Source organism: Arvicola amphibius, chromosome 5, assembly GCF_903992535.2.
Source record: "Arvicola amphibius chromosome 5, mArvAmp1.2, whole genome shotgun sequence".
In the NCBI taxonomy this organism is placed as follows: Eukaryota; Metazoa; Chordata; class Mammalia; order Rodentia; family Cricetidae; genus Arvicola; species Arvicola amphibius.
The window spans coordinates 24,276,909-24,414,635 of record NC_052051.1 but is presented as its reverse complement, the minus strand read 5'-3'; the positions used below and the strand labels follow the sequence as shown (position 1 = coordinate 24,414,635).

The following is a 137,727-nucleotide window of genomic DNA, read 5'->3' as shown; positions in this document are numbered from 1 at the left end:
CCACTCCTCCTGGCCTTCCCTTCGCTCTCTCCCCTTCGCTAGTGGGTTTCCAGGAATCGTCCCCTGCTCCCCCTTCCTTGAGTGACGAAGTAATCTGTGAAGAACGAAGGGGTATTGGAGGAGCACGCGCAGGTGGGCTGGGGATACATACTCAGCAAAGCAGGGTCTCCGGAATGTAAAATCCCAGCGTTTGGCTGTTTTTCTTATTATTTTAATCTATTGCTGGGGGGGGGGGGGGAATAACATTTTAATTATGCCGTGCTCGAGAGCATTTTTTATTTTTATGTATGTATGTATGTATGTATGTATGTGTATGTATGTAGGTATGTCAGGTTCAAGACAAGGTTTCTCTGTGTCGCCTTGGCTGTCCTGAAACTTGCTTTGTAAACCAGACTGGGAGCATTTTTGTTTAAAAAAAAAAAAAAAAAAAAAAAAAAAAAACTTGTATGGTGGCAGTTTCAGATGACATATGAAAACATCTCTCCTCATTTTCTACTGTGAAATGGAGCGTTATGGTGTCATTAGTAGTGTAGGCGGTAGAAATATCCATTTGCTTCCTTTTTGTTAAGCAAAAATTGTATTAACCTTATTTCAAAATACTAAAATTCAGTGGAGGTTTCTTTTCTGACTTCTGGTTCTTTTTCTGTAGTTTCTTTTTTCTTTTAATTTTATATAGCCCTTTGGAATTCTGTTGTTTTAGCTTCAACATTAATATATTTAAAGCCAGGCATGGGATGCATATGTGTAATTCTAGCGCTTGGAAGAAACAGCAGGAAGTTCAGAAGATCCAAATCACCTTTGTCTATTAGCAAGGCCTTTTTTCAAATAATAATAAAAGTTAATAATATTTAGCATCCTAAAGAGGAAAATGAGGTAACATACCTAGATAAAAATTAGTGATCCAACATCAAATTTTTAATTGTTAGAAATCAGATGACCTGTTTCTTACTTTTGTCCACTACTTTCTTTTCTTTATTTTCTGTTTTTCCTTTTTCCCTCCATGTACCTGTTTTGTTACATTACTAAGAAGAAAAAAAATATATTCTGTGTAGAATAAAAGAAAAATTGAGATCATTGATTAGAATACATTTAAACTGGGTGTGGCTCACAAGTTTCTAGACACGTTTTTAGCCTTAGTTTTAATCATATTCTAAATGAGATTTTCCTTTTTCCCTCCTTCCTTCTTTCCTTTTTTTGTTGTTGTTGTTTTTGTTTTTTCATGACAGGGTTTCTTTATGTAGTGGCTATTCATGAAACAAATTTGTAAATCAGGCTGGCCTCAAACTCACAGAGATCTGCCTCTGTTTCCTGAGTGCTGAGATAAAAGGTATGCACCACCATTACCTGGCTGAGTGAGAAAGTTTTGTTTTGTTTTGTTTTCAAGACAGGGTTTCTCTGTGGTTTGGGAGCTTGTCCTGGAATTCCCTCTGTAGACCAGGCTTGCCTTGAATTTATAGAAATCTGCCTGTCTCTGCCTCCTGAGTGCTGGGATTAAAGGTGTGTGCCACCACTGCCCGGTTTTTAATTTTTTTAAATAGTGATATTTCTTTTTATTACACTTCTTTGCTTAATTTATTTTTTGAATATGAATACTTAGCTTGCATGTATGAATATGTACCATATGTATTTTTGGTGCCTACGGATGTTACCATAAAGGTTAGAAGTCGGCACTGGATTTGAACCTAGATCCTCTGCAGGAACAGCCAGTGCTTTTAACCATCTCTCCATCTCTCTATCCTTTTAATGAGAAAATTAATAACATTGGATTAGGAAATAATTTGAGTATTGTTTTGTAGAATTAATAATACGTTTTTGCTCAAAGTAAAAGAATACCAAAAAAAAGCTTTCTCAACAAATTTAAGACATTTGTTTTTTTTCTCTCTAGTTTGTTGAATATAGTTAAGGAATATAGGCAACATGTTCTACACTCATGTGCTTATGAGTAAACGAGGGCCATTGGCCAAAATATGGCTTGCAGCTCACTGGGAGAAGAAACTCACAAAGGCGCATGTGTTTGAGTGTAATCTGGAGATAACCATTCAAAAAATTCTCTCCCCCAAGGTATGTAACTGATAAACATGATAATTCGTATTATCCATGGCTTCTGTAAAAGAATTAAAATACTTTCCAAGACAGTTTTGCTTTTCAGATGATCTCTTTTAATTCTCCCCGGATTATTGTCTGCGCAAAGGCACTCTAATATAGCATTTAAGTGAAGCATGGCTTTGCTGAATAAGCAAAAGTTAAAGTCAATCATTCTATATTGTGAGGTTAAAAGGTGGTTCACTTCAGTAAGAATATAGCATTTGCTTTTCAAAGAGAAATTATGATTTTTATTAACTTTCAAAGAACAATGTTTACAAACCTAATATTATTCTTCTAACATTTTTAAAAAATTATTCAAAGGTGAAAATTGCACTCCGAACTTCAGGGCACCTTCTTTTGGGAGTTGTTCGAATCTATAATAGGAAGGCAAAATATCTTTTGGCAGATTGCAGTGAAGCATTTCTTAAGATGAAGATGACATTTCGCCCAGGTACACATACAATGTTAATTTGTGTCACTGTTGACTTCTCTTGGCATCTTTGTGTTGGGTAGTCTCTTTATTAGCAGCATGCTGTTTATAATGAACATAAACTTCATTTTGACTGAATCTTAAGTTTCCATAAAGCTAATTTTCCAAAACTTACTATGTTTTATGTATTAATATAAAAATACACTTAAAATCATCATGATTGTGTAAGAAATCAATACACTTACTTTTAATGGGTCATTTAATTTGCCATACCTATTTTTGCCTTTATGAGAGTAAAATTATATATTGATAAAATATAAATACTGATAATTATAATTGTTTTTAGAATTCCTGAAACTCCTAAATTACTTCGCAATTATGAAGTATTATCAAATTCCTAGACATTCTGCAATACTATATATTTATATTATATGTACAATTCCTAACATTTTTAATTTACATAAATTCTGTTCTACTTTTAAGATATACATCATTTTCATTTTCTGTTCCCCACCCCCCCCTTTTTGTTTTGTTTTTTCAAAACAACAGGGCTTCTCTTTGTAGCTTTGGAGCCTGTCCTGGAACTCACTCTGCAGACCAGGCTGGTCTTGAACTCACAGAGATCCGCCTGCCTCTGCCTCCTGAGTGCTAGTATTAAAGGCGTGTGCCACCACCACCCAGCTCTAAAGAAACTACCTTTATTATATACATTTTTCTAACTTTTATAGTATCTACATTATGCCATCCCTCCATCAACGTTTGTAGATTCTGACTGAAAGCTCTTTTTTTATCTTTCTCATTTAAAATAGTTTTAGAGTCTTTGAGTAGATTTATATGTGTAGCGACTTTGTTTTACTTGCTCATTTATTATTTATGTACCCTACAAATATTTATTGATTCATGCTTTGTGATTAACATGATGTTAAGCTTTAGAAAATACAAGGAGAAGCAAGATAAATAGTTCCTTTTCAGTCTGATGAGGAACTCAGATAATGAAAATGTTTTAAAAACAATATAATAATTCCAGATTGTGGTAAAGGCATGTGACCACCTACTAGTGGTCATGTTACAAAGAAAACTAAACTAAGATCTACAACAGAAAATAACAGAGAAGTTCATTTTATAGGTTAATTATGGAAAACCTTTGTGAGGAGATAGAAGTTAAACTCACACTTGAAAAATGAGACATACCCGGTACATAAGTAGTGACCGAAGGAATGGTTGTATAGGCAAATGGAACTACAAGTATAATGTTTTGAGGTGAAAAAATGCTTGCCTTTTTCAGGGAACAAAGAGACTAGTATATCTGTGGAGTGTAGTGGTGGAGGAGAATTCTATAGGTGATGCATGATAAGAGTGTAGGGCTATGGAAGCTCCAGTCATAAATTTGAATTTTATTGTAGTGAGGAAGTTGTTTTACTCATGCTTAGGTCCCTAAGCATGAGAACTATCTGATATGATTGCTTCTGGAAACTGTTATTCTGTCTACTTCATAAAAAAATGTACTGCTGAGGGGCTATAGAGAAGCCCATGAGAGATGATAAAGATTTAATTGAAAGTTTAATGTTTCATAAAGGATCACTGCTTATTGTGTGTCTTTTTCATTATTTTTAGGACTGGTTGACCTCCCAAAAGAGAATTTTGAAGCAGCTTACAACACTATCACATTACCGGAAGAATTTCATGATTTTGACATCTATAATATGAAGTAAATCATTTTGTTTTCTTGTTTTCATATTCAGATTTAATGGTGGCAACTTCAATTAGATAACAATTGAACAAGTACAGTTGACAAAAGATTAAATTGTAGTGTAAAATTTGAAAATACAAAAACAAAAATGTCTAATATTTATTGAATGTTAGTATTGACAGTATATCATCTAATAAATATGTATTAAATAAATGTCTTACTTATGCCAGACATAGTTCTAGGCATTGAAGAGATAGCAATGAATAAAACAGTTTCTAGCCTAATGGATCTTATATTTTAGTTAGTATAGATTGATGATAAATAAAAATGCAATGAGAAGATAAATAAATATTAAAACAAGCAATAGGATTATCAGGAAAGGATTTTCTGATCAAGTAAGAACACAAACCTAAAGGAGCTAAGGAGACAAACCTACAGTAACATATAAGAATGTTCCAGTGGAAATACCCAGTGAAGTAAAAAAAAAATCTCTGTGGAAATGGCAAACTAAGGCAGATAAAATACAAGTGGAAAGGCTGTAAGACAGAGTGCAGTGGATATGCTCAGGAATAGCAAGAAAGCAAGCGAGAGGAAGTAGGATGAAAGGACTGGGTAGTAAAGAAATGAGGTCAGAGAAGGAACAGAAGATGCAGGTGACAGGATTTGTAGGCTACAGTAGAGCTTTTATATTGATGAGAGAAAAAACACAGTCAAGTTTTGAACAAAGAGTAGAGGAGTGACCGGATCTAACTTGGTCTTAGCATGTACCCTCCGGCTACTTCACAATTATGGGGAAAGAAAGGAAAAGAAAACCTGAGAGATTATTGTAGTAAGTCCATATGAAGTAGTATGTAATCAATTCTCAAACTGCACTTTATTAAGATGGTAGCAGTCAAGTCAATGGGTATCTATGAAAGGTAGGGTAAACGTGATATATTGATGAATTGGATATGGCCCTAAAGAAGTAAAGAATGACTATTTGATTTGGGGCATATCTCAGTTAGGATTTCTATTATTGTGAAGAGACGCCATGACCATGGCAACTTACAAAGGAAAGTATTGAATTGGGGCTGGCTTACAGTTTCAAAGCTTTAGTCCATTATGGCCATGGCGGGAAGCTTGAGCATCTGAGACATCAGATCCTGCCCCCAGTGGCACACTTCTTCAACAAGTCCACACCTACTCTAACAAGGCCACAACTCCTAATAGTGCCATTCCCTGTGGGCCTATGGGGGCCATTTTTATTTAAACCACCACAGGACATAAAATGGAGCTACCATTTCCTGAAGTCAGGATAACTAAAGCATGATAGGTTGAAGAAAGAGAAAAAAGGAAGTAAATTAGGTTTTGGACAACATATAATTTGGGTCTGAATTCATGTGTGTATTTCTCTAAGTACACATGTAGAAACATAATCCTCGTGATTGTATACAAGGTGGGAGCCTTTAAATGTGAGGTTTTGAAAGCAGAGAGCCCTCTTTAATGAGGTCTGTGACATTATAAAAGAGCCCGAAGAAGCTTTGTTGTACTTCCAGCATCTGAGGATACAGAGGTGAAGAATAGGCCCATATTAGACACTAAATCTGTGGTACCTTGATCTTGGCTTCCTAAACTCTAAATGGTGTTTAATGAATATCTATTTAAAAACTACCCAGTTCTTGTCAGCATTGACAAAGGAAGACCAAAGTCAAGATACAGTAATTCAGAGGCTTTGCTTCCTGGTCTTCCTGCGCCCTCACGTGGTATAAGGATCAAGATGGTAGTGTGGGGCCACACAAGCTCTGCTTGTGAAAACAGAACCCTTATGACCTGGTTACTTACTAAAGGCCTCATCTCCTAATAGCATCAAACTGGGAAGTAGATTTCAGTATTTAGACTTGGAGGGAACACAAGCATTCAAGCCATAGCAAGAATGCCCATCTGTTCAAATGCTCAAGTAAATTAGCAACTAAAAACCACCACTGGATTAATAACCTGAAAATTATTTGTGTAAATATGTGTCTAAAAATTCATGTGCATAAACATACTATTGATAGAGTAAAATCCTTTTATGATAAGCTGATTTTAACTTTTTCCCAATATTTTGTACAACATAGTGTTCTACTCATGTTTCTCTATAGTGATATTGATGTTTCAGAGCCCCTTGCTCAGAACCAAAGCAAACCAGAGGAAATCACACTTAGAGAAGAATATAGCAATGATCTGCTTTTCCAAGCTGAGAGTTTTGGTGAGAATATTTGAGAAATCAAAATTATAAGACAACATCAATTATATTTGCAATTTGTATGAAAATAGTCACAATAGAGATATCTGTAGAATGGATGTTTTTATGTATAAATATAGTCTCCAAATTTTTTTCTTCTCTTTTTTTCTGGTCTAGATGCTAATACCCTCTATTATGGCATATTTCTTTATAATTTTTTAAATCCAACCATATTTTGAATTTCTATATCAGGTGCTCTCATAGAATAGAACAGTACTAATTGAGAGCATGGGGACCATGGGAGAGGGTTGAAGGGGAGGGAAGATAAAGGGAGAGGGGCAGAGAAAAATGCCTAGCTCAATAAAATCAATAAAAAAATTTAAAAAAGAATAGAACAGTACTAAAATTTAAAGATGTAGATTCTGGGGCTGATATGGTGACACATGCCTATAATCCTAGCTAGGGCTTTATAGTAAGACCCTGTCTCCCTTTCTTTCCCCCTGACTCCCAAAAGGAAAGTAGTTTCTGCCCTCAAAGGAGAGATGTACAGATTAACAGCTGGTATAGTTTATATATATTGGGGGGTTATATTTTACTGCATAAAATTCTTTTAAATATATTTTGTCCAGTGTATGATTATCAGTTATAGTGTACAGCTTGATTATGAAACATGCAGTGATTTTTGAGATGTTAAAATATGTTTGGAAAAGGCATTTGTTTTTTGTTTGTTTTTTTTTTTTCAAGACAGGGTTTCTTTGTGTAGCCGTGGCTGTCTTAGAACTCACTTTGTAGACCAGGCTGGCCACAAACTCACAGAGATCCGCCTGCCTCTGCCTCCCTTACTGGGATTAAAGGCGTGTGTGCCACACCCAGCTACTGATTGATTTTTTAAGGACATCTGTATTGTCTCCCATATCTTCTGTCTGCTTTATTAGTTGAGCATTATACTACCTTCCTGAAAATCTTCCTCCTTTTTCTTCCCATATTTTACACATTTCTGCAAGAGTAATTGTCTTTACACTTTTTGTCCACCTATCATTCCTCTACCTAAGCACCTTGGGTTCCTGTGACTATCAAACCCCTGATATTCCTCTCCTCAGTGCCTTCTACCAACTCAATCATTCTTTATCAGTTTATCAGCCTCACTATAGGCATTTTCCCCTACTGAAGTGTATGCCTTACCATCTAATCAATTCAACTTAGTTGTTCACAGTTCTGTATCTTGCATAATTCAGAAAAGTGGAGAATCATATCAGTCTGTAGTTCTAGGTTTGAATCTGGACTTTTTCCTGTATATTTGCTATGTATACTCAACAGATGACTTAACTGAGTCTATAAAGTAGAAATCCTACTAGCAACATCAAAGGTTATTTTCTTTATTCTTGCCTTTTGTCCTCTCCACCAATATGTGGTTTTCTCTCTCAAACTTTAAGAAATGTTTATATTAATCTATCCTATTCTTGATTACAGTATAAATTTTAAGGTCATGATTATTTCACTCTGAAATCTCAGGGTGGGTGGGTGGGTGGGTGGGTGGGTGGGTGGGTAGATAGATAGATAGATAGATAGATAGATAGATAGATAGGTAGATAGATAGGCAGACAGAAAGACAAACAGACAAATGACAGTCTCACTACTTAAGCCAGTCTTGTGTGAAACTCAGATTGACTTCTTGTAGTGTTGGGACTAATTAAGCCTTGGCCTTCAGCTGCTCTTCCCTGTCTAGAGCCTTCTAATTGAAGTGACTAAAAGCTGTGCTTTGCCTAGAGGATCAGAGGATGGGATTTTCACCTGTTGGCCACTGACTGCAGGGTCTTTAAGCCTCCATGGTGCTATTAAAGAAGGGCTTTTGGTACCAGTGTTTGAAGGTCTGTGTGTTGGTCTGTCTCTGTGTGTGTTTCCTCAACCTCCAGTCCCTTGCCCGAGGCTTGCAAACTGGGTTCTAGTGCATAGAGCGCAGACACGGGGGGGGGGGGACGCGGTGCGTGGCATTGTAGCCTACTGAGTGCTGGAATTATCAGTGTGCAGAACAATAACCAATTTATTCTCAGACTTTTGAAATGCCCAACACTCAGAATGTAGTGTCTGTTCTAGAGTGTTATTCTCTGATTGAGCAAGGCTGCTTTTTCTTTTTGGAAAAAGCTGACCCTGAATGATATAAACATGTTCTTAGTTCTTTCTCAAAAAGTCATTAAGACCATTTAGCAAGTTTTTAATCCATTGTGACGTAGGTCTATAGACAAATCTACAATATAGGCGATAACTTCATGACTTTCTTTACTATATAATATTTGACATGGGTCATTGGGAGAGAAGGCCAACCTCTTATCTTCAGGGTTCAGAATCCTGAACATAATGACTTTAAAATCCAAAGCTGGACGTGCCAGAGCTGATTTTGGATCTTCTGTAACTATCAGTATAACCTAATGACTAAGTGTTCAGTTAATGTTAGCTGGCTATGCTTTTTTTAGTGTCCAACTCTTTTTTTTAGTCTCCAACTCTTGGTATATTCTATAAATATTTACTGAATGATTATTATAAGCCCATTCTTTAATATTTTAACATACCTTTTTGGGGGGTTCTCTCTGTTGCTCTGGCTTTCCTACAACCTGCTCTGTAGACCAGGCTGGCTTCGAACGCCCAAAGATCTGCCTGTCTCTGCCTCCTGAGTGCTAGGGTTAAAGGTCTGTGCCACCACCACCGGGCGTTTTTGTTTTTCCTGTTTCAGAGGCAGGGGTTTCTTTATGTAGCTCTAGGCAGATTTTCCAAATTTTTCTTAGGCATAAACTGTTCTATATAAAATGATAAGAAATAATACTTGGTCAAATGGAATGTGATCTACATAATGTATAGGGAATCAATCTACTCCCACAGCATTTTGACCTTCCAGGACATGACTAAATTAAATCATAACTATAAGCTCTACTGAGTCCTCTGGCATTTTTTTCCTGTTTTATTGGGAGAGTATTAAACTTGGAATCTAGTCTGTGTTGATTAACTGGGTGTCTTCAATTGGATAATTCAATAATTTTAAAACTTTTATTTTCTGCAAAGAATGAGGATGAATTATACTAGTAAGTTTCCTCTAACTCTAAAAGTTTATGTTTCTATGATTAGCTTGCCACTGACGATATACATTTATATAGGAAATGAACCTGAAATCCTCAGAAGACAGAGCTTATTTGACGTCAGCGTATTAATGAACTCCAGTGGTCTTGTAGTTGAACATAGTTCTGGAAGCCTCATTGAGGAAAAATCTTTGTTCTTTGACCATGGAGATGGATTTGGAGATGAAGGAGCGGCAGGAGAAATGATTGGTATGCTTTCTGGTCATAAAATATCAAATATTTATTTTAATCAAATCACTGTAATATATCTGTTTTGCTACATCAAATTGAATTTTCAGATATATATCTGTACTTATAGGTCAGATTATTTTCACATGTTTTCAAAGTCTATAATATTTTAATCTAGGCCTAGTTAATAGGTATCTGTTTAAACACATGTCTATAGAAGCTATTAACACCTATCTGTTTTTATTTGTGTCCTTAAACTTTGGAAAGAAGTAAGGTTAGTATACTCTTAAAAAAATGTACTAGATCATATGCTGGTAACATTGTCTGTCTTTAATACAAATTGTAAAATATTCTTCAAGGTCAGTATAGCATTTTATATTTAAATTAAAATATTAGTATAAAATAGACATTTTGGAGTGACACTGGGAAAACAAAAGTATGTATTTTAAAGATTATTAGTTATATGAAATACATTTACAGATTTTTTTCAGTTTTCATTAAAAGTCTAGTTATCAGCCAGGCATGGCAGCTCATATCTGTAATCTTAGAACTGGGAAAGCTGAGGTAGAAGAATCATGAGTTTAAGGCCAGCCTGGACTATATAAGGAAGTCTAGGCCATTCACTACCTAATGAACCCCTATCTCAAAAGAGAAATGGGAGAGGAGAGAAGAGGGATGTGGGAAAAAAAAAAGTGTGGTTTATCCCTTGTATAAACCAGGGCTTCTTAAACTTTTTCTATCCACAACCCACTTTTGCCCAAGAAATTATTTTTTTTAAAGATTTATTTATTTATTATGTATATAACATTCTGCCTCCATGTATGCCCAAATGCCAGAAGAGGGCGCCAGATCTCATTACAGATGGTTGTGAGCCACCATGTGGTTGCTGGAAATTCATCTCACGACCTCTGGAAGAGCAGTCAGTGCTCTTAACCACTGAGCCATCTCTCCAGCCCTGCCCAAGAAATTCTTATGTGGTCCTTGGTATACAGGTATGTAAAATATGCATACAAGGGGTTGGAGAGATAGTTCAGCAGTTAAGAGCACTGATCGCTCTTCCAGACAGACTGGGTTTGGTTCCAGCACCCACATTAAGGCTCACAACCACTCCAGGCCCAAGGAATCCAAGACCCTCTTCTGTCTTCTGTGGGTACTGCACACATGTGGCACACAGATATACATACAAGCAAACATCCAGTACACATAAAATTTAAAAATACGTTTTAAAAATTAAAAATAAAATGTACATACAAACCAAGTGTTTACTAATATGAATAAAATCAATTTATTCTAACATAATTGTTTGGAATACTATATAATTTTATCATTTATTAAGATAAATATTCATGAAATTGAGATAATATGCTTACTTTTACATTAAAAAACTAAATCTTTGCTAAGGTTTTGATACTCCAGGGTGTAGAGCATTTTCAATGTTTCTCAGAGTTGATCAATATTTCAATTTTAGAATTTGTAATGATGGGAACACTGATTTAAATAATTAGTCATACAATATTAAATTTCTCTATTTGCTATAATTAAGTCATGTTTCTTTTAGAACAGGAAATGTTGTACATATAGTAAAACAATGCAATTCATAACATACAGTAATCTTTCATCTGTGCCAAGGCATTTTCAGGCCATGTGTTTGGCATTGTATGGCACACGATAGCATAACACAATGCAAAGTGCATATTGTTTATTTAGAACCAAGGCTACAGTGAAGTGTGGCGGAGTGAAACATGGGTGAGCACTGCCAGAAATAATTTTGATTTTTAATTGGTTTTCCTTCTTGCCAAAATTTTCATAACACCCCAACCCCTTCTAATTGAGTTATGTGACCCCGTATGGAGTAAAAACAGTTTAAGAGGTAAGAGTATAATGTCTTATATAAACTAATGCTAGTAAATGTTTAGCTAATAAGAAGTATTTATTTATGTTTTTAAAGAAGTATTTATTTATGTTTTTAAAGACAATCTGTTGCAAGATGAGAATACCCTTTTAGAAGACATATATTCAAACAAGGAAACTACTCTGCCTCCTGAGCTTCCCAGTAGTATAATAGGTATGTTGAAGTCTTGCATAGAAAATATATAGATTCTGATGTTTGGAACTTCTAAGTTTCAGCAGCATTGTAATGAAGAATTTGTCCTTCAAATTCTCTTAATCTAATCCTAGATAATGTAGAACAGGAAGTTAGAGCCTGAAAAGGTAATTAACCAGGATTGGCTTTAGTAGAACATATTTATTCTTCTCAAGCAGTATACTTTCAAATCCTAAAAAATAACACGTTATATGGGAAGAAAAATTATCACACTGTATGACTTGACCATCAGTGTACAGTTTGAGAGAAGTTACAAATTTTCAACTGAGCTTATTTTTCTTTAACTGACATTCTTACCAAAATACCTCAGATGAGTTGATGCCTTGAAGATAGACTTTTCCTTAAGTATTAAAAATGTAATTAAAACATTGTTTTATTTATTTCTTTAAGTATTAAAAACAAAATATAAAAACATTGTTTTCACAGTGTTTGATGTTGCATTTGTTTTGTGGCACAGTAATCAAAATTAAAAACAAAAAGTTTTGGGCATTCAGAACTCAGTTACGGCTCGTTAGGGTCAGTTGGTGGCTCAGCAGCACATAGATACTTCAGTGTCGTAGCGAATTTTCATCAGTCACTTGTGGTTTTGTTTTCACTTCTGTGTGACTGTAGCCCCGCCCGAACTGTCTCATATGTAAATGAGGGGGATGCTATTTGACTCACTCAAAAGTTGAGGGTCCCACGCCATTTATTCCTGAACTTCTTTGCCTCTGTTACAGTTCGTTATTGTAAGAATTAATGTATCATCCCAGATAGCAGTATTTCCACAATTATTTTTCTACTTTATTTCTCATATTGTCTTCTAATGTGTAGCATAGTCATATGCTTCTGTTTTTGCTTTTATTAGTAGAACCAGGTAATTCAGATGACCAGTGCCTACCTGAAGATGAAAAAGTAGATGAAACAACATCATCAAATGAAGAAGAAGGGTTTACTCTTGACCCAATTGATGGTTTAGTAAGAGGTCTCATGTTTTTATTTTTATCTTTGGTACCCTGGTATCTTAATTGCTTTGAGATATGCAAACAGTTCATAGAATGTTACAGAAGACTGCCAGCATGATAATAGCACTGGGCATTAAATAGGAAAGAGTATGAAAGCTATCAGAGATAATTCTTTCAACACATCTAGTCCTGTTCAAATCATATGTTCAGTTTGGAAAACTGGAAATTTAAAAACCGAGTTCAATTCAAAACATTTTCAGCTTTACTAAAGACAAGCTTGACATCTGCCTTCTGCATGGTGTGGAATAGCTGCCTACTTAGAATTCGTATATGAATTTCAGTGCAGAGAGGTGAAATACGCTGGAGGAAAACACATTAATGTTTTGAAACATTATCGTGTTCCACATTTTAAAAAGAAAAGAAAAGCTCCAGATTCTTTAACTGCCCACTCCATGTTTGCCATTTTTCTGCAGTTGCCCATTTAACAAGTGAACAGGGTCCCTCTTAAGCACCTTCAAACAATACTTTGAAAAATGTATCAGCTTTTGACTGCTCAGATACTCTTAACTTTGCAAAAACTTTACAAAGCTTTTTTTTTCAGAGAACGGAAGGATTTTCTTCCCAGTGCAACTCTGCAGGTTATTTGTGATATCCTTTCCTTAGATATGTAGTAGCCTAGAATATCATTTTACAAAACTTTCTAAGTCCATTTATGCCTGTTTCCCTCTAGACATTGCTGAGAGAAGGAAAAACAGAAAGAGGAGGTTGCTCATAGATCCAGTCAAGGAGATAAGTAGCAAGACTATGCATAAGCAGCTTACTTCCTTTGTTGACACTCTCATGGTTCTGGACCTTGCACCCCCCACACAAAGATTGATGATGTGGAAGAAGAGGGGAGGAGTGGATACACTTCTGTCAACCGCTACCCAGGATCTGATTCATGATGAACTGAAAAAGGTAATTGTTTTCATCCTTTTGCATGGATATGATGTTTGTTTCTAAATAAATATGTTTATATTTACAACATAATTGGACATGTGGGGGAAATAAACCATTATTTTAAAACTTAATTTGTTTAATAATTGTGTAAGTGGTTTTCCCTCCCAAGACAGGATCTCTCTATGTAACTCACTACATAGATCAGCCTGGCCTTGAATTTACAGAGATACACCTGCCTTTTTCTTCAAGGTGTGCACCACTCTGCCCAGCTTGAAAAATTGTGTATGAATGGCTTTTACTTATTAGCATATGTGCTTGTGCTTTATTGAATTGCTTTATTAATATAAAATCAAGAATATAAATGTGTTTTTACAGTTGTTTGCAAAATGCTTCCTGGCCTCTGACTTAAAACTTGCAAAACTTATACAGAAGGAGTCAGTAAGGAAAGAAGTGGGAACCAAAAACATTTTAGGTAAGATTTCCTAATTCTGTTAATGTCAAGGGGAATGTTGTGTAAACAAAAATTGAACTTTACATTTCAGAATGAAAACTAGGCTCAAATCTGTATTGTCAAATATAACCACTATCTATAGAATAGTATTTTAAACTTAAAATACTTCCTTAGTATAGCATTTTTCTGCTTTTCACATTAATTTCTGTTTGAAGATGTCATTGAAAAGATAAAATATGGGCCAGTCCTTGTGTCACAGGCCTGTAATAACCACCACTCAGGCAGGATTGCAAATTCAAGGCCTGCCTGGATTACAGAGCAAGTTCAGAGCCAGCTAGGTCAAGTTAGTTAGATGCTGTCTCAAGCTAAAACACACTAAAAGGACCAGGTGATGTAGTTCAGTGGGAGAGTACTTGCCTAGAATGTGTAAGGCCCTAGGTTTAGTACCCAGTATCCTCTCTACACACATACAAAAGATGTTATTTATGTGTGTGTATATATTTATATATTCTCTTTCTCTAACCTCCTCCACCCTGAAGGCAGTATTCACCAACTCTTAGAAAAATCTTTGCGTCTAGCAGAATAATGTTTCATTTTAAAACAACCTAAAACTCAGTGATAAGAATGTACTTAAATATTACAACTGTCCTAAGGCCAATATCACCTCAGCCTAGAATGAAGTTGACAGAATGTTAATAATAGCTAATTATTGCTGTGACAGTTATAAAGTAATGTAACCAACTTCTGTGGTGAATAAACTTCCTTTCCCAGTGACCATTTCTCATTAAAATTTACAAAATAGTGCACCATAGTGAACTTAAACTATTCCTGTTGTCCTGTGAGTGTGTGAAAGTGAGTGAGTGTGAAAGTGAGTGAGTGTGTGAAAGTGAGTGAGTGTGAAAGTGAGTGAGTGTGTGAAAGTGAGTGAGTGTGAAAGTGAGTGAGTGTGTGAAAGTGAGTGAGTGTGAGGAGGATGAACGGAGGATGGTGGGAGTGGAAATGATAAAGAAGCAGAGGAAGGGAAAGGGAAGATATAAATTATGTGAGACTCAGGAGAGTTGGGAAAGTTGGACACTCCCCACTTAAATTATTAGATTCCAAGTTACTGGCCAGAAATTTTCTTTTTGAATAGCCATATGCCAATTCAAGTTTGAAATGCACTTTGGTAACATTTTCTTTACTTAAGAGCCCTCAGTGATAGAAGAGCCAAATTCCCACAGAGAGTTAGATCACCTCCAGGTTTGGAATGATGTGACTGATGGATCTATGGGTAGCTTTCAGCAGGATATCACTATGAATATTAACTCTGAGGTAAGTTAACCAGAAATATTTTTATGCAACTCTAGTGAAGTAATATTGAGAGGCTAATACATATTCTTACAGATGTAGTTCATATTTCATCTCATGTTGTTCAACAGTTTCTCTAAGTGTCATTACTATAAGATAAAACATAATTTAATCTGCAAGACAATATTCCTCTGAAGTTTAGGATGTGAATCACAAGATAAATACTGAAACTATTTTATATGACATAATAAATGAGTGATTATGCTTGACTCTGGTTTATATGGTGTATATCGCATGAATCATGGGGTCTCCTACAACTCTAACACTTGTGTATTGTTTCTCATCATAAGTTCACCCATATTTTTCTTCTAAGAACATTCTAAATTTTCTTAACTATCTTTACCTTCATTTGAAAGACTTTCTAAAAGTATAATGACCAAAACAAAATAATTTGTCACTCTGAAGGAACAGGAAAACAGTTTTGTTTGAAAACATAGGAAAATTTATAATATTTGGGCATGGAGGTGCTCACCTTTTAATCCTAGCACTCAGGAGGCAGAGGCCAGATAGATGTCTGACTTTGAGGCTAACCTAGTCTACAGAGTTCCAGGACAGCTAGGGCAGAGAAACTTATTTTGAAAAAAATGAGATAAAAATACCTTCTCATTTGTTACTTAAATATTAGGGTCTTATTGATAAAAAATAAAAGCAATGCTTCTCAGGTATGTTCCATCATCATTGTTAATTTTTTTTCTGATGAAGAAAGATTTTTCTTAGGAGTGAGGAAGACTCCTTGTAAAGCAGGAAAGGGGGAGCTTGGGAAGCAGAAGCCTTCCTCATTGTATTTTGAAAACCATTCAGAAAATTCACTTAATCCACATCAGAACTGTATAACTGGGAGGGAAAGACAGTTTCAGAATACATTAAAACAGAGCATGTTTGACTAAATGCTTGATAATATACTGCACACTGACACTGTGAGTTACCATGCCAGCTGGCCTTTGCGGGCGTGGACATTTCCTAGAAATGTTTGGATTAATTGCGTTCTCAGAGGAAATCTCAACACAACCTAATATGGACTCTGTTAGTGTTCACTCTTATGCAGATTTATAATAAAAAGAGAGAAAGGTGATCAAGGAAAAATATAAAATGTACCATTTAAGGAGGAAAAGAAGTACCAGGAAGTGTAAACAGATTAAAAGAAATGGCCTGATACTAAGTGGAATAAAGGAAGTGGTGACCTCAGAGCAAGACCCCACTCATCTAAGCTTCTAATTTGTGAAAAGGAATTAAAGAAAGTGAAAAGAAGTTAAAGAAAAGCACATGGCCAGGCAGAGTGGTGCCCACCTCTTAATTCTAGCACTCGAGAAAGCAAATGCAGGCAGTTCTCTGAATTTGAGGGCCAGCCTGGTCTACAGGAAAGTACCAGGCATATGTCAGGAGTGTCCAGGCAATGAGGCCTAGAGAAGCCAATGTGTGAAGCTGCCGAAGTTGAAGCTTGGATTACCCTTGGCGATCCCAAAATGTTGGAGATACCAGAGCTGTAGGATACCTGCCAAGAAAAAGCTTGCTAGCAGGGAGTGGAGCCAACCCAAAAGGAAGAAGTGTGTTGCAGTCAACTAAGCTGAGAGAGTTGGAGATCTGAAAAGTATTCTGATATCAGACATGGAGATGCAGAGTTTGGAGTTTTCCCTGCTATTTTCAGTCTTGTTTTAGTCTTTCCTCGCTGTGCTCCCTTTTGGAATTGTAAGGTACATCCTGTGCCGTTATATGTTGAAAATACATGCTATGCTTTTTCATTTTGATTTTGCATGGACTTACTGTTCAGAGATTGCAATGGGTCTCAGGAAGAGACTTTGAACTTTAGACTTTTAAACAAGTTTGAGACTGTTATATAGACTATGGGGACTTTCAAATTGGACTAAATCATTTTGCATTATATTGAGGGCTACAGCCTATAAGGACTCGGGGAGTGGAATTGGGTGGTTTGAATAAAAATGACCCCCAAAAGTCGATAGGGAGTGGCACTATTACGAGGCCTTATTGGAGGAAGTGTGTCACACTCTGTTTCTGCTGCCTGCAGATCAAGTTGTAGAACTCTTAGCTGCTTCTCTAGCACCATGTCTGCCTGCATGCCACCATGCTTCCTGTCATGATGGTAATAGACTGTAAGCCAGCCCCAATTAAATGTTTTACTATTTATAAAGGTTGCCGTGGTCATGGTGTCTCTTCACAATAGAAACCCTAACTAAGACAATAGGTTAAATTAGTTTGCGAAATTATCGTTTATATTAATAAGTCATTTAATAAAATTGAGAGTTGTTCATATTATAACCACTAGCAGAATTACCTGTAACTTCTGAATTTTCTTTAGCAGGGTATCTTTGACATGACTTCTCCAGCTGCTGAGGGATTATCTTTAATGAATGCTTCCTTGGCCCAAGAAAATTGTCCAGTTGAATTGGTAAATACATTATAGTCTTTGGGCAATTTTCTTCATATTTAATTATTTTTAGATTTAACTTAATTTTGGAAATTTTATACATATACAGAATGTACATGGTAATCGTATTTACTCTCCATTATTCTAGCATATCTCCCACCAACTCTAGAAATTCTTACTTATACTCAGTGTAGGAAGTAGGAGGAATGACTAATAGGGAAGAAAGGAATATTCTTAAAAGTTGTCTTCCTAAACGTTTTTTTAATTTATTTAATTAAAATTTATTTATTTGGCTTGCAGAATTTCCATGTTTATTTATGTTTATAATTTAAATTTATGATCTCAAGAAATACATTTAGCTGGGCTCAGTGGCCCATACCAGACAGCAGAATCATGAGTTTGAAGCAAGCTTATACTGCATAACCCCAGCTACTATGACTCACACAACAGCTGAGATATTTGTGAATCATTTGGTGAACTATGAGGAATTCTCATAACTTTTTCTTATATATAAATTATTTTGAGACTCTAAATAAAGGAAAGTGTACAATTTTTATTCTTATCAAAAATAAGAGCATGTTTTAAAATGCTGAGAATCACTGTTTTAAATCATTCTTATCTTTGGAAATTATACTATATTAGGATATAACCTAGGGCATAAGTTTTATTTTTTAAAAAATAGTGTGAGCATCTCTTCATCGGTATCATTGGTGCAAAACTTTTATCTGTATGAAAGTTTTAAAATCAGAAAATGAAATACTTAAAATCAGAAAACTGTCTGCTTAAAAAGCCACATTTTGATAGTAAATGCAGAAATTTTATTCGCTGGCTTTCTTTCTTTCTCTCTTTCTTCCTTACTTTCATTTGTCAAGGTGGGTTTCTTTATGTAGTCCTGACTGTACTGGGACTAGCTCTGTAGACCAGGCTGGCCTTGAACTCAGAGATCTGCCTCCTGAGTACTAGGATTAAAGGTGTGTGCCACCACAGCCTAGTTTCCTTTTTTAAAAAAAAAATAAGATATACATATGCATACATACACATAAAATAAAAATCTTTTTATGATTTTAAAATTCTTATATGTTCGAGTGTTTTATCTGTATGAAAGTACGCCATATATGTTCTGGTACCTAGGAAGCCAGCAGAAGGTGCTTGGTCTCTTGAAACTGTAGTTACAGGTGGTTGTAAGGCACCATGTTGGTACTGGGAACCGAACCCAGGTTTTCTGCAAGAACAGCCAGTGCCGTTTCTCCAGCTCCCAAATTACTTCTTTGAACCTTATCCCGGAGTATTGAGGGCATTTTTTAACTTAAAGGTATTTTATCAAAAGTTGTTCAGTAAACACTATCAAATCACCTATTAGGTCCTGGTGTTAAATTTTTATATTTATTATTTTTATTTATGTGCATATATGTGTGCCTACATGAATTTATGTGCATACAGGTGATTGAAGAGGCCATAAGAGGCCATTGAATCCTCGGGAACTGGAGTTATAATACTTGTCAGTTACCTGATGTGGTGCTAAGAACTAACCCAGGTCCTCTTCAGGGGCAGTAAGCACTTTTAACTACTGTGTGATCGCTATAGCCTCTGAATTTGCTTCAGTGCTTTGTTTGCTGTTGCACACTATGGTCAGAGCTAGTGTAGAAAAACTGATAAATAGGTCAGAACTGCTACTTCTCACCCATAGTCCTTCGCAGCCTGTTCTGTTTTCCTTGTTGTTATTGTTACTGTTGTCTTTATCAGATAGATCAATACCTTTCCTGAGCCGAGACCCCCTTCTCACGGCTCATGAGTTGTTAGTTTGTGAGAGATTCGACTAAATATCAGGCCATCTATGGAAGTGATTCAGCTTTAAAATAAAAAAAAAAAAGTAAACCAATCAGATGACAGACAGTGAGTTAGCCTTATGTAGACAAAGTACCTCAAAATCTGAAAGGTCTCTTAAACCATTTTTAAGGGTGTTTATGTCATCAGCTAGTTCATATAAAGGCCTTGCAACAACAGATTTTCTGTAATTTTCTGAGTACTCCTGTCACTGGAGTTCAGATTGGCCAGACTGAAAATCCTAACCAAAAGCGGGTGACTTTGCTAACTTTACTTTCCAAAGTATACAAGGGCACAAGCTCTGAGCTGCATCACCAGTTAAAACTGCAGTCTCTTAGATGGCTCAGAGGTTAAGAGCACTGACTACCCTTCCGGAGGTCCTGAGTTCAATTCCCAGCAACCACATGGTGGCTCACAACCATCTGTAATGAGATCTGGTGCCCTCTTCTGGCATGCGAGCATACATGGAGGCTGAACACTGTGTACATAATAAATAAATCTTTAAAAAAAACCCTGCAGTCTCCTGCTTTGGATCTCTTTATCAGAAGGCATGCCTGGAGGCAAGGTACAACCCTGTACAGTTTTTGTTGTGTGACAAAACTTTTGCTGGGGATATACACTACACGTGTCTACTCACCTCAGATAGGAAACCCACAATAGACCAATGCACATATACAAAGTCCAGCTTGGTGAGTCAGTGAGTTTTATTGGAGTTATTTATAGGAGTATACATGCCGGATTACTTAGCTTTCCTGTAGGATAGAATGTTTTAATCTTGAGGACTCTATTACACAATAATTGTCTCGTGTTTGTGTCATTCTCTTCTTTATCAAACCAGACTTTTTTGGGCAGGACTGTTTTACAGTTATGTTTCTATAGTAGCTAATGCAGTGCTTGGTGAATAGTAAACAGTCAATAAATTTGCTTAAATGAAATATTTATTAATCATTCAAACAGGAGTCATCAGTCAGCAAACAAAATACTGAGGCAGAGAAATGGAATCAACGATTATTTCAGACATTAAATGAATTACGGGTAAGATGGTATTTTTATTTTACTTACTATGTGTGTGTTTATGCACATGTAGCGTATGTGCACATGTATATGCATGTTCTTGTATGGAGATGCATGTATATGCTGGTGTTTGTATATTGTAGGCCACAAATGGCTTCCTCAGTCTCTCTCCACTTTGTTTCATGAGACAAGGCCTCTCACTGACCCCAGAATTTACTGATTCAAGCCAATCTAGCTAATGAGCTTGCCCTGGAGATCCCTTGCTTCTGAGCAGATGTGAACTCCAGTTCTTATATAAATGCAGAGCAAGCACTTTATCCACTGAACTATTCCCTAGACCTTGATTTTGATACTAAAAAAAAATAATATATTGATTTGAGCATCCAGATATTTAAATGAAAACAAAGATTTTTTATATTTTGTTGTTGACTGATGTAGGGTGGGTTACAGTTGACAACAAAGTCCACTGATGGGAAACGGTTGTTGAGTGATATACCTAGGGGCTAAATATAGAAGAGAAAAGTTTCATGAGATGACTGTCAGTTTCTGTTTCAAGATTATGTAAATAATAAGTTTTCACTGAGGCCTTCATAGTGTGAGTATAATATTTTCATGTAAATTTTATGGCTGTGTTATTTGGTTAATTATTTCTTTAAAAAAAAAAAAGGTTTGGGGCTGGAGAGATGGCTCAGAGGTTAAGAGCATTGCCTGCTCTTCCAAAGGTCCTGAGTTCAATTCCCAGCAACCACATGGTGGCTCACAACCATCTGTAATGGGGTCTGGTGCCCTCTTCTGGCCTGCAGATACACACACACACAGAATATTACATATACAATAAATAAATAAATAAATAAAAATTCTTTCTTTCTAAAAAAAAGGTTTGTACATATCTATCTAGGATTCTGTGTTGTTGTTGAAACCATGCACTATCTTATTTTAAGATCTTTTGTTGTGATTTTTTTTCTCTCTGGAAACATTTAGAACTTTTCTTTGTCTCCAATGCTCTAAAATTTCATGATGATGCACTCTGAGGGGTTTTTGTTTGTTTGTTTGTTTGTTTCAAGTTTATCGTATTGATTTATATTGGGTAGTTTTAATCAGAGATAGCTCAGTGGTTAAGAGCACTGCTCTTGTAGAGAACCCAGATTTGATTTCCACTATCCACATGGTGGCCTAAAACTATCCTGACTCCAGTTTCAGTAGGGGGTCTGACACCCTCTTCTACCTCCATAGGCGCACATGGGTTGCAACAACATACATTCAGGCAAAAATACCCAAACACAAAATATTTATTAATTAGACTTCTTTATTGTTGTTTGTTGTGCCAATAAAGTATTTTACCCATTAATTATAAGCATTTTAGACTGCCAAAAACTAGTATTGACACTCCTAAAAGTGCTGTACAATCATCCAAAGATAAGATAGGTATAAGACAACTGGCATATAAGGTAGGTAATAAAACACTGGCAAGTATTTGGTCCAATATTTTTGGGTAAATAAAAAGCTATTCTTTTGTAAGAATCTAATTCCAAATCCTAGTATTCATTGAAGGTGCTATGTTACTCCACAATTTAATACTATATTGTATCTCACTTACTTTTAGTAGGTGTGCAGGCACCGTGTGATAACTCCAAAACTCAACCAGGAGGATGTTTACATAGCTACATTACCATGCCACTGAAAACCGACAGGCAACAGCTTCAACATTTACTGTGAAGGTTATTTTACAGGCTTCTCTAATGCCTTTAAGGCAAGACATACATGGACTGATTATTTTTATATGTGAAAACCTCACAAAGACCTTTTTGTAAGGTTTTTCCTGTTTGTAAGATAAAACTAATTGCACTTTCCATAAGAAATATTATGTTAATATCACTTTTTAAAAACTAACATTTAGTATAACACATAAATTTGTATAAAACTTAGGTAGTTTGGTGCATTTTCTCAGTAAAACAGGTTTGGTCTCAGTGAGCTATGTTTTTACACACTTATTAGAGTCATTCTGTTACTCTTTTAAAGATATCATAGCTTATTCAAAATTGCAGTAGTTGGTTCATTGTGCATCTGCAGACTGCTTTTACTTCTAATAATTTGTCCCTTTTCTTTTCTCTTTTCTAATTATTTTCCCAGGAATCCAACAAGATGGGAGTGCAATCTTTTAGTCTGCTAAAGCTATGCAGAAAATTGTGACCGGAAACAGACAGCTGCCAAATTTTATACCTTTCTTATCCTAAAAAAACATCGAGTTATTGAACTGAGCCAGAGTGTTCCCTATGCAGATATTATAGCTACAGTGGGACCAATGTTCCATAAGATGTGGAGAGATCAAGAGCATGCAGGTGTGTGCCGTCACTGGCAACTGCTGCATGGACGGTTCAGTGTGCTAGAGAAGCTGTCTGGCCACTCACAGACAGGCTGGCCTCCCGTGTTTCTATCTAGAGACAGAGCAATCACAGCCAGAATTGGAAACCTATGTGGGGACAGTTAAGAAGAAGTTCATTTTTAACTTAACTGATTTGAATGTATGGCATTTATCATTGCCCTCATCTGAGTGTGGCATTTAGATTGTGTTTTATGGTACAATTATAAAATATAGTGGTACCTCCAGGAAACATTCAAGAGATTGTTTTGTAAAGACTTTTACATTGGATTATTAAAGTTTGTGGAGTTAATGAATAGTTAATATTTTCTTACTTGTAGACATTAGTTTGTTTGATCTACTTTGTAACATCTAATTCCCTGGATTTTAATCTAATATCTTAGTTAAAGAATTATAAAACTTGTTTTAAATTACCTGAGTTACTTAAAATCTAGTTATGGGCCATTTAACTTTTTCATGTAATACTTAATAACTTTTATGGTCACCATTAATGTCCTAGTAAAACCAAATCTGCTTATGTTAAAAAACAAAACAAAAAACTGGCAGACACTTGTTAATGTTTTATCTTCACATTCAGTCTTAGTAAAGACAACTGCAAAAGATGCTCTTTTAATTTGTGTGTACGGAGCATTTTAGACAGCAAAATCATTTGTTTTCTTAGTTGATGTTTGAGTCAAATTTTTCATATGCTCTATGAAATTCAAAATACTCTGTAAAAAGTGGCCTATGGCACTGTAAATAATGGTACTGGGTTACATTGTAAAACAGTTCAATTCTAAAGAGATTCTTTGAGTATATTTAAGATACAAATAACAGTTGTCTTAAATATTTTTACTTTCAAATGCAGAAATTAATTGGCTTGATTTTTGGTGTACAGGCCTATAGTTTATATATTTATTTAAGTGTGTGTGGTATATATCTCCATCACCACAGTCTAGACATAGTCAGATCACCTTTTTAAAAATTCTTTTCAGCCGGGCGGTGGTGGCGCACGCCTTTAATCCCAGCACTCGGGAGGCAGAGGCAGGCGGATCTCTCAGTTCGAGGCCAGCCTGGTCTACAAGAGCTAGCTCCAGGACAGGCTCTAGAAACTACAGGGAGACCCTGTCTCGAAAAACCAAAAAAAAAAATAAATAAATAAAAATTCTTTTCAGGGAACTGGAGAGATGGCTCAGCAGTTAAGAACACTGACTGCTCTTCCAGAGGATCCAGGTTCAATTCACAGCATCCACATGGCATCTCATAACTGTCTGTAACTCCACTTCCAGGGGATCTGACACCTTCACATCAATTCATATAAAATAAATAAGTTTATTAAAAATCCTTTCCAGGTTATCTCCTTGTGGTAGTCCCTCTATTCTAATAGCTGGTCACCATTCTCCATGACTACACTTTTGTCTCTTTGAAAATGTTACATAAATGGAATTATGTGGCATGTTCTGAGAGTGGTTTCTTTCACTCAGTGTAGTACTCTTGATATTCATCCAAGTGCTTTTGTGTATCCGTATTTTGTTCCTTTTAAAAGTCAAGTAGTATTCTGTTGCCTAGATATATCAGCTCATTTATGCTCTTACCCATTAAAAGACAGTTATTTCTAATTTTGATAATTTTAGAGCTATAAGCATATATAGTTTTATACAACTAAAAGTGTTTATTTCTCTGAGTAGCATTTCTAAGTCATGTAAATGTATATTTAAATTATAATAAATTATTTTCCAGAAGTTATACCATTTTTCATTTATAATAAAATATGAGAGCTTCAGTTTGTTACTTTTTTTTTGTTTTGGGAGACAGGGTCTCACTATGTAGCTATAGCTGATCTGAAACTCTATTGTAGACTAGGCTGACCTTGAATTCACAGAGATCTGCCTTTGCCTCTTAATTTCTGTGTAAAGGAGTTGCCACCACCCTTGTAGGTTTGATAATATTTTTGTTGAATATTTTTGTATCTATGTTCCTTTTTTACAACCAAAATTTTTATATGAAATATAAAGATACAATCTAATTCCTAAGATTAAATTAAATATATATATATAGTTTTACTTATAAGTATGCTAAATCGAAAGCTACACAATAATGAGAAACATCAGTGGGACAAATGTGGGCACAGACGAAAACAATTTTTAATCCCCTGTGTCACTGAGCATCAAAACCCATCAATCAGGTGCTAGAGGGATGGCACAGGGGCTAAGAACACTGACTGAACTTCCAGAGGACCCAAGTTTAATTCCCAGCACCCTCATGGAGGCTCACAACTATCTATAACTACCCTTTTCTAGGGGATATCCTACACCCTCTTCTAGTCTCCTCAAGCACACGGTACATATACATATGCACAGGCAAATACTTGTACACATAAAATTAATTTTTTTTTGGTTTTTCGAGACAGGGTTTCTCTGAAGCTTTTTTTAGAGCCTGTCCTGGAACTAGCTCTTGTAGACCAGGCTGGCCTCGAACTCACAGAGATCCGCCTGCCTCTGCCTCCCGAGTGCTGGGATTAAAGGCGTGCGCCACCACCGCCCGGCTATAAAATTAATTTTTTAAGAAACAAACTCTTCATCTCCAAGCAGTCATTGAAGGGGAAGGAACTGTGTATGGTGGTAGGAGGGACTGAAGTTCTGAGTGGAACTTTTAAAAGGACTTGAGTTTCTGAGTTTGGTTAATGTGGAATTAACTTGACTTCCCAGCTTAAATAAATCTGGGGAGTTGGAACTTAGTAGCAATATAATTTCCACTTGGAAGCTGTGACAGAGAAATGCCTAAACCTTACCTTCCTCAGTTTGAGTGAAAACAAAATCAAAGATCTCAGTACAGCAGTAGTTTTGCAAAATCTTAAAAGAATTGAAGTTTTGACTTGTTTAACTGTAAGGTCACAAACCTGGAGGATCACAGAGAAAGTACTTTTAAATTGCTGAAGTAAATCACATGCTTAGGTGTTTGGGGCAGGAGGTAATATGAAACAACAGACTTGAAGTAGGATGAAGAGGAAGATGAAGGAGATTCAGAAGTGGGAGAGGGAGAAGTAGGCCTCACACTTCATGAAAAAAGAAATTCAGGATGATGACAATTGTGTTAACGAGGGGGAAAAGGGGAACGAGGAAGGTGGTCATCAGGGAGAGAAAAGGCACCTAGATGCTGAGAATGTTGGAGAGGAAGACGACGACTAGATCATTCTAAGATGAGGTTGCCTGATGCTCCCAGGAATGCAGTACAGTGGTCACAATTTTGTTTCTTCATGTACGATAACTGTCCCTACAGAAGATAATGTATCATTTATTATGAGAAAAGTATGGTTTTGCCTTATTCTGATTAAGATTTACTAGTTGATTAATCATTATGTAGAAAAGAATTTTCATTGACTTTCTCATTACAAAATTCTCTAGTATTGTATTTAGAATTTTAATTTTTTTATTCATATTTAGCGATCAGATGTTTTGAGTTCATAATTAAAATGTGATTGCTTCTATACAGGCATAGGGTTCATTTCATCCATGTGTTAAACTTGTTTTAACAAATTACAGTTATCTAGAATATGAAATGACAACAGTATCCTGAATGATAAAGCTGATTGATTTTTAGAGGTGATCTGGAAATCTTTATTTTGAAGGCAGTTTTTGGGAGGTGGAGCTTTCTTGTCACAAGTTGTAAAGTAGAAGCAGAATAAGAAAAATTCTGTTCAGTAGCATAGTTTATGGATGTATGAAAATTCTATTCAGTGATACTGTTCAGGGCTTTTATGATGACTGAAAAAAATATTTTTAAGGAATCTTGCTTATATAAGTCCAAAGACTTGCAGGCAAGCCCTTCCTCAGGCTGTGGATGATGCCAAACTAAAACATTGGGTTTCAGCTGTGCATTCTCCTCTCTTGGCAGTTTCTCCACCATTGCTTCTATTCTTGCTTCACCTTCTCCAAAAGAAAGCCAGCAAAGTTGTTAACATACAGGATCCTTTGTCTTATATCTCAATCACCATTTTTGATCTGTCTGAGTTTTAAGAAAAGTGCAAGAAACGGTGTTGAGATACAGTGATGATTATTGATGAATCATAGGAAACAGGCTCTGCTTGCTCTATGTCTTCCTCTGACCAAGACTTGTGCGGCAAGCACTTGACCAACTGAGTTCCCTGCAAGCCTCCCCTAACCCATCCTCACTAAAATTTTGGTTTTTTTTTTTTCAAACTTTTTTTTGGGTTTCATTTATTTGCTCTTGTTTTTCTTTTTTTTTTATTTCGCTGAATTCTGATCCTACATAATTTTTTGTTTGCTTTGGACTTATTTTTCTCTTTCTGGTTTTCTTAAGGTAGAAAATTGATTCGTGATTGCCTTTCTCTTCTGATACACACACACACTTTCTTCCAATCACTGTTTAGCTCTGTCATACATTTTGACATTATGTATTTCTACTTGTGTTCAGATAAAAATGTTCTCCAATTGCACTCAGTTCTTATTCTTTGACCATGTTGTTTAGTTTCCAAAAGTGATTTGTAATTTTCTTGATATTTTCATCAATGAATTTCCAATCTAATTTCCTTTTTGTCCAGAGAATATACTTTGAGTGATTTTGATTTTTTTCAACTTTGTTAAGATTTGATTGATGATACAATATAAGGTATGTCTTGGCGAGTGGTCCAGGGGCATCCTAAAAGGATGTACTCTTGTTAGGCGAGTGTTAATCTTGCCAGTCGGACCTAGTTGTTGTCCATGTTGCTCTTTTCCATCCTTCAATGTGAATATACGGTGTGATGCGATTCATTATGGCATCTTCATATGTCTGGGTCGTTGTACTTTGTTTTCTGCTTATTCTCTGTCTCCTATTTCTCTCTTGCTATTACTATCCCTGCCATGCTGCTATTATGCAAGATGATTTTCTGGGAAGCCTACATCCTTAGGCTGTGGCACAAATGCATAGACTACAAGTTTTGAACAGTATATTTTCAACCATTGGAATCCTGTTCCTGGAACTCGGTAGAAACTAATCCTTCCGCAGATCACATCCTGCAACCAGAGTTTATGTGGAGCCTTTGTCTCTCCTAGTCTTGTGACAATGGTTGGTGAGCTGCTGTTCAGCGGTGTTGACTCTATTTTACAAAGGACAGTTTGGGGTGGGGTTGCTTTTGTTGCTGTAAGAGGAGCATTTAAAGTCACTTCAAATAACAGCAATATTACATCAGGGGGAAAAATCCCAAATTATCCAGAGCAACAAGAAGCATAAATTAGGACCGCAAAAGATGGTTCAGTCAGTAATGTGCTTGCCGTGAAGACATGAGGACCTGAATTCAGATCCTCAACATCCAAACAAAAGTCATGCACATATGATACCTGTCATGCCAGTCCTGGGGACATAGAGATAGGTAGATCACTGGGCTGTTGACTAGGCAGCATAGCTGAGTTGATGAATTTCAGGTTCTGTTAGAGACCCTAGCTCAAAAAAATAGAGAGTGACAGAGGAAGGCACCTAATTTTAAGTTCTGGTCTCCACACATGTACACATGGGTGAACACACCAGCACATGTATGTGTGTGCACATGGGGGAGGGTGTGTCATTCTTTTATATTGGTTAATATTCCACTGTATGGACATGATTTATCAATTCATCCCTTCATAGACATTTTTTGTTTTATTGATTTTGTTTTTTTGAGATAGGGCCTCTCTTTGTAGCCCTGACTGTCCTGGGACATGCTATATAGAACAGGCTAGCCTCCAACTCACAAAGACCCAATTACCTCTGTCCCTAGAGCACAGTGAATGAAAGCATGTGCCACACTCCTAGCTCTTTCCCCCTTTCCATCCTTCCTTCCTTCCTCCCTCCCTTCCTTCCTCCTTCCCTCCCTTCCTTTCCTTTTCTTTTTCAACGCATATGGGGTTTTTTTGTCTGTATTAGTCTGGGTACCACATGCATTTCTGGTGCCAGCAAAGGCCATAAGAGATTTACAGTCAATTGTGAGTAGCCTAGTGGGTGCTGGGGATAGTTGTTTTTGTTGTTGTTATTCCCTAACTTGTATGTGTTTGTTTCTAAAAATGACATTAACTCCATAAAGTCAATGTATCTTTTTCTCTGCCTTTTCAAGATCATCTTCTTGGTTTGGTTTATTAGTAACAGAAAGGTACTGTTTATATCATGACCATTATTAGGGATTCATCATAAAACTGCAGCTGAGAGCTGTATTTGCTCTGTTCTGCCCTGGGACCAGCTTCTCACAATTGCACCTGCATCTGGAGCTAAGGGGAAGAAGAGCACTAAGGGTCAAAAGCCAGCAGCTGCTCACTTCCTGCAGGGCCATGCCTACTCTGTTGGAGTGACTTCTCCTCCCATGAGTTTTAGCCACCTGCAGTTTCCTGCTGTTCCAAAGGCCAGGGCAGGATTGTCTAAGAACTGAGTTTTGAGAAAATGGAGAAAAATCTGAAAAGAGAAAACAACTTCCCCCACTCATACTGAGCATCAGATGTCTCCTTCCCAGAATCTCCAGGCAGAGCCAGCTGAAGGGGCTGCAGGCAGAGCCAGCTGAAGGGGCTGCTGTCTTGTTCTGGTTTCCAGCTTCAGGGTTTGTTGTCTAGAGACCGGGGTGGAAGATATACAAGGAAACAAAAATGCTAAATTCCTGCCACTCCAGTGACTTACCACCCTGTGGCTGCCTTCTCCAGTTAGCCCTGCTGGTGACTCCCTTAAGAATGCTCACATAGCTCCCATGTGTGCGTATTTTGTTCCAATTTCATTGCTGCATTCAGTGGGAGCAGGGTGCTTACCCAGAACTGGAATGAAAATTGCTTTTGAAATGGAAAGAAATTTAAATATTTCCTAATTAGTACAAAACAAAATTACTGATTTCTTTGAAATAATTTTATCGTGTTTTATGTTTCTAATCCTCATTTGTTGAAGTTTACATTATAACTAAACACTGATTCTCTTCTCAATTACCTGCTTTCAGAGGCTCAGGAGAATTATTTACTGGCTGACACCATTCCAGATGGGAGTAGTGTGGGTGGAAGAGCTCTCTTGCTTTGGGGACATTGCTAGTGGAGACTTCTGGGAAATGTAGTCTTCTAAGTATGAACGTGGGGGTAACAACAGGAAAGGAAACATGGAAATAGATGACATCTCGGAATTTTTCTTCCCACAAGCATGCAATGATTACATGGTGTTCTTTTGTTTTGCTTTAAGTATGAAAAAGTCACTTGTTTGATTTAGGTGGTCATTAAGATAGATAAAACATGTCCTCAATTAGCTCTAGAGAGTAGCACTAGAATTTTTCAGACGTTTCCCATGACCTTTTCAACTTCAATGTATTGTTCTTTCTACAATCACTCTTTTGTGTTTTTCCAAAATGAATATATAATGATGGCAATATGACGGGAGAATTCAATTTTTAACTGGATATTTAATAGAGATAAAAATGTAACAAATGCCCCCAAATAGGAATTTATTGCTAAAGAAAGAAAAAAATTCTGGTAGATTTACTGTAAATGTGAACTACAGAAAAAGATTTTACTTCATAAGGAATAGGGAAATTAAAATAATGATTTCTTCATAAGTATTATGACTCTTTACAAAGATACTTTGGAACAGCCTTCATGTGAATCAGTGAAGTTCCTAATTCTGTTGGAAATCTCAGCTCAGACAAAGAGTAGAAGGCTCCAAGCTCAGCTTCGCACTCCCTGTCAGCCAGTATCCACTGCCCGCTACCACGTGTTAGAGCCTGGTCTGGGCTCTGGGGATATAGCAAGAAGAAAAAAGTTCTTTCTCCCATGGTGTGTACATTCTAGTGGGGGCGGCAATCTAAACAAGTAGTGAATGGACCATCTTTTCAATTACAGATTGAAAATTACAGATAATTAGATACAGCGAAACTCGGACATAAAATAAGTACATGGGGTGGGGGGGGATGCCGGGGAGATGGCTCAGCCACTAAAGTGCTGGCCAGCAAACATGAGGACCTGAGCATCCATGGAAAAGCCCGACATGACAGTGCATGTTCACTGGGTGACCAGCTCCATAAAATGGAGAGTGGTTAAAAAACCCCTCTGATTTACACACATACACACACACACACACAACCATGTACACACATGCACAAGAACACACACACAACCGTGCACACATATGCACAAGCACACACACACACCGTGTACACACATGCACAACACACACTACTGTGCACGTGCACACACAGTAAGATAAAAGTGAATGAGGGAAGAGGAAGTCAGAGTGCTTTGCAGGTTAATCCAGGAAGGTATATTACTTTTCTCAACACTGTGACCAAATATCTGGCAGAAGGCAGCTTAATGAAGGAAGGGTTTATTTTGGCTGTAGCCTGAGAGGAGTATAGTCCATCGTGACAAGAAGACATGGCAGAAAATGGATGTCCCCAGTCAGGAAGCAAAGAGATGAATGCTCACACCAAACGAACTTTCTCTTTTTCCCTTTTTCCTTCAGTCTGGACCCCAGCCCACATCTAAAGTGGTGCCATCGTTAAGTCCCTCTGGAAACACCCTCACAAACACACTTCCTAGGTGACTCTAAAGCCAGTCAGGTTGACAGTGAGGATTAACCATGGCGGAAGGCCTCTGAGACAGCGCTGTCTGCACAGACTTTGAGGAAGCAAAGGAGCGAACTGGAAGTCTGGGCTGTTCCAAGCCCATGAAACAGCCAATAAAGGCTGGGTGTGGAGGCCCACCAAGGAACAGTTTGCCTACAGTAAAATGAGGGATGGGCAGAGACGTTTGAGAGGACACCAGAGAGTTGGGGGTAGAGTAAGAGCAGGTGGCAAGGTGATCGAGAAAATTCCCAGCAGGCTGTGAGCAGAAGCACAGCTGATCAGACAGGGCTGGTTCCCACTCCACCAGCAGAGCAGGTGAGAAATCAGGCCAACGAGTTAACACAGTCAGAAATGGGTGGGCAAGAAGAAATGGACCGTTGAAATCCAGTTTCCCGGATTTTGTAGCCCCTGGGTCCCTGTGATGCCTGGTAGAAGGCAGGGGAGAAACCCACAACAAGGATCTTGGGTTGCGATCTCTTAGCTTATCACTTATATTTCCCATCCTTCCAGCTTATTATTTCAACACTGCCAAGGATAACGTTTCTTAAGTGCTTTCGGGTATTTAAGATTCTTATTACCACTAGTCAAGAGCTGTTCACATTAAATAAAACTCTGGCACTCACAAGTTGGTTTACAGGAGTCCAAAATGTTCCGAAAGGTGTCTAGATTATATTGCTACTTCAGGTGAGATGTCTGTGTGTCAAGGAGGGCTTACTGGCGTGAGAACACTGAGGCCCAGAAGGTGAAGGGCATTCCCAGGTTCACTCGCAAGTCAGCGGATTGAAACCCTTTTTACCCCTCCCCGTGCTCTAGCTCCGCGCAACAGCTAGTTGTGATAATAAAGGACCCTATGCCTGCGTGCGACTGTCCTGGCTCCAGGGCTCCAGAACGAGACCAACTATCTCTTTAAGAAGGAAAGTGAAGACGGGCGGCTTACGCAGCTGCCGGCGAGCTGCCGACTGGCTCATCCCCTCCATCCACCTCTCCTCCCCGCCCTCCACCTCTCACTCCCGGCAGCCCCAGCCCTAGCAAGCACTCGGCTAGCCACCTCCAGCTGGGGCTCCGGAGAGCAATCCGGCTGCCCTCCTGGGGCAGCCCAAACCATGGGAGCCTTCGCAGGTGATGACAAGGACCCCGGGGACCTCCGGGCCCACCGCCCAGCCGCGCCCGCCGCACCCAGGAGTGCAAGTGCGGGGGTGCGGGGCGCCGGCCCAGCACAGGAGCTGCCCTAGCCCGTGGCGGGCAGCGAGTCCTCCCAGCTTGCAGGCTGCGACCATCCGCGCTCACCCGCCCCTGTCTCTCTCTTCCCTACCGCCGCAGGTTGCTGATCACCGCCAGGCGGCTGCTGCAGCGACTGCAGAGGCGCTGCGCCAAGCGGCGCGGGAGTCGTGAGAGCCGGCGGGACTGCGGAGGGCGAGTGGACCCAGGTGAGAGGCCTCGGCGGAGCGGGAGGGGACCTGTGCGGCTCCGTGGCCACCGGGGGCGGCTTGAGACCGCTTGCTGCGGCGCGATCCGGTAGGGGCATCAGCCGAGGAGGGGATTAATCGTGACTCATTCCTACCCTCCCTCCATTCCCCTGCATCCTCCTGAGCACTCCTCTCCCTCACGTGAAATTTACTAATTAGAGGATGCTGATTTCAGTAGGGAAGACGCCCAAGGTCTTCCTTGACGTGTGGTACATGGGTTTTAGGGAACAATTCCTTCGCCCTTCCTATTTGTTTTCCTCTTTTGGCATTCCGCAAACATGTGAGCTTCTCTTTGGAACCGCACACCCACCCCAAGGTCAAGTGTCTACGACTGCTTCCTTCCTTTCTTACCCGCTGAGAAGATTCAGAGCTCTGCAGTAGAGCAGGCAAAAATCTCCCATGATCCCTAGGGTGGGAAATTTGCCTCAGTCTCCCTGGAGCTTCTGCGGTATATGCTGTTTTCTCTTTCCACTCCCTAGCGGGGAGCCAGACGCCTTGCAACACCTGCCAGCCTAAAAGTCCACATTCCGTGCCTCAACTCTGCAGGGGTGGGAAGGCTGGTCACGTGTTGCCCGCTTCCTTGCCCTTCTCGGGGATGTAGGGCCTCGCTGGGTTGCCGGAGTTTAGCAGATAATGCTGGTCTCTGCAAATCCAGGGGTGTAAGGGAGAGCCAGAGCCTGAGGTTCTGGGCCCTAACTTGCTGGTTGGCCCTAAGTAGCCATCTTACTATTTTGGGGGATGTGGGTGTCTGTCTGTTTGTCTGTTCAGTGTAGCTGAGCTAGGTGATCCGTACAGTTCAGTATACCACTTGAGCGTGGCTTCTGCAACTCTGGAGACTCATCCATTAAAACAATTTAAGTTTAGGTTCTCGAAATATTTGGGGTCCTCTTGGTTAATCTCTTTCAACTCTGGACTTCTCAAGTGAAATGTTGACCTTGTGGGCCTTACAGCCTGGAGGCGTCAGTCAGTTCTGTGGGGGAAATCCCTGCAGCGCTGACAAGTTACTTACCCTCCCCTAAACTTCCTCATTTGTAAACCTGGGGAGAAGGATGCTTGCCTTAGAGGGTTGTCCTAAGATAAGAGTCACGTGGACGCTCTTGAGACAGTGCCGGCTTGACTGACACACACAGTAGGTTCTCAAGAATCCAGAATTTGGAGGTAAATTAGGAGAGAGTAGTTCTTTGCCCTACAGTCTCCTCCACATCCCAGTAGACGGTGTCACTGCAGGGGGTGGTGGGAGGAGGGAGGGGCTGGTAATGGGCAGCAACCAGGAGATGCAAACATTGCCAACCTGAGAGCTGCAACAGCAAATAATGGGTCACCTGCAGGCGTATATAACCCAGCCATGGGCTTGGAGGACCCTGGCATCCATGGGTGTCATCCCTCAAGGAACAGGAGCACCTGGCATCCTTGGGTGTCATCCCTCCGGGAACAGGAGCACCTGGGTCTTGAGTGCTGGCAGGGAGTAGGAACCAGACTTGCAGATCTCACACCAATCCTTGCCTTCCCCGGAATCTCTTCTGAGACTGAAGCAAGGGCTAAGTCGTGGTTGCCCACATCTCCTAGTCTCTAGCTTCTTGCTGTCATTTTCAGCCTCCCGTCCATCCTGTCTAGGTTTAGTTTATTCCAGATGCCTTCTGCCTTTTGACAGCAGCATAAAGGAGGTTCCCAACAGGGTGGGGCGGAGCTTTGGCTGCAGCAGCAGTTAGGTCGAAAGAAAGTGTGATGCGCCCCCACCCACCTGCTTCTGCCCTAAATCTCTGCTAGACCATGAGCTTCTCCTGGCAGAGGCCCGGACTTTGCTTCTCTGTCTCCAGCCTCTGACCCATGACAAGGCATAAAGTAGGTGCTTAATAAGTGTTAAGTTAAATACATTTAAGAGGATGATGCTTTCAAGCCAACTGTATTGGGGGAAGGGGGGGATGTAATGAGTTGACTTTCAAAGGCTGCGCATTGCCCAGGTGTTGGTTGTCATATATTGAGATTACTAATATTCATTATTGCCGTTGGCTGTGGCTACCAGACATTTTACCTGCATTTCTAGACTCCTCACTAGGGACAAAGGGACCAGGTGGGCCTGGGAACCTGAGGTTGGCAGTCAGGGTCCAGATGGCACTGGTTAGTGGGACATTGCTGGTGTGGGGAGGGAGGACTGCACAGAACTAATCAAGCTCAGAAAGACAGCAGTTGAAGGTCAGAAGACCCAAGAACCAGATACCAGTCCACTGCCACCTCAGTGTGTGACCTTGGGCTTAACTCTTCAGTGTGTGTTCATCTGCATCTGTACACTGAGGAGACACTAGGTGATCCCTGAGCGCCTCCAGTTCTGAAGTTTTGTTAAGAGGACTTTTTCCTTTTTCTTTTTTTTTGGGGGGGGGTTCCAGACAGGGTATATCTGTAGCTTTGGAGCCTGTCCTGGAACTACCTCTTGTAGACCAGGCTGGCCTCGAACTCACAGAGATCTGCCTGCCTCTGCCTCCCCAGTGCTGGGATTAAAGGCATGCACCACCACTGCCTGGCTGAGAAGACTTTTAAAAGTAAAAATGGTGATTATTTATTATTCCTAATATCGTGTATGGAATGCCAGAGCATTGTAGGTGGTCCTTGTATCAATTGTATCTGTTAGGAAGGAAGAAGGCTGAGAATTTGAGAGATTAGGGGTGAGCCAGAAGGGTGTGGTGGTCTATCTGGATCAGAAGCACCGCCCGTTTCACAGGTCCTGCTGTCTCCCACGTGTACCTTGCGTGTGTGTGTGTGTGTGTGTGTGTGTGTGTGTGTGTGTGCACGTGTGCACATGCATGCGTGTGTGTGTGTGTGTGTGTGTGTGTGTGTTGCACATAGGCATGGAGTTAGAGCCAGGAAAGCCGTGAAGGACCATGAGAGCAGAGCAGGCCTCTCTCACCAGAATGACTGCTGCAGAGGACACGCTGGGCTGAACTGGAGAGTGTGAGTCAGGGCTGCAGAGCTCTTGCCAGGCTGCTTAGCGGACGGCTGGAGGGTTCCTGGTTCTCAAGGAGAATGCCGCGGTTTGAATGACAGTCCTGACAAATGTGCTTCCTGAGTGCTTCCCGTGTGCAACTCTAGCAGGTTTCAGTTATTTACTCCTCAGACCTTCCTAATAGGGAGACTCCAACGTTATTTTATCCGTTTTGCAGTGAGGAAGTCCTCACTGCAGGCTCAGAGTGTTGTCCAGACCAGCTAACCTACTACAGAACCTGGAGAGTATAGAGCTGGGGATACGCTGGCTTGGGAGTCAAGGAGGTGACTTAGCTTGAACCCTGCCTTGACTGGGTCATCTTGGGTAAGCCAGCTTCCCTCTGAGAGTCCATGTCCCCACTGCTCAAACAGACTGAATGCACTGGCTTGCCCTAAAAGTCTAGCCGTGACCCTGTTCCAGCATAGGGTGGAGGGATTCCCGGTCCCTTTGAACAGGGCTCAGTGTTATCATTCCTTAGCTAGGCTCTGGGCCAGCTGCATGGCTATGGGAAAGAGCCGGAGCCAGTCCTGGGTTTCGAGAAGCCCAGTATGCAGGCGTGAAATGATGTCTAGGGGGCATACCTGACACATATTACTACTGGGCGGGCAGAGAAGGAGGAGGAGTCGGTCCTTCCAGAAGACCCGGAGAGCTGATGCCACTGGTATGTTTTCCTGTGCTGGATGTGGGAATAATAATAAGCTTCTTCCCAGCTCCAGTGTTAGAAGCCTGTGAGTTCTTTTCCCCAGCATCTTAGAAGGTGGCTACAGAGTCTGGGGGTCACCTATGATCGATCACTCTGTGACACTGTTCAGTTGAACTATACAATGATCTCAGATGGACCCGACCTTTCCTGTTCTTAGAGGCCTCTAGAAGCAGGATCTGCTAAGTGTGTTTTTGGTTTTTTGTTTTTTTGTTTTTTTTTTTTTTTTGAGACCGGGTCCCAAACTGACCTTGAACTCATGACCCTCTGCCTCCAGAGTCCTGGGATTATAGGTGTGTGCTGCCGTACTTGGCAGAAGTGTGACTTTTCTATATTGTCACAAAATCTGTCTGACTACGTGGAAGTTTCAGAAGCTGTCCCTCCAGGCGCAAACTTTTCCTCCACATCTCACCCACGAAGAAGAACCATTCACCCTGAGATGTGGAGCCACTGCTCAAGGTTTCTCAAAAGGGCAGGGGCCAGAGCCATTCCATAGGAACTGCATTTCTGAGTCATATGGGCTCATTCTGTGTCTAGACCACCCAGGCCCTAGGGGTGGGCATCTGGTGCTCGATGCTGGGAATGCTGAGCCAAAAGCCCTTGCATAGGCAGCCTGTGTTCCAGGCTGCTCTACATCTCTTAATGGATGGATATTTATGAAGTGTTTGTCACATGCCCAGCACGGCCCTCTGAAATGAGGTGCTGAGCCAACCCTAAAGGAGTGTCTGGGAGGGAGTGGAAAGAGTCAGCATGAGAAGTCTGATACTGAGCCATCCCTGCACCCTGCTGACCACTCACTGCAGGGCCTGAGGACGGGCCTCTCACACCTGCAGAGTATGAGGCAGAGGTAGCCATGGATGAGGGTCCTTCAAGCTCCCATGGGCTAAGGACGTCACAGCTGTTTCTTCTGTGTCCATTTTGTGGGGGCTGGGGTTGGATAGGGAGCAGGTACCTGTAACTTGAGGAAGATCCAGATAACGTAGCGAGAGGTAGGAACAAACGCTCCGTGATTTGCTAGAGGGATAATGTTTGGGAATGGCTCCGTTCAAAGCCTCCTCTTGAAAGATAGAATGCTGCAGATATGGATCGATGGATTCCTGTGTGTTCAGGTTTGAATTGGGAGCAGCAGGAACCTGCTGTCATATGGGGACAGGCTGGCTGTGTAGCAAGGATGTGAGTTCACAGAGGTCCGCACCCTTGGGAGTCTGGCGTAGCTTGGCCTGCTTTATATTTTGGCAGATCAGGGCCTTGCAGATGACGCTCAAAGTCCTGTTCACTATGACATCGTAAGAGAAGAGCCCTGAATACCTCCAGGCTTCGATACCAGAAAGAAAGATACCACACAAACTGAGTGCGTTGGCTTTCTAAACCACTCACTATAGGCTGGGGCATAGCTCAGAGATAGATCCCTTGCCCACCATGCATGAATCCCTGGAGTTCTTCCTCAGCACCACAGATGACGGCAGTGATGATGATGGTGATGATGATGATGATGATATATTTGATAATAATTTTAGTTTTCTATGGGTGTGTTGCCTGCCTGTGTGCACCATGTGAATACCCAATGTCCACAGAAGCTGGAAGAGGGCAATTGATCCTTTGAAACTGGAGTTACAGATGGTTGTGAGCCACCATGTGGGTTCAGGGAATCAAACCTGGGTCCTTTGTAAAAGCAACCAATGCTCTTAACCGCTGAGTCATCTCTCTGGCCCCCACAATAATACATTTATGAGCTCTAACTCACTGCCCATATTTGACTTAGTTTGCCCCAGACTTTTGTTTGTTTGTTTTCCTACTCCTTGTGTTGTTGGCTGGAGTCAGGCTGCTTGGATTTTAATCTTAATTCCCCCACCCTTGTCTGTTTCCCTCTTCTGTGAAATGGCAATAATGTTCTCTGTTTGCTGAGGTCATTAGGAGGTTTATTCACAGAAATAGAAGCCAGAAGCAAGGGACCTCCCTTGCAGTTCCCTGTGAAGGCAAAGCGGACAGGCTGGGCTGTAGCAGCTCCACGTGCTCTCTGGAAAGAGGCAGTTGCTACCCTGCTCTGCCACTCTGGACTGCAAGAATGCCAGCCCAGTCTTCTCAGATCTGCTGCTCTGTGCGACAGAAGCCTGGATAACTGTTATGATGACGCTCGGCTTTAAAAATGGAACCCTGGCGCAATATTCCCAACGCACATATTGAACTAAGTTTGTGTGAGGTCATTGGTAACCTCTGGTATAGATTTTCAGTGTGAGGCCCTCAGTGCTTAGAAGTTGCTGGCTGGCCTATGGAGCATGAAACAGCCTGGCAGGTGCAAGGGTAGGCCCATTCTGCGAGGCTGGGAGTTTGCCTTGTTTTGGCAGCTTGTACTTATTGGTTCTGCCTGCCTGCTTCCCGCCCCCCTCCAATTTCCAAAGCCCTAGTTATGCCCCTCACGTTCAGCAGAAGCCCTGGCACGACTGCCTGGGGACTGAGGCCTACAGCACCTCTGTACCCACTTGAAACTGGCCCTAGCCAAGCTTTCCACCGTGGAGGCTCCAAAACCTTGGTTGGCAGATGTAGTAGCAGGTTGCATTGGGTGGCCTGTGATGCCTGATACAGCTGCTTTTCAAGGGGCTCTAGCAGGCCCAAGCATGGTAAACATGGCTGGCAGGCCGTGCCCTTCCCCCATTCCTTCTCCCTTGCTAAAACCCTTTAGATTACATCCTAAATCTAGCTACCAAAGTCTATTCCCTTATTTGGTCATTTTCTCCTGAAGCTGACTGCCAAGGTCCACCTATCAAAGTATTGAAGTTCAGCAATCAAAAACCCCCTTTTGGCCACACAATTAACATGCCCAATCAAAATTAACCAACTCATTCTAATACAGGGTTTTCCGTTCTACCTTTATAAACTGTCACTTATCCATGTCTGTCTCCTCTCTATCCAGACAAGGGATAGATATCCCTCTGGGGTAAATATCCCTTCCCCTTGTCCCTTGTTCCCTCCCCCTTCTCCCTCATCCTCTGTCCCCTGTCTTGTCTTTTATTCCCTGCCCTCTGTTCCTCTGGGGCAAATAAATCTCCTTTGTGCTGAGAACTTGGTCTTCAGGTGGCTTGTGCTGAGTTTGGGGTCCTTTCAACATTAAGATATGAGAACGGGCCCCCGATGAGTTTCTGTCTTTGGAAGCTGAGGTCCTGCTGTCCTCTGCGTCAGTGGAATATGACCTGACCAGCAAGTAGGTAGTCTGCCTGCTGCTCTGTCACACGGCCACTCGGAGAAAGTGGGCTCTGGTTGCAGAGGAAGCCTAGAGTGCTCTAGAAGAGGGGCCTCTGAGGAACTTAGAATCAGCAGGAAGAACCCCACAAGCGTGGATTCAGACGAAAGCCACTGATGGCAGTTTGCACTTGTGGCCCCAGTTAATCAAATATTCATCAAGCAACTTAATCTGATAAGGCTCTGTTCTGAATGTGCCAGGGGAGGCAAAGGCACAAGTACTCATTTACATCCATTCTACCGAATGTCTGTCTCTGGTCCAAGGTGTGCTCCCTGCCCTGGGGGAGCTTTCTAGCCTGGCTAAAGATGAATGGCCGGATGGTATGTAGGGGCCTGGTACACAGAAAGACTACTAACAGCCATCACTGGGCTCTGCCTTTTGAGTATTGGGTACTGGCCACAAGGAGGCAAGTGTTTTTTGTTTTTTGTTTTTTTTTTTTTTTTTTTTTTTTTTTTTTTTTTTTTTTTTTTTTGGTTTTTTCGAGACAGGGTTTCTCTGTAGCTTTGGAGCCTGTCCTGGAACTAGCTCTTGTAGACCAGGCTGGTCTCGAACTCACAGAGATCCGCCTGCCTCTGCCTCCCGAGTGCTGGGATTAAAGGCGTGCGCCACCACCGCCCGGCTAAGGAGGCAAGTTTTAAAGCACATGGAATCTGCATGGCATTCCCTACCATGTCTGCCACTCAGTGAAGTAGCCATGTTATAGTTGCTCTGGAAGATTTGGCCGACCCAGAAAAAAGACAGAGTATGAGTTGGCTGGAAGAAAAGGAAGCAGCCAAGCTTTCCAAGGGCCCAGGAGCATGGGTCAGAGGTGCTTTTCTGTTTAGCAGACCATATCCAGACCCAGGTTTCAGGGCCCATCTCCCCCAAAATCACCAAATGAGGCCCCTTGTAGATTATCCATACTTTATAGTGGAAAGCACAGAGGCTCTGAGCGGGGAAGCAACTTGTTACCTGTTATGCAACAGAACCCACACAGTTTGGGCAAAGAGGCTGTGTTCTCCCCTTTAAACTACCCCTGGATAATGATTCGTTTGATGACCACATGGTCATCAAGTGCTACTACCTCATGGGTAAACAAGTTGTCATAGTTTAGAAAACTGGGACTCCTAGAGAGAAGAGCTGGCCCAAGGTTTTATACACATAGTGACAGGGTCAGGACTCGGACCTCCTGGCTTCCTACACTGTAGAAACAGACTAGCACTCTGCAGAGGCAGAGAGGATTCTCTGCAGGTATTCAAAACCCAGCCACAGGAGGCAGCCTGCACAGCACTGGAGGCAAGCCCTCGCCTAGCACTTTCTAAGAGCCATCTAGGGAGGCAAATCCTCGCATAGACTAGAGCATGTTCATCTAGCAATAGCCATATGGTGCATTTGGGGCTGGGGAGAAGACTCAGCAGTTAGGAGCATTGCTGCTATTTGAGAGTTCAGTTCCCAGCACCCACATCTGGAGGCTCACAACTGCCTGTAACTGTCTCCAGGGGTTCCAACACATGTGACCTCTTCGCACACAGCTCCACATTACTAAAAATAAAAGAGATCTACAGGAAAAAATGTAATGTATCTTCAGAGCTAGCTTCTGGCATCAGGGCTGCCCGCAGAGGCCAGGATGTCCTGGGGCGCTCCAAAGATGGCGTGGCAGTGAGTGGCAGCTGAGCATGACTCGGCCCATGGTGCAGAGGGCCTGGAATTCCAGGACAGGGCATGGTGACATAAGCAGTCAGCACCACTCACACTCCCAAAAGCTGGTCTGTCCAGGAAGGCTTTCTGCAGGAGGACCTGGAATTCTGGCAGAGTAAGAGTTGAGGGAAAGAAGAGGAGAAGGACAGTAAAGCCGATGATCCCCAGCTTGGTGCCAAGGGCACATCCCTGCTCCCTCTGCAAGTGGAGGCGCAGGAAATGCTAGGTCTGTCCCAAAGGGCACATCCCTGCTCCCTCTGCAAGTGGAGGCGCAGGAAATGCTAGGTCTGTCCCAAAGCCTCACAGGAAACCAGCTTGGTGCCATTCCTCATTCCCACACATCCCTCTCTTCCTTGTGCTGTACTCTCTCTCTCTCTCTCTCTCTCTCTCTCTCTCTCTCTCTCTCTCTCTCTCTCTCTCTCTCTCTCTCACATACACACACACGCACGCACGCACACACACACACACACACCACCACCACCACCTTCCCTTTTGGAAGTGACAGACTTTAGACACTGAGCTAAGTGTGAGAGAGGCCAGTTGAACATCACCTCTTCAGTGAGACACAGACATGTGACAGAGGTCACCTTCTTCATCTTTGGGGTCCTGAGCCTGTGGAGAGGAGCCTCAGATCCATCCTCTGAGGTGGCTCTGGGTCCTCTGAGCTTCTCACTGTTCATTCAGGGCAAGCGCTGGCTTCAGAGTTGGATTTAGCATCCTTCCAGGTCTGCTGACTGTTAGCCTGGAACTTGAAACACACCGTGTGACCCCCCACCCTTAGCCAGGTTCTCATCTACCAAAGAAGGACAATTGTTCATTCCAGAGAACAGATGGGACACTCTCCAGAGAGCCTATGTGAAAAACGCCCAGTGTGCAGCAGGTAGCCCCCCAGAGCTGCCTCTGGTCATCTCCCTTCCCTGTACCTTAGCCCCTTCCCCTCCTCCTCCTCCTCAAAGCCCCTAAGTGACAAAGAACACTACTATCCATACAGGCCCAGGCATGTGGCACCTTACAGCCCTGTCCTGAGAGCCCACCAGGGACAACATTGTTCTCCAAAGGGATGCTAAGTTACAAGGAATTTAACCAGCTGGTCCTGGGTCCCACACTACCACGTGGAAGCTGCATCTCCAAACACCTCAGTCCAACCCAGTTCTCCCCTCTTTTACTTTTGCTTGTTCTCTCCCTCACTCTGTTCTCGGAGGAGATGTCTGTACATCCATTCCTCATTCCTCAGCTCTCCCCCAGGATCTTCAAAGTAGGAGCATGCCCAGAGCTAAGGATAGACTCATGATGGTGTGTGACTCCAGAAAGTCCCCAAATGATCCTGGACATTGAATGCTTTCCTGGATCAGGCCGTCTCACCTGTACCTCTCCATCCCACTGCACTATTATTTAGGTCACCTGTTCTTCCCTATGTAACTTTCTTCCTGTTATTAATGATGTGGGCTTGTGTTCAAGGCCCATCCCAAATGGCTCTTTTAGGATCCTCCTTCAGACCCATAGCTCCTCCTTAGAACCCAGCCCTTTGCCATTATGCCAGGTTCTGCATGGTCAGAGGTGGGATGGCCATTTGCTACCATCCAAGAAAAGGTGTTCCTTTGTGGAGCTCCAATACTGAGGGGACATTGGCCTCTGGGTTCCTTAGGACCGAGAGGTGGAGGGTATTATAAGGGTCCCAAAGATCAGCGGTCACATTGAGAGGAGGGCTCAGGTTGAGGCTGTGTAGGGCCTATCACTCTGCACTCTGAATGGACAGCCATGGAAATCACCGATAGTCTTCTGGTCAACCTCTTTATCCTCTACTGTGAAAATGCACTTAATTTGTCTGGCCTTGTTACCTCATTGATAACTGGTCAATGTAATTAAATTTAGCCTCTGAGGAGCAAAATCGGAGTGAAATTAAAGTAGATTGGAAACTCCATTTGTGCTACTCCAGGGTTCAGCCCATAGTAGATGCACGATAAATTCCAGGGGAAAGTTTGTCAGTCTTGTTTTCTCGTGCCTTTTCACTTGGCTAGCAAGCTTGCTCCTCATCACAGGGGTTTAAACAGGCCAGGTGCCTGCAACACACGATGGTCACTTAGAGAAAAGGTCGCTCTGAGAAGCAGTCCTTCAGAGACAGTCTCTCTGGATGGTGGGCTTGGGGACCCTCAGGTCCTTTCCTGCTCTGAACTTCTGTGATTCTGTGAAGACTTGATTCCCATTGGTTGATTATTGGAGGTCATTGGGGTTCAGCCTGAATGTCTGTTTAGCCACGAAAAAGGCAGAGTTCTTGGTTTTCTTCCAAGAGGTATAAACTCCCTACCAAGAAGAGCTTCGATGGAGCCTGGGAAGAAAACTCAGATGAGGCGGTTAGGGCGCATGTCTGTTTCTGTTAGATTTGGGAAGGGGTGCACCATGGCTGTTCAGATGGATTTCCTGAGGTAAGAGTAACCCTAGGAAATACTATACCTGCATGGCACACAGGAAGTACTCAGAGGAACTGCTGAGTAAATGACAAGCAGCCTTGGCAGCTCTATCGGGAGAAATATTTGGCCGGCAGGGTTTTCAGGTTACCCCGAGGCCACGTGCAGCTTCATCCTCAGTGAGTGTACACGTGGCGTTGTATTGTGTTGCTTCCTAAGTCTCCTCCTGCCCGCCACTGTTCCTTCCTTCCATCTCTCCCACCCTCTCTCCCTCCTAGCTTGAGTCAAGTATGGCCAGTAGCAGCCAGCTGCATGTATTTACAGGCACACAGGTCATTTTAGCGAGCTCACCTCATAATTAAGACCAATGACCACCTGCCTCACCCCAGACGTTTCCTCTTGCCCCTGGTAACGTGTCCGCTCTCTGGTCTCATCCCCTCATGCTTGTTGCAAAAACCGCCTACCTGCTTCCCGTCCACTAGTGTTTTCAGAGTTTCCATAAATGTAATCCTAAGTATACATTCCGGAGGACCTGGCCTTGTTCATCAGATCATTATTTTGAGTCCTGTTTGTACATATGAATGGATGATCCTTTGCGGCACCGGGAACATGGCAGAGTGCCTCCTGAGAAATCGTGAGAATCTGAGGTGAGATCCCTAGAAACCATGTATGAGCCAGGGGGAGTTGTGGCACCTCTGTAGCTCCGCATTGGCAAGCAGAGACAGGTGGAGCCTGGGGACTCACCAGCCAGCAAGCTTTGGCAAAATAGCCGGCTCCAGGCTCTATTAGAGACCCCGTCTCAAAAAGTAAGATAGGCAGGTGCTGGGGGAAGACATCCAGCATTGACCTTGGTGTCTATGTGTACAGCCACAGGTGAGTACAGTCACCCACACACATGTACATACAGGCATGCATTACATACACATGTGTACACAGGTATACATCACACACACATGAGTGGACACAGGCACACACACTGAAACAGAAAAAAAAATAGTTTGTTTCTTTTTATTGCTTAGTAGTTCCGTTGTATGAGTAAAGATTAACCATGATTGGATTGGTTTTCCATTAATATCTTGTTGGTTGTGCTTGTTTGCTTGCTTTCTTTCTTTCTTCCTTTCTTGCTCTCTTTCTTTCTTTCCTGCTACAGATGGGGTTGCTGTAAACATTTTTACACAGATCTTTTGATGAACACACACTGTTTTCTTGGTTAATTTCTATAATAAGATGGACATATCATCTGCTAGAATGTATTTAACTAAGACTCTCCCAGTTCACAGTCCCTTATCAGTTCACAAGAATTCTGGTTCCTCCGTGTCCTGTCATATACCTGGGGTGGTTGTCCTTAATCTTTACCTGTTGTAGCTGATGTGTGTGGAAGCCTCTCCGTGCCCTTCACTTGCCTTTCCTCGTGACCGGTGGCAGGAACGTTCCTGTGCTCATTTACAGTCCATGTATCTTTTTGGTGAGTGTCTATTCAGATATTTGCCCAGAAAGGGGGGGCAACAAACTGAGTTGTTGCGGTTTTTTTCACTCATGTTGGATTCATGTTCATTGTCAAATGCTTACAATTTTGCAATGTTGTGTCTTAGACTGTGGTTTGCAGGCTAAGGGCCTATGAGAGTTCTCGTATTCGCTGTATATGTATGGAGGTGTGGGGAGGCTGGGCTTCTGAGGACTCCATCTTCTGGGTCCACTTCTCCCCATTGCCATCTCACAGGGTGTGCAACCTTTGGACACTGTGGCACAAGGTTGTCCCTTTTCTTCGGTTCTGTGAAGAACCACACAATCCATTTACCAAAAAGACTATTTCTCCCAAACCTCAACAGTACATATGCCATTTTGTGTTAGGGCCATCTTCACATCTATCCTGGGCCTGATGCAGCTCAGGGATGCAAGTTGGACCCACCTGATGGTGCAGATCAGCACCTGGACATATCTGCAGAGCGGCAGGTCCTTGGAGCCTCGCTGTGCAAACAGGGACCCCCTTGGAAGCTTAGTCAGAGCCCATTTGTGACTGACTTTCAAGAAAGAAGGCCAGAGCTGTCCCTGGAGACTGTAGGAGAGTCTGGTGACTTTTTTGCCTCCTTTCTCTCTGAGATGGGGACAGCAGAGCCTTGCTGTGGACAAGAGGTAGGGACTGAGTTCTCCAGCTATCCCTCCCCACCCAGGGATGAGGGCTGCGTGTCTGCACCATTGTTATCCTAAGGCTGCTGGGCGGGAAGCAGATCAGGGTCCTGTGCTCATTCAGAAGGGTCTGCAGAGCTTGGCTTGGGCCTGGGTGGTTCCGAACAGTGTATGACAGCTTTCTCTGCTGTGGTCTGGCTCTCTTGACAGTAGCAGCGGTACCCTCCTTCTGCAGATGCTCTTCCACAGCTCCGTGGCATTGTCTAGGCTCAGAAGCCGACCACAGGTGGGGCTGTACTCTAAGGAGCTGCAGTGGGAGCTGTGAATTTGACCTACTGTGGAGCTATCCACAGGCTTCCCTGCCCGGATGACCTTAGCAGACGAACAGGCTTGAGAGGCTCCCGAGAGCCTTTTAGAGAGCACCGCATGGGCAAAGCTATGACTCCATGTGAACTCAGGGTGGTTGGAAAGTAGGCATGGAGGTGAGGCTGGGATGGCACAGCAGCTCTGAGAGGCAAGGAGTGTAACCTTCACTTTGTAGATGGAGATACCAGTGCATCAAGAGGCCAGAGATGTGTGGCCATAGGCAGAGGTAGATGCCCAGGTTCTACCCCTAGGAGAACAGAGGGAATTCCAAAAGTCCCCTTCATGGTGCCCAGGGTAGCTCTTTGGGGAATCTCAGGATGCCGGGGTCTTCTGACTCCTGCAGGAACAGTCACTTGTGTGCCAAGCCCCTCTCCAGCCTGTGCCTTGATACTTTGGGCTATTGGCATAGGAAGCCAAGACACATCAGACACAGATGCTCAATAAGTCCTGGGACACCAGGAAGTGCTGTGGCTGGGGTGAGGAGACCACGGTGGCAGGTTTGCCATTAGTTTGGGAACTAGGTCAATTTTTAACTTGGCTATAATTTTCCCTCTTGCCACACGGATGTGAAAACACTGGCTACAAGGGAAAACAGAGAGCAAAATTATATTGAATGACTCTTGTGTTTGAGCTTGAATTTGCCCTTTAAGGCTTTGGTCAAGTCCAGTGGCTTTGCCACATGGAAAATCTATCCATTGTGCAGATGTTATGGGTGGGAGGAGTAAGCTGGCAACCTATCCTTCAAGAAAGCAGTTTGGCGGAACATTCAGACTTTGTTGATCCTGGAATCCGCCCAGGGATCCACCCTGAGGAAATAACACTAAATGTAGACCAATAGCTATGGACAAAGATAGCCATTATTGCACTGGCTTTGGTAATGAGAACGTGCTAGTGTTCAGGAGAAGGGGAAAGGTAACCCTCAAGGACCGGTGATGGAAGATTATGCGGCCATAAAACACTGTGCATGTGTGCTTGTGTGTGTACACGTGTCTTTGTTCATGTGGGTGCAGGTGTGTGACGCATGTTCACGTGTGTGAGTATAGGAGCAGCCGTGGCCCAGCACTTGCCTTGGGGATCAGTCCTCACCCTCGCTGCAGCTGCGCTTGCCAGGATTCTCCTGCCTCCGCTCCCTTCTCGTCCAGAGCACTGGGCATTGCAGATACACATTTGCAGGGGCTCTGGAGATTCCAGCAGCTCTGCACACTGGCACAACAAGTACTTTCCCCGCTGAATCATTTCCCCAGCTCCCACAAAACACATTTCATAAAGACTGCACCATATGGACAATTCTTAAACCATGTTAAAATTTTAAAAGATGCGAAGTTGTATATATACTATGGTTAGAACCATGCAGAAGCAATAACAACACACCCCTCTCACAAAAATACTCCATGCTAGCCTGGTGGTGGTGACACATGCCTTTTATCCCAGCACTCAGGAGGCAGAGGCAGGAGGATCTCTGAGTTCAAGGCCAGCCTGGACTTGTCTACATAGTGAGTTCCAGGACAGCCAGAATTACACCAGAGAAACCCTGTCTCAAAATAAAAGGAAAAAAATTATTCTGTGCTTAGTGGGGGGTGAGGATGGTAAGGGGGTTGAGGGTTTTTTTTAAACTATATTTAGCTTGAAAGTGATCCAATCATGGTGGCTTACCTCTATAGTCCCAGCACTTAGGAGGTGAAGGCAGAAGGATCAAGAGTCCAAGGCTTGCCTCAATTTTAATGAGTTTTGAAGCTGGTCTTAGTTACACAACACCTGGCCCTCAAAAAGACAAAAGTTGACCCAGTCCAAGTGAAGGAAGGCTGTGCAGCGTGGGACCCTCCTGGTATGTGCTACCCCGGTCTGTAACCCCTTGGTCTGTAACCCTGTCCTCTAAGCAATGCCGCCTCTCCTTGCGGGCATCACTAAACGGGTCATTGGAGCTGACCCTCACTTGGCAGGGAGGGGCAGCTGAGGCTCATACCTAGTGCTCTGCTGAAAGTTAGGTTCCTGGCTCGGTCCTGTCCTAGACAGTTCACTTTCTCTTCCTGCCATACCAGAGTCCCTGTGACAAGGCTCCCGTGTGCCTTTAGGAAAGGCGGGGGAGGGGGATGTGCTAGAGCCCAGTGCCAAAGGAACCAGCAAAGGGCGAACGAACCACAAGTGTAAGCTCCAAATCCTAGCTTTACCACTGATGGCCTTGGGAGCTAGGACAAGTGTCACCCTGCACCCCAAGCTCAGCTCCTTTGCCTATAGAATAGCTCTAGAAAAGAGCAGAAATCCTTACCGTGTCGGGCAGCTAACAAAGCAACCAGACCAATTAGAAGAATTCTTGTCAGAGTCCTGCAAGGGCCATCTCATAGGCATGGCCTCCGTTGCTTCTCTGAAATATGCACACAGAGCTGTAGGGTCTTTGATTTGTTCAAAATAAGCCAGAAATAATGGATTTTCAACTAAGTGGGAAATCTCTTAATTTATCAATGTTCATTATGTACAGACGCAAGCAGAGGGAAGTGGCCGGTAGCGTGACACTGCTTGCAGCGTAGGCTGTGCCTGCTGTGAGTGCCAATATCTGAGCACCTTCTGATTGGCCCTCGAGCCATAGACTCTCAGCAGACAGTCACCGCGAGAGCCGGTGCCTGGAGAGCTGGGAGGAGACATGGAAGCTTCGGTTCTGTGTGGCCTTCGTGCTTGCTCAGGGCAAATGCGTAGTCTTCAAAGGCTATCTGGCCACCTGCTGGAAGTCCTACCCCAGCTGTGACGTGCTCCGTGTGCTAAGGGCTTCTGTGCGGGCACTGCCCTTCATTGTCATGACAGTGGTTCACCTCAGGTACATGTACGGAAACTGGCACTGAGAGGGACTGGCCTGAGGACCCGCAGCTACCCTGGACTGAGATTGAATCCCATAGAGTCTGATGTACCATCCGAACTCTTGCACTACAAGGAACCTGTTTGTGCTAAGGGCATCGTTTTGTACCAATCCTGGAACATAGGAACTTCAGCTAGCCCCATCTAATAGCTGTGTTTTATAAACTGATTGTTGGGCCCATGCTATTGTATTTTACGAAGATATAGCAAACTCTAAACTGCCCAGTACTGAGCCACTGTGCCTAAAGGAATCACAGGGTTGGGTTTCTACAGGCCTCTGTCACATTTTCAGCCACACATAACCTTACCTTGTGTGCGTTTCTGTTTATATTATATTTAATATATGTTGGTTCACATCCAGGTGCACTATGGCTCATGCCTCAGGGAAGTGTTTCTGACCAGTGTGTTTCTCAGTGAGAGAGCCTTCCTGTGCAGAGAAACACCAGATAGTGTTTTAACATGAGGCGTGGGGCAATCATTTTAACCATGAAATCATAAGAAAAAGTGTTGAAAATCTGGCTATGTGTAGACCTTGACTAGGTCCTATGCTTACAGTAGAAGAGGTCAGTCAAGAAGCTACCTTGCTGGTGTGGAGAGACGGCTCAGGAGTTAAGAGCACTGGCTGCTATTCCAGACCACCGGCTTCAATTCCCAGCACCCACAGCTCACTACCATCCCCTGAAGTTCCAGGAAATCCAATGCCCTCTTCTGGCCTCCCCGCGCATGGTGAGCAGACATCCACGCAGGCAAAACACTCACATACGATAAATCTTTTTACAAAACATTAAGAAGATGCCTTGTGGTCCACTGAGAACATGGGCATCTAGGAACTTTCTGTTACCCATGCCTGTCTGTGAAATGACCACAGAAGAGATGAGAGTATTAATTCTGAGGCTACAAATATCAGCAAATGGATGACTTTACAAATATAAAATCCACGGATAATGAAGAGCAAGCATAGTCATTAGGTGTTGCTCTTTCTCTGAGAGCTGCTGTCGGGCTTTGGGATCCACAAGAGCAGAGAAGGAAATTGCAGGGGCAGCCGGAGTAAGTTCTGAGTTCCAGACAATCCCTGTACCACAGAGGGTGGGAGGTGAACGGAGAGAATGCTTGCAGGGCGCGCACTCCCCGTGAATAAACACCAGCTCTGTCATAAAGATGCTGCTCTCATTCTTGTCCTCAAGATCCAGCTGTTAGTTCTGTGCTCAGGTCTCTGCCAAGGAGTAGAATCAGCCAAGGAGGAAAGATGACCCACTACCCAATGCGCTGTGCAAGAAAGGGATTGTGATTGGATGAGCAAAGCACCCCACCCCAGTCTCCATTGCTAAGAAGCTCATATCACCCCAACCAAGTGCAGACTCACCTATCGCTCAGCAAGTCTGCATGGGAGACTGGGCAGGTCATAGGTACAAGTCTAAGAACACAGTCAAGGACAAAGTGGGCATATGTCTTTACTTCCCTGGTACTTACAAAGGTAATAGACAAGTATATAAATATGTTAGTGGTTGCTAAGGATGATAGAGGACATTGAAGTATGAGAGGAGAGAGAGGGATGCTGGGAGGTGGGAGCCTGGTATCATATTAAATGAGGTTCACGCAAAGATACCCTTGGAACAAAGACTGAAGGGTGCGTGGTTGATCGGCATTATGATTCACCAGACAAGCTTTAATATATATATAAGTCAGTTTTAATAAAGGAAAGGAAGGGAACTTACAAATCCAAGGTTCAGCGAGGAGGGCAGGAAACAAAGAGCAGGCAGGCCGCAGGCCCGCAAGATTTTATAAGTCCAATATTAGCCTAAGGTGGGACACGCCTAAGAGGGACACGCCTAAGAGGGACACGCCTTTAGACCAAGGGGGGACACGCCTCTTTAAACCAAGGGGGACACGCCTTACAAACAAGGTTTTGGGCTAGGCTTCCCCTTCATCTCCCCCTTTTGTCTAAATAAGACAGAACCAAACCAATACAACTATATTCAATAGGAACAAATAATAAATATAAAATTACAAACAATATTAAGAAGAAACATATAACAAAAGTTTTACTAAGCATTCTATTTCAAGGAGTCTAAATAATGTAGAGGGTAACTACAATTATCTAATCTTCAACCCCATCAAAGATCTGAGAAGGGAAGTAATATTACTTAAGCAACCAGGAAGTACAAACAAGAAACTTCCAAAATGTGCAACAAATGACAGAGACAACTAACTACCTGGGCAGTCACCCAAAGTTTCGTTTTGCAATGTTGAGGCAACCAACTTTGGCTAAGGCCTAACACAACTGACATAACATTTTTCAAAGGCAAGGAACTTTTTGTAGAACTGTCCAACCCTGTCTTGGCAAGATAAGACAATCCTGTTTTTATCCATTTACGGATACTCTGAAACTCTGTCAGTGGTCGAGGTATGGGCTTTTTCTTTGCCTAAAAGCCACTTCTGCCAAGAAGAAGACAAGCTCCCAGTGGAGTGTCTTTGGTGCTCAACATTCTCTCGGGAGTAGAGTGGTGTTGCCAGGAGTGATTGTGTCTCATAAGTACCAAACTCTAGGTTATATTAAAGGCCATGTTCTACAGCTCTTCAAAGAGGTCGAAGATTATACTATCTATACTAAATATAATTTCTATGTATCTAAAAAACCTGAAAAACAACTGTGCAATAAATGAGGACAATATCCCCAAACGTAAACAATGTCATTATACAAATAATATCAGAGGTAGAAATGTACATTGCAATATGATAAATATCTCAATATAACAATTGTTTTAAACAGAGGTAGAAGCATACTCTCATACAATAGAGGTAGAAGCATACTCACATACAATGTTCAATATACAAGAATCAACACCAATGCAATTTTCTAATAACAATAATTCACAAATACTAATCATCCCATCAAACCAGGTAATCCCCCTCCCCCCTTTTTTTTTCATAAACACCCCTGAGTCCCATATAATACCTCCCCCATCCCCTCAAACCCTATACCATCTACTAAATGATGTCCCTAAACCAGAGGGCAAACTCTGTTGGGAGAGGGGGCGTCGTCCTCTAAGATTGCTTCTAGCTGACATGGGGGCGACGTTCTTCTCAGGGGGTTCCATGAAAGCAAATGATGGTAAAATTCCCAGAATAACATTTGGTCGAGGAAATTGTAACTAGCCTCTGAGTGTTTTGAGGAGGTCCGGCCAGAGTGTTGTCAAAATTGTACACCATTTGAAACTGTCTTGTGTAGTTGGTACCAAAAAAAAAAAAAAAACCAAAAAAAGGTCTAATTTTAGCGCTATTAAAAACATGACGTCATAGTAACCAGGTGAAATTGATGTTGTGGGGCCCCATCTTCATCCTGGAAACTTCAAAGATTACTGAAGGAAAATTTGTTGTTTGTTACAGGAAAGGTAAACATTATCTACAAAGACATATACAGACATATATATTCGATGAAAGGTATAATAAAGACAGACAGATATGAGGAAAGGCAAAGAAAGTTTATCAAGTATCATCATCATCATCATCATCATCATCATCATCATTATCATTATTATTATTATTATTATTATTATTACTATTATTATTCTGTCCCATTTCATGGCTCGTGACCTGAGACAGAAACTCTGAGATATCCCTTATAAACAGGCTTGGAATTGAAGAAGGACGAGCCATAGTCCAACTCCAAAACCAGCTCTATATACATATAAATAAAGGCACAGTATATATGTAAAAAAAATGTTTTATACTTACTAAACATATTCGGGTTCTGTGTTGATCCATATTAGGTTGTAACTAGTGTCCATGCATCAGTATTTAAATATCCAGGGTCCCTTAAGTTCTTTGAAGATGAGTGGTTTCCTGTGGAGATAAGAAAAGAACCCTGCCCCCAACCTATATGCTTTTCTTACCATCAGTATGATCATCATCCTTGTGAATGAATTATTTTTCTTTTCCAAGGGGCTTCTTCTCTTCAAACCGAACCTTTATTAATTTTGACGGTATCCACAATTTTTCCTCTCCTGTGGAGACAAGAGCAAAACCCCTTCCCCAACGCAGCACATCTCCTGGCTTCCACTGCGAGGTCAGCACATCCTTGAAATAAACTGGTTGATTTAATTCAGCAGACTTTTCCATTATCCAATGTCTTTCTGCAGCCGTTGTCCCCTTCTCATTAGCGTTGAGAAAATTCAAGGTTAATAAAGCACTATGTAACCTATTTCTAGGGGTATTTTCCACCCCTTTCTGTTTGTTTAACATATCCTTTATAGTTCTATTTGATCTTTCTATGACTGCTTGACCTGTAGGATTGTATGGTATACCTGTAACATGCTTAATATTGTAATAAGCAAAAAACTGTTTCATTTTCCTAGAGACATAAGCTGGACCATTATCTGTCTTTATTTGTGTAGGTATACCCATGATGGCCATAACTTCTAATAAATGAGTGATTACTGAATCAGCTTTTTCTGAGCTTAAAGCAGTTGCCCATTGAAAACCTGAATAAGTGTCAATGGTGTGGTGTACATATTTTAATTTGCCAAATTCTGCAAAGTGAAACACATCCATCTGCCAGATTTCATTCCTTTGAGTGCCCTTTGGATTAGCCCCTGCAGGCAGTGGTGTTTGGTTATAAAAAGAGCAAGTAGGGCATTTCTTACAATTTCCTTAGCTTGTTGCCATGTAATAGAAAATTCTTTCTTCAAGCCTTTGCTATTGACATGATGTTTTTTATGAAATTCAGAGGCCTGCAGCACACTACCAATCAGCAATTGATCAATTTCTGCATTACCTTTTGCTAGAGGACCTGGCAGACCCGTATGAGATCGGATGTGTGTTATATACATAGGGTAAAGCCTGTTCCTGATCATGTCTTGTACCTGGATAAACAATGAGGTTAGTTCTGTATCATCAGGTATAAATTCAGCAGTTTCAATATGTAAGATTACTCTTTCTGCATATTGTGAATCAGTAACTATATTAAGCGGTTCTTTAAAATCCCTTACCACCATAAGAATGGCATATAATTCTGCCTTCTGGACAGAATCATAAGGGCTTTGTTCCACCTTACTCAAATCTTCTGATTTGTAACCTGCTTTCCCTGATTTATTAGCATCAGTATAAAATGTACGTGCTCCAGTTATCGGAGCATCACGGATGATTCGAGGGAGAATCCAAGAAGTTCTCTTTATAAAGTTAAGCCTCTTGCTTTTCGGATAGTTGTTATTGATTTCTCCCAAAAAATTAGCGCAAGCTCTTTGCCATGGATCGTTATCTTCCCACAACTTTTTTAGTTCATCAGCAGTGAAAGGCACTATAATTTCTGCTGGGTCTATGCCTGCTAGTTGACGAAGTCTCAATTTGCCTTTTATAATTAATTCAGAGACTTTTTCCACATAAGTTTTTATTTTCTTACTTGGTTTATGTGGTAAAAGATCCATTCTAAGATAATATCATCTCTCTGCATTAAAATTCCTGTAGGAGAAATTTTGGAAGGCAATATGACGAGAATACAACTGAGCTCTGGATTCACCCTGTCCACATGTGTCTCTTGTAATTTCTCTTCAATCATTCTCAGCTCCTTTTCTGCTTCAGCTGTTAATTCTCTGGGACTGTTTAAGTCTTTTTCACCATCCAAGGTTTTATTTAAATGAATTATCATATCAGGTGTTATGCCAACAGCTGGTCGTAAGCTGGAAATGTCTCCTAACAACCTTTGAAAGTCATTGAGAGTCCGTAACCGATCTCTCCTAATTTGTGCTTTTTGTGTCTTAATTTTTTGTAAACCTATTTTATAACCTAGATAATTAACAGAATCTCCTCTCTGAATTTTTTCAGGAGCAATCTGCAATCCCCATTTAGGTAAAAGTATTTTTACTTCTTCAAACAGTCTTTCTAAAGTAGCCATGTTTGAATCAGATAACAGAATATCATCCATGTAATGATAAATTATAGAGTTGGGAAATTGCTTGCGTATTATTTGCAATGGTTGATTTACAAAATATTGGCACAGGGTGGGAGAGTTCAACATGCCCTGTGGGAGGACGGTCCACTGGTATCTCCTTGTAGGTTGAGAGTTATTATAAGTAGGCACTGTGAAGGCAAACTTTTCTCTGTCTTTTTCTTGTAAAGGTATAGTGAAGAAACAATCCTTTAAATCAATTACTATGAGAGGCCATCCTTTTGGTAATAAAGATGGCAGAGGAATTCCAGATTGCAGAGAGCCCATAGGTTGAATAACCTTATTGATAGCCCTGAGATCTGTCACCATTCTCCACTTACCAGATTTTTTCTTAACAACAAATACAGGAGAATTCCAAGGGCTGGTAGATTCTTCTATATGTCGAGCATCTAATTGCTCTTGTACCAGCTGTTCTAAAGCCTGCAACTTTTCCTCAGCTAATGGCCATTGCTTTGTCCATATTGGTTTCTCAGTCAACCATTTTAGAGGCAGTGCTGTTCGTAACTCTGAAGGGCCATCAATTGCTTTGCATTCTTGTACAGCCCGAACAGCCGGTTTCCGCCTTCTGTAATATCTTTTAATATTTCCCTCGGTGATAGAGGCTCTAGAAGCAGCAGGAATGTTAATTTGGGTATTCCATTGCTGCAACAGGTCACGGCCCCATAAATTCACTGCAATATTGGCTACATATGGCCTTAATTTTCCTATTTGTCCTTCTGGCCCTATGCATTCAACCCATCTCGTGCTCTGCCTTACTTGAGATAGGGTTCCAATTCCCAGGAACTGAACATTTACATCCTGAAGAGGCCAATACGGATGCCAAGATTCTGGAGTAATGATACTTACATCCGCACCTGTGTCCAGTAGGCCAGTAATAAAAATGCCATTTACACATACTCTTAACTTTGGTCTTTGTTCATTTATAAAAGTCTGCCAAAATACACGTAACTCATCTTTCAGGCCATTTTTGCTTTTAACAGCAGGCATGGGGCTTTCTAATTTTCTTGACGAGGCATGTTCTCGGCAGTAACTGGAAATGACTGGACCACATTCGCCATGGGGGCCTGCGAGAGGCCCCCCATTGAGTTTCCCAGTGGCAACAGGTTGCCTTGTCTATCTCTTGTTGACCTGCACTCATTTGTCCAGTGTCTGCCTTTTCCACATCTCCTACATATACCTGAAGGCTGAGTCCTCCTACGTCTGTTATTTCTAGAAGAGGCATTATTATTATTATTGTTATTATTATTATTATTATTGTTGTTGTTATTATTATTATTATTATTTCTGAAAATCCGTTGTCTGCAATTCCTTTTAATATGTCCCATCTTGCTACAATTAAAACATTTGGTAACTTGATGCCTCCTTTTTGCATTAGAAATTGCTTCTTCGACCCATGCTTCAGTGCCATAGTCAAATGATTCAACATTCATTGTATGTAAGACCCATTCGTCCAAGGGCGCTGATCTCATCTTTAAAGGCCCCAGGATCCTTTTACACTCCACATTGGCATTCTCATAAGCCAAAGATTCAATTATTATACGTCTTGCTTCTGGGTCAGATATCCCTATCTGTACAGCTTTAGTTAGCCTTTGTAAAAAATCACTAAAGGGTTCTCTCTGACCCTGTTTAACTCTGATATATGATTCCAGTCTCTGTCCTGGGTCTTGAACCCTGTCCCAAGCCTTTAAAGCTGCTGTAGTACATATGGATAGGGTGTGTTCATCATAATTCGCTTGTTCCAGAGGATCGGAGAAAAGTCCTTCACCTAGAATTTGATCTAGGGAGATCTCAATTCCCTTTGCTCTTTCCTGCTGTTCTAAAAGTTTAGCCTCTTGTCTGAACATGCATTTCCAATTTAATTGTGACCCACTCTCTAGAACAGCTGATACTAATTGTACCCAATCATGGGGCGTTGCCTTATTGCTTATAGACCAAGTTTTGAGCATCTCTCTAACAAAGGACGAATGTAGCCCAAAGTTCATAATAGCTTGTTTAATTTCTTTGAGATCATTCATACGGACGGGTTCCCATGTATATTCCTTGATGACTTTAGGGTTTTTGGAACCAGTCACCTTTTCTGACGTTACTATTGGAAAGGCAGGTAGAACTTTATGGAAATTATCCCGGAGAGTTTTACTCATTGACGGAGTTAAATTTCGCCTTTGTACCGTTTGCTCCTGTTCTATAATTTCCTCAATCTTTTCTAATCTGCTTACTATTGCCTTCTGTAAGGCCTGGATCTCCTGTCCAGAATTATGCTCCAAGGCCTTCATGGAGGATTCCAAAACATGAAGTTTGTCCAGTAGAGTTAGTATCTCATCCTTGGATAGAATTTTCATGGCATGAATTGTGCCTTCTTGTATTGACAATCTGTCAGCCAATCTGTCATATCCTTTAGACAAAATCCGATTTTCACATTCAGCAGTTTTAATTCTCTCTGATAATGTTTCAGACAGGGACTGAAGTTTACGATCCAAATCAGCTGTTCTCTCCTCCACAGCAATGAGTCTCTCCTTAATATCAGACTGTAGTTTTTCTAAATTTTGCTCATTTGACCGAGTCATATCAGACAAAGCCCTATTCCCTTCCTTGAGACCTTCAAACTCTTTCTTGGTGTCAGTCTGAATTGTTTTTGCAAATACCTCGACCGACTTAAAGTTGTCACTCAAAACAGTTGTGCCCTTTCTTAAGCATTCAACCTCTGTCCTAAGAATCCTGGTTTCATTCTGTAAGGACTTTATCATTTTTCTATTTTCAAACCATGTAAGGGAGAAACCAAATACGAGAAAAATTGCAAGCCCTATAAACATCCAAGTTATGGGAATATCATATGTATCCTGTAATATTTCTACCATAGTATAATTAAATAGATTGCAGAAGCTTTCAACGGTGATATGGTCAGACATTTTTTTTTTTTTTTTTTTTAATCAAAAGAAATTTTACCTGAAATGACCGTTCCCTGCCAGTAGGTCGCTAGGGCAATAACCGCTCGGCCAAACCGAGTCTGCAGTACCAGCGGAGCTCGAATGTTGGGACTCCCGGCAGTAACCGCTAGTCTCCGGCAGGTCAGGGCCCAGGCCGAACTCAGCCGGGACTGGTGCTGCCTGAGGGGTTAGCGAGCTCGGACTGAGTCACCCGCACACACACACGTCCTTTGCTCCGTACAAGCGGGGCTGGGACAGGCTAGTCTGGGAAACTGCTCTGAAGCAATCAAGAGCCCAAGGCCGAATCCCTGCCACGCAGTGTGGGAACTGGAGCTGAAGGCTCCCAAATGCCCTAGTTGGACGCCAAATGAAGGTGCGTGGTTGATCGGCAGTTATGATTCACCAGACAAGCTTTAATATATATATAAGTCAGTTTTAATAAAGGAAAGGAAAGGGAACTTACAAATCCAAGGTTCCAGCGAGGAGGGCAGGAAAACAAAGAGCAGGCAGGCCGCAGGCCCGCAAGATTTTATAAGTCAATATTAGCCTAAGGGGGACACGCCTAAGAGGGACACGCCTAAGAGGGACACGCCTTTAGACCAAGGGGGACACGCCTTTAAACCAAGGGGGACACGCCTTACAAAACAAGGTTTTGGGCTAGGCTTCCCCTTCAAAAGACCTGAGTGAATGAGAAAATGCTGAACAGAGGTGCGGGAGAGGAGCATTCCAGGCAGGAGAATTGACACGTGCAAAGGCCCTGAGGTGGGAATGTCTGAGAAGGTGAGTGGATGAGGGGAACAGTAGCAGAGGCCAAAGACAGTAAATGATGGAAAGAAAAGGACGTAAAGGACTTTAGATCAGCCAGAGTGAGGGCTTGGCTTCTGACCCAAGACGGGAGGGATTGACTGGAGGGGTGCCACAGTTCAGTCCCTGTTCTGAAGGGACCCTTCTCACTACAAGATTGCGGGAACTAAGGGGATTGCTGTGTCAGACAGTGGTGGCTGAGTCTGTGGTTGGGCACTGGCCGCTCTGACAGGTGTCAGATTCTGGATATGCTGAGCAGGGAAGGAAGGCTGGTGTGCTCTTCCGAAGCACGATAGAGCATCGTGTGATGGCTGGAGCAGTGGGGTTGCTGTGAGTAGTAAAATAGAGGGAAAGCCTCAGGGAAACAGACTTCTGAGGAAAGCTAGAAAGGTAATTCTTGCCGTGTTGTCTTACACCCAATGGCATTGGTGAATGGTGAAGACTGAACTACTGTTGTTAGCTCGACAGTTATTGGGGTTTTTTCTAGAACCAAGGCTGGGGGGGGGGGGGGGAATGTTTGGAGGGAGCTAGGGAGCTAGACTGGGAGATCACTCAGCCATTAAAGTGCTCCCTGTGGAAGCATGAGTTTGAGCCCTGTGTAAAAAGCTGAGCTTGGTGACACACATTTATCATCCTAGTTCTGGGGAGTTAGAACAGCGGCCATTGGCTGGCCTAGCCTAACCTGTGAGCTCCAAGTCCCGGTGAGAGAAACATGTCTCAGAAAACAAGCTAAATGGCTCCTAAGGATTGCCACCTAAGGTTGACCTCTAGCTTTCCTGTGCATACGTGTGCACATCAGCACACATGCATGTACACACACACATACACACACACACACATACACACACGTACAATGCTTCCGGAACCTCTCAAGGACACATTGTTCTAACTTTGTGCATTAATGTTTTGAATTGAGAGATCTGGGGAAATGGCTCAGTCAGTAAAATAAGTGTTATGCAAGCTGAGCATGTGGCCCCAGCACCAGTGGAAGAAAGAAGCGAGTGTAGTGGTGTGGTCTGCAGTCCCAGTGCTGGGTAGACAGAGACAGCTGCGTCCCTGGAACTCCTTGGCCAGCCTGCATAGCCTCATTGTGTGTTCTAAGGCCAGTGAGAGATCCTGCCTCAAAAAACAAGGTAGAGGATGACTGAAGAAGAAGCCCTTGTCTCCACACATACATGTGTGCAAACGTGCACAAACCCACATGACATGTGTGACCATCACACATACGTGTGCACACACAGGCAGAATTAGGATTGGGTTAAAGATAAAATACATGAGCTACACTAAAGTGGGGTTGGAGAGATGGCTCCAGTTAAGAATACTGGCTGCTTTCCCAGAGGATCTGGGTTTGGTTCCCAGCACCCACATGGCAGTTCACAAGTTATCTGTAACTCCAATTCTAGGTGATCCAATGCCCTCTTCTGGCCTTCTTGGGCACTGCATGCACTTGGTACCCTGCCATATAAAACAAGAAAGGTGTTTTTAAGAAGAGGGTGGCTGGGGAGATGGGAAACATGAGAAAAACATGAGGGCCTGGGTTCAGATCCCTAGCACCCAGGACCAAATCCAGCCATGGTAACACACTTTGTAACCCCAGCACTGGGGAACAGGGGTAGGTGGATCACCAAGGCTGAGTGGCCAGGCAGACTAAATAATTGGTGAGCTCCAGATTTTAGTGAGAGATCCTGTCTCCAAAAGCAAGGTGGAGCGTGCTAGAGACCTGTGATATCAACCTCCGGTCTCTGTGTACACACAGCTATAAACATACTCACATGTGTTACACACACACCACAGTCAAATGGTGCCAATGTAATGGCTCAACAAATAAAGACATTCGTTCTGTGAGCCTGACAACCTGAGTTCTATCCATGAATTCCATGGTAGAAAGAGAGAACCCACTTCTGTGTGTTTGTGCATGTGCCCACCCCACACACACACTAATAATAATGATAATAATAATACATTTGAAATAATTACGAAGAGAATAGACTCAGGCAGATGAGTGACTCCCTGCTGCTTCTGGCAAGCATCCTCTGTGTCAGGGCTCTGGCAGCATGGAACGGGCGTGATTGTTGATGTTCACCATGGCTGTTCCATGTGCAGCTGTAATCAGCCCCATTTACAGAAAAGGCTCCTGAGACTTAGACATACAATGGCATTAGGAGCCCAAACCCAGGTGCGTTTGATCCCAGAACCACGCTGTTTCTGTTACGTTAGTTGGTTTCTCCATGAGTAAAAACTTCCCGAGACAAAGACTTTTAAGTGGGGACTGGGTGTCTGCAGACTCCCCCACTTAAAGCATTTTTAAATTCTTGTTTTGACTAAATCAAGAGGCAGGACAGCTTCTCTGGAGAGGGGTTGGTTAATCCCTGGCCCTCATCCAGCAAGCGCGAACAAGACTGGGTCTTGCTGAAAGCCGGGAATCTTCCTGAAGGTGAAAGGTTTCGGCATGATGTGGGAAATGCCACCAGCAATCAGCTGGACGGGGACCGGCTGCAGAGCAGGCAGGGCAGCTGGCAGCTGCAGAAGAGCAAGAGCAGAGGGGGGAGGATGCTGCAGTGAGGGGCATGGCTTGCGGGCAACACACGGCATGCTTGGGTGAGCCGTGCTGCATCTCTGAGCTCAGCCCGCAGGCCTCGGGGACACAGACACGACTTAGCTCCCAGCAGAAGCGGTGTGGCATGAGAGCTGGTGGCATCAGGACGAGCTACGTCATGCCTTCTGATACTGTTGCTCATGCTGTGGATGTCACAAGTCTTTAGTTTTCTGCTAGGACCATTGGACCAGAGCAGTGGTTCTCAACCTGTGAGTTGCAACCCTTTAGGGGTTGAACAAACCTTTTACAGATGGTACCTACAGATATCCTGCATATCAGATATTTACATTACTATTCCACGACAGTAGCAAAATCACAGTTACGAAGTAGCAATGAAAATAATTTTATTGTGGGGGGGGGGGTCACCACAAGATGAAGAACTGTATTAAAGGGCCACAGCGTTAGAAATGTTGAGACCCACTGGACTAGAGTGTCTTGAAATTCTGGCAATGCCAGGGAGATTGGTTGTTGGAGTATGTCGGGCCTGGTTTGGTCTCTCTAGGTGGTAGAGGCTCTCTGATCACTGATTGGTGGAGGGTTGTCTCCATGGAAAGGGCTGTGTTCCCAGGCAGACATGCTGACATCTCCACGTCCCTTCAGTCTGTGTTATACAGGCCCTGTGAGCAAAACACAGCGTTTGAAGGTTGGCTCGGGTGTGTGTACCGCCTTTCCTTTCTCTCCAGTCTCCCTGCAGACTCCCCAGGAGTAGATTCCTTCCGCTGCTATGCAGAAATTCTTCCTTTAATACTCAAATACTTAAATGTCTTTATTTTTCCCAAAGCATGAGCCTGCTCCCTGGTCCTCATTGACCGTAAGAAGACTGATCATGAGTTTAAATCGGTGGGCAGGAATCTTGGGATGAGACCAGTCTGTTTGGATTCGTGGTGCTGCATAGCGGCCTCTTCTTCCCTGGGTCTTGGTTTTACCCTCTAGTCCTGTGTGACCTGTCTTAACATTGGTGCAGCACGTGACTTCCCCCTCAGCTCTTTCTTCCTTTGGAAAAATCTCCCCTTTGTTCTTATTGAACTCAGACTTGTTTTCAAGTGGGGATGGTGGGGGGATGGGCAGATGGGAAGATTCGTGGGAATCCAGCTGCCAGCCCAGACTCTGACTCCCATTTGCTGGGCAACTGCAAGAAATTACCTGCCCTTCCTGGATTTTAACTTCTCTGTGGATAAAATGGTGACAGATTCTCCCTGAGGTATTTTCTGTTCTAAGCTTCTAAGACCACATTAGCCCCTGCTGGTCCTTGGGATAGATGGTGGCATAAGTAGCGGTGAGACCCAGGATCTTAAGAACCAAGACCCAAAGAATAGAGGGAAGCCGCCGAGATGGAGGCCCACCGTCATCCTCTTCCTGTGCTGCTTGAGAGGAGGAGGGGCAGGGAAGAAGCTGTAGAGATTGACAGCTCTATCAGTGAAAGCATACGTTGTGGCCAGGGCTGCTTGGGGGCCTCCATCTGCCAGGAGTCATTTGCCAAACTGGCTACCAAGCTGAAGTTGGCACCGTGACCTCTCTGTTCCCACATCTCCCTGATGCCTGCAGAGGGTCTATCCCAGTTCCCCTATTGCTCCCTGCCCCTGGAAGAGGGTGCCTGTGACTTCAACCTTGGCTCATGCCTTCTCAGACTCTTGAGGTATACAGATTATCCGTAAAGAACAGATCCCTTTAAGAGGCAATGAAGGGATGAAGCTTTCTGATTTCCCACAAATTGTCTATCTCTTCCTTTATCATTTTGGTTGGGTCCCAAAGACACTGGTACAGACAAGAGGTTACCACGAATACTTGAAGTAACTGTACTTGAGAGAAGAGAGACCCCAGATGGCCACCGGTGATCGTGCGATGTGACTCTGAGCTATTGGGGGTTCAGGGCACTGCTTGCACAGCACCTAGGCTGTAGAAAGAAGGGACAACTTGGAGAAGAAAAGCAGCTGTCTCTGGATGGGGCTTCTGCTCTGTTAACAAGAGCGGGAGTGGTTCTACTTGAGCTAGAGAGAAGGCTCAGGAAGGATTCCTTGGGAGCAGTCTAGGTCCCTGCTTGCCTCTGGTCTCCGGTGAGGGTGGTGGATTGGCTTTCTGTCTTGCCCTGCTGCCACTGATGAGCAATCTGGACCATTTCCTCCCTTCTGGACCAGACCTAACCTTTAGCAACTATTCATTAAAAATATTGATTGTGTGGATTTGTTTTTACTGGGTTTTTTCTTTTAATTGAAATGCAGTTCACAGACTATAACATTTACCCTTTGAAAATGTACCATCCCCAGATTTGTGGTACAAAATTATGTAACAACCCCATTATCTAATCCCAAAGCATCTGCAGAATCCCTCTTAAGAAGCCCCATTCCTGTCAACAGCTGCCTTTCTGTTTCTTCTTCCCTTCATCTTGACAACCATTAAGTGGCCCCTGTCTCTGTGGATTTGCCCAAGGTGGTATTTTTGTGTAAACAGAGTCATCCATCACTTGGTGTTTGCATCTGACTTCTTTGGCTTAACTCGGTGTCTTCAGGGCTCGTCCATGTTGTGGCACATGTTACTACCTCATTTCTGCTATAGTTGAAGTCCTGGTGTGACATGGGATTGCCTTCTGTATATGTGTTGCTTTTATTGGTTGATGAATAAAGCTGTTTCGGCCAATGGACAGGCAGAATATGGCTAGGCGGGAAATCTGAACAAAGAGACAGAAGGAAGACAGAGTGGGGATATGCCATGTAGCCACACTAGTAAGCCACAGCCTTGTGGCAAAACACAGATTAATAGAAATGGGTTAATTTAATACTTAGAGCTAGCCAGTAAGAAGCCTAAAACATTGCCAAACAACTGTAACTGATAATAAGCGTCAGAGTGGTTATTTCATAAGTGGCTGCAGGAGCTAGTGAGCAGGACCTGGTGGGTGGAGAGAAACCAATCCAGGGGGGACCAGCGGGACAGAGAGTACTGATAGTTACACTGGCGTGTGGATGTCCTGTGCAGCACCCATTCTCATCTACTGACAAACACTAGGTGTTTCCTAGGCTATTAGAAACTGATGAACACTAGGTGCTCCCCACCCTTGGCTATTGGAAACTGACGAACACTAGGTGCTCCCCACCCTTTTGCTATTGGAAACTGACAAACACTAGGTGCTCCCCACCCTTGGCTATTGGAAGTCATGCAGTATCAATCTCATGCACAGTGTTTCAATGCCTGTAGCATTCCTTGGGAAGTCTACCCAGTAGTGGCGCTGCAGGTACAAAGGCAACCCTCTTCAGCTTTGTGGAGGACTTCCAAACTATTTTCCGTGGCAGCGTCGCCATTGTACGTCCCCACCAGCTATGCAGGCGAGTTTCTCCACACTCCAACACTTGTTCCCTGTCTTCTGATAGCCATCCTCACAGGTATGAAGTTGTAGCTCATGTTTTTAACCTGCAGTTACACCTCTTGTTTGTGGGGAGGGTTGGGCAGTGCTTGGGGTTTCACCCAGGGCCTCTGTCATACTCTGGAAGCCCTTCACTACTAAGATACATCCTCAGCCCCCAAATCCTTCTTTAAAAAATGGGCTTCTTGTGGTGCTGCCTCAGCCCTCAAGCCTTTTCTAGTTGCCTTGGGAACCCCTGCAGCATTTGGCCCATTGTGAAACGGCCCTGCCACTGTACTGGGGTTGCCACAGTGAGAACACAGAATTCAATGGCTCTGTTGAGCGATTTGAGTTCAGGGAGTGGCTTGTGCCAGAAACAGGAAGTGAGCTGGAGAAGTCCCCCCTGCACAAGGGCAGGAAGGCTGGACTTGAGTCTGCTGCTGGGGGAGGCTAAGGCCGTCCTGAAGCCTGCAGAGCTTTGCCCATCGCCTCGGTGGAGTTTCCCTGGTGTTCTAAGGTTGGAGGGTGGCTCCTTGGCAAACGTCCAGGCCCATTTCCATTCCCGTCTCTGCATTAGCATTCAAGAAGCGCAAGTTTCTGTGCTTGCCTAGGAAGAACGTTCCAGGTTCTGCTGCTGCCTTGGCAGAGCCGGGCTCCCTCCCAAACTCAGGTCGCTACACTCTGCTCTGCACAGCTGTTGGGGGTTGAGTCATCGGCTCAGCCTGTTCTGTTCTCTGGGATTTCAGGGTTGCTTTTTTTTTTCTTTTGTTGATGGTTAATGCTTTGAAAAAGACCTTCAAAGGTATATTCTGGGACATTCCCTTAGGATACTAGGTTGACCCAAGCACCAGGCTGCTCCCCTATTGAATAAGGTACCAGTTTCTCCCGAGAGATACAGCTTCCTAATCTTAAAGCCAAGAAAACTGCTACCCAGGAGTCCAGTCATTGAAGAAGCAAGCATCATTTGCAAGTCCCTTGTTTCGTAAACAGCCCTAGAATCAGAATGTGGGACCCAGGGTTGCTCAGAGACCATCTAGTCTAGCTCTATGACCTAGCACAGGTTTTAAAGCATTGTATAATGACCATTATGTGTTAATTGTGTTTGTGTCTATGAAATATACCAGGAAGCTTCAGCTAAGGGGTTAAGACAAGAAGGTTTTGGGCCTGGTCCCTGTAGGAAGACTACAGAGCACATCCTGAATGCACAGAGAACTGGGGAAGGATGCTGTAGGCTGGCAGATACTCAAGCAAAGAGATGGTGGTGCTCTGACAAGCAGAGCTCTCGTACATACAAGTGCAGACGCAAATGCACGTGTGCACACAGGCACTGCATGCAGAGGTGGGGAAGAAGAAAAAGAGGAGGAGGAGACCATTATAAGTGGAAAGGACTTGATCACCAGGATTAAATGTTTTCTCCTTATTTTCACATATCCGCGAGTTTCTGATGGCTTCCAAACAGAGTCCAGGTCCTCTCTCTGTTATTTCTGATGCTGCCCAGACCCATGCCCTCCTAAATTCACCCCTGGAAGATTTTTAGCACTCTGTGATCTGGTCTCCTCCCCGGTTCTGTCCTTTCCCAACACACGCTAGAGGGCTCCCCACCCAGGGTTTTCTCACATGCACATCCCATGTGTCCCCCTCTCCTTTGTGGGACAGCCCCACGCCTCCCTGTGGCCCACTGGACAAGACCCTGGCTCGTCCGGCTGTGTGTGGCCTGGCTCCACTGCCCCTCACAGCCTCGCTCCCACTGTTCCCCACCAGGCACCCCAGCTTCAGAGCAATGATGTTGTTAATTACTGCCTTTGGCCATGCTGCCCCTGCCTTCCCATGCATGGCGGACTCCTACTTATCCTTCCAGGCACAACACAAGTTTCTGGCTAGAAGAAGCATTTTTCCGGAGGCCACCAGAATCATGGATTTTTTTTTTCTGAAGGTCATATCACATGTTAGTTGTTTAGTTCCAGAACACTGTCTCCTCCTGTGTGTGTCGTGTCTCTTGTGTGACATGCACCCATCCGTGCCACACGCATGCACTGCTGCATGTTACTTTCACAGTAGCCAGAGAGGAGGTGCAGCGTCATGGTAAACGAAAGGCCGAAGCTCAGCAGTAACCAGGCTGGCTGAGGCATGCAGCCCGAGTACAAGAACCAGCATTCAATCCCATATCTGTTTGAGCCTATTTCTGCAGTTTTTCAGTTTCTCCCTCCCCATTTTAGGCCCTTGGGCAGCACTGGGACTGGGAATGACCAATCAAAGAGATGTGTGTGCGGTTCCTATGGAGCCTGCACAATGGGGAAACAGGAACGCTGATGAGAAAGGGGCGGGTTTCCTTGGGGTTGAAGGAATGAGAGATTGTTGACCCTGCTCCCATGACTTGGGAGCTTTCCTTTCAGCTTCCATTCCAAGTGGCTGCCTCTGGCTGCCTGGGGACAGGCCTGTGGGACTCCAGGCTGAATAGGCGGCATGGTGATAAATGCCATGGCAACATGCCTCCTCTCTAGGCCTATGGTGAGAGGGAGGAGCCAAGAAGACACAGGACACACACTGGAGCCTCTGAGCAGGATCCTGAGGAGGTGGTGCCCTATGGGCCCTGGGTGGCTTCTGCCTTCCCAAGAGGGCCCCTGCCTGTGAGGTCCCATCCCAATAGGGGAAATGCCACTTCCACTTCTGTCCTGAATTAATGGCTGGTTCTGGTCTCCCAAGAGACTGTCAACTGTGTCCGGGTACAAATGCCACCCTATTCCCACCCGCGGCCAGGGAGAAAGGAAAAGAGAACGCGAGAGGGGGGAGAAGCAGGGGGGGGGGAGGGGGTTGCCAAACAAGGTGGTAGCAGAGACAGCTGGGACAAAGCTCGTATTGTAGCAGGGCCACACGCGGTTCCCATCCACCCTTTCTCACCTGCCTCCTGAGATCTGGGCCTGGAGCTCCACCTGGACTCCGTCAGCTCTTAATCACACTCACCCAAGCTGGCTGTGGTAGAGAAGCCACCTGGGAGGTGAGGCCTGCTGAAGGTGCTGCCTCCTCCTTGCGGTCAGCCTAAAGCCAGGAAGCAGTGGTGGGAACATGGCCAGTCAGGCCGGGATGACATGGACTAGCGAATGAAAGAAAATTGCCAGCAGGTCACCTGACCTTAGAGGAATTCACCCTGTGGCAGGAAGTCCTCCAAGCTTTGTCCGTGCATGAGCAAAGGCCACCGCTCTCTGCCTCCCCTATTCCAGCTGCTCCCAGAAGATCCTCCTGTGCCCAGGAGGCAGGGACCCCTGTATACCTCTCTGAACAGATATGCAACCCACTGATGCCCCACCCTACACCTGATCATGGCCTCTACTAATGCTGTTTCCAGAGGCTCTGCTTGGGTGACTGAGACTGATGGATGGGAAGTGGTGCCAAGCTAGGTGGGCAGCTCAGGTGACGGGCATGGTGTCAGCGGCTCCTACACCCGACACCTCTGGGCAAACAATGCCGGCTGTGTCCAGGCCCTCTAGGGGAACGGGCAGTGTTCTGTGTCACAGCCAGGAAGCTGGCCATCTGAGTAGTGCCTTTGTCCACTCGGGAGTTGGCCACACTACTGTGCAGGAGAAGCAAGTTCCTGGGGACCCCGATGTGGGAAGGAGGTAGTCCCTGGGTCAGGAACTCTGGGGTTAAAGATCTCAGTATCTGATGCTGGTCTGGTTCAAATGCTGGTCCTGCCGCACAACTGGGGTGTGACTTGGGCAAGTCCTGTTGCTCATGGTGACCCTGATTCCTTATCTGTAAGAGGGGACTAATCTCAGCACTTCCTCATAGGGTTGTTGGGAGAAGTCAATGGCGTAATGTACGTAACACATGTAGCACGGGCCACTGTGCAGTGGGGCTTGGCTTGGCGGCTGCTTCTCCCCAGCATGGGCAGAAGTCCAGGGCATGACGCTCTTGGCTAAGCTTTCCCAGGCTATTGTCTATAGTCCCTTCTCTGAACGTGGAGTCCGGGGCTACGACCTCTGGGGCTGCCTCAAAACCAGTCACTGACTGTAGAAAGCCTAGGTTTCTCTACTTTGGCCCAAGGGAGCACTGGGCTGATGCCTAGTGTAGCCCTGGTCCCAACAGCTACACCTTCTGCATGGGGCCTCTCCCTCCCTGGTGACCCTGAAGACATCCCTGCAGAGCTGTCCTTGACACTAAAATCCCAACTCAGGAGAACATCCTAAAGACCCAGCACAGGACCCAGCAGGCCTGGGTCCACCCACCCTGCTTCTCAAGTCTCCTGGGCATTGTGAACTCCTGAGCATGCGGCTTGCTAGACACACCCACCGAGGAACACTCAGCAGCTAGGGAGGACCTTGGCCTCTTGCGCATCAAACCTACGCTCAGTGTCCTGGGATGTGCTAAAATAAATGTGCATGTTTATGTGACCGAGGCTAGCCTGCATGCACACAGCATGGGAGTCAGAGGGCCTGGCTGCTGTCCTGCCTGGGGGGCAGGCGCCTGAGCATGGCCATGTGTGTGACACATCTTGGAATGACCTATTTTGTCTGTATCCATTTCTCTCTCTACCCGTGTGCTGGTATGTCCATCTGTCTTGTCTCCTTTGTAGCCAGGAAGCCCCGAACCACGTGCCAACTGGGAAGGTGATGGTCAGCGAGACCAGCCCGGCCTAATCTGGGGCTCCCAGTCCTGCACCAGGAGAGTCCTCTGACCTGCAGCCCCTGCCACGGAGGGAGGACTGGATGTGGGAGGCGGGGTCTGAGGGGCAGGGACCTGGGGAGAAGCAGGCTTTGCTAGCAGAGTAGAAGATCCTTTTGCTGCACAGGTGGACAGGAGGCCCTTTTGTCCTGCCGTCCGCGTGACTGTGGTGGGGTCGTCACCCCTCTGGGTGCCTTCACTGACCTGGAAGATCTAGGGTTGGACTGATGACTTCTAGCCACCCCTGAGGCTCTGAGAACTAACTGAGACTTTAAACCGGGGGTAGCAGTCTCTGCCAAGCCCCCACTGAATTCACTGGCGAAGGCAGCCACCTACAGCTTAGCCTACAGGTCCTCGCTTGATTCTGGGGTGTCGTGCCGAAGGGCAAGAGGAGAAGCCATGCCAGGCAGTGGCCCCAGTGAGAGGATGACATGGCCCGGCCCTGCCCTCCCTACGCCCCCCACAACCCGCCCTCTCTCCTCAGCCCCGGGAACACCGTCCATCCCACCGCTAACCAGGACCCGCAGTCTCATGGCCATGTCCCTGCCAGGAAGTAGACGCGCCTCTGCCGGATCTCGCAGGTGAGAGTCTCTCCCTTGTTTAGAGCCCTGAGCTTTCCGAGGCAGGAGGGCTTGAGCTTTGTCTTCATCTGTAGCAGACTTGCAGTGTTCCTTTAAGCAAATTGTGCCCTCGGTTTCCCCATCCTTAAATAGGCTGGCTGATCCATGCCACCTCCAGGAACTATTTAAGGACCTAAATGACATGGTGGCTAGAGCAGTTATATGAAGGTTCCCATTAGCATCGGCCCTGCCATTACTCGTTCTCTTTTAACTGTCACCCTGTGGGTCCCTCTCCCAGTCCCCTCTTGTCTGCCCCATTCTAATCCCCTCTGTTTCAGTTCATGCCTGGATGTCCTTCCCTGGGCTAAGAGACCCTGGGGCCCGCCCTTTGTCCACAGCCCTGTCTAGCCTCCATGCTTGACCCTGGGGAACTAGGAGGGTTAGCCACCTTCCGGTTTCTACTTTGATTACCACTGTCTGTTCTGTCACCCTTGTCTCTGTGTGTGTGTGTCCCATCCCACTGCCTTTCTTCCCTGTGATGATCCCGAAGCGGGGGCACTTTAGGCCGTAGTGGCCTGGCAGTGTTCGCCCAGTGCCCACAGCTGCCCGCCAGCCAGAATGAGCAGCTGCCTCTTCTCCCCGCCTCCAGGCGCACTTCTCCACCTGTGAGTGTGCGGGACGCCTACGGCACCTCTTCCCTCAGCAGCAGCAGCAACTCTGGCTCCTGCAAGGGCAGTGACAGCAGCCCCACACCGAGGTAACCAGCTCCTCCTTCCAGCCAGGCCCGGCTGCCTGGGAACCTGGTGCCCAGGAGATGGGGGGACAACAGCACCATGATCTGCCCATCCCAACCCCAGCATTCTTACCGACTACATCCTAGAACTTGTCACGTCTCCCCTCTGAGCTTTGGTTCCTGTCTGTAAAAGGGACATGAGCCCATGTGATAAGCCGTCAGAGACAGAGACAGGCGACTCCTGGAACTCACAGGTCTCACCCATTCCTGGTCACCATCCATGTGAACACCATTTGTCCTAATTATCCTAAGATGGCCCCTGTGCCACCACCCATCAGGTAGGTCAGCGAGGAAGAAGATAGCCCCCCTTGTGTCGACAGCTCCCAGAAGGGACATTTTCCCTGTGAAATTTTGCTTGGACTTCATTGGTTAGAACTGGGTCACATGGCTTCCTAGCAACCTATCCAGTTAATTCAGAGAGGATTGGTGTTTTCCTCTAAATGGTTCCATCCCAAACACAGAGGAAAAGGCAAGATAGACTCGGGGCATTTGTCCTCGGCCCTGCGAGTGGCAGAGGTGGTGACATGCTACAGGCGTGGCACATGCTAAGTTCTGGTCTAGGTACAGTAGAGAGAGACCTGGGATAGAGAGTCACACTGGGGGGCAGGTAAAGAGTTGCTGTCTGTCCTTGAAGACCAGGATGTTATTTAGAATCAAGGTGCTGGAAAACATGTGGGCACGGAAGGGTTGTGGGGAGCTGCAGGCTTCCTGTCTCCAAGACTCAACTTTTTCTCTTCCATAAAATGGAGCTGATAGTGCAGGGTGTCAGTGAGCTGATCTGCGCACTCTCTGTATGATCCCTGGGCCATAGTGAGGCTTGAAGGTTGTGGACATGCGAGAATGGGGTGAATCCTGACTGCAGACCCACAGCCAGGCTCCTCCCTGCAAGCCACACCCTGCACCTCTCAGCAGAGAGATGTCTTCTGTGTTCAGTGATGTGCAGAGCCGTTAAAGCCACAGATCTCAGGTTTTTCCACCAAGGTGTGGGCGGTGGGTAACAGTCATGTGCAGGACCTGTGCATGTGTTAGAAGCCAGCATCTGGCTCCTATCCGATTTCTATCTTGAAAAGCATGGAATTGGAAGGGCCCAGACTTTTCCATTAGTGACAGTTTTGCAACAGATCTCCCATCTGAAGCACCTGGGGCTGTCCCAAACCACAGGTTGCACACCTGTGGAGAGAGAAATCCTGTTGCCCCAAAGGAGGCCTGCCACCCCTGAAGACGGGGGGCAGAACAGTATTTCCTAAGGGCCTCACTGAAGCCAGGCTGTCTCTGCTAAAATGAGCATGATCACGTTTCTCTTTTTTAATACATCACACACACAGGGGCTGGGCAGCTACTAGTGACTGTCAGCATGTATTAAATGTTATCTGGGGAAAAAATGCCCATGAAAGCAAATGAGAACGTTCAAAGCACCACTTCCCTCTGACCCTCATTCCTACTAGTTAGCACCTGCTTTTCCACCCTTGCCTCGTGCCAGGCTGAGAACTCTTTCCTCACCGCAGGTGTGTGTCCTCCTGCCAAATCCCTTGCAGGGCAGGACGATTACAGATCTGAATGAAGGGTGCTGGACGGCTTCTTCTCTTTGGAGGAGATCTTAGAGCAGGGTGTGAAAGTCCAGGCACCCACCATGCCACCCTTGCCAGGCAGAAGAGCAGGTCTGTGACCTGGCTTCCCTTCCTGTTGCCACCTTCTAACACTTCACAGTGTACCTTAAATGTCACACAGCTTCCGTGAAACTTTAAATCTGCCTTGAACCTGGCTACTTCCACAATGGGCCTCCACGAGACCTATCTTTTCCAGCCCTAGGAAGTGTCTATGCTGAGGCTAAGTGTCCCCAGCCCCTGGAGCAGCAGGGTGATGTAGCTGCAGGCCCCAGTCTCTGTTGTGTGGGAACACTCCCAGGATTTGAAACCAAGATCCAAGCAAGGTTCTTAAGAACAGATCCTGCAGCCAGGAAGCTGTGGGTGGGACCATCTGAACCAAAGTCTGTTGTGGAATCAGGGAGTTCTCCTTCCTAGGAAAGCCTTGGCCAGCCCTCCGTCCTGCCTCCAGTGGCCCTCTGGGTGGAGGCTCCTCCTCACTGGTATGGTATGACACACTGGATCAGTTGCAGGAGGTGTCCAGTCAGCTGCTACTCAAGGCCCTGGTGCTAATTGTCCACACCTAGCACGTGTCCACGTATGTGCTCACATATGTCCCAAAGCATGGATGCAAACACATGGCTGGTGTCCAGGACCAGGCATTTACCTATGAAGGCAGCATGAAAATGGTATGTGGGCAACCACGGGGATATGCAGGTACACATGGCTGGAGACACCATGAATTTCCTGAGAGCAAGGAGTGGCCAGGCCTCCCCGTGTGTACATGTGATGTAAACCTGTGTGTTCCCGAAGGTGGGTAAAGAGAGCGCATCGTGGTTATCTGCAGAGACAGCCATGACGTCACCCCTGTGTCTATGCCCGCATCCCTGTCCCTAGGCTAGCCCCCTCCCAGGAAGATGTCACCTCTGCAGGTGAGTCCTTTATTCTCCAGGCAGGCTCACTTGGAACCTGCCCTTGCTCCCCATTCTCACATCCTCCATTGAGGACAGGCGGCCCGGGCTCAGGAAGCGCACGGCATGGAATGTGTAGAGGCTGCTTGAGCTACCATCTCTGAGTGACTGTATGCTCGTAGGACAAAGGCTCCCGTGCACCCAGTGCTGCAGTGAGGGTCTACACAGGGTGTCAGGAGGCACTGAGCACACACGTGCCTCATGAGAGGTCCCTCTTCCCTGGGCAGATGTGTCTTAAGTCCCCCTATCCAACTCTTCTCTCAGAAGAGCTTCACTAAAACTCACCTCACAGAAGGCTGGCTCTCAGTGTGCCACGCCCACAAAGCCTGCTCAGAAGGGCTGGTGGCACAGGCTGAGTTGAAGATAGTAAGGCTGCTCCCTGGTCTGGCTCTGTGTTCCATCTGCCCTCTCCATCCCCCACTTCTGATGGATGTACCCTTGCAGGCGCTCCATGAAGTATACACTATGCAGCGACAACCATGGCATCAAGCCCCCCACCCCAGAGCAGTACCTGACTCCATTGCAGCAGAAGGAAGTTTGCATCCGGCACCTAAGAGCCCGGCTCAAGGACACACAGGACCGGCTTCAGGACCGGTGAGTGGCAGCCAGGGGAAGCCTTGGGAACACCAACCAGCTCCAGTCTCAGCAGAGCCAGGGTCTTGGGGTAGTCCCTGAGAAGAAGGAAGAATGAGCCTTGCTGCCATCGACCTGAATTTTCCTCTTGGCAAAGCCTCGTTTGGGCCCATTTATAGAGGTGCCAGCCCCTGACACTCCTTGACTACTTTAAGAAGGTGCTTGGGGCCAGTGGCAAGTGTCTCTCCCTGTAAGGACTGTCACTTCCTGCTGCGGTCTTCTTCTGACTATAGACCTGCACCTCCTCTGGATGGCAGCTTTTCCCCTGGATCCTGTCTTCTTCTCAGGGATCTGAACCAGAGACTCTCCCTGGCTTCCTTATCCCTGGGGGTGAGAAATAGACCTTTAACCCTCCCCTGCCTCTCCACAATGAGAAGCAGGGGTCTTGGCCCACAGACCATACCCAGAAGCCTTCCTCCATGTCTGCTTCCTTTCTATAGATGGCACAAGATCAGGAGATGCTATGGCTGAGATCCTGCTCAGCCTGGGGGTCTCCCAGTAGCTCAGGTTCAGCTGTGCTCACTCTCAGGTCCTTGGGTACGCTTGGTGCTACCCCTCCTGGTGGCTTCATTTTTAAGAGTCACACTTCAAAGGGTTGAGCACTACAGCAAATTGTGTCACCCCAGTCAATAGGCGGAGGAAAGATTGTAAGTTTGAGGACAACCTAGCATACATAGTTAGGCCCCGTCACCACAAACATCCTATATTAGGGTGGGATCCCCACCTCTGATGGCCTTCACCAGCCACCTCTGCCCTGTGTTTGTCCTGAGCTGGACCAAGCTGTGCTGGGTACTAGAGCTCAGGGCAGGCATCCCCACTGCGCCTGTTCTTTGCTTCTGCAGCAGCTTTTACACCTGCCTGGAGTTATTCTTCGGGCCATAGAATTGGCCTGTCTAATCGCTGGAGGGTGTGTAGACAGTTTCCCCTCCCTCCTGTGAGCCCCTCCCCTACTTCCCCTCCTACTTCCTACTCCTAATCCTCTGTTTCTCTTCAGAAAAGGGCAGGCCTCCCATGGATATCAGCCAGCCATGGGATATCAAGCTGCCGTGAGACTAGGTACCTTCTCTTCTGTTAAGGCTGGATGAGGCCCCCAGTAGGAGGAGTGGGCCCCAAAAGCAGGCAACAGAGTCAGAGACAACCCCTGCTCCCACTATTAGGGGTCCTACAAAAAGACCAAGTTACACACCTGTAACAGCAGTGGGCCTCTGAATAGAGGGCCAAGGTCAGTCCCATGCAGGCCCCCTGGTTGTCAGTTCAGTCCCTGTGAGCCCCTATGAGCCCATGTTAGTAGGTTCTGCGAGTTTTCTTGTGGTGCCCTTGACCCCACCGGCTCCTCCAATCCTTCCTCCCCCTCTTCTTCAGGATTTCCCAAGTTCTGCCTAATGTTTGGCTGTGGGTCTCTGAGTCTGTTTCATCAGTTGCGAGCAAAGCCTCTCTGCTGGCGGTTGGGCTAGGCACTGATCTATGAGTACAACAGAGTACCCTTAGGCATCATGTCATTGACTTTTCCCCAGTCATATTTAGTTCTATCCTAGGTCTCTGGGTCCTGGCCCTCAGGGGTAAGCTCCCTGCTATAGTTGAAGCACGATTAATAAAAACTCAGAGACAGAAATTGGGGTTCAACCTGAAGACCAGAAAAGCAAAGCAGCCAGCCACCTCTACCTCAGTCCGAAATGGCAGTCGGCCTCCAGGAATCTCAGAATAAGACTGCCTTTCTGAGCTGTCTCCTCCAGTTTTATATTCCTCTCTAGGGATTAAAGGCATACATCACTGGGAATAGAGGCACACACCTCCCAGTTTCTATGGCAAACTAGTGTGGCTAGTGGGATTAAAGGTGTGTGTCACCACTGTCTGGTCTATAAGGGTGACCAGCGGGGCTGTTTTACTCTCTGATCTTCAGACAAGTTTTATTTATTAAAATACAAATGAAATATCACTACACAAAGTATGGGTCTCAACCTGGGCCCATCATTGATTGGCCACTCCCACAATTTCTGTGCTCGGATACCTCTTTTTACCACCCTGTTCCCATTAGCAGTCATTCCCCATCCTCTCCAGTCATCCTGGCACAAACCAGTCTTCCTATCCTTATTGATCTCTGGGCTTGATACAGTTCCACATGCATGACCAGCCTCTTCCAGTCGAGTCAGGCTTGGTTGTGATTTCAGAGGTCGGAGTGGTCTATGGGCTCCACCATCCTTGAACTAAGGTTCCCTTTACGGGTTCCTGCCCTCTTCCCAGTGATGCCCAGGGTATGATTGTCCTTTTGTCCTGATGTCCATGAGGAGCCAGAAGCCCCTCTCCTAGCTTCTTCTCTGGATCAGCCAGTAGTGGCATGTAGGCCATCTACCTGTGTTTGGCAGAATGTCCCCAACTACTCTGTTGCCCTTGAAAGGTCCCACAGCAGGCCTGTCCTTGGCAAAAGGCCTTTCTCCGCACACCCTCCAGGTATTATTTAATAGCCAGACATACTTTCTGTGCTAGCCTCCTTTCTACTTCTCAGCCCCCACGTGCTTTGACAACCGCCTCCGTGTTTGTGGACACTGTGTGTCCCCCACCCCACACACACACTGAGGTGCCATTTCTTCCATCTTACATCCTCGTTGGCCCCTTCTTTTAAGGTGCGGTTCAAATGTTATTCCTGTAGCTTCAGTCCAGCCCAGAACTGGGAAGCCATTGTCCCTGAGGTCTAGCTAGCTCCAGGAAGAGAAGCACAGGGGCAGCTAAGCTGAGCATGCCCGGTTCCTTCTTGCAGACTCACCTCCCAGGGCAGGCACGAGTGGGAAGCGGAGATACTCCACCCTGAGGAAGAGAAGGGAGATCAAGGACCCCTGTTATCTGCCTGCTCTTGCCATTCAGATAGCTCCAGTTCACTGCCCTCCCCTAGCCCACTGCTGAATTATATTATGTGGAGTGGTCAGACCCTCTTAGAGGATATTGCTTGACCTCTGGAGCCTATTCCCGAGTGGGACTGCCAATCTTAACTTTGGAAAATCTGTGGTTCCCTATGTGGTACAGTCACTCTGCTAGGCTCACAAACCCCCCAGTGGTAGCCTTGGCATTAGAAGTTTGTTCATTAAGCCAGGCTTCCGAGTGAGATGTGGAGCTAATGGCGACAAGGGTCCTGGTAAGGAATGAGTGGTAAGTCGCCCCCCCCCCCCGTGAGTATCCTGCTTTCCCACTGCTTGCAGTCAGTGTCCACTGAGTGTTACCCTGGTTTCCCCTTAGCCACTGTGGCAGGGTTCACTAACCACCTCCCTCTTCAACACCCCCGGATCTAGCTATAACTCGGGACTTGAAAGGCCTTAGCCTCTCTGGGTGGGAGTCTTGCTGCTGTTCCGCTCGCTGGCGCGGCTCTTCTCCTGGTATCTGCATTTCTCATCCATCTCTTCGGCCTCCCCTCTTGACAGTAAAGAATAAGAAGCAGCCGGGCGGTGGTGGCGCACGCCTTTAATCCCAGCACTCGGGAAGCAGAGGCAGGCGGATCTCTGAGTTCGAGGCCAGCCTGATCTACAAGAGCTAGTTCCAGGACAGGCTCTAGAAACTACAGGGAAACCCCATCTCGAAAAACAAACAAACAAACAAAAAATAAGACGCTTCTACCATGCATGCAGGAGAGCCACCCAGTCCTTCCCCTCCTCCAACTCATTTCACTTCTGGGCGTTCTGCAAGAGGAAACTGTAAAATCATGGGCTCCCCCACCAACATCAAAGGTGGTCATTTCTCTCACGTCACCACCCTCACCCTGGGAATCTGGGAACAAACATCTGTTCTCTTAAAACACTCACAAGCTGCTTCACTAAGAAAGCATATCCCTCTCTTGTGTTTGCCGCTTTGCATTAAGGATTTATTACATTTTTATAGCAGTGGGCTCATAATTAAGGATCTGTGTAGTCTCTTCTGGAGGCGATGATGTGAAGGCTTGGCTTAGTGCTGAGATAGGGATGTGTCTCCTCCTGCCATTTCTTCTCCCTCTCAAGGGAGTCTCTCCTGTCTTGGCCCCTGGCTCCACCCACCCTTCCTCCTCCCAGTAGGATGAAAGGAAGAAGAGGCATTAAATCTTCCCACTTTTGTCTCTAGCTTTGAGCCACCCCACTCGAGGGCCATCTGTGTTTGGTGACATCCCCCTGTCTCTCTACAGCAGCAATGACAGGTCAGGAGGCCAGGCTATAGAGCTAGCATGTTTTCTTTGCTCACAGGGACACGGAGATCGATGATCTGAAGACTCAGCTGTCTCGCATGCAGGAGGACTGGATTGAGGAGGAGTGCCACCGTGTGGAAGCCCAGCTGGCTCTGAAAGAGGCCCGCAAGGAGATCAGGCAGCTCAAGCAGGTCATCGACACCGTCAAGAACAACCTGATTGACAAGGACAAGGGGCTACAGAAGTACTTTGTGGACATCAATATCCAGAACAAGAAGCTGGAGACGCTGCTGCACAGCATGGAAGTAGCCCAGAATGGAATAGCCAAGGAGGAAGGAACCGGGGAATCGGCTGGTGGGTCCCCAGCACGCTCCCTCACCCGCAGCTCCACCTACACCAAGCTGAGTGACCCAGCTGTCTGTGGTGACCGCCAGCCAGGGGATCCCTCCAGCACCTCTGCTGAGGATGGAGCTGACAGTGGATTTGTGGCTGCTGACGACACACTGAGTCGGACGGACGCCCTGGAGGCCAGCAGCCTGCTGTCATCAGGAGTGGACTGTGGCCTGGAGGAAGCCTCGCTGCAGAGCTCCTTCAACCTGGGCCCTCGCTTCCCTGCCAGCAACACCTATGAGAAGCTCCTGTGCGGCATGGAGGCCGGGGTGCAAGCCAGCTGCATGCAGGAGCGGGCCATCCAGACAGACTTCGTGCAGTACCAGCCTGACCTGGACACCATCCTGGAGAAAGTAGGCCAGACTCAGGTGTGTGGGACAGTCCCCAAGGACAGGCACTCAGAGCTGGATCCTCACCCCTCAGGGCCCAGAGACCCCAACTCAGCAGTGGTGGTAACAGTGGGTGACGAGCCTGAGGCCCCAGAGCCCATCACCTGTGGGCCAACTACACACCGGCCTGCAGCCAACTCCAACCCGGGACTACCAGTGAGTGTGGTGTGTCCCGTGGAAGAGGAGGAGGAGGTAGCTGCCACTGAAAAGGAACCCAAGAGTTACTGGAGCCGCCACTACATTGTGGATCTGCTGGCTGTGGTAGTGCCGGCTGTGCCAACAGTGGCCTGGCTCTGCCGCTCCCAGCGGCGCCAGGGCCAGCCCATTTACAACATCAGCTCTTTGCTGCGGGGCTGCTGCACAGTGGCCTTGCACTCCATCCGTAGGATCAGCTGCCGCTCACTCAGCCAGCCAAGCCCTGGCTCAGCAGGCGGCTCCCAGCTCTGAGGTGGCTGCCAGCCCTCCACTTTTGGCAGCCTGACCACTGATTGTAGGATGCCATTTGCTGCCCCTCATATCCCCATGGGCATCCTCTTAATTTACTTTCAGGTCTGGAATAGCGCCCCCACCCCAGATGTTCATAGTGTCAGGGCCTCAGGAAGGCAATCCCAAAGCCTGAGAGAAGAGGTACAGGTGGCCAGTTGAAGAGAGAGACCCTGGTAAGAGCTCCCCTCTGGCCCCTCTGGCCCCCCCAGACTTCAGACAAGGCAGGCCCTGCTCAGATAGTCTTTGGCTGTGTTGATCTGGGGACCTGCCTCTCCCTTGCACCATCCGTTCCAGCACCCAGCCCACTCCGTGTCTTCTCTCCCAGGCCACCCCTTGCCCTCTCCTCTGGCTCCTGGACCAGTATTAGCTCCTCAAATGGAGGCAGCCAGGACTCAAAATGCAGAGAACCACTCCAAGCAGGGTCTGGCTGCCCAGGTCCCACTGAAGCTCCAGCCTCTCCTCCCTTGTCCTGGGATGCAAAAGTACGATCCAGCTGGAAGGACCAGCTCAGGCAGGAGAGGTGGAGGGCAGGGTAGGTTCTGTGTCTGTCTGTCTGTCCTCCAGGCCTTTCTCCCACAGTCCGTTTTCCTCTTGATTCCTGGGTGTGTTCGATCTTCATGAGCTGTCCAATGCCCCTTGCTACCCCTGACACACTAATTAGGGATTGGGAGAGAGCACTTACCCAAGCCCCAGCTTCCATTGGGTGAATCTGTCAGCACAGAGAAGACAAGGCGAGCGGCTCTAGGGGCCCTTTACCTTCCGAGATGAGTCATCTCATCTGTAGCCTAAAGGTACCTCAGCGATTTGGGAAAGTCAGGGGCCCCTTGCCCCAGGCCCCTTTGGCCTGACCCTACCTATGTTTGCACTTGGTTCCCTTAGGGTCTTGGTTTCCTGCCCACCCCAGAACCCCCAAGCTGCTTGCTTTCTGGGATGAGGGTTTCTGAATCTCTGACCCAGCTATCTCCAGAGGAAGGCGGCCATCTGGAGGAATCTGCAGATGGGGTTCTGAAGTCACAACATCTGCCTATCCATGCCAAAGTTGGGTCCCCTGGGCATGTTTCCTAATCAGGGGCGTGGCCAGGCAGTGGGAGCCTGCCCGGGCTGCTCCTGGTCCGGGCCCAGTCAGCCTGGGAAGATGCTCTGATCCTCACTTCCCTCTTCTTCCCAGAGAGGTCAGACCTGACTGGCCCACACCGGGGAGTTGGTAGAAGCCTGCATCTCACTCTCTGATCTAGAAGCCTCTGGTTCTCTGCTAAGGTCGCTTGCCCTCACCGTTGTCCCAGTGGCCACTACTTGACTCATGAGTTCTGCCCCTCCACTCTATGCCCTCCCCCAAGGGCGCCTGCATGCACTGGGAGTGGGCAGCCAGCCTAGCCATCAGGGCAAGAGCCCTCTGCCACGCGCTTTGTGCCTCCAAAACTCCCCCACCTTGGCTGAGGCCTCAGACCAGCCGTCCTTGGTGGAGCACCCCTACCCCAGCTGAACCAAACCCAAATGCCTGAGGCCTCGCTGGGGCTGCCCCATAGGACACTGGGGTGGTGCCATGGAGAGACGGGATAAAACTGATCCAAAGCCAAGCCAGGACTGGCTACGGACCCAGCCTCCTGCGCCGTGCGCTCATGGAGCTCCATATGTCTCCTTAGCAACAGTCGAAGCTCTGCTGAGAAAATAAATGTATGAACTATATTTGACAACATAAATCCATATATTTTTCACCACTGGCATTTAGTCCAACTTCACAGCCCCTCTCTGTTCCATGTCTTGCTGTCTGGGCCTTCTTGTCGTGTCTCGTGTTTTCGGTGAACTTGGGCAGGGGTAGAACTGCGGTCCACTCTGCTCCTGCTGCTGGAGAAGCCATTGCAAAGTGCCTGGGTCTGTAGAGGCAGTAAGTGAAACTGACGGTCCTCCTGCTCCTACTCCTGCTCCGACCCTAGCCCCGCCTCGCAGGGGTCCTCTTCGGGGAGTTCTGCCTATCAGAAGGGCTCTGCTCCTTGCCAGTGGAGTGAGCAGATTATTACCCCATCCTTGGATGAGACTGGATAGCTGCAGGCTGGGGTACAGGCCCTGCTCCTAAGTGTATATAAGCCCAGAGTCGCGTATCTGTAAAAAGGGGCTGTGATACCAGGAGGTAGGCTTGGAAGTAGACACTTCAGCAGCCTGCTGGTTCCAGACGTGGAGAAGGGGGCTGAGAGCAAGTTGGGACTGGGCCAGGCTCCCTCGTAGATGCTCATTCCCAAAGCTCCCCTCTTTCCTTCCAGTTGGCCACCTCCATAGGCTGCGATTTGCCCTCTCGCCCTTGGCTCCTGGAGCAGAAATGTTTAGGGTGCTCCTTTCCCCTGCCTCCAGTCAGAGCTGACAAGGTCTCGAGGAAGTGTCCCCAGGAACTACTTCTGTAACTACTGAGCCTTCGGAGCGGAGGGCCTTGAAATAGTGGCTCCTTCGTTCTGGAGCCCTCTGTCAGCGCTCAGTGAGGACTTCTGAACAGAGGCAGCCTTGAGCAGAGTTCACGACCAATGTCTTCAAGCAGGTAGCATCCATAGCTGTTCACTGAGACCCCTCCCCACCTGCACAGACAGCAGACAGCAGATCCCAGGCTCTAGCCAAAGGCTATTGAGGGTCCTCCACCAGGGAACTCACAGTCCCCTCTGAACTAGATGACAACACAAGCAGGCCACCGTGCACTCTCACATTAGGCTATTCCCTTGATAGAAACTTCAGGGGACACAGGAGGGGGGCCGTGGGCTAGGGTCTCCTTTGTCTTTTGTTCAGACAGAGATGTACCTGTAGCAGACAGCTCTGAATTAAAGCATGAAGATACACACAGCCCCTCAGCCTGGTGTCAGCTCTGAATTAAAGCATGAAGACACACACAGCCCCTCAGCCTGGTGTCTTTGTACTGTGTCATTTCTCTAAGTGGGCTGGGGTGGGTGAGAAGCTCACCATGGCACCCAACACACATGGAACCAGCTGTTGGCTGGCTCGGCCCCCCAGGCCCTGATGTGTAGGACCCAGGCCTCTCTGTCCATCTGGGGTTAGGTACAGGATCTAGAATTCCCACCCTGATCCCGGGTCACATCCTGCCCAGCACTGGGACAATACTCCAATTCTGCCCAGCAGTCCTGAAATGGCTTCTTTGGCCCATTCTGTAGCTACAAAACCAGCCCTGACCATTCAAGCAGGGTCCCAAAGTCAACCTGTCCCTGCCATCCCACAGTCGCCTGACCCTTGCAAGCATGCCACGACACACAGACTGCTGCTCTCAGGGACACAGATAAGGCCATGGCCTGGTCACTGTCCAAAAGGAAAAGCAGCCTCGTCATGTCCCATGTCGTGGGACCTGGGATTCTGGAATTTCCAGGAACTTTAATGGAAGTTGCTGTGTTTAAAATCCAGTCCTTATTCAAAAGACAGTCAAGGGTCATAACTAACCTAAAGACAGTCAAGGGTCACAACTTACCTACAGACAGACAGTCAAGGATCACAACTAACCTACAGATAGACAGTCAAGGGTCACAACTAACCTACAGACAGATAGTCAAGGGTCACAACTAACCTACAGACAGACAGTCAAGGATCACAACTAACCTACAGACAGACAGTCAAGGATCACAACTAACCTACAGACAGACAGTCAAGGATCACAACTAACCTACAGACAGACGATCAAGGGTCACAACTAACCTACAGACAGTCAAGGGTTACAACTAACTTACAGACAGACAGTCAAGGGTCACAACTAACCTACAGACAGTCAAGGGTCACAACTAACCTACAGACAGTCAAGGGTTACACAAGTGATCTATACACATCTGTGATCTTTATCAATGAAGGCAACACACAAGGAATTCCTCTGTCAAGTGGCTGACCTCTAGAAGAGGCAAAAGTCTGCAAAGGGACCCAGCAGCACTCGGTGACATTCTGCTGTTCTGCCTAAGTGCCCAGCATCTGGGGCACAGAGAACCAAGTGCCTGTGTCACACTTGTGCCTCAGCATAGCTAGGAGTCAGGATCCAAGGAGTCAGGAAACAGCAGTGACAGACTCATCCACTATGTATCCCCCTGGGACATGCCCTTGCAATGCCCAGACCCAAGCAGCAAGCCATCTGCAACTGTTGTCTGAGGATTGCCGTCTTTGCTGCAGAATGGAGGGAGGCCTGGGCTGCCCTGTGACTTCAAATGTCTGGAATGGAGTGGTCCATGGTATGCTGCAGCAGCAACGGGGACAACCTAGGACAGGGCGACAATGATAGCAGCTGAAACTGGCAGCTGTCCTTCACCCCCACCCCAGCCCGTCCGCCCCACTTATCCCCCACTTCTAAGGATTTCAAGCCATGAGAAGCCACCATGAACTGAACTGCAGGAGAGTCAAAGACAGAACAAAGCGACGGTGCTCCGGGTCAGCACCGAGGAGCTAGGAGGTGGAGAGGGAGCAGAGTGCCTTACTTTTTGACCATATGCTCATAGATCACAGTGGGAATAAGGGTCAATGTGATGACGTTTCCAGCTGTGGCCAGGATCTCTGTAATCTTTTTGTCCTAAAGAGGAGGAAAGTGATTGGTCATTGTGGGGAGCAAGAATAGCACTGCTACCTGACTGGTAGGTAGTTCAGCATGGCTGTTGCTAGAGGACACCACCTACGCCTCACACCTGCCTGCAGCAGCTGGCTGCCCGGGACCTTGGACATCTCAGGGAAGCTACTATTCCTCTCGTTTGAGAACTGGCAGGGTCTCAGGACCATGGCACTGGCCTCCCATTTTTGAAGGCCAGCCATGTGGGCCTTACCCCCCCAAATGTGATTCTCCAGCCTCAGCCAACTTCGCTGGCCCCAGTTACATGTGGGCTTCTGTGGGGGACACTAGGTCCACCTGTGTGTCCTCAGGCTCCTGCTGGCTCACCAGTCCGAGCCAGCCACATGGGCCCTCACCTATACCTCCTGACTAGTAAGACCATGAAGAAAACAAGAGTCTCCATGCAAACGGTGTTCACCAGACGAATGACTACAATTACGGTAACAAGCCTCTGGTCCCTGCTCAGGTCCTGGTGACCATCATTTTTCTTTGCTGGCCCCAGTTACATGTGGGCTCCTGGGGGAGACACGGGGCCCACCCGTGTGTGTCTGCAGGTGTGAGATGCCACCACCTGCCCCACAAGCACCATGGGATGGAGAGGCACTCCCACCGTAGTGGCGTGAGTCAGGGATGAGTTGCCCTCACTTGTTCAAGTCTCAAACCACAGCTCATTACTGCCCATCCCGAGAAGACACCTCTCTTCCCACATCTACAGCAAGGGCCTACAGCCGTGTGTACCTTCTTGCTTTGTAAAGATAGAATTCACCTACCCTCCCTGAATAAGTCAAGGCCAGAAATGGATTTCCAAATCACAGTTTTCTAAAGGAAACCCAATTACTGAGTGTGATCAGCATCCAAACAGAAGCACTGCACAGAGAAGGAGGTGTCCTTGTGGCCGGCAGCCACCTGGGAGCCCATGTCCTCGCACATTACAATACCCGCCCCCGGCACATCTTATCTTGCATGCTAGTAACTAGAGTGAATTCTGATGGGCACCTACTCATTCTGATTGACACTTCTCAGAGCGCCACACACACAGCATACTGAAGCCCCCATCTACCTTAGGATGGGGATGTTGAGGCGTTGGCAGGTTCTACAGCCTATGCAGACAGGAGCCGTCCCAACCCCACCATCTCCACAGCGCCTGCATTTCATGGCAGAGCTACACCACCACCTACCTTCAACCCAATGACGTTCTGTCCATTCACCTCACACACATAGTGGTTGGTGAGAAGTCCATTACGGGCTGCGGAGCTTCCCTTTACCACAGATACAATCTTCCCCTTCTTGATGAAAAAGCCAACTTGGCCTGAGCTGTCCTTGTGCATCGTGACAGTCCTCTGGAATGGCCTGGGAGAGAGTAACAGTAAGCTGGGCTTGTGGGCGTGGCCGGGGCCAGGCAGGGAGGATGCTGGGACCTGGCTACTGACCTGTCCCGCACAATCATGACGATCTTCTCGGCCGATGCCTTCTTCAAGGCTTTGTGAGCTTTGTGTGTGCTCCACCCCGCACAGTCACACCCATCAATCTGCAGGATCTGGTCCCCAAAGCGCAACCCCACGAGGGATGCGGGGGTGTTGGCCTGAACCAGCTGCACAAAGAGCCCCTGGAAAGCAAGATTCCAGAGTCATCACCCCTGGCCCCTCTAAGATGTGAGCTTACAGTGTAGTGGGATCTAAGATCTGCAGGGGGATACACAGGTTACCCCTGTTTTCCTGGAGGAGAAAACATACCAGAACCCACAGAGTACACCAAATTGGGATTTCAGCATTACACTCAATTCTTCTATAGCACCCTTCCCAAAGGCATCTGGCTGGCTTTCTCTGCAGTCATCAGTCCCATGGGAGTTGGGGTAAGGAAATGTGGGCTCTGAGAAAAGGAGCCTAGTAGGGGACTTACAGATGATTCCTGCTGCAATTAGGCACAGCCTTGAGGCCTCAGGTATTAAGGTGCCTGTTTTCAACCTTCCTTACTGTGGGGCTCTCTAAACCCTGGGAGGGGAGGCCCCTGTACACTATGCCATCTCAGACTGCCTGGAAGCTTGTATCCCTGGGGCTGTGACAAGTGCTATTTAGCACCAGGGGGGCACACCGCCTCCATGGGGATCCTCCGCAGACCTTGTCAACAGTCTGCAGGCGCAGTCCAGTCTTGCCACGCTCGTCCTTGCACAGATGGATTTCACGCACTCCAGGCTTGATCTCTGCACGCAACACACCCAGGTTGTTCCCAGAGACTGGTGCTACCACCTGGCCAGGCCCAGGGCTAGTAACCATCATCTGCAGACATAGTAGTGGGGAGTTAGCCAGGCACCTGGGGCCTGTGCCTCAAGGGTCTCTGGGTTCTAGGAAGGATGAGTAAGAAATTGAAACAGTCCAAGTTACACACACACACACACACACACACACACACACACACACACACACACTTTGCAGAGGCTGAAAAGGAACAGAGCTTGATACTGCCACTAGAGGGCATCACAATCCATACTCCTAAACATGAGAGGAAAGGGAAAGGAAGCTGGGTTCAGGAAGAGGCTCCTTTATTTTCCAAAGGAAATGAATATCAAGGAAAGATCCACTTACAATTCACTTAAAACAAGGACATTTTCACAGCAAATAATAGGTTTGACTTTGTCCTGAACCAAGAATAAAAATTAGTGAATGGCTCCTTCTTCTAAGAGACAGAAAAGCCATTAGGAAAATGTAGGTGAAGACCTGTCGTAACTAGTGGTGACACCGAGTGCTGGGGAGGATGTAAAGACACCAGGCACCACTGGCAGGAGAGGAGAACGCACAGCCCCTGCAAAAAACAGCCTGACAGCCAGGCGGTGGTGGCGCACGCCTTTAATCCCAGCACTCGGGAGGCAGAGGCAGGTGGATCTCTGTGAGTTCGAGACCAGCCTGGTCTACAAGAGCTAGTTCCAGGACAGGCTCCAAAGCTACAGAGAAACCCTGTCTCGAAAAACCAAAAAAAAAAAAAAAAAAAAAAAAAAAACAACCTGACAGCTGCCTGTGAACATACATTTATCACATTGTGCAGCAATTGCAGATTCCAGCCTGTAATGCCAAAAAAGGAAACTTGTATCCATAAAAAAGTCTTTACATAACAGCTCTGTATGTAATTGTAAGAGACTATAAAATCGCCTTTGGCAGGTAAGAAGTGGCAGATATGCACACATGAGAACCTGAATTCAGATTCTCAGAATCCACATCAAAAGTTAGGCACGTGACCATGCATCTATCACTCAGTGTGGGGGAACTGGGGAGACAGAGACAGGAGGATCCCTGCCATTCATTACCCAGCCCGGCTTCATGTTCAGTGTGAGACCCTGTCTCAAAATATAAAGGTGGAAAGGGCTAGAGCAAGACATCAGCCCTAGTCTACACGCACGTGCACACACGCACACATCCACAGACACACAACTAACACATACGTAGAACACCCCCCAAAGAGTCATAGTTTCTGGTTTTCGCTTATATAGCATTCTGAAAGGATAAAATTATAGACAGGAAACAAGGCTGGGAGTGTGGCACAGAGGGAGAGTATCTTACATGAGGTACCCAGTACTGCCAAAGAAATAAAAAGACAGGTAGGAGGAAGAGTAAAGAATGGAAGAAAGGAGAGGAGGAGAAGGTTGCCTAGAGTTAGGGAGGGTTGGCGGAAGGAGGAAGTGTGACCACAAGGGATAGAAGATCTTCCTGAGGAGAGATGCTCCTACCCAGAACTATAGACACACTCTCCTAGTGTAAATTATCGGACTTGCTATTATACTGCAGTTATGATAGCAACACTTGGTGAAACAGAGTTGCAAGTTATCAGGAACCTACTATTTAAAAACACAAAAAGTTGAAAGCATTGAAAGTAATTACAATAATAAACATTTCTGAGTATGGAGCTGGAGAGTTGGCTCAGCAGTTAGGAGAACTTGCTGCTTTTGCAGAGGACCCGGGTCTGGTTCCCAACACCACAGGAGGGCTCACAACCTTCTAGAACTTCAGGTCTAGAGGTCTGCCACCCCCTTCAGGCTTCCTCAGGTACCAACCACACATGTAGTACATATATATGCAGGCAAAATAATCATATACATAAAAATATAATAAGACAAATCTTTTTCAAAAAAAACCAGGAAGCCAGGCGGTGGTGGTTCATGCTTTTAATCATGGCATTTGGGAAGCAGAGGCAGCCTGATCTACAGAACAAGTTCCAGGATAGCCAGAGCGACACAGAGAAACCCTGCCTCAAACAACAAAATCCAGAAGAAGTGGTACATGAGTTTAATTTCAGCACCACTGAATAGAGACAGGTATTTCTATGACTTTGAAGCTATTGTCTACATAGCCAGTTCCAAGTCAGCCAAGGCTACACAGAGAGACCTCATCTAAAACACAAACAAACAAACAAACAAACAAAACACCCATCAAAAGTCAGGGTGAGTGCCTCTGGGTTATAAAGAACGGCAGGGTTGACACACATGTATATGCACACATGAACATGCGCGCGCGCACACACACCTTTTTAAATGGTAAGACCTAGATGATTAATGGTCAGCTGAGGCAGGAGACAAATACCTACATTGTCATCATCTGGAATCTGAGGCAGGCTCTTCTGGACTTCTTGGCTAGAGAGGGACAGCCCCATGTAACTCTCCAGTTCTGCCAAATTTGGGTACAACTCTGGTGGGAAGGAGGAGACAAGGTGTCACTCAGCCACTTGTGCAGAGCCGACTTTGGTTGGCCAGGGTCATTCATTTTCAGTGAATCTGGAATACTTCAAGAGAACCCTGATCCCCTGCAGCATGTAGCGTGTCCCAGGGATGCTTGCCAGTGGCACGGGCCAGCTCTGCCAAAGGCCTAAAGCACCTTTGTCTAGGGGCAGCCTAGACATCACTGAGGTACTCAGTTCAAAAGCCAGAGCAGGTGCTGGACTACCAGGGACCACAGGCCATGACGGAGGGCAGCTCAGAGAGACAGCAGAACACAGAAAAGGGGAACCATAGGCTCTCGTTTAAGCTTTTCTCATAGGGCTGACCCAAGATCTCTATGGGCTTCTATAAGGGCTACCTCAAAATCCTGTCTTCCCAAACGGTCTGCCTATGGCAGCACCAAATCAGGCAATCTCTGCCTCACTGTCGGTTTCTCCAGTGTTTCCTCGAAGGGTAAAAGTTAATTGTACACGAGCCCCACCAAGTGACAGATGAGAAATGGCCAGAAATACCCGGCCACACCCTCAGGGTCAGGACAGCGCACACACCCAGGAGAGGGGGGCCTGCCCAGGAATAGGAGCCTCAAGTTGCCTTCTGTGCCTAGTGAGAAGCCCGGCAGTGCTGGGGTGTGGATGGAGTTGGAACTGTCATGACACTGGGGTCAGACTCACTCACCTGAAAGCGGGGGTGCAGAAGCTATGGAGGTCGACGGAGTGGGCATCCTGGGTGTGGCTCTGGCTTGGGCCTGAAAAGAACGTGGAGAGTTGCTAGCTGTAGCTGGGACTCGTGGAGCTCGGGACTCCCTGAGGCGGGACTCTGAGCATTGAGTACGACTGTAGACGTGTGGTGGCGGAGTGCTCAATGCTCCAGACCATGTGTAAATGTAGCCTCTACATATGCATGTGTATAAGCCAGGTATACAAAGGCAAGTACTGCATGTGCTCACTCACACCAAAGCTAAATGGATCGTGCTCTGTAGCACAGTGGGGCAACTACGACGCACAGCCAGCAATGGCTAATATTCCAAAATATCTCGGAGGAGTTTGAGTATTCCAAGCCCAAAGAACTGGCATAAGCCTGGAGTGATGGATGTGCCAGCCCCCCCCCACACCCTATCTGATCAGTACAGTGTGTACACGGGTGGAAATGTCACACGTACCCCACAAATATGCATAGCCACAAAGTGCCAATTAAAAATAAAAATGGCTTATGAGAAATGGGGCTCAGCAGCCAAGAGCACTTGCTGCTCTTGCAGAGGACCTGGGTTCAGTTCCCAACACCCACATCACAACTCACAACCGTCTATAACTTCAGTTGCGGCGGATTGGACACCCTCTTCTGGCCTCTGTGGGTGCCAGGCATGCACATGGTACATATACATTCATGCAGGGAAAACACATATACAAAGTATAAAAATAAATAAATCTTTCTTAATGTGACCTCTTTGGACATGCATCTTTCTGGCATGCATTTCTCTGGGGCCTGTAACCAATTACTTTCTTCCCATGGCAGCCAAAGCATGAAAGCTCAACTCCCCATCGAGTTCTCAGGGGGAAAGGCTGAAATTCCCAAAGACTTCTAGGAACTCAGAGGGGCTGAAAGAGGCTGTCTGGGGTTGAGCACGCTGAACCCTGCATTTCCTGGGGAAACTGGCTGGCACCTGGGGTGCTCCTTCAGAAGATGGGAAATTGCCAGAACCCACATGACTGTGGCTGCTTTTTCTTCCGCTCAATGGGCTTGACTCCTAGACTCTCCCCTCTACCCATCAGCCCAGTGGTTCCCATCATTCCTTGTGCTGTGACCTATTAATTCAGTTCCTCATGTATGGTGACCCCCCAACCATAAAATTATTTTTGTTGTTATTTCATAACTGTCATTTTGCGACAGTTATGAATAGTAATGTAAATATCTGTGTTTTGCGATGGTCGTGAAAGGGTCATTCCGCTCCTAAAGGGTGTCTCCACTCACAGGTTGAGAGCCACCGCATCAGCCTCTGCACTGGGTCCCAGGGCTTCCAAGGAATTCCCAAGGGCTCCCAGTACCCAGCATCCCCCAAGACAAGCTTTAGTTACTAGGGCTAATTCTCAAGGTCACCATAAAGGACTCTAGACGAATGGAGCTTGTTTCCTTACCTGGATGACTTGGCCCACCTTCAGGTCCTCCAGAGATGGGTACAGGACAGACATGCCTGCTCCTCGAAACACCCTGTAGAGCAGAGAGGGTGAGGAAGGTTGAGGATGCAGCTCCCAACCTTCTGAAAAAAATGCAGGGCAGCTGGCTCCTGCCACCTGTGCCCCACAGCGCTCTAAGACCACCACCAGGAGTTACTGTCCCATTTGAGGGATGAAGAGCCAGGATTTACAACAGTCTGTTTCTCAAGCTCATAATCTCCACCCACAGAATCCCACATCTGACTGATCCTGAACCTTAGAAACCAAACCTAGTGGACCATTTAAGATGTAGCTGAAGAGGCAGGGTCAAGGGCCATGTGTCCAATTCAGCAGGTGCACATGGAGCAGCTGTTGCACACCAGGTGGGGCTGGCAGCTTGCACAGCATCACTCACAACCAGAAGCAGGTTGGGACTTAGCATTGAAACAGAAAGGCGGGGGACTCTAGGCTCTCTCCCGGCCCTTCCTTCCATCATGAGTATTTCAGCTCCAGTGTGCCACTGTCTTAGGCAGGGCTGTTGCTGCTGAGATGGAACATCATTGATGACGTAAGTCACAAAATAGTCCCTAACTTACAGATCACTGTCCTAGACAACAGTCCTCTGTGCAAACAGGAACAGAGTCTAGCACCCGGAAGCGGGAGCCAGAAGCAAGAGAGCAGGTGCATGTTTACCACTATTTTACAGTATAAGAAACCATGCCCAAGTGCTCCCACAGCACCTCCCCCTTTTGTTTAAATAAGAGAATTCCAAACCCAATACAAAACTATATACACTAGGAACAGATATCAAGTATAATTAGAATTACAACCAGCATAAACAATATTAAACAAGGAATATATGCTAAATGTTTTAATAAACATTCTATCCTATGGAAACTAAGTGATCTGTATAAGTTTTCCCCTTAAATAAATAACCCTTTTATTATTCATAATTCTGATCTGGTGAGGGATTGTTTTGTGACTTACGTCATCACCTGGCGCTCCTGACTCTGTCATACTTCCTGCCCTCTGCCAAGCAGGCCACTCCAGCTGGATAGCACACCCTACCTCCCTGTCACCTCCCTCTTGCTGGACCTGCCTCCTAGGTAAAGGTCACTGCCCTACACACTGGGCCCTATCACCAGGATAGGCTCTGAGCTATATACCCACCTCGAACTCTTCAGCTATCCTGTGCCTTCCCAGTTCACGGCCACTATTCATGGTCAAGGTATGTCCTTCTTGCCCACATGTAACAGGAATGCCAGGAAGTGGCATAGGGAACTGATTAGGCTGCACCATGATGTGTGAAACCATCCCCCATGACCCTGCATGACCCACAGGGCACTAAGGGCATTCTCATGAATCACTTCTCCCTCTGTACCTGCTGCCTCAAGCCATGTCCTCCTTAGCTACCCTCCCCCACCCTTCTCATGTAGTATCAAGTCCTTCCCACCTACGCCTCTGCCGTACAGACCTCCTCCACTGTTCTGTCGCTCATTAATGCCACAGCATCCCCTAAATAAGCTATGGCTTCCTCTTTCTCCGCTCCCCAGACAGTAGGCAACAGGCCTTTTAAAGCATGAAGCCAGGATGCTGTGGCTTTGCTTGAAGCCCCAGGCCTCTTGGAGGCAGGAGCTGATGCAGAGGCCTTGGAGGAGTGCGGCTTGCCAGCTGCTGCTCTCGGCTGCTCTCCATGACCCCTTCATACCTCCAAAACCAGTACCCCCTGGGTGAGTCTTACATTACCAAGCCCAGCTGCCAGCCCATGGCACAGCATTGGCTGAGTCTAGAACACAGTGTGCTGATCTCAGGAAACACGCTTCCCAGATCTCACCTGACTAACGCGGGTCTCTTAATCCCCTCTAATTCTCAGTTCCAGCTGACCAGCATCTACTGGCTGAGGAAGTGATGGTTATTTACTTCAGTGGTGCTGGTCTCTTATTAATTACAGCTGAGTCTTTAGTCCCAGCTGACCAGAACCACATTCTTTTTTTTTTTTAAGGTTTTTCTTTTTTTTTTTTTTTTCGAGACAGGGTTTCTCTGTGGCTTTGGAGCCTGTCCTGGAACTAGCTCTTGTAGACCAGGCTGGCCTCGAACTCACAGAGATCCGCCTGCCTCTGCCTCCCGAGTGCTGGGATTGAAGGCGTGCGCCACCGCCGCCCGGCCAGAACCACATTCTTAATTCAAAATATCAAACAGTCCCCACTAGGGCCTTAGCTTCCCTCTGCAACTTCGCAAGCCAGGTCCCCGCCATCTTCGCTGCTTTTTAGCGCTCTCCTTTAATCTTCAAGTTCTCTCAGTAGCTCACCAAACTCTGAACACTCGATGGTTTTTCCAGCCCAAAGTGCCAAAGCCCTTCCACAATCCTCCCCCAAATATGGTAAACCACAGCAATAGCCCACAATCCTGCTACCAAGTTCTGCCTTGGGTTTATTAATGATGTCATGAAACACAGCAACTTCTGGCCAACAGCAACTTGGGGAGGAGAGGGTGTCTCTGACTTTCATACCTGGAATCACAGTCCATTGAGGGACACCAAGGTAGTAATTCAAAATGAACAGGAACCTGGAGGCAGGAGCTGATGCAGAGGCCATGGAAGAGTGCTGCTTACTGGCTTGCTCCTCATGGCTTGCTCAGCCTGCTTTCTTATAGAGCCCAGGACCACCAGCCCAGGAGTAGACCTACCCAACAATTGGCTGAGCCCTCCCAAACCAACCACTAATCAAGAAAATGCTCAACAGGCTTGCCTACAGCAGATCTTATGAAGGAGGCATTTTCTCACAGAGATTCCCTCCTCTCAGACAACCCTAGCTTGTGTCAAGTTGAGATGAAAATAGCCAGCACACACACACACACACACCATTAGCTTCCCTGGAACATAGCCTATATTTCCTAAAATGGCCCCAAGGGCTTCCTAAATCTTCTCTTGAATGGAACTGGTGGTCCAAGGGCCATATATAAAGAAATTGCACTTGACCTTGCAGAATATTTAACAATTTGCTGCCTAAATACAGAATTGTAGATGCTACCCTTCTGACTGATCCTGGAAAAGCAGGAAGCTTTGGAGACTGAAACCTCAGCTGAACACCCCCAGACTCCAGTGTGCATGGCCACCACTCTCCATCGCCTCTTATACCCAAGCCACTTTATTCACTGGCATTGAATTCCAGTAGATTTTTGTTCGCCATTTCGACTTCACTCCCCAGTTCCACGTCTTTCTGCTCCCCCAACTCCTCCTTTCAACTGCTGCAACAAGGAAATATTTTCAGATACTGGAATGGATGTCACTCTCTCCCTCGTCTCTCAACCTTAGAGTGGTAGTCCCTCTGTCTGACAGACTGTCTGGATCACAACCTCTGGTCCTTGTCCAGCTCATGCCTAATAATTCTCAAGTCTAAAACCATTGGATCCTTCAGATAGAAAGCTTGCTTTGATTGGTTCATGCTGTAGTGCTCCCCCTATGTCCTTACCCTGTTTATTAACCAGTCTTATAGTTGACTCTACTTGTCACACAGTTTGTTAGAGGGAGTCCCAAGAGAGCCTTCTCATTGGCTGCAGAACCTCTCGAACCCTGTGCATGGGGGATAATGCAATGATATGGCAGAGGCAATACATCGGGCCCTTCCACTCTTCCCCTTGTAAAGCAAAGTTCTGTTATTTCAAGGCCATGGTCTTCTTAAGAATGGAACCAAGAACCAGAGGTCTAAATGCACCTTGTGAGGCTTTTGTTTTTAAAATATGCATTGGTGTTTTCTCTGCATGTATGTCTGTACGAGGGTGTCAGGTACCCTGGAACTGGAGTGACAGACAGTTGTGAGCTGCATGTGAGTGGTGGGAATTGAACCCGGGTCCTCTGGAAGAACGGCCAGTGCTCTTGACTGCTGGGCCATCTCCCCAGCCCCCACCTTGTGTGTCTTAATCCTGTGTGGTTTCTTAAATATGAATTGTCAAATCATGGGCCTGCCCCTTTAAGATGATCACTCTAGGGGATCAGAGCCTTCAGCCTGATTTATGATCCTACCCAGAGCCAGGCTCCTCTGTGCTCCTTGTCACATGGTCTCTCCTAGACTAAATCATGTGGTGTGGCACTTTCTGCCACTCTCTGAAAGGACATAAAACTCAAATGCTTTCCCACAGCTCACTCCTCCCTGATCTGTCTATGACAGTTTCTCTCTGTCTCTGTCTCTCTCATTTCTCTCCAAGTTTTGAAGGGAAGCCCTAATCATGTTGTTTTTAGTAGAAGATACCATCCTTCCTAATGCTCTCCCTTGTCAAGGCCTGATCATGGCTCCTGTGATCTCAAGGCTTTCCCCCAACAAAGTTCATTCCTAAATGGTACTTTTGTGTCGGCTTCTTTCCAACACTGTGCCCAACTTACCCAACTGCTTGCAGCCCCTCTTTTCTGACATGAACCTGTGTCAGAGAATCTGAAAATAGGAAGTTCATTGCTAATCTGTACTGAAAAATATAAATAGCTGACAAGGGAAGTAACATAGCCAGGACTCCTTCATAGATGGGCTGTACCTACTTCCCTGCGGCTCAAGTACCCAACCAGTCCTTTACTGAGTTTTGTTGCCCGTTTGGCTACTGGAGGAGACACCTGCGGTTCTCGGTCCTAAGCTAGTCTTGGGCAAGAATGACTATCCTAAGACAAGAATTCCCGAGAGAAGGGGCCAGTATGACTCTAACCTTTTAGATCAGCTAAGGGAAAACTTCTGGAACCTACCCTACAGTGCACCCTCCAGATGGCTTTTAACCTTGAAATAACGCCCAGCAGTTACCATATACCAAATTTGCTTTGCCAAGCCGGGCGGTGGTGGCGCACGCCTTTAATCCCAGCACTCGGGAGGCAGAGGCAGGCGGATCTCTGTTGAGTTCGAGGCCAGCCTGGTCTACAAGAGCTAGTTCCAGGCCAGGCTCTAAAAAAGCTGCAGAGAAACCCTGTCTCGAAAAACAAAACAAAAACAAATTTGCTTTGCCACCAGGAGTATGCACTGCACAGATGCGAACCTAAGAGACCACCCTGTCTGCCTTTTTCTGTTGTTCTGTTGTTGTTTTTCGAGACAGGGATTTTCTGTGTCGCTTTGGAGCCTGTCCTGGAATTCACTTTGTGGACCAGGCCTGCCTCTGCCTCCTGAGTGCTGGGATTAAAGGCGTGCACCACCCCGCAACTATGTCTACCTTTTTCTAACAGTACAGCACTAGAGTAGGCGCATTTTGCAGCTGCCCTCTGAGAGAAAAGAGGTCCAGAGTCCACTAGAAGGAGCCGTGCAGTCTTTTATTGCAGGCTGCTTGGTGCATAGTCTTTTATTGCAGGCTGCTTGGTGGGTATTCTTTTATTATAAGCTGCTGTTCTTCCCGTCACTACAAGGCATCCTTGCCTGGGCAGTAACTCAAAGACGAACCCTGTGACCTGTCCCTTCTCTTTAGAAATGGGAGTAGGCACAGACTCTGGACACTTCACGCACTGAGGATCAGGGAGCGTTCCAATTGTTCAGGGACCATCCTCCGTACGCACCTACGTCACACGATTCATGACCACCCACCCCACAAACTGCCTACACTTCGCAATCCCAAAGCTCAGTGCCCAGCCGGAAGCCGCGTCATCCGTGTGGGCTACAAGAGAAATCCCGCTCGCTTGCGTGCGGTGCCAATGGCGCATGCGCGCCCAGCCCTCTTGCTGTGGGCTCCCAGAATACCCCGCGGCTGCAGAGGCACCATAGCATCATATTGCTGCTGAGTTACGGAAGGTGCTAGTAGAACTCTCCCAGCCTCTGATCTCCTTCTGGCGTCGGTATCCAGAGTCCAGCAACAAAGCAGAGTACGGGACGCGAAGACCAGTCAGGCTCTGCAGCCCTCCCTCCTCATTTGTACCCAAAGAGACTCAGAGCCGGTGCTTCTCCCGAGAGCCCCTTGTTGGTCGTAGCTGGTCACCCCGCTTGACTTACTGTGCACTAAGTAAGGATGGGAGAAGAGAACAGAGTTCACACCGGGCCCCGCTGCTCGTTCTGAAAAGGAGAGCCCCTCTCCCTTTTAATTTAGAAGCGCCTTCAAATCCCTAGGTGTTGCCTCTGATGTTGCCCTCTTTCCCACGCTCTCAGGATTCCGGCCTGACCCTGACTCTTGACCTGCCCTGCTTGAAAATGCACCCCGCACACACACCTGCAGGCACCAACCACCAGAGATGAAACTATTGGCTGCCTGCTGCCCAGGGAAGTGGACTTGGCTGAATGATCACTCCCACAGACAGATTGATCACCCTACATAAGGTACTCAGGCAATGAACTCCATGGGTTGCAAGGGAATAGCTGGAAAAGCAAGGAAGGCCATCTCCGAGGGAGAAGACCAGCCTATGCCCATGAAGAATGGGGAGTTTAGGCCAGTGAAGCATGGACTATTCCTGGCTAGGGAGTTCCACCTGCTATTTGGATATTTATTACCTTCAAGAGACTTTCTGGAAGTTTTCCCAAATCTTGAGTGCAACCCCACCAAATACACCCACGGGCTGCGCCAGAAATCTGGGAGTTACCCTCAGCCCCTGCCTTTACCTTCTGGGAGAAGCGACACCTAGCTCTTGACATCAAAATTAATCTCAGACTTCAAAAATGCCCTGAGTGACTCCTGGCGGGCATGTCTCTGTCGCTCACTGCATTTCGTTCATTTCATACGGCTTGCTACTTCTAGAACTCAGCCTGCTTCCCGAGCCCGCTCCCCTGTACCAGCTCCCCGTGCTGGCTCCCCGTGCCTGCTCCCCATGCCCATTCCCCATGCCCACTCCCTGTGCATGCATGCTCTGCAGTGCTGTTCCCTGTCTTGAATGCCATCCACAGTTCATGTGGCGAACTGTTCCATTCTAAGCCTCCCTCTAAAACATCCTACCCCCCACACAGCCCCCAAGCTTCTTCAGAGCTCTTCCCCTAGACCACAGCATCTCATGTATCCCCTAGTCGTTATTCACTCGACAGATGTTTGGGAAGCGCTGAGCCAGGCCTTCTGCTTTTCCCTGGACTGAAACCCCACCATGTTGTAGAGTTTGCCTGTCATCCTCACTGGCCAAGCCCAGAGTCTTCCTCAAGTTAGAGGAGGAGAAAAGCAGACACTGGGAAGAGAATTCTGACACCTAGTGGGTCACTATTTCCTCCCAACTGAAACAACAGCCCCAACCCGGAAGGGAGTGGGAAACCTAAGGAAGCACCTGAGACTCTGAGAAGATCGGAAAGGTGTGAGCCGCAAAGCCCTCCCCAAGGTTATATAAGCAGTAAGCAATTGTCAGGGAAGAGAAGGCTCTTCTGAGGAGTGATCTGCAGCTGCTACCCTTGCTGGAGTGGGCTCTTCTGTAACGTAGCTGCCTTCAAGCCACCCAGGCTCTTTGGACCCCACTAAACTCCATGGTTTTGCCACGGTAGACATGGGATCTTTTAGTTGGTCTGTCATTGGTTCTGAGGTGAACAGATGTTTCACCTCAGATGAATTCAGGAATGTCACCTGACACCTAGATAAACATTCTTCAGTCACAACGTGTAGAAAGTCCTTGGAAGAATAACTGGACATAGAAAGAGAAGCTGCAGCCCTAATGAGGGACACAGAAAGTCACGTGACAGGGAGTTTGTTCGGTTCACACAAGTCCTTAGCTTCTTCGTCCTTGCGCCTGGAGGGACTTTCCTTCCCCACACCTTTCCGATTCCATCCCAGAGCTTTCTATAGCTCTTCATATCGTAAGCAACAATAACACCCACAGCGTATCAGCAGTCAGACCCTGTGGAATCAGCGGGGCTGGAAAGGGGCCCATCAGCCCCCGTCTTTGAACTTGGAGAACACTTTGTTCCAAGCTGCTGGAGCTCTAGGACTCCCACTTGTTCCTGTGGACAACTCATCCATCCTTCAGAACACAGAAGCGTGGGTTAGTGCGGTGGAGTAAATAGCTCCTGTAAGGCCAAATTAGCCCAGGGATCTGGTGAATCTGCAAGGAGGAGGCTGTTGCTAAGCCACAAGCATGTGCCCTCTCTGTTCAGGGCTGCACTGTGCCAGAGAGAACCGGACTTGAGAAATTCTGTTCCCCCAGTGAAGGCCCAGGGAAGGCAGAGCAAGCTGGGATGTTAGAGAGAGGCCCAACCTACTCTGTGAGAGCAGAGACCAGGTAAGGCTCTACACCATTTCCTTTGTAATAACACTTTCACCGCGGAGTTATCCGGGCATTAGAAGATTAGCTAAAAGAGATGCACATAGAGACCATCTAGCGCAGTGCCAAGCACAGGTAGGCAACTCCATACTAGCTGTCTGCTCAGCACACATGCGTTCTTAGCACCCCCTAAGTCCAGGTACTGTTTGGGACAGCAGCAGTAAGAAGTGAGCAAAACTGTCACTCTTTGAAGCAGGGACTTCATATTGAAGAGCTGAATTAAAAAGCTCCAAGACTCTGTAGGCTGTGCCAGGTGGGGGAAGAACTGAGGAGGAATATGAAGCGGGACAGAGAGCAGAGAGAGGCTGTAGGACGAGGGGAGGCTTGCTGTGGGGCGAGAGGCGTTTGAGCAAAAGCTTAAAGGGCAGGGTGGGCAAGAGCAGTCCAGGGAGCGGGGCCACTGCACAACCCTGAGCTGAGAGTGTCCTCTGTGTGGAGGGACACCTGACCTGAGACTGAAGTTAGCTGTCCAAAGGACTCGAAGGGGGAAACCAGCAAAGAGGGGAGACCTCCAGAGAGGGGTCCTGGAGGGCTTGAAGGTCTCGGTGAAAGAGCCACTAGTGAAGTCTGAGCACCCGAGAGCCACAGCCTTTGTGGCCTCTTGGCTAGTGGCGGTGGGACAGACTAGAGGCAGGGGTAGAAGTATAGAGGAGGGCAGGAAATCATTCCCTTCAGACACTGCCTGTGTCTGGGATCACAAGAGGAAGGCTGTGCACCCATTGCATTCCAAGGGCAAGCACGTTTAGAAAAGAACCGCCCAGGAAGTCCTAGACCACAGGACGAGGGAGGAAAGAAGTGAACTTTGACCAGGTCTTGCTTAGCTCCTCAGTCCCAACCAACACAGATTCTGTTCTTACCTGCTGGCCAGATGCTCTGTATCCGTCTCCAGCCACTGCAGAGTCTCTCGGGATGTGCTGGTGGCCTGTGTTCCAGTTGGATCCCTGCTCCGGGAAGGGTGGTGCCCGCCCCTTGTTCAGCTGACTCACAGTGAACTGGGATGGGCCCAGGTTAGGCTGTGGCTAGGTAAACAGAGCTGTCACCAGGCCCACATGAGGCCTCTGCCTTACTCCAGACTCAGAGGTGGGCTTAGGGACACACAGCTGATAGGAGTAGGTGTGAAAACCAGGGCTACTCGGCCCTTTGAGGAAGGCAGCCCTGGCTGTGGAGGCCTCGCTCTGCTGAGGGGGAAGTCAGCTGACTGGAGAGCGGTGGGATAAATAGCCTGGGTTTTTTAAGGTGGCCATATTTTGTAACCTAGTGTACTTCTTAGAAAGGGTCTCTGACTGAACCTAGGGCTCACCATTTTGGGTAGGCTGACTGTCCAGCAAGCCCCTGGGATCTGTCTCTACAACCCCTGTGCTGGAGTTACAGATGTGTGCAGCTGTTCACAGCTCTCACATGGCAGGTGGGGTCCTCATTACCCATGGAACCAGCCAGCCAGCCATGCTTATCAGTTTCCCAAGAGAGCAGTAAACATGGATCTTTGAAAAATTAACTGACTGTCTCCTGTAAGGAGAATTAAGGAACTGTGTTGCAATAGTGTTGGTGCGGGACAATGTTTTTTCCTTTATTTCTTTTTGTCATTTTTTTTTTTTTGACACAGGGTCTCTCTATGTGGTCTTGGCTGGTCTGGAGCTGACTTTGAAGTCAAAGATCCGCCTGCCTCTGCCTCCCAAGTGCTATGTTTAAGATTTGTGCCACCATTTCAAGCTCCTTTGTGCGTTTTAAATTTTGAAATTTTTAAATGTATATTTATCCCACTAAATAATCATATGAACGTCAAGTTAAACAGAAGAGGAGGAATTCCTGGTGGGCACAATTGGATGACGTTGTCTAGGGAGGAACCTAGGAGTCATGTGCTGGGCAATCCCCTAAGGAATGACGGAGTGCACCTGCCTACTCTAGGTGGGGCGAGTATCAGGGATGGTTGCCAGGCAGGCTTACCTCACTGTTCCCATGATGAGCCTGGCAGGACTGTACTAACAGCAGATCCAGAGACATTGCCTGCCTGTGAGAGTGCTGCACACGGAACACATCCCAGGAATGGCTGACACACCTGTTCATGTGGCCTTTTGCCTCTGACTCTGAGAATCATCATCTTGTATCGCTTATGTTCCCAAAGGCTGAAAACCCAACCTGTTGTTCCTCGAGTGCTAGGACCACTTGAGAAAGGAGATTCTCAAATAAATACCACAACCAGGGCTGTGACCAGGATTTAGTTCTGTTCTTTATAGACTTGCAAGAATAATATTAATAGGTTTCAAACGCTGGAGGCTAAATGTGCAAGCATTCATTCCGAAGCTCCTTGACAGCGCTGCAGCAGACCTGAGCAACGGCCACTGCACCTTCGCTCTGAGCTCATGGCTTGTTCAGAATCCTCCAGGCATGCAGGGTGCTAGGGTGCTGGTGGTGCACACTTTTGATCCCAGCACTCAGGGGGCAGAGGCAGGTGGATCTCTGTAAGTTCGAGGTCAGCCTGTTCTACAAAGCAAGTTCTAGGACAGCCAGTGCTATATAGAGAAACTCTTGTTTGGGGGGAAAAAATCCTCAGCTCCCCTGCAGGCTGCAACTGTCACCTCAAGTTGACCTATGAGGTAACAATCCTGTGCCTCCATGTTGGAAGGGTGTTGTCTATGAGCTTCTTAACCCTGAGGCCTAGCATCATGCCTGCCACATGGAAGACTCTGTAAGTACTTGCTCAAAGAACACATGTCCCTCCTAGAAAAGACAAAAACAGATACAGAACTTAAATATTCACCCATACTTAAAGGAAGGGTTGGTTGGGTTACCGGAGGTGAGTCCCAGACTCTGACATCACACTGGTTTCTAAATCTCTGAGCTGGGTTTTCCACAGCCGGCTGTTCCACAGGCTTGTCCCCAGCCCGACATGCATTAGTCACGGTGTGACATGGAAAAGGGAAGTCACTGCCACAGTCCCATCTCTAGGACGTAAGATGGACTTAGAGCGGTATGACTGGGTGCCAAGGGAGGAATGGACCACAACTTTGAGAGCTGTGGTCGCCAGGGCAATCTGGGGGACTCAGGGTGGCAGGTGAGTAACAAGAGGCTTTAAAAATGTCTGAGTCGCAGGAGGCAAATGTCCCAAGGAGAGCACAAAGCCAGGCAAGGTGGTACACGTCTTTAATCGCAGCACTCGGGAGACATTGGCATGTGGATCACTGAGTTTGAGACCAGCCTGGAGGTTGATGCCTAGAGAAGATCATTGCATTGACACACGTGTGCTAACCAAACCACTCGAGTTGTACGCCTGTCCTGCAGGCAGAGCTGTTGGAGGAAAGAACATGGGAGACATCTCTAGGAAGAGGCAGTGGAGAAAATGGAGTTGGGGACAACTGCTTGTCACTATTCTGAAGTAGCAACAGCAAGATGGATAGTTTCCTTGCATCAGGATGGCTATTTCTCTACTTGCCGGGTTATTCGCAAGCTTTACAGAGTTGTATCATATAAAGCTAATTTTGAAAGCATTCCTAAAGCTGATCATGGTAGTGCATGCATTTGGTACAATAAAGTACAATGATTTTCTTGGGTTGGAGACCATCTTGCATCTTGGGCTATACAGTGAATCCCAGGCCAGCCAGATACAAAGCAAGACTGTCTCAAAATAATAAACATGGAGGATGGGGAGGGGTGCTGTGGAATGCTGTTCTCTGGATAGCACATGGCTGTTACACACATAAATCCATGGTAGCTATGGTTACCTGTACGCATTCAAGCCGGTTACAATTCCAGTATGGATCATGGAGTGACCTACCCAAGGCCCTACCCTAGCTGAGGAGCTATGGGCAATTATTGCAAGGTAACTTCTCTCCCTCTTTGCACCCCTCCCTGACAGGGTATCACTATGTAGCCCTGGCTAACCTGGAACTCATTATGTAGACGAGGATAGCTAGCATAGGACTCATAGAGATCCACCTGCCTCTGGCTTCCGAGTGCTGGGATTAAAAACGTGCACCACCATGCCCAGTCTGAGAGCCACTTTTACTTGGAAAAGCCTTTTAGCAAACTTGAGACCCTTCTAAAATGAACGGCATGTAGACATCTTTCTAAACTTTAAGCTTTTAAACTCAATTCATGGTCGGGGTTGGGGAGTATTTTATGAACATCTACAGACAGCTGAAGATTGACATTTTTAGCTGATATCAGAATTTCCAACGAAAATCAAGGTTCTTCAGCTGGAGTCTGAAGAATGTAGGAAAGTTGAACTTGGTAGGGTTTATTCATATGGACTGGTGTGCTGGTGGCTCATGGGGAGGGGTGAACTCTTCACTCTCGAGTACGAGGTATGCTACCTAGTGCTTAAGAGACCGTGTAGTCACTGTGGCCATGGTTTCCCGATGCTGACCACTCTATGTGCCAGCCCACTTCTTTCAGTTTGTTTTGAGATGGTACCTTCAAGTGAGATATTTATTTGGTGATCAAGTGAAGGCAGTGTGTCTAATGGTGGCCTCCAAGCCTTCTTTCTCAAAGTTATTAGTATTTGAGAGCCTGTCTAGGAACTTGTCTGATTACACAGAAGGAAGACAGGGCTTTATGAAGTCTGACCTTCCTTGCATGTTGTGTCTGCTGTTTAATAATGGCCAGTTACTATACCTAGAGATTTAATGGTTTTTTTTTTTCCTTATACGAATTATAAATTTTACCCTAAAATGAGAAAAAAAAAAAAACTTCAGACATAAAGAAATCAAGGGCATTCTCTACTCTGAGAAGGGGAGAGGCTGATCAACAGGGAAGGAGCTGCTGTACCCTCTGACCCACTCCAGGAACCTGGAAGGTGCCTTGTAACCCAGGCCATCTTCCTTCCATTTATTCATTCATTGCTATTTGGCAGTTTGTTCTAGCCAGGGTAGGCAAGGCCACGTTGAGGTAACAATCACAAAGCTCACTTCTCACACATGCCTGCCAATGGCAGGCCCCCGTGTCTCCTGGTGCCAGGTCCAAAGGTGGCAGAGCAGCTACAGCTCAAAGGCTGCCAGCAGCCAGGCACAGGGAAAGAGGTCTCCATCTGGGAAGTAAATGCTCCAAATGCCACTTTCTACCCTAGGTGACGCCACCAATATGAAAGGGGTTTCAGAAATGCTCTCCCAGATTAAGAATGGAGTTAGGAGCCTGGGTCATGTGTATTTCTACAGGGGAGGACACTAAGGACAATACACTGGCCCAGTTCTGAGAGAGAAGTCAGGTGTGCTCTTACAGGTGGCTGAGTCTTATAGCCTACTATCTCTTTTAAGCCCTGGCCTGTCAGGTTTGCTCCTTTGATCCTGTTTCCAGCAATGAGACCAGTGGGTAGAGTGGTCTCAGGACCCACAATCCAGCACTCATAATCCTGAGATGGCTGCTTGAAGTGGTAGGGACTGACAGTTCCTATTTGAGGCCTAAATAGGCCATGCTGAAGATCGGAAGGATGGGTCCCTTCAGTAGAAATCAGGGTTCCCGAGCTGGGGTGGGGCTGCACAGACCTGCAGCACCAGAGAGAGAAGCAAGGTCCCTGTGCAATAACAGTGGAAATGAACCATTTTTGAACACTTAACTGTTCACCAGGACCTGTGTCTAAACTTCACTTGGCAATTGTTGCTATAATCACAAACTACAGAAATGAGCCTTGCAAGCAGTCCAGCAGTCTGTACTTCTAAAGGTATTGCCTGGCTGTGGAAATTGGTCTTCTGCACTCTTTTTCCATGTGACATCATTTCAGATGAGGTTATGAGGGATCCAGTCTGGTGAAATGCTGGTTTCCTGACTGGCGCCGAAACTGGCGCGCTGACAGGGATGACACCTAACTCACCCTCCACCTGCTGGCTGGCATGCTCCTGGGATATCAGTCATCTGATACATCCTCATTCCAGAAATATTGGGATATGCAGTGTGTAAGAACTACTCATGACCTAGTAGTTCACTTTCCAGGAGACAGCAACTGAGCCCACCAGGACAGAGATGTAACAATAGGCAGGAGACAACACTGCTTTCTTTTTTGAAAATAATTTATTCAGTTATTTGATGTGCACTGAAGGTGTCAGATTCCCTGAAACTGGAGTAGCAAGACAGTTGTGAGCTGTCATTCGGGTGCTAGGAAATGAACTGGGGTCCTCTGGACGCACAGCCAGTGCTCTTACCATCGGAGCCGTCTCTCCAGCCCTATCATTGCTTTCTAACAGGAACTTCAATGTGACTTCTTTCTGAAGTTAAGAAGTCCAGGGAATCACAAGGCCCAGTGAGGGAAGACTGTCCAAGCACATGGCCATTAGGGACAGGGACAAAATAGCAGCTCTGCTCCCACTCACTGTGGTTCTTATACTTTATTTTTTTTTACATTTTTTATTGATATTTATTGTGCTCTACATTTTTCTCTGATCCCCTCTCTGCCTCTCCCCTCCCCACTTCAATTCTCCCCCAAGGTCTCCATGCTCCCAATTTACTCAGGAGAGCTTGTCTTTTTCTACTTTCTACTTCCCATGTAGATTAGATCTATGTAAGTCTCTCTTAGTGTCTGCATTGTTGTCTAAGTTCTCTGGGGTTGTGGTCTGTAGGCTGGCTTTCTTTGCTATATGTTTAAAGACCACCTATGAGTACATGTGATAATTGTCTTTCTGGGTCTGGGTTACCTCACTCAAAATAATGTTTTCTAGCTCCATCCATTTTCCTGCAAAATTCAAGATGTCAACATTTTTTTCTGCTGTGTAGTATTCCATTTTGTCAATGTACCACATTTTCCTTATCCATTCCTCGGTCGAGGGGCATTTAGGTTGTTTCCAGGTTCTGGCTATGACAAACAAAGCTGCTATGAACATAGTTGAGCACATGTCCTTGTGGCACGATTGAACATCCTTTGGATATATACCCAAAAGGGGTATTACTGGGTCTCAAGGAAAGTTGTTTCCTAATTTCCTGAGAAATCACCACACTGATATCCAAAGGGGATACTAGCTTGTATTCCCACCAGCAATGCAGAAGTGTTCCCTTTTCCCAACAACCTCTCCAGCATAAGGTGTATCAGTGTTTTTGATTTTGGCCATTCTTACAGGTGTAAGATGGAATCTCAGAGTTGTTTTGATTTGCATGTCTCTGATGTTAATGATGTTGAATATTTCCTTAAATGCCTTTCAGCCATTTTAGATTCCTCTGTTGAGAGTTCTCTGTTTAGGTCTATACTCCCCATTTTTTATTGGATTATGTGATCTTTTGGTGTACAATTTCTTGAGTTCTTTGTATATTTTGGGGTTAGTGAAGATCTTTTCCCATTCTGTAGGCTGTTGTTTTGTCTTGTTGACCGTGTCCTTTGCTTTACAGAAACTTTTCAGTTTTAGGAGGTCCCATTTGTTTCTCTCAGTGTCTGTGCTGCTGGGGTTATATTTAGGAAGTAGTCCCCTGTGCCAATGCATTCAAGTGTACTTCCCACTCACTGTGGTTCTTATACTTTAAAAAAAAATTATGACTTCTTAAAATGTGTTCTGTTTACATGTGTATGCACCACGTGCATGCCAGCTGTCTATGGAGTCCAGAAGATGCTTCAGCCTCTGAAACTGGTTGTTAGTCACTGTATAGATGCTTGAAACGAAAGCCAGGTCCTCCAGAAGAGCAGTGGGTGCTCTTTGCTAAGGAGCCGTGTCACCAGCCCCGGCCCTCACATTTTGGTGTTCTTCCTCATATACACCCATCCCAACCTGGTCTGTTGGATCCAAGAAACTCTTCCTAGCCACCTGCTGTGTGTGCCTCAAGGCATTTCCTTGGTGTTTCTGATACTGATTCTGGAGTCAGGTTCAAACTCTCTCACTCTATCATTCAACTTTACCTCATTCTCCCAGATTACTGATTGGCAGCTCTCCATTATAAAAAAGGCTGACATCCACCTTATGGTGTTGATAGTAAGTTTCAGAGGAGAGCAGAGGGCTGAGCAGAGCTTGACATTGCAGTTGATCTCTCTCTAGTAGCCTCACCCCGTCTTCTCTACACAACATAGTAATGGCCAGAAAATAACTTTTTCTTGTAATTGTCAATGTGCCAGTCTAAAATAACCAAATAAGCAAACAGTATTATTTGTGGTGTGTGCGTGTACACATGTAGGCGCATGTTTATATGTATAGGCCAGAGATTGAGCAATCTTGGGTGTTGTCTCTCAGGTATCATCTACCTTGCTTTTGATACAGGGTCTGAACTGGAGCTAGTCAAGTAGGCTAGGCTGGCTGGCAGGGGCCCAGAGATCTGCTTGCTTGTTTCCCCTCACTGGAGTTACATATGCATGCCACCATGCCCAGCTTTTTCATGTGGGTTCTGGAGATCAAACGCAGATTCCTTATACTTGCACAGAAAGAAACTGAGGCTTTTTTCCACTCCCCATAAACACAGCATTGCAACGTAACGATTAAGTCTCTCCTCACAAAAGGGGAAAACACATTAAGAATGAGCCTGAGGTCCTGTGTGACTCGCAGAGGGACAGTGCATAGGCTATAAATGTCCCTCACAACTACATATGCTCATTCTTTCCAACCCAGGTTTTTCTTCTTTCAAGTTTTATTTTATGCATAAGTATGCACTTACATACATGTATGTGCACCACGTACCAACCTGCACAAGCCAGAAAAAGGTGTCAGATTCCCTGGAACTAGTAACAGATGATAGTGAGTGTAGTGAGGAGCTGCAGGCAGGCCTGCTTTTCGTCCCGCCCGGCTCCCGGCCACCTGGTTAGCTTATGCCCCGAAATAACAACACACAAACTATTCATTAAAACACTGCCTGGCCCATTAGTTTCAGCCTCTTACTGGCTAACTCTCTCTTGCTTTAACCCATATTTAGTAATCTGTGTAGCACCACGAAGTGGTGCCTTACTGGGAAGATTCTAGCGTAAGTCCATCTTGGGCCGGAGCTTCATCAAGTCTGACCCAGAGAGGAGAGGCATGGCGATTGTCTGAGCCATCTGTCTCACTTCCTTCTTCTTGTTCTGTCTACTCCACCCACCTAAGGGCTGGCCTATCAAATGAGCCAAGGCAGTTTCTTTATTAACTAACCAATGAAATCATCAGATAGCAGACATACCTACATCAAGTGAGTGAATGCTGGGAGCTGAAACCAGGTCATCCTTTAAAGCAGCAAGCACTCTGGACCCGAGCCATCTTCCTAGCACCCAACATTCCCCATCTTTTCTTGAAAAATGTCTTGTTGACTCGAATTCACAGCAATCCTGTCTAAACTTCCGAAGTGCTTTGGTTATAGATGTGTACCCTGACACCAGGCTTTCCAGTTGTTTAAATGCAGAGGTGCAGAAAGCAGAGGACAGGGGAACTATTCCAGGTCAAATCAGCTGTTCCAAACTGTCACCAACCTGAAACTGCACAAGGCTGAGTTGATACTAGGGCCAAGCATAGATTGGAATCTTGCCACGTGAGCTTTCTTAAAGACTAGTGTTTATTATAGGAAGCATTGTTAAAAATATGCTACCGTATCATTAAAACTGGACATGGCCAGTTTGCTGGAGTATAAGTACTTTACAGCTGCTCACCCTCCCTCCCCTCTTCATATGCCCCTCTTCATATACTCCAACTGTTATTTACAGGACCAGGAAGGCATACTATTTATCGGCTCTAACTGCATTGTCTGTCAGAAGCTCTTTTTTGTGGGTCTGAGTCACTTACCTACGTTAAGAACCTCTTTTAACATTCCTGGTTAGTTTAGCTGGGCATTTGTTAATGTTTTCTTTCTGCTTTTTTTTTTTAAAGATTTATGTATACAGTATTCTGCCTGCATATATGCTCGCAGGCCAGAAGAGGGCACCAGATCTCATTACTGATGGTTGTGAGCCACCATGTGATTGCTGGGACCTTTAGGAAGAGCAGGCAGTGCTCTTAACCACTGAGCCATCTCTCCAGTCCCGTTCTCTTTCAAAGAACAAACTCAAATTGATTTTGTGTATTCAGTCTCCAATTCATTAATTTCTGCATGTTCTTTATTATTTCTTGCCATTTTGCTAGGGGGGTTGGATTATTTAGTTCTCTAGGACCTTGAAGCGCACTGGTCTTTAATGCAAGTGCGGAGCTATGGCTGTGCTCTTGGATCTGCCACAGCTGTAGCTATATTCCAAAGGACCTGGTAAGTTGTGCTCTCATCTCCACTTTATTTTTCATTTAATTTTCCTTTCACTTGACTCTTCTGGTGTCCTGTATTGGCTTCAAACTAGAACAAAATCTCAGTTCACATTTGTCTATCAGAATGCTGACATTCCAATGAAGCCCATTATTTCAGGTGAGATGCTGAAAACACTCTACTTCAGTACCATTCAAAAAACTTCTGCCAGGCGTATCTCTGAGTTCGAGGCCAGCCTGGTCTACAAGAGCTAGCTCCAGGACAGTCTCTAGAAACTACAGGGAAACCCTGTCTCGAAAAACCAAAAAAAAAAAAAAAAAAAAAAAACTTCTGCCAGGAATGCCACACCCTTTAATCTCAGCATTCAGGAGACAGGGGCAGGTGGATCTCTTGAGTTCGAGACCAGCCTGATCTACAGAGCAAGTTCCAGGACAGGTAGGAGCACAGAAGTCTCATTGCTGCCACCAGCCTTTAGGGCCTTCATTCTTGGTCCACTGACTACTCCCTGCCCTTTGCTGCTTTCATGGTGTCTGCCACCATTTACTCACCTGTTGGTTCCCTTTACTGGTTAAGAGCCTGCAGCCGCACTGCCCTGTCTCAGGCTGCATTGCATTCACTCTTGGTACCCAGCATGCAATGGGTCACAGGACTGGCATAATAATTACAGGACACTCTGCGATTAACCAGATTTACTTTCCTTAATAAACCTTGGATGAGCATTGCTTTTGAGTATTAGAATTGATGCTAATTTAGGAGTGTCCATCACTAGGCAGATCTGACCCTGTATCAGAATGCTCTTCTACCTTTCCAAAAGCCACAGTGGTATGTGTGCCACGTAGTTCACAGTTATGGCAAACCCAGCCTTTGATGGGTACACACTCTGGGCACAAGACAGGAGTGCTACCTTTGGCACTTTAATTTTAGCACTTAGAAAAAAAAACCTTTAGATGTTTTATCTATGCATGTCTATACACCACTTGGTGCCTGGTCCCTATGTAGGCCAGAAGAGGACACTGGAATGGCCAGAACTGGAGTTAAAGACAGACGTGCGCCACCATGTTGGTGATGGGAATCAACCTGGGGTCCTCTGGAAGAGTAGCCAGTACTTTAGCCACCTGTCACTATAATCTATGGGATCCAAGACCCTCCTCTGGCTTCCAGGACATCTGTATACATTCTGCGCACACACACACACATAAAAAAAAATTTCTGGGGACAGTAGGACCTGAGTGGGAAATGGCATGACACTCTGGGATGACAGTGATCTTGATGGGGCACAAAAATGTAAACAAAATACTGCCCTCTATATTTATTAGGGGAACTGAAGTGAAATGTAACAGAAGAAGGTATGTATCCAACATCAACAGTTTTTAAACAAATAGGTAGTCACCAAAACTATTTTGACAAATCTGACAAAATAACTGAGAAAAATTAAAATGTAACTCTAGACTATTACTCTAGAAATCTAAATTAAAATAATTTAAGGAAAGTATTTTTAAAAACCATTATTCAGACTAGCAAGACAGGTGAAGGTGCTGCATTCCCCAGGACCCAGATAAGCAGGGAAACTGGCTTTTGTAAGCGGTCCTTTGACCTCCACATGAATGCTAAAAAAAACAGAAAACCAACCATTATTCCAGTGCTTGACAACCTCTGTATTTAAAATGACTAAGCAGAACAAATTTTTTTCTTTTCTTTTTTAACGCTTCGTGAATTTGAGTGTCATCCTTCCAAGGGGCCATGCTAAGCTTCTCTGTATCGTTCCAGTTTTAGTATATGTGCTGCTAAAGCGAGCACTTTCTTTTCTTTTTTAAAAAGACATGTGTAGACCAGGTTGGCCCGGAACTCAAGAGATCCACCTGCCTCTGCCTTCTGAGATTAAAAGTGTCTGTCACTACGTCCAACTCCAGGGCAATTATAAAGGTTTTTGTCAGGGTATTATGGGGTATCTTGATGATCAGCGTTAATTCTCAGTAAGAGAAACATTACTGGCACCTACAGGACGGGGGAAGGGGAACGGAGAGGATAGGACAGGAAAATAACAAGGCAGTCTTTCCACACTATCCCATGAAAGACACACATTTAAATTCCTATATCCTCTCCATATTCATTTACACAATTGCTTATAAAACTTCAGCTTGACTCTCTGCTGAAAGCAGGGTGGATCCTCTACTTCTCTGTGACCCCAGACCGTTAAAGGCTGTGAGAGACAGGAGGGCCAGGACCCATGACTGGCCTAGCAGGTCCCAGGCAGTTTTTTTGAGTTAGCCTACCGTCCCCACCCACCAACACGGCCAAGGGCTATGCTGGCTGTCAAGATATAACCCTGGAGGGGCTGGAGAGATGGCTCAGGGGTTAAGAGCATTGCCTGCTCTTCCAAAGGTCCTGAGTTCAATTCCCAGCAACCACATGGTGGCTCACAACCATCTGTAATGAGATCTGGTGCCCTCTTCTGGCCTTCAGGCGTACACACAGACAGAACATTGTATACATAATAAATAAATATTAAAAAAAAAACAAACCTGGAGCCTACATACCTACCAATCTATGCTAAAAGGGGCATGAGACACCGTGCAAACAACCACCATGACACAGAGCTGAGAAAAGCCAGCATAAAGCACTTTTATTGCAATAATAAAACTCGAAACGCATATGTGGTGCAGAGGGCAGGGGACAAAAGCATACTTTCTCTCACCAAATCACTACACAGGACAGCAGAGGGTGAGAAGGAACTGAGGGAGGAAAAGCCAGGAAGCCGAGATTAGCAGAGAGAGCCAAGCATCAGAACCCAGGAGATGCTGCAGCTGTGATGACCAGCATCATCTTCTTAGAGAACACTCAAGGATTTGTAGTGACGACTGGGCGTCCACTGGGTGGTGAGTCTACAAACAGCACCTTCAATTTAACTTTCCACTAAAGTTCTTAAAATTTAGGAAGTGGAGCTTGGATAGTTACAAGATTACAAAAGTCCTGAAAATCCATTAGAAAAACCACAGGATGAAAAACAAATTAAGCCAGGTCGCAAAGGCTTCAGAGGTCCCTGCCGACCCAGGGACAGGGACTGTAGTGTCTAACACAGCAATGAAGGGACCTGCTGTACAAGGCAGACGGTTTCAGAAGGTGGGAGGGCTGTCAAAGGCTCGCTCCCATCCTTCCCACTTCAGTTTGGGTAGGGCTTTCAATTTAACAGGACTTCCCACACTGGAGAAAAATCCAGCCCTCAACAGCATCTCGAATCTGCTATGGCTTTGCAGCCCAGCAGCAAGAATGTCTTAATATATAATAGATAATTTTTTCATCCAAAAAATTAAAATAAAATAAAATAAAATTTCTTGCAAATCCCACCCCCAACACCAATTCCTATTCTAAAGTTAACCCATCGCTTGTGCTGTTAATACTTGACAATATACTTCATTGGAAACCTAGATCTGAAAGACTGAAATTGAATCTTCACCCCAAAACAAAATAACTTGAGGTTTATGGCATATAGTTTAGGTCAACACACATACAGAGAGGGAAGAGGACATGGAGGTGTCCGAAGCAAAGCCGAGTGACGGAACACATTCAGTCGGGTAGGTGTCTATACAAAGAGTGGTGGGCATCAGGAAAAGCTCCACATGGATTCATGTGCACCCGTCTGGAGGTACCAGATCCCTCCATGGCAGATCTGTTGGGGGACAGAAAATCTGTGAGTTCCAGTAACTCATTGTTCTATGCGTGGACAGTCACAATATTATCTATCATGTCAAGTCCCGTCCTGAGCAGCTGAGAGGTCTTGGGCCAGGCAACTTCTTACAGCTGGAAAAAGCTGATGAATTGACTCAGTTTCCCGGCAAGTAACCTTCTTGTGCTCAACTTGCCATGAGTGGTTCATACGGCTTTTCTCCTGGTAACCTAACATTAAGTTTAGCTTGCTAAAAACAGAAGGAGGCCGCCCCTCCCACTCCCGATGCTGCTGACAACACAATGAGGTTCCAAAAAGCATCCTCATTCAGTCCCTGGCTGTGGCCTCTGGGTTCTAGGGGTAGAACAAACAGGAAAGTCTAGGTCAGCTGGAAGGGTGAAATTAATGTGTAAAGAGATCCTAAAAGTCACAAGAAAAATGCCATACTACTAGTATGCTGAGCTTAATGTTCTAATAATGAAAGAGGAGACAGGAAAACAACTCAGGACCCTAAGGTCTCTCCCTAGGACTGCCTGATCTCAAGGCTGTTTCCTTGAGGCTGTTCACGCTAACACTACTCTTTCAAAAGTATTTTTCTTACTAGCTTCTAGAAGAACAGGACAGAACAAGGCCAGAAAGAATTTTACTTCTAAATGTCTAAAATGCTAGCACTAGGAACTTAATTCAAAGAATTCAAAGAGCTACATATAAACAGCTGCCATCCCCACAAGCGCCTCAGAAACACATGCCATCTTGTTCTTAGAATGACCAGCTTTCACAATGATGGGTTGTCCCAGAGAGGAGAGAGGGGCTCTATAGTCTTTTCTGTCCTCACTTCTACCAAACACTGGGCCTAACAACAGAGCAGCAGTTAAGTACTTCAGCGTTAAGTACTCTTACCCATGTGCAAGGAGCTAAGGGAGGAGGCCACTTCTGTCATTCCAGTTTTAGAAGCTCCACATCGAAAACCAGAGTGGCATGTGGTGGGATGATGCCTGGGTGCCCAGTGGCTCCATAGGCATAATCTGGGGAGATTGTCAGTTTGGCTCTCTGACCCACACTCATCTGTGAGAAAAAAAACAAGGATTAAACTCAGGTGGACAAACTCCCAATCCTTGCACAAGCCAAGCTGGTTCCTGGGTGTCCCTGGCCTGAACAGTGTTGACCAAGACACTCAAGTGACTACAGCTGCCCATCCAGCAGGCAGCACCCATACTGTGAAAAACTTGGGAGGCTGGCAGTTAACACTAGATGGGACCCGATGGCAATTAAAAACCCCTCTTGACTTTTTAGGACTTACTGATGTTATACAAATAGTTCTCATGCTGTGTTATTTGGACAATTAAGAAAGGGGGAAAGGCATGTGTTTATACAGATGCACTTTTTTCATTTAATCCAAGGATGTGGCAACTCTGTACACAGAAGGCTGACTGTACTTGGATTTTAAAAAAAAAAAAAAAAAAGCTTAAACAAATACAGTACAGATTCGACTGAGGACAGTCTACCATTCTGTACAGTAATACTCCTGCCCTAAGTTAAGATTATAGGTGTTCACTGCCACATTTATATGTACATTCTTATAGTGAGACACTTAAAAAATGACTGATTTTTATGGGAAACAAGGCAACGTAACATATAATATGCTATCATTTGTAAAAATATTTATATATTTATACTAAATAACAGAAGATATCTTTAAAAGGATATCTCCTTAACAATATTACTTTCTAGGATATTCTGCTAACAACCTATATATGCCCATGACAAAGGATAATGACCTCATACACATTCCCATACAGTGGATTAGTCATCAGAAAGATCCCAGTGGGCTTAAGATACAACAAGGAAACATGGCCATGATACTGTTAGACGAAAACAGAATCTTCTAAAATTGCACCTGTATAGCAGGACCTTGTACCTGGAAACATGGAGCCAAACCAGCATCAAGAGATGGAGAGGGGCTATCTGCCTCCCCAACCTGTCCCTTTTTCCCTCCATCCCTTCTCTGTTATACACAAATGACCTGAAGATTGATGACACCTTCACTGCCTGATGAATTAATCCTACAAAGGCTGTAATTGAGCCTACTTTATAGAACTTGCCCTTCAGTAATACCTGCACACATGGTAAGATGAAGACTGCAAGACAGGTATGCAGTATTGCTTACCAAAATACTGGGAAAGACTCAACTGGCCTTCATTAGGGTTTTGGTTAACTGAACTATAGCACCTATGCCCCACAGAGAGCATTCAGCTGTATGGGTCTGCTCATGTTCAGGTATGGTCAAAGTTAATGAAAGAAAGTAAACTCCAGGCAATTTTGTGCAGGTAAAGGCAATGAAAATGTGCTAAACTATACAAGAAACCCGATGGGCCTGGAGAGATGGCTCAACAGTAAGAGCACTGGCTGCTCTTGCAGAGAACCTGGGTTCAGTTCCCAACACCCACATGGCAGCTCACAACCATCTCTAATTCTAGTTCCAGGGAACCCAATATCCCCTTCTGACCTCTGAGAGTACGAGACACAGATGTAATATATATGTATGTATGTATGTATGTATGTATGTATGTATGTATGTATACATACATACATGCAGGGAAACAGTCCTCATGCAGATAAAATATACCTTTGCAAAGGAAGCAAGAATGACCCTCCCAGAGAGTCACGTGTGCCGTGTTAGGCAGATGCCAGGAAACAAGGCACAGGAGAGCCTACCTGGGCTACCCCTTCTTCCCAGCCTCGGATCACCTCCTGCTTGCCTAGCATAAACTTAAAAGGCTTGTTTCTGTCCCGAGAGGAATCAAATTTCTTTCCATCTTCAAGCATCCCTGTAAAAAAAAGTGCAGTTTTAACACGAGCGACCAAGAGAAATGACACAGAACAGTTCAAATAGCAGCAGCACAGGTCCCATCCTCACAGCAGCGCCAGTGTGCTAGGGGTCAGGTTCTAGCCTGGAGAACTGTGTTATCTCTGGAGGATTTCCTGTGGCCTCACTGGGCAGCTATGCAGTTGGCCTGAAGCCATGTAGTCTGTTACCTCACTCTGAGGCATAGCAACTACCTTGCTCTGGAATTAGAGCACCATGGACTTTCTCAATTGGTAATGTGGTTTCCTTTGCTCTGTAAGGGCCTCCAGTGCAAGAGGAAGTAGTCCCCAATTTTGCCACAGTACACATGTAACAAGTACACAGCATCTTCCAACCCTGCTCTCATGGCTGGATAAGACTGCACTGCTGCTCTCCATGGCAGGTGAAGGAGCATTCGTCTAGAGAGGAAAATCCTCCCAGTACCATGGGGAAACAGAGAGGACAGCTTTCCCCAGCACTCTAGTACTGTTTTATCAGAAACAAACAACAAAACCAGGAACCTGAGTACAGGCTAGCTCTTGAGTTGCCAGTCATCCTGAGAAAGTAGCAAATAACATCCTGGATAACTAGGGGAACTGAAACATGCTAGCATTCAGGCCACTGCTGAAGCTCATGTCTTCACAGCACATCCAGAGGTTTAAAGAAGAACCTCTGGCAGGAAGTGAGGTAATTTGCTCAAAACCCTCACACCATATTCCTTTTACTAGACTGCTTTCCCAAGGGTCAGGCAAACACAATGAAAGGGGAATCCCAGCAACAGAGATCACAGAGTGAGCACCGTGAGAACAGAGGAGTAGACATCTGTGGCAGACATCTGCAGCTCCCTTTTCAATAACATCCCTGCATGGGTCTCTCCGGAAGCCAGCATCAGTTAGCTGGGATAGCTGGCCCTGAGCTCCTGAGGCTCTCACAATGCAACTCCGGGCTGGAGGGAACTAGTGGTGGAACCAGAACTGATATGCAATGTAATAAGGGTTCAAAGACCCATTAAAAAACAATTCTCCTGTGCATGTGTATGTGTTTATAGGGGTAGAAACCCTGATAAAAATCCTAACCTGAAAAACAATGTCAACCCTGGCCGTAGACTGAGGAAACAAGAGATGAACTGAAAGCGTTATCACAATCACCAGACTTCTAGACTTTAACCAAATAGGAAACAGGGTGGAGGCTGCTGTCCTGAACAGGAGTCCAGGCGGATGTCCTGGGAAGGGCCTCACTCTGCCTGAAGACTGGGTGAAGGACACGGAGGAAAACAGGACCTACCCCTTTTCTAAGTCTGTAGAGAAACAGGAGGTGGCACCTTAAGACTACAGTTAGCTTACTCTTTTACCAGAATACCACTTGATAGAAGAACTAACGAGCAACTAATGAGCATGTCTATGAATGGTCTTTCTATCAGTAACAAGGAGGTCAGCTTCCACACACATGCCCACTGCTAGCTCAAGTTCAGTCACAGCAATCACCCAACTGGGCCTGAAGTTAGGGAAAGAAATGCCAAGATTCTCAGAATCCTTCCTCTGGACATGGCACCCACATAGTGGCTTACAACAGCCTTTACTCTATTTCCAAGGATCTGAAGCCCTCTTCTGGTCTCTATGGACACTAGGTATTCACACAGATATACATTTAGGCAAAACACCCATACATGAAACATAATTTATCTTTAAGAAGCAGAGGCAGGCAGAACTCTAGAGTTCAAGGACAGCCTGTGGCAGTCAAGGATACATAGAAAGACCCTGTCTCAAAAACAAAAAAATTCAGTTAAATATTTTGAGTAAAACAAGACCGGAGGAGTGCCTGAACCAAGGCTATGAAATAGTTCTGACCCAGGGCCTCGCCCGCTCCAGCTGCAGCATCAACTTTCTAGGAGCGGCTATAGTCCAGTCCCAAAGACAGACTGAGCCACTCTAAGCCTTTCTCTACACCAGTTCTAGACTGTGAAGAGCAGACACACAGGGCAGTATGAGTCTTAGACTTATGTACTATTTCCTTTGTCTATCAGAGTTTCCTAGAAAGTCACACATTTTGAGTAACAGAAAAAGACCCAAGAATAAAGCTCCTGGGTGGGAGATAGTTCAGTTGGTAAAGTCACTGTTATATAAGCATAAAGTTCAATCCCCGAGAACCTCACTTACAGATAGATGGATGGATGGATGGATGTAAAAGGACTGGGCAGGATGGCACACGTGGGTATTCCCAGACTGGGGAGTAAAAACAGGATCCTGGGGCTTCCTAACCACCAGTATAGCCAATCAGCTCCAGGGTCAATGAGAGACCCTATCTCAAAAAATAAGGTAAAGAACTGAGGAAGACAACCAACTCGACCTTTACAAAATTGTGTAAGGATGTAATGGTGACCTCTGAGGTCAGAAACACAATTCAGTCACCAATACTCTGACCTAGTCCCAAATTATGTCTCTCAAGGATTTTTTTGCTTTGGGGTGATTAAATGTGTTCTGAAGGTATTACTTATAGAAACAGGAAAAAACAAAACAACAACAAAATATAGCAGCTGCCAAGACCTGAGGGATAACTAGAGCACAGAGGACCTCTAGTTAAATACAAATAATCTTTCTGATACTGACACACGGTAGACATGTCACTGTACACTTGTCTGGTCCCTCCAAATTTCAGAATGTATACCAGGAGCTGTCCTTATACTATGGATCTTGTGTGATTATAGCACAGGTTCACCACTATAAAAGAAAAAAATGTTTTTTTATGCAAACACAAAGTCATTCCTTAGACACATTCCTTTGGTTTGAGAGTCTCGCTGGAACTTTACCAAGCAGAGCAGGTTAGCTCACCAGGAGCGTCACAAATCTGCTTGCCTCTATCTTTTCATCTGGCCATTGGTGGGATTGCAGGCATGTCATAGCATCATTTAAACTTTAGATGGGACCCAAACTTAGGTTATCATGCTTGCAAGTCAAGTGCTTTACCAACTAAGCCATCTCCCCATTCTCAGGTTCAACCTGTTTTATTTTGTTTTTTTCCTTTTTTGGTTTTGAGACAAGGTTTCTCTGTGTAGCTCTGGATCCTGTCCTAGAACTTGCTCTGTAGACCAGGCTGCAGTATGGCCTTGAACTCAGAGATGCGACAGCCTCTACCTCCTGAGTGCTGGGATTAAAGGCATGTGCAACCACCACCCAGCCCAGGTTCATCACTTTTTAAAAATATGCCTCTGACAGGAAACACTCCTAATGGGAAAGGCTATGTCTATATGGGGCCAATTACAAAAGGGACATTTCTGTTTCTCTGTGGAGCAGCTACAGATGCTCCAAACCGGGGGGGTGGGATGCTTTGCATTCTTACTTAGTAGTATTTCTGGATACTTATGACTGAGCACAACCTGTGTGAGACGAAGCTTCGTTTGATTTACTCAGCACGTTCCAATGTAATGCTGCCATGAGAAGACCCAACGCGCTTCCCTGACCTGTGATAAGAGGACCAGCGTCTATGTTGGGGTCCAACACCTACACGGTATGTGCACAAACAAGCACGTGTAACTTATGTATAATTACTATTCCCTTTTCAAAAGAACTTAGTACTGCTTTGCCTGAGTTGGCTCAACTGACTAGTAGCAGGCAGGAAGCTCAGAGGGACACAGCTTCTCTCTGCCGGCTGTCTTCAGTGAGGGATGTCTAACTCCCTTATCTTAAATTTATGTGGGACAGAGGGACAAAGGCCTTATTAGCTCAGGAAACAGGATCAATGCCTTATTCTTTTACATTATTTCATATGAGCTGCTGTCTAAGGAAGGGGAACTATGCCAGCGCATAGTCATTTCCTGTCAAGCGTATCTATTTTGTTTTCATGAGAAGTGAGGGTAAGAGGTATTGTATTCTTTGGGGCTGAAGGATTGTTCCCCCAAAATTGAATTCTTTAAAAAAAAAAAAAAGGGTATATTTTATGTATAAGGGTGTTTTGACTACATGTATGTATATACACCAGAAGAGGGTATCAGATTCCATTATAGACAGTTGTGAGCTGCCATGTGGTTACTGGGAACTGTACTAAGGATCTCTGGAAAAGCAACTTAACTACCAAACCATCTCTCCAGCTCAATAATTAAATTCTAAAGGCTACATAAATATCCCTAGAGGTAAGGGATGAGTGAGTGTCATAATGGGCCCAAGCTAAAGGACAAAGAGGTTCTAGAAGGAAGAGACACAGAGGAGCAGAAATGTCGGAAGGCTTGAGTGTGCATGCAGCTTTCTGAGAATTATGCTGCTCAGCTTTGAGAGCAGATGGAAAACAGCTAGCAGATTTCACTTTCCACCAAGTACTGTCTGAATAGCCATCCGACCAGCTACCCTTCTCTCCACAATACCTATGAAACAACCGATGTAAGACATTAGACACATAGTAATCTCTGAAAGTAGGGAGATAAGCAAGGCCAGCCTCCAGTGGCTCCAGCTCACACACATCCTTGGGCATTTTCTGAGGTGGGACAGGGATGGTCTTCAAGGCAGCAAGAGTCAACAGAACACACCACCTCTTATCAACTCCCTACTCAACACATACAAGTTAGAAAATTGGGATACATACCCATACTCTATCAAATATTACTTCATCTTGGCGGGGGGGAGGGGGAGAGGGAGTGTGCGTGTCTGTGTGTGTTCATGTTTGTGCCATAGTACACAAACGGAGGTCAAAGGACAACCTTAGATGTTAGTCCTCACCATCTACCTTGTCTGAGATAGTCTCTTGTTCACTGTTTCATAACTACAGGCTTGCTGACCTACAAGCTTCCAAGGACTCTGCCTTGATCTTCCATCTAACTGCTGGAGCACTAGGGTTATATGCTATCATGCCCCACTTTACATGGGATCTGACACCAGTACCTCTTTAAGTCATGAGCTGTCTCTCTAGCCCTCAAGTGAAACTTCAAAATAGATCATGGCCCTAAATGTAAACACCAAGCCTACAAAATTCTTTAGAATACATGGAGCAAAGAAATCCTTACAATATGAGACTAGGCAAAGATTTCTTAGGTATATTATCAAAAAGCACATGTCATTAAAAAAGAAAAAACCAAACACTGAAATTCATTCAAAACTATTTCAGCCAGGCAATGGTGGTACAGGCCTTTAATCCTAGAACTCAGGAGGCAGAGGCAAGAGGATCTGAGTTTGAGGCCAGCCAAGTCTACAGAGTGAGTTCTAAGACAGCCAGGGCTATGCAGAGAAACCCTGTCACAAAAAACAAACTGAGGCTGGAGAGATCGCTCAGAGGTTAAGAGCACTGGCTGTTCTTCCAGAGATCCTGAGTTCAATTCCCAGCAACCACATAGTGGCTCACAACCATCTATGAGATCTGGTGCCCTCTTCTGGCCTGCAGGCACATGGATACACAGAGCACTGCATATGCAATAAACACTTTAAAAAAGTGTAAACATAAAAAAAAACAACCTTTTTAGAAAAGACAAGCCAACCAGGAAGAAGATTCTATATACCCAGAGTATTTAAAGAACTACCAGATGTGGTTCTTGTTACCAGGCCTGGCTGCTGTGGAGGACTATGTCTAGGACCATGGCCCCTGACACTAACTACCAAAGGCCATGTGGATGCTTGGGGTATGGCCAGCTACCCAAGATCATGCCGATGTCCAAGAGCCATGCTACCACCGGGGTCATACTGATCTGAATGACCAGAGCTGCCACAAGGGTCATGGTGACGTATGGGCCCAAGCTGCTGCCAAGGGCCATGTCTGAGTCTGTGGTCCTGCTGCAGCTGGGGTCTATGCTGACACCTGTAGTCTATGTTACCACAGGGGACCCTTGGAACCATGTGTGATGACATTTGAGGGCCACGTTTAGCCTGCCCCACCCTTCAGTGCCTCCTCACACACTTGGGAGAACTGGTCCTGATGACATGGGAATAGGAGAGCTGGCTCTGTCTCATCTGAGGGGACGGCCCCAATGGCCCAGACTAACCAGTTCAGCTACCATCCAGGGCCTTGGGTTGGCCCACTGTAACGTTTACTCATCTATGACCTGTTGCAGCACATGAAGGAACTGGTCCTGTGGAACAACTCCCGCAGGATCGCCATTACTTGGAGATATCCTAGAGGAGTTTCAGTGAAGGTCCAGTGATGATGGTGTACCAGACAGAGCCAGAAGCCTTGAACTAGGCCAATGACTCACTGCAATGAACATTTGCAAATAAAGCTCCCAGTGCCACTAGGATGAATGAAAGTGTTGGAGAGGTGGGAAAGACTGTGGATCAAAGAGGTTTTTTTTTTTCTTTTGACCTTTAATTTTTTTAAAAAATTTTCTATTGGAGGGGGACACTGCATGGGTGAAGGGTGGATATGGGGGAACTGGAAAATGAGTGAAATTGGGATACATGATGTGAAATTCCCAAAGAATCAATAAAGAAATTATGTTAAAAAAAACTACCAAGAATGAGAAAGGATGATAGCCAAGTTCAAAGGCCAAGTTCAACTATACAGCAGATGATCAAACTAAGAAAACAAGCCAACTGAGACAAAGCTTTGAGCCTATACTTCACTGACACAGATGTACACAGATGGCAAGTGAGCGTATGAAAAGATGTTCAATATTCTTAGTCATTACACGGTGCAATTAAAACCATCAGGAGGGATACTGACTGGCCACATCAAGTACACACTTCTGGTAGAATATAAAATAGAGTCAACTACTCTGTTAGGACCTGAGTGTGAACATTTGTGTTCCATATGGCCCAGCCATTCTGTATCAGTATTATCCTAGAAATATGACAGTATACAAAGACTCTTACACAATCATTCAGAGCAATTTTTAACAGTCAAACCCTAAGAACCAACCCAAGCACCTCCCAAATGATGACTGGATATATAAACAGAAAACTACTCAGCAACAAAAAGGAACAAACTATCTATACAAAGAAGACAGAAGAATCTTGAACACTTACACCAAGTAAAAGAAACCAGTAAAAGACTAATAAACACACATAGTACCATTGTAAGGAAATTTCACATCACAAATGAGCCAGATGTGATGGTGCACATCTTTAATCCCAGCACACCAGGATGGCAGAGAAAGGAGGATCTCTGTGAGCTCAAGGCCTGCCTGGTCTGCACAGAGTCTAACCACCCTGGCTCAAAACAAAACTGTAAACTATGTTCTATGACAGAAAGCACATTAGCTGCTAGGGAAGGAGACAGAAAGGAACTTCAAAATGATTTTAGTGGGACTTAAACTGTACACTGCTGTGGTCTTTAGGACAGTGTTTCATTGTACAGCACAGGCTGGCAATAACTCATAATCCTCCTGCCTCTGACTCCAGGTTGCTAAGACCTTAAGTATGAATCATTACACTCAGTTAAAACTGGACACTTTAAACATCTGGCATTTACTGTATGACAACTGTGCCATAACAAAACTTTAAAAAGGAAAGTAGGTTGCTGATGATGGAGGTGCACATCTATACTGAAGGCCGGGGGAGAGTACTCTGAGGTCAGCTAGATCAACAAAGTGCCTAGGCAAAGACAGAAGGGAAAAAAGTAGGTAGTGGCATTTATTAACTTCTGCATATGCTCAGCTCCTGTTCCACACAGGGAATGGAAGTTGGGCACAGAGCAGGGGACAGGCTGAGTCTCAGCGGTGTTCCATCCCTTTCTACTCTGGAGCCCCAGTCACTGGAACCTGGAACTCTTGAGCAGTGAAACCACCTGCCAAGTCTGCGCCAGAATTCCCTAGAGGAAAAGCAGGCTCAGTAGGAATGAGGCAACTGAGGCTACAGTGTACACACAGCAAGCTTTCTACTCTCAAGGCCACACGGATCTGCTCGCAGCAGTGGTCACTTTCATTTCTGATTGAACACAAACTCTACCTCAAGACTGAGAGTGGACTGAGAGCGGCAGCTTCTCCGTTTCCAGCCTGAATTCACAGCACTCAGAGCTGACCTCAGCTAGAGGTTGCAGACCTGGACTCTTACATCGTGGTGGCATGTGGCTCAGCCCTTGGCTCCACTTGCCTGACTGAAGAACCAGCAGGACAGGACAAGCAGGAGGCTTCCATATTTAGCCCTTCTTCCCTATATGGCAACAGCAGCGAAGGGGTGCTTCTAAGAGTTTTACTTTCTAATCAGTGAGAAAAATGAGAAGAATTGGGGGTGTTCAATGTAAAGCACAAGACCACAGGAGGAATAAAGGCTGCCGCTGCACAAAGCCTATGCCACTTCTATCCCATGCAGCTTCTTGTTGGGAGAAATCAGACTCAAATCCTTGAGGGAAAAGGAGTTTTAGGAGGAAGATGTAAATGTATTTTCCGCACACAAGCTAGGCAAGCAATCTATCAGTAACACCCAACTCTGGAGTGTGCTTTTATTTACAAGTAATTGGCAAAAGGAAAGACATGGGCAGCACCTACCAAGCAGAGTACCAAAGTGCCCTAGGCTCAAGCCAACAGTGAAGACCCACAACCAAGACTCAAATCCATGAGGCCCATTATTTGTTTCAGACTACTTTGCTTTGTGGGAGGCAGAGTCCCAGTAAGCCCTCTACTGGGTGGGGAACATGACAGAGACTCAAGAGACTCAATTCAGTACTTGTAATGACAGCTCACTCACAGCACTCAATAATCTTTATATGAGGTTTTTACAAGTAGCATTTTACATTGACCAAAATAAAGGAAGTTATAAAGGGGAAATTTTAAACCCCTCTATTTAAAACACATAAAACCATCAAGTAACCCAAACATCTCAAAACCTTCAAAACCAAAGCAAAGTTCTTGCCATTTGCCAATGGGAGAAGAAGGGCTTGCTAAGCCCAAAACAGGGTGAGTTTCTGAAGCACAGCTAATACAGCTGTTGAATGGAAGGGGGAGCCATCCAAAGGCAAATCAGTCTGCAGACCTTTAAACACTCAGGTTTCGCGGATCAGAGTACTGACAGACCTGAGGACAGATCTGTTTCCCTTCCCTCTTTATAGATATAGAAACTTCCCAAACCTCTTTCTGCATAATTTCTGTGTTAGAAAGACAACATTCCATGAATTTTAAGTTCACCAATGGGAACAAGGGAGCAGTCTGCTGTATGTTTCCTAAGTCAGTCATCGTGGTCATACTGATCATGTAAATGAACAGCATGCAGATCAGTGAAGTATAGGTATGACTAGATCAGTCTAGCTGAGTGCATGCAATGAGCAGTGCAGAAAAGACAGAGAGAATGCTGCCACTAATGAGAGACTCCTCACAATAGACCGTACTTTATTGTAAAAAAACAAAGACAAAATTGGTGTTGGGAAAACACCATAATCAAAGAAAAAGCAACGGCTCTTCATCAGCAAGTATCTGAGCTGTTTTAGCCCACTTGTAGTCCCCAAAGACTGCTTCCCAGTATAACCTTCCTGCTCTGGGCTGCTTCTTACCACAGGTGAATGGTATGGCCAGAGGTCTATCCCACCACTTGCATAGTCCACTAGGCAGGTCCAACTGTGAGGAAACACAGATTCAAGTCTTCAGAGTCAAGACCCACTGTGCAACACTCTGAAGAACACAGGTAAGCATGTCTCTCAGTTCCCACGTTAATCACAATATAAACAGTGGCACATTGGAGACAAAATGCATTGCTCTAGGGTGTACTTCTCCAGATTGGTTGTGCCATTCCAACTTCCCTGCTCTGCTTTTGCTCTCCCTTCAGCATAAGCCTGACAAGCAGCCAGACACAGCCTTTGAAAATACAAACAGACCTTATTTTCTTTTGGCTCTGCATCTCTCTGAGAAAAGAATTTAAAATCCTTAGAGTAGCTCACAAGAGCTGCCATCTCTCTGATCTTGCTGATTCGGTTCCCTCATACTTCTCTGCTTCCTTACAGACTGCATTTACATCAGGTACACCCCACTCCTTTGCACTTGCTGTTGTGCTCTGAATCCCTAATCAAATAGCCCTGTAGATTAATCCCCTAAATCCTTTAGTGATTTATTCAAAAGTCACTTTCTCTCTGAGGTCTTTGCCATTTAAAATCTTGACCCTTTCCTGACCCTCTCCTTAGCATTAATGAGCAATACATCTTTGCATTAATTATACCTTTCCCACTATAGCTAAAAATCGACAAGGGTAGGAATTGTGTTTTCCTTCATTCTTAAATTCTTGCACACAGACACACTTAGATAATTCTTTCTTCTTTCCTGCCTGAGGGAAGAACACCTAAGATAAGGTACCATTTCTTCCAGGCAGTTCTGGCTTACAGGTGTGGGCTGCCCTACAGGGATTTCAATGTCCCAAGACTCTCTTCCACCTTCAGACACCAGCACAGATTAATAGAGGAAAGGCTGAGCTCTAAGTACTTTCTCTTTCTAGCCTAAAGGAAACAGACACACCTACCACAGTAGTAGGAATGTGGGAGTGGAGGCAAATGTGGTAGCACTTAAGCAGAGGAACAGAGGGACCCCCACCCCCATCAAGAAACTTCTGAGCTCAAAAAAAAAAAAAAAAAAATAAAAAAAAAAAAAAAAAAAAAAAAAAAAAAAAAAAACAAAGAAAAAAAACAGGCTTGCCTGAGTGGTCAGAGCTCTTAGGACAGAAAGATTTCTGTGTGCAAATTTCAAGGCACACAGCCCATCCCACTGCAGTGAGTGACTCTCAGAAGAGCCAGAACAACTGGGGTCATTTCACTGAGTTTGGTCTGGGATACCAGCAGATCACTGTACATTGTACACAAGAAGGAAAGTAAGGAATATGCTCTCATCCTTAGCAGAGGCTCCTGCCTTCAGAGGTAAGGATATTTCAAACTAAGCTGGGAATAGTGGTGTATAACTTTAATCCCAGCACTTGGGAAGCAGATCTCTGTGAGTTAAAGGCCAGCCTGGTCTACACAGCGGAGTTCCAGGATAACCAGAGCTACATACTGAGACCCTATCTTGGGGAAGGAGGGGGGAGAAAAACAAAACAAAACAAAAAAGATGGCCCAACTAAGCACTGGTTCTAGAACTATGGATGTGTTCAGAGTGGACAGTAACAGCACATTTAACAAAATGGCAACCCCTGTGCCACACAGGCAGAAGCACTCAGGGACACATATGGCTGTTTTCACTTTTCCTTCTTTGAAAGGCTTCTCCATAATTAGTGGCATGACAGGAGAAACATGCTTTGGGGAAGACAAAGGAGCCTCCGCTGTCCTTACCTGTGGAAGGAAGCTATCAGTACTTATGTAACTGATTTGGGGACTCACAATGCCCGAGGAAAGCAACGTTTCTATAGCAGGGTCTATTTTCATTTGCTAACACCTTACCAAGCTACGGAAATCTGCGAGAAGCAAACCCTAACCTGTCCAGGTAGCACAGGCCAGCTGCACCACTCTCAACTACCACCGCCAAGCGGCTTCCTCATGCACACACCGTGTGGCTGTAGATGGGCACTCACTCCCCACCATCTCCTCTGCACACCCATTTCTCCACCTGGGAAACAGGAGGTCATCCTGGCTGGAGCCAACCACTTCCAACTTCTGTGTTTGAGACAGGGTTTCACCATGTAGTCTTGGTCAGCCTGGAACTTGCTAGGATAGACCAGATTGGCATTAAACTCATAATGATCCACCTGCTCTGCCTCCTGAGCGCCGGTATTAAAGGTATGAGCCACCATGCTTCCAGCTCAGGGCTTCTAACTGCTTCGATCTTAAATGCATCCAAGTCTGACCACGCCAAGGAGTTTTGGGGCCAAGCCAACAGTTCAACCTTGCTCCTACTCTAGATACCACAAAGGTATCTGGTACATGGAGCATAAGAAATCTAAGCACAGGGTGAACACTGCCATAGCTGCCACATGCCTCTGCTCACAAGGTGCTACTACTATGGTTTTACAGACAACATACAAAAGCCAAAAGAAAAACAACAATTTAATTAAGTTCCCAGAGCCCACTGACTGAAGAGACGAACACAAACCCAGCAAAGGATGTCCATCCTTGAGAAGCAAGCCTAACAGCACTACTTCTACCAACAGGTTGGGCTACAACACTCTCACATGTGTGATACAACCAGAGTACTGTATATCCTCCAGAGGGAGAGGGTGAAAATCCATGTCAGCTCAAAGCATGTTTACCTGACCCAGAGGAAGAGTGTTCTTATGGCAACATACCAAGTGCCCTTACTCCTATTGCCTACCACTCTTTCACACAATCCACTCCAGGCCCTGGGCCTTGCACAAGAACTCTTCCTCCAGATGGCCAGAGTCCACTACCAAACTTACTGTGCGTGATGCTGGAGGCCAGGGGAGGGCACTCATCAGGACTTTTCTACCTCCCCCTTTTTTGAGACAGGGTTTCTCTGTAGCTTTGGAGCCTGTTCTGGAACTAGCTCTTGCAGACCAGGCTGGCCTCGAACTCACAGAGATCCACCTGCCTCTGCCTGCGTGCTGGGATTAAAGGCGTGTGCCACCACGGCCCGGCCCTTTTCTAACTCTACATTAAAACTCCCTTCCCCATCCCTCTCTGGTTTACTCTCTCCACTGTGTCTCTGACTACCTGACATGTCACAATGTCGTCATACTGGTACCCCCTCTTGAGATCAAATCTTTCACTGGCCACATCTTGAGCCTGCCTTATTGCTGCAGAGGTGAAGGCATGTGGTCACAACTCTGCCAACAACTCCAGTTTTGTGACAGACATGCACACTAGAAGACTATCACCTGAGAGATAAACATGAGCTTCCCTCCAGACATCAGTTCACAAACTAAAACAGCTGGTAAGGAGTGAGTCAAATATGCAGAAAAGAGGGAAGAAAGCTAAAGAAAAGTTAAAGGCAATGGGCCAGACCAGCCCTGGAAGATTTGACAGCCCCAGTCAGACCTGAGGTAGTGCCAAGGAACTCGTCTTCTCCACCGGACACCAAGATCTTAGGGATGGCTAAGCCTCATCCCAAGGACAACACGCCTAGCTGCACTTTAGGAGGATAAAAGAAGAATCCCTTCAATCCACTTGAGACTGCTCTCACAATGGGAAGCACGCTGCCTGCTGTGGCTGAGTAAAAAGGGATGTGCACCAAGATAAGCCTCACAGCAACCACGAAGCAGCTGTGGGAAACAGGGAGGGAGGGGTTGTGGAAATCTACTTGGTCTTCAAGGACTTAAATGTGTAGCTTACAATCCCACCTCCTCCCTCAGGTCTCAGCTCGCAGCAATCACTGAATTATCCTCAGTGGCACCACAGAGGCCTTCAAGGCCATACTAACGCTGTGCTCTGGCAGAGGTCACAGAAAGCACCAGAGGAACCTTTAACATAGCACTAAGTCAGCCCTTATTGGCATTTATAACATCACTGGGGTTGAGGCTGGGATACAGCCCAATAGTTGAAATGTTTGGCTACCAGTAAGGTCCTGGGGTTCATCCCTGGCATTCAAGATTGAGGGGTGGGGGGTTCTGGTCACCTTCCTTCCTTCCTGTTTCTCTGGACCCATTCTAAACCAGCAGAAACAGACACCTGTGTTAAAACTCGCATCATCAGGAGTATTCACCCAGCTCACACCTGAGTCACTCACATTCTTCCTCTCAGTCACTCAGCCAAACGGTCTAAGCCAGACATTCAGAAGGAAACAGAAAAACTGAGCATGGGCACAAAGACTTCCAACAGCAACAGCAAGAGAACACCAGAGTTGAGAAATAGAGGCTTTCTCCTCCCTTCTTGGGACTCCATGGGCTTCCTGTCTTTGAAGATCCTCTTCCTCCAATCTTAAAAAGCAACCTCTTCTGTTCACCGTTCCTTCAAAATGGATTCTATTCCCAGTGACTTAAAAGCCTTCATGCTACGGATGTGATCTCACACAGTACTTCTACCCCCTTCTCTCACGCCCCCACAGGTCTCAAACAGGTTCTTCCTGGGAGGCTGGTGGCAAAGCCTCCTGGGAACAAAGCCACCCGCCCTCAGGAGAACAGCCTATTCTGTGAGTGCGAGGCACAGCTGGCTTCTCACTAAGGCGTCTTTGTGGAGCTTATCAAAATGAAATAAAAAAGAAAGCTTTTGTTTTAATCCGCGCCAGGGTCCTGCTGTTGTTCTGGGAACATGTGGGTGGGTGCCACCCGCATGGAGAACACAGACTTGAAGAGGCATTAGGAGCCCTGATGCTGTTCTGGGTCCCACAGCCATCTGTTCTTTTAGGAAAAGGCTCCAGACACTATGGAGCGAGTTCACCAAGAGGCACAGCAAATCATTTCTGCTTATATGCTGGTACCTGGTTTTCAGCAGCAGCAAAACATAGGCTAGGCAAGGATGAGGGTCAGTCTTAGAGACGGATGCAGTCAGGCACTATAGTGCGGCTACTGCAACCATGGGAATTCAGGGCACTGCCTACTCACCCACACCATTAACCCCTTAAACCAGTGTTTCTCAACCTGTGGGTCATGATCCCTTTGGGGGCCAAACAACCCTTCACAGGGGCTGCCTCAGACCATTAGAAAACAGATATTTTACATTATAATTCAAAAGTAGTTATAAAGTAGCAACAAAAGTAACCTTATGATTGGCGGGTCACCACAACATAAGGAACTGTGTTAAAGGGTCACAGCATTAGAAAAGTTGAGAACCACTGCCTTAAACACACAGTTTAAAAAAAAAAAAAGGGCAACAATATAAAAAAAAGAACAATATTCTCTTTCAACTGGCTATCAGAGATGACTAAGCTGACAAGTACTCCTCTGCTAGCCCTCCCAGACTAAAGTGCTGGCTGGGGCCCTACCACAACGGCTACACGCGGTTTTTGTTCATGACCAAGAGTCGGTTCTACCCAAAGATGGAGTTCAATATTCCTTCCACTGGCAGTTTTTCAAAGGTTCTGGCCCTTAACTCCTTCCATCTCCTGCCCACTTCTCTACTCAAGAAGTCACAGAAATAATGGGGCAGAGAAAGGAGGCTGTGCATTGCCTTTCTCCCCTTCCCAGTAAGTCATTCCCCTCAGGAGAGGGATCCTCCCCTGATCAGGGAGAGAAGGCAACTTGAGCCTCAACAGCTTGGCCAGATCAGCCAGAAAAAACGGTGGGGGTGGTGACAGTGGAGGGGAGGAGGGAGAAGCAGAAGAAACAGAGGAAGGATGGGGAGGGGGGACAAAGGAAAGGGTGGGAGAAGGGAAGGAGGGGGAGGGAAGTCGATTCATATCAGCTGTGGCTACACCACTCAGCCTTGCTATGAAGTCACAGCCAGCTACCCTCCCCCTCCCCAACCCAGAAAGACCTTGTAAGGGCATGGAGTAAAAGATGGTCCCAGGGCCAACAACCCTAATAGTCTTGATACTTGAATTCTGGCGGGTGTGCACGTCTTTAAAATATTAGTTACTGTGCACTGCACTCACGACCCCTCGGTTTCCTTTATTTTTAAAATGGGGGTGAGAAAGGTCTCTACTCCTAAAAAGGGGAGCGTGGGAATGCCATGGTGCATCCTTTGGTCAGGTAATCACTGCTACCCAGGCTAAGATTTACAAATGGGTCAAAGAGAGAGAAAAGAGATCCTGCATTATCTATTTCCTGAAGGGCACGTGAAACCACAATGACGACTTAGCAAGTGGGTCTTTTCCCACCCGTCCCAGAAAGGTGAATTCAAGGGTTTTCCCGGGAAGGGGTGGCTGGGCAGACTAGGAATTACCTCCCCTTCTACTATTGAAGGGAGACCCCCCCCCGCCCCGCCCAAAGCACGGAGAAGGTATCCATCAGGCCTCGGAAACTGTTCAAATCTAAGGGAACCTTGCAGGGAGCGTTTGACCTCCACCAGGCTATGAGCTCGCCCAGCTTCAGTTTCCTCGTCTGGGCAGCGGGGACCCTGTAGCCCCTGGGGGTCCGCGAACCGCTCAGGGGGTACCCAGACTGCGCCTGCCTGAAGCCCCGCTCGGCCCAGCGGGCCCAGCCTGTCCCTCGGGGCGCGGCCACCGCCCAGGCCTCGGCCGCCGGCCACGCGGCCGCCACGCCCCGACCTCCAGCCACCGCTTCTCCCCCCCCCCACCCCTAGTGCCCGGCCCCACCCGACTCACCCGTGTAGTGCACCACGCAGGTCTGGCCGCGCTTCGGGAAGGTGCGCCCTGAGGAGAGACAGACGGCAGGTGAGCGGCTGCGCGTGGCGGCAGGGGAGCGGGCGGCGGGCGTCTACTCACCGTCTCCAGGAGAGATGGTCTCCACCTGCACTCCCATGGCGGCAGCGGCGGCGTTGGCGGAGGAGGAGGAGGACGCGGGCGGCGGTGCGGCGGGCGGCGTGCAGCCGGAGCGGACCTGGCGGCGGTTCAGCGGCTCGGCTTCGTCCTACGGCGTGTCGCCTGCGCACGCGCGCGGCAGGACACTGCACGCCCCGCCCTGCTTGCGCCCGGCGCTCACGTTTCGGAAGCTCCGGCTGCTGGGCGGAGGGACCGGAAGTCCGCGGGCCACAGACCCCGGATGCAGCTGCGGCGGAAGCCTCTCTGTGCTGCCTGCTGCCGGTTTTACTCTGCGTTTTTGTGCTTCTGATAATGACAGTAATAACGGGTCACTTAGAGATGCTTTACATTTCTGCTCAACTCATTGTCCTGTAAGGATGATAGCTGTGAGTAGGCTTTGTGTATGTGGAACCAAGTTAAACGTTCGTAGGTGGCCCTAGGTTTCGACTCCTTGTTGGAAAAGTCAGTGTTAACACTGGCCTGCATGAAAGCCCCTTTTTGTATATATGTATATATACATACATACGTATAATATGGAGATAGAGCCGGGCATGGTTGCGCACGCCTTTAATCCCAGCATTTAGGGCAGAGGCAAGCCTAGTGTAGGCTTGCCAGGTTCTAGGCTAGCCAGGGCTACACAGTGAAACCCTGTCCCTAAAAATAAAACAAAAAAATTCTCACATGTGTATGTGAAGATGCATACATACGTATGTATGTATGTATATATGTATGTATGTATGTATGTATGTATGTATCTCCACTTGAATGCTTGAATCCCCTCCTCACACATTCTTCCAGTGGGTTTCTGTGGGTTTTGTTTGAATACCTCCAATGAACAGACCATGGTGTTTCTCACAGCACTGAAAGCAAACTAGGAAAGGGAGTGAAGTCTTTTCTGCTTTTCAAATAGGTGACACAGGGCTTAGTAAGACTCCTGAGTTCTGCCTGGGAACAACCAAAGGGGAAACATGGCAGGCATTTTTTGAGGTTATCTGAGAATGGACGTTATAGAACCTCTCGAAGCCTTCCATTTGAGAGCTGAAAGTGGGAGTTACATTTCCTGTGAACTCATAGAATCTACTAGCATGGGTCCTTTTCACCTAGGTTCTTTGTTTCTGTCTCAGAAATCTTCATTTCAGGAGTCAGCAATTCCATTTTAAGAGTGGGTTTTCCAAATGCAGTTTCCAGGCCAACAAGATTGCCATGGGTTGAAGAATTTGAGTATGAAATGTTCCCTACATGTTCATATTTTAGATAGTATTTCCCAGCTGGTGATACTGTTGTGGGAAGCTATGGAATCTTTAGGTTCTAGAGCTTACAGAAGGTCCCCAGAAGTGGCCTTTAAAGATTACCTCCAGCCCCTGGTTCCTGCTCGGTTCCTTGCTTCCTGGTCCATTGTTATGTGAACGGTCTCTGCTACGTGTTCCTTCTCTGCCCTGGTGATTGAAATCCTCTGCTGCAGGCTGCGTTAAGTGACCTCAGTTATGAGGTCCAGTTCAAGTCTCTTAGAATAGAAGATATTTTTATAAAAGTGTATCACCACAATTGCAAATTCTTTTTTGGCACATATTCATTGCATATAATGTTGGGTTTCATAAGAATAATCCCTTTAATTTCTTTTTTTTTTTTTTTTTTTTTTTTTGGTTTTTTGAGACAGGGTTTCTCTGTGGCTTTGGAGCCTGTCCTGGAACTAGCTCTTGTAGACCAGGCTGGTCTCGAACTCACAGAGATCCGCCTGCCTCTGCCTCCCGAGTGCTGGGATTAAAGGCGTGCGCCACCACCGCCCGGCTCCTTTAATTTCATAATACACTTTGTATTCCCCCTCCCCTCCATAAATAATCTCTTTACTCTCCATTCCTCCTTTCACTGGAGTCTTTCTCTAGCCTCTTTTCTAATTTCATATTACACACAAACACATACATACACATACGTGTGTGTGTGTGTGTGTGTATGTGCGCGTGTGTGTTATGTATCTATATAAAATCTAGGATCCACAAATGAGAAAAAAAAAATGTAACAGTTGTCATTCCGAATTTGACCTATTTGCTTAACATAATGATCACCAGTCACATCTATTTTACAGAAAATATGATTTCATTATTTTTATGACTGAATAAAACTACATTTACATATAAAAAGAAATCCCCTGCCGCTACAAACCCAAATAAAAATTTCCTCCTTTTGTGACTACAATATTTATAGAGACCCAGAAAGCAACTAATATGAGTATTGTTTTGGAATTATTTAGAAATACAGATCTCCTAGTCACATTTCTCAGGGGTGTTTTCATCATTAGCTGCACCCATAAAAACAACAAAAATTCCTGTGCTATGGACCAAATTGCATCTCTCAAATTTACATACAGGAGCCCTGTCCTCAAATGTGACGGTATGTGGAGATGGAGCTTTTGGGAAGCAACTAAGAAATAAATAAAAACAGACCCTTCTGATGAGATTGGTCCTCTTAGGAAATACTAGAGTGTTCTCTCTCCCCTTCCCTATCCAGTGTGAGGAAACAGCAAGAAGATGGCCAGCAGTCTAGAACCCAGGGAATGGGCCCTCACCAGTACCCAATGATGCAAGCATTCTGGTCCTAGACTTTCTGTCTTCAGAAATGTGATAGAAATCAATTTCTGCTATTTATACCATCCATTTTGGAGGCTTGTGGCTCAGTGGAAACAGGCCCATAGCTCAACCCCCAGCTACACAGGGACAACAAAGGCTCTCCTTTTCTGGTATTTGGTTACTACCGCCCCAAACTGCCTGAGGCATCCTTTCAGGATCACAGCTTACAGTACGCTGTGCCCCTCCCCCAGACACCCACTTTGGGTGGTGGTGAGGACAGAGCTAGTGTGGTTAGGGTTAGAAGCCAGAAGTTTCCCCTCCCTCCTCTCCTCCCATTTCCTCCTTCTATCACCCCTCTGTGGCCCCCTCCCCCCTGCAACCCACTCCTCCTGTTTCTGTTCACAAAGGGGCAGGCCTCCCATGGGTATCAACAAAGCATGGCATATCAAGTTGAGGTAGGAGTAAGCTCTTCCTTTTGTATTAGGCTGGGCAAGGCAACGCAGTATGGGGAATAGGTTCCCCAAAGCCAGTTCAAGCTTTAGAGACAGGCCCTGATCCCACTGCTGGGAGTCCCACAAATAGACCAAGCTATACAACTGTCACATATATGCAGAGGGCAACAACGTGCTTTGATGTGAAAGTGAGCTAATTGTGCGCAGTTAATCTGAGCAAAAAGGAAAAAAGCAGGCCTTTAAGTGTCTATAGCCCTTGTGGGACAAATAGATCTAGTTATGAAGTATGTATTCTATATATCAAAATTATGTAGCTAAATGAAAAGTCATCTTCCTGACTACCCACAGATATATGTGCCCATAAAATTGAGATGTAATCATGAGATTTCATATACACATCACATGCAGTACTACAATGCGGGTACTGGGGAGACACCAAGCTGCTTTAGCAAAAGTGAGCAGCAGTTTCCAGAGCTGATGGTCCTGCAGGCCTTGCGTGGATAGGACTGACCTCCATCAGACAGTCACTCCTCTGCTGGGCTGACATCTGAACTATCAGCTGCCATATGCTGTGTATTTCCACATTCTCCAGCACTCCCCCCCTACCAATCATTCATTTCCTACAGGCCAATATGATGGAAGCATTTTCTCGACTGTAGTTCCTTCTTACCAAGTAACTACGTGTGTCAAATTGACAAAAACCAACCACCACACTCCTGCGTGCTCTTGATTCTGACATGTTGTGTCCACAGCTATGGAAGTCATATGTGCTGGAATTTCCTGGGTCATGCTAACAGGAAATGTTTTGTTCTGGTGTTCCCCTTGGCTCTTTAAATATCAGAAAATTTTGGTTCTGTGTAGCTCTAAGTTATATTTCTCAAATGACTTTTAGGGCTGAAGAACAAGACTTAATACCTGTGAACTCAGAGGTCAGATTGGAAATTGTCTTCATTGTGGCCATAAACAGGGACTCATGGCTCCAAGGGAGTCACAAAGCACTGTGACCAAGAAACAAGATGAGAAACTCAACTGCCCTCAAAGTCAGGGAGGTCTTCAAGCTCCAACAAGACGAGAGGCAGCTGAGTAGACAATAAGAAGTATAGTGAGGGCTGTATCTGAGTGGTAGAGAGCTTGGCTAATGTGTTGACACCCCCCCATAAAGATAAATGCAGTGTTTGTGGTTTTAGATGTTTTGCATATGCAAATCCCTAATCCAGAGCCCAAATTCCAAATTTAGTGTGAAAGGAACCAATTCCAGAGGGGCCTTTGTTTTGCTCTTTGGTGGGAATCTTGTAGCCCAGGCTATCCACTATGTAGCAAGAATGACCTTGAAATTATAATCCTGCCTCCATCTCTCAAATGCTGGGATTACAGGCATGTCTGGTCTTATATTGGTGCTGGTGACCAAATACAGAGCCTCATGCACACAAGGCAAGCAATCTACTAACAGCTCCATTGCCAGCCCATGGCCATGTTATTCTTGACAGTTTCTCAGAAGGTACCACAGCGGAGACACATTTGCTTCCTCATGATTCCAACAGAAGCCGTTTGTCCTCTAGCCAACTTCTTAGTAAGCAGAGGGGAGTTTGTGGTGTGTGAAAGAGACATAAACCCAGAGAGCCTTCATGAAAATGGGCTGTCTTCTCCTTGAGAGTCCAGTGTCTGTAAAGGGGTTGAATCCTTTTATCATCTCCATGCCTTGGACGAGGCTTTGTGCAGTAGACCCGAGACTGTGATTTCTCTGAGTTTCACATCCTGGTACTAGCTAGCCATGTAGGTAGTAGGAACAAGACATTGGCTTACTTGAGTTCCTGGTCCCTAGCATCCAATGGTCATGGGGTGAGTTTCAGCATCTGACAGTGTCTTTGTAAGTTCCCAAACTTGGACTGGGCTCTCTCCACTGTCAGTCACCTCCAAAGGTCTGGAGTCATCTTCATTCCAGTTTCTTAGTGGAGAATGGAGCTGAAAGCTCAGACTTTCATTGTTAGGGCTTCTTCTGTTTTCCAGAACTATTCCCTCTCAATGACTGGGAATTAAGGATGTCACACCTAGGAAGTTTGGCAGGGAGGTGGAAGAAGGGACATCATTAATATTTTAAGGCTCCAAAACTAAATGGCTAGAATGACAGTTCAATGGGCTAAGTATACTTAATAAGTATACCCATTTTGTGAATACTTGAACACAAGATTTATTTCTCTTAGAGCATTGGGGCCAGTGCGCCATCCCGGCAGGTGGGTGCTACATTCTGTGTGACTACTCAGGAAGCCAGACGTCTTCTGAGCGTGTAGTCTTTAGCAGGTGGTCGCCACAGACATTCTTGTGACTTTGGGTTCAAGGACATAAGAAAAGGGAACTTGGGAGGTTTTCCTGGCCAGGCCTGGCATGACATCAGCTCTTCCGTTAGCCAACTAGCCATACTCAACTGCAAGGGAAGCTGGGGAGGTGTGCCCAGCAAGGACAGGAGACCAGAGTTGAGTGGTCACGTGGTGGCCTCTGTTGTAGAAGGTGTGTTTAAGAGCCCCCTCAACTAGACTTTGTTTGGTTTTTGAGACAGGGTTTCTCTGTAGTTTTTGGAGCCTGTCCTGGAACTAGCTCTTGTAGACCAGGCTGGCCTTGAACTCACAGAGATCCGCCTGCCTCTGCCTCCCGAGTGCTGGGATTAAAGGCGTGCACCACCACTGTCTGGCCTCAACTGGACTTTTTTAGGGAACTTCAAGATTATGTGAATAATCTTCAACTTGAAACCGTGT

The 137,727-nt window shown here is 45.7% G+C and overlaps 4 protein-coding genes and 1 non-coding gene across 10 annotated transcripts; 2 read left to right on the top strand and 3 right to left on the bottom strand.

Annotated features, from left to right (window-relative positions):
• The first annotated feature begins 1,917 nt into the window (after positions 1-1,917).
• On the top strand, positions 1,918-26,257 carry Rad21l1 (RAD21 cohesin complex component like 1). The gene is given in 18 exon segments (XM_038331334.1): positions 1,918-2,061; positions 2,407-2,536; positions 4,130-4,223; positions 6,326-6,432; positions 9,555-9,725; positions 11,677-11,769; positions 12,656-12,772; positions 13,483-13,709; positions 14,067-14,163; positions 15,329-15,453; positions 17,807-17,893; positions 20,654-20,731; positions 22,841-22,891; positions 22,893-23,049; positions 25,729-25,821; positions 25,824-25,931; positions 25,934-26,117; positions 26,119-26,257. Coding segments are annotated over 18 exon segments (2,202 nt in total).
• Positions 26,258-32,938: 6,681 nt separating this feature from the next.
• Snph (syntaphilin) lies at positions 32,939-82,501 on the top strand. 2 transcript variants are annotated; one of them, XM_038331002.1, is made up of 5 exons: positions 32,939-33,050; positions 70,172-70,268; positions 70,897-71,004; positions 74,039-74,188; positions 78,427-82,501. In XM_038331002.1, the coding sequence occupies exons 2-5, from the start codon at positions 70,219-70,221 to the stop codon at positions 79,592-79,594; spliced, it is 1,476 nt and encodes a 491-aa protein (XP_038186930.1). In that variant the 5' UTR covers positions 32,939-33,050; positions 70,172-70,218; the 3' UTR covers positions 79,595-82,501. The 2 variants fall into 2 exon arrangements, with proteins under 2 accessions (XP_038186930.1, XP_038186929.1); XM_038331001.1 differs by lacking the exon at positions 32,939-33,050 and having other exon boundaries at positions 70,087-70,268.
• Positions 81,295-100,190, bottom strand: Sdcbp2 (syndecan binding protein 2). Of its 3 annotated transcripts, XR_005285476.2 has the most exons (10): positions 100,089-100,184; positions 91,035-91,107; positions 89,578-89,647; positions 88,773-88,873; positions 86,318-86,476; positions 85,631-85,806; positions 85,379-85,550; positions 84,076-84,167; positions 83,343-83,859; positions 81,295-83,282 (listed from the first exon to the last, which is right to left on the bottom strand). XR_005285476.2 is itself a non-coding variant. In XM_038331004.1 (9 exons), exons 2-9 carry the CDS (start codon positions 91,086-91,088, stop codon positions 81,315-81,317), a joined length of 1,017 nt encoding a protein of 338 aa, XP_038186932.1. In that variant the 5' UTR covers positions 91,089-91,107; positions 100,089-100,190; the 3' UTR covers positions 81,295-81,314. The 3 variants fall into 3 exon arrangements, 2 of the variants coding, with proteins under 2 accessions (XP_038186932.1, XP_038186933.1); XM_038331004.1 differs by lacking the exon at positions 83,343-83,859 and having other exon boundaries at positions 81,295-81,507; positions 100,089-100,190; XM_038331005.2 differs by having other exon boundaries at positions 81,295-83,859.
• A 10,824-nt stretch (positions 100,191-111,014) lies between these two features.
• Positions 111,015-111,120, bottom strand: LOC119816011. The gene has a single exon (XR_005285668.1). It is a non-coding gene; the product is annotated as a U6 spliceosomal RNA (small nuclear RNA).
• Positions 111,121-111,921: 801 nt separating this feature from the next.
• On the bottom strand, positions 111,922-132,115 carry Fkbp1a (FKBP prolyl isomerase 1A). Of its 3 annotated transcripts, none has more exons than XM_038331640.1 (5): positions 131,926-132,087; positions 131,806-131,853; positions 115,703-115,815; positions 113,888-114,052; positions 111,922-112,990 (listed from the first exon to the last, which is right to left on the bottom strand). In XM_038331640.1, the coding sequence occupies exons 1-4, from the start codon at positions 131,960-131,962 to the stop codon at positions 113,924-113,926; spliced, it is 327 nt and encodes a 108-aa protein (XP_038187568.1). In that variant the 5' UTR covers positions 131,963-132,087; the 3' UTR covers positions 111,922-112,990; positions 113,888-113,923. The 3 variants fall into 3 exon arrangements, with proteins under 3 accessions (XP_038187568.1, XP_038187570.1, XP_038187569.1); XM_038331641.1 differs by lacking the exon at positions 111,922-112,990 and adding an exon at positions 112,997-113,341 and having other exon boundaries at positions 131,926-132,092; XM_038331642.1 differs by lacking the exon at positions 115,703-115,815 and having other exon boundaries at positions 131,926-132,115.
• Positions 132,116-137,727: the final 5,612 nt, after the last annotated feature.

Excerpts from the sequence above, each read along its gene's own strand:
- Snph (XM_038331001.1), top strand. The coding sequence starts at position 70,087 with ATGCCAGGCAGTGGCCCCAGTGAGAGGATGACATGGCCCGGCCCTGCC. Across the intron at positions 70,269-70,896 it reads GCCTCTGCCGGATCTCGCAG|GCGCACTTCTCCACCTGTGA; the intron begins GTGAGAGTCTCT and ends CCCCGCCTCCAG. Across the intron at positions 74,189-78,426 it reads CAGGACCGGCTTCAGGACCG|GGACACGGAGATCGATGATC; the intron begins GTGAGTGGCAGC and ends CTTTGCTCACAG.
- Fkbp1a (XM_038331641.1), bottom strand. The coding sequence starts at position 131,962 with ATGGGAGTGCAGGTGGAGACCATCTCTCCTGGAGACG. Across the intron at positions 115,816-131,805 it reads CTGCGTGGTGCACTACACGG|GGATGCTTGAAGATGGAAAG; the intron begins GTGAGTCGGGTG and ends TTTTTTTTACAG. Across the intron at positions 114,053-115,702 it reads GGGAAGAAGGGGTAGCCCAG|ATGAGTGTGGGTCAGAGAGC; the intron begins GTAGGCTCTCCT and ends TTTTTCTCACAG.
- Sdcbp2 (XM_038331004.1), bottom strand. The coding sequence starts at position 91,088 with ATGTCTGTCCTGTACCCATCTCTGGAGGACCTGAAGGTGGGCCAAGTC. Across the intron at positions 86,477-88,772 it reads AGATTCCAGATGATGACAAT|ATGATGGTTACTAGCCCTGG; the intron begins GTAGGTATTTGT and ends CTATGTCTGCAG. Across the intron at positions 84,168-85,378 it reads AGAACGTCATTGGGTTGAAG|GACAAAAAGATTACAGAGAT; the intron begins GTAGGTGGTGGT and ends CCTCCTCTTTAG.